General features: G+C 47.8%; 1 protein-coding gene and 1 long non-coding RNA gene across 3 annotated transcripts; both read left to right on the top strand.

Annotated features, from left to right (window-relative positions):
- The first annotated feature begins 25,310 nt into the window (after positions 1–25,310).
- On the top strand, positions 25,311–137,128 carry LOC142256633 (class I histocompatibility antigen, F10 alpha chain-like). Of its 2 annotated transcripts, XM_075328432.1 has the most exons (8): positions 25,311–25,464; positions 30,899–30,958; positions 40,563–40,823; positions 73,808–74,086; positions 75,129–75,398; positions 94,697–94,792; positions 122,550–122,579; positions 137,056–137,128. In XM_075328432.1, the coding sequence occupies exons 1-8, from the start codon at positions 25,416–25,418 to the stop codon at positions 137,088–137,090; spliced, it is 1,080 nt and encodes a 359-aa protein (XP_075184547.1). In that variant the 5' UTR covers positions 25,311–25,415; the 3' UTR covers positions 137,091–137,128. The 2 variants fall into 2 exon arrangements, with proteins under 2 accessions (XP_075184547.1, XP_075184556.1); XM_075328441.1 differs by lacking the exon at positions 30,899–30,958.
- On the top strand, positions 31,920–32,851 carry LOC142256645 (uncharacterized). Its single transcript, XR_012727556.1, has 5 exons — positions 31,920–31,988; positions 32,065–32,162; positions 32,242–32,323; positions 32,402–32,515; positions 32,770–32,851. It is a non-coding gene; the product is annotated as an uncharacterized LOC142256645 (long non-coding RNA).
- Positions 137,129–144,179: the final 7,051 nt, after the last annotated feature.

The following is a 144,179-nucleotide window of genomic DNA, read 5'->3' as shown; positions in this document are numbered from 1 at the left end:
CATTACCTATGTATTATGACAGCCAGTCAATGACAGTAGAGGTACACAAAATTCTGTGCAAGACTTGTAACTATACGTAATTATTTTATTATTGTCATAGAGAAATAATAACATCCATAAAGACATTTGTCTCCCTTTTATTTTTATGTAAGTGTATATACTGTACATCTTTTGTGTATTTTTATAAACACTGCCTCCTTTTTGGACTAAATATACAAAATGTAGCTCTGTTCCTTTTGCTCTATATATACTGCATCCCCGAAGCCAGACGCTACCTGTAACTGGTGTCCAATCTACCTGTGTGAACGATTGGTGGTGGCAGCTAATACTCGTTCCTACCCCTATCTGTTATTTATGCTAATTCTATTATAGAATCATTTTACTAAGTGGCTAGAAGGACCTGTGCTGATGTCATACCCATGTGACCAGAAGGGGCGGGGCCTCAACCAACATAGCTAATACCAGGAAGCAACATTATTTTTCTGTTGGCTGAGGCCCCGCCCCTTCTAGTTACATGGATATGACATCAGCACAGGTCCTTCTAGCCACTTAGAACGTTTTAATATAATAGAATTAGCATAAATAACAGATAGGGGGGAGGACGGACAGGCAGGCGGGCGGGAATCACTATCAAAATCTACTATCACTATCTACCCCAGCTATTAGCTGCTGCAGCTGCTGCCATTCAAAAAAGCTGCTCATTTCACAAACTTTATTTGTTTGTGTTTCAAAATCTATACATCTGAGCTGACAACTAAAATTATGTATAGAATCAGCCTGATAGTGCCAGTATAGCATAGGCCTTAGGTTATATAGGAAATCCCTGGTGATTGGTGCGCTTTAAGATCTTCAGTTTAGAGACAGTGTTATTTAGATTACCACCACAAGATGGCAGTAGATTTTTTCCTGATAATAGGGAGTTTTGTGACCGAGAAAGAGAAATTAAAATTTTCCTTTTTTTTTTTTTTTTTTTTTTTTTCCAATTTAAGATTTTATTAATTTTCCAGGAAATACAAAATTAGAACATACATCCATACTATTGCAAATGAAACAGATCAGAAGTTAATGCTAAACCAAGCCTTCGCCGGCTTCGCAACATTCTATGGATGGTATAAATGGAACATAGATAATCACTTAAAAAAAAAACAAAACAATAAAACGATAAAACGATAAATCAAGGAGAAGATATTCAAACAAGAGGAAGTCACAGAGTCTAGAGAAATAGGGGTAGTGCAGAGAAGGGAGAGAATAGAAAGCAGAGTGAGGCGACCGGGACTGATGCAATGTCCGTTGAGCTGAAAATTTGTCAAAAGTGCGGTGTGAACTATCTGGAAAAGAAAAGGCCAGAGTGCCCCCCGTCCGGAGGTTAAAGTAGTTCAAGAAGTGTTTTACTAGAAGACATTGGAACCACTTGGAGGCCGTTTCCACCGTCTGCCCTCGAGATTGGGCCATCACCATTTCCATGCGGTGAATAACATTTACCTCTGTTATCCACTCATCTACCGTCGGGGGGTTAGGATCTTTCCACCGCCGAGGAATCACGGTCTTGGCGGCCTGGAGAAGGTGGCCTAGGATCGATTTCCTAAAAACCTTTTCTGATACGTCAAAGATATACAGTAAAACTGCCTCCGGGCGACTGGGGACCACAATTCCTGTGGCCCCCCGTATGGCTGCCAGTACCTTGCTCCAAAAGACCGACAGGCTCGGGCAGTGCCACCAGATGTGGGACATGGTGCCTCCCGAGGCTCCACATCGCCAGCAAGAGTCAGGTATTTCGGGGCACCACGCGTGTAGAGACGCCGGAACCCTGTACCACCTGGAAAGTATTTTATAGCTAGTTTCCTGCATCCTAGTGGCAATCACGGACCTGTGGGTCAGGCGATAACAACGTTCCCATTGGCTCCCGGTAATCGGTTGGTTGAGCTCTAACTCCCAAGCTTTACAGAAGCGAGGAGGCGACGCCTCTACTGTACTCGTCAGAAGCTTGTACACCTTTGATATAGCATGGCGCGTATTAGAGGAACCAGTGCATAGATTTTCAAAAGGGGTTTGGGGTGAGGGGTGAGTCATGATAGTATCTTGGGAAGTCAAGAAGTGCTTGAGTTGGGCATATTCAAAATGAAAACGTAGTTTAAAATTACAACTCTCTACTATCTCCTGAAGTGGGATAATGGACCCCCTCGGAATCACTCGATTTAGCCTCAAGGGGTTCAATTTCGTGCTTCCTAGAAAATTGTTGGATGATGCCCCCGGCAGAAACTCCGGGTTGTCCGTCAGTGGCATAAGGGGCCCTCTAGGTTGGATCAGGAGATTACGTGACGGCCCAGAGTGCACCGTTTTCAGAGTCTGCTTGGTGCTATAAGACATCTCAATCTTATGTTTGGTGAGGAGTGGCCAGGTCCACGGCAGGGTCGGAATTGATAAGGGGCATATTTCTTGTGCCAGGCTAACCCACAGTTTAGAGCTAGAATTATGTAGAAGATCCAAAACCCTGGCATGAGCTGCCGCCAAGTAGTATCGCCTACAATCGGGCAGCCCCGTTCCTCCTGCACCTTTGGTCCTAGTCAAGACGCCACTTCCAATACGAGGGCGTCTTCCAGACCAGACAAATCTACCGAACATGCGCTGCATCTTGGCCCAATAGGTTGCCGGTACATAGACCGGGGCCGTCTGCAGCAAATATAGCAATCTCGGGAGGGCCGTCATCCTGAGTGCACTGATCCTGCCAAACCATGAAAGAGTGCCCCCATGCCACCGAGTCAGATCCCCCTCGAGCCGTGACAGAAAACTCTGGTAGTTTAATTGAAAGAGTCTGGATAGGTCAGATGGAATCTTGATGCCTAAGTATCCGATGCTACCATGGGGTGGCCATCTAAAGGGGAAGTTTGGTTTTATAACATTTACAGTCGATTGGGGCAAGGAGATATTTAGGGCCTCTGATTTATCAAAATTAATTTTAAAATTGGACCACTTACTAAACCGGTTTAGTTCCAACATTAAGGACGGGAGGGATGTGGTGGGGCTACTTAAATATACCAGAAGATCGTCGGCGAAAGCAGCGCATTTATGCTCCCGATTGGCAATCCTAATTCCCCGTATGTCTGGGTTAGCCCGGATGGCTGACAACAAGTGTTCCATGACTAATACATATAGTAACGGTGACAAGGGGCAACCCTGTCGTGTCCCGTTTCGGATGGAGAAGGGTTTCGTCAGAGTGCCATTAATCCTAAGGAGAGCAGTCGGGGAGTGATATAACGCCATAATTTTAGACGAGAAAACTGGCCCCAGGCCTATATGGTCTAGGATCTGTGATAACGACTGCCAGGAGACTCTGTCGAAAGCCTTCTCAGCATCCAAAGACAGTAACATCATGGGCAGCTTTTTATTGTGTGCATGTTGGATTAAATCCAGGGTTTTTATGGTATTGTCCCTTGCCTCTCTACCTGGGACAAATCCAACCTGATCAAGGTGGATCAAGTTAGGGAGCAAGGGGCTAAGTCTGTTTGCCAAAAGCTTGGCATAAATTTTTAAATCTACGTTAAGTAGTGATATTGGTCTATAACTGCTACATGTCATGGGATCTTTTCCGGGCTTTTGAATTAGGGAAATATGAGCTGTGGTGGAGTGGGGCGGAAAGGGGACTGAGTCCGAGATTGAATTGAAGGAAAGGAGCATTAGAGGCGCTAATTGTTCCGAGAAGGATTTATAAAATTTGGCGGGGAACCCGTCAGGGCCAGGACACTTATTGCCCGGGGTATCGCGAATCACTGCCAATAAATCTTCCAGTAAAAATGGACTTTCCAGGTTGTCTATTATAGAACTGTCGGGACATCTAAAAGGTGAGGGCATTGAGGGATTTACATCACTCGGTCTATGGGGCTCGACAGGTAGATTATACAACTTGGAATAATAGTCATGAAAGGTATTTGAGATGTCTGGGGTGGCGTAAAGTAATTCGTCGCGTGAGTTCTTGATGCAGGGAATGAGGGTGTGAGCTCTGCCCTCCCTCAACGCGTTTGCTAACAACCTGCCGGGTTTATCCCCAAATTCATAAAACTTCCCCTTCCCTACCTGTATCAAACGCTGATATGAGGAATCAAGCAGTTTCTTAACCTCGAATCTAGCCTGTAGGAGTGCCCGTAAGTTCGTGGCCGATAAAGCTTGCTTGTGGATGAGCTCCAGCTCAGATACCCTATGGAGAGCTTTTACTATGTCTTGGGCTTTCTCTTTCTTGATTCGAGACCCATGCTTAATAAAAATGCCACGTAGGACACATTTCAGTGCCTCCCACTTATACGTGGGGGCTGTGTCATCTACTGAGTGGTCCTCCATGAATCTTGCAATGGAGGTCTGGATATCCGAAACGCAAAGCTCATCCAGTAGCAATGACTCGTTCAGACGCCACGACCCCCTAGGAGCCGTAAGGGAGGGGATCTCAATCGTGCAATATACCGGCGCATGGTCTGACCATAATATATTATCCATTCTCGTGTGTTGGACCCAAGGGAGCGCGCTATGTTGTACCAGTATGTAATCAAGACGGCTATATGAATCCTGGGTGTGGGAATAGAAACTGTAGTCTCTGTCCGATGGGTGTTGTATTCTCCAGGTGTCGAACAGCTGCATACGTAGTAAAGCTTTTTTAATTCGTTTGATAGTGGTGTATGCAATACTGGATTTCCCTTTTGAGTTGTCTAAAGTAGGGTCCAGGGTGATATTAAGGTCCCCACATAAAATCACCGTACCTTGTATCAGGGGGATCGCGGTACTGATCAGGCGGGAAATAAAACTATCCTGTTTTTGATTTGGGGCGTACGCGTTAATTATCGTGAAGATGTGGGTCCCCACCCTCAGTGATAGAATAATGTATCTGCCAAGACTATCTGTCGTGCACTTTATGATTTGATGTGGGAGGGATTTATGGATGGCTATTGCCACACCTTTTGAGCGGGAGTCAGGGTTATCCGAGGATACCCATGTCCGGTAATATTTATTTTTAAGAATAGGGGCATGTCCTTGTTTAAAGTGTGTCTCCTGTAAACACGCTATTCTCACCTTCTGTTTATGAAGATGATACAATATCTGTGTCCTTTTCTCCGGAACATTGAGGCCCCTGGCATTGAAAGAAGCGATGGTTAAGTCCGCCATCTATAAGAGAATAAGTCATTAGAGATATTTAAGAAAGAGAATCGGACACGTTCAGCCCGGCCGCCGAAGATATGGAGAAGGGGAGACTTGAGGAAAGTAAGAGGTAGTGGGAAAAAAAGGAAGAAAGAGAAAAAAACAAGAAGAACAACAGGCAAAAAAAGCCTAGCATAGTTAACTGAATCCGAACAAACGTTCCTAGGGAACATATCCGCCTCATCTAGGCAGGACAGAGGATCCCAACCTATTTGGGGAAAAAGGAAGTCCGACATATCCGAGCAGAGCTCCATATATACTAAGAAAGAAAAAACATTATGGATAACCATAGACACCGGTAAAGGTAATAAATTCTTATGGGATACGGGCTATGAATAGACTGGAGGGTATCATGTGGAAGCCACGTGAGCCTCATTACTGTAAGAGGTATAAGTCATACAGGTGTTGTCAGCCTTTGGTTTCCTCGGGATCAGCTAACGCGGGCGGCCCGCCCTGCGACCCCGTTCTCCTCTCGGAGGCAACCCCCTGCTGGACTCAGTAGGAGGAGGTGGTCCAGAGGAGGTAGGCCGTCCCCTGGGCACCCACGGCTGGAGTAGTGTAGTCGGCCAGGCTGCAATAGACATTGCAGGCAGATTCAGACTCTTGATAAAAGCCGGGAGGTCCTCTGGAGAACGCAGGGTCATCCATCGGGAGTCCTTCTGTACCGATAGGGAAAACGGAAATCCCCACCGGAATGGCAGACCTCTCTCTTTCAAGACATCAAGGAGGGGTTTAAGAGTCGCACGTTGGGCCAGAGTGTGTCGTGAGAGGTCAGGCATTACGCGAAAGGTAGAGCCATTGTATGTTAAGTTCTGTTTTCTCCTGGCTGCCTGTAGAATGGCCTCTTTTACAGCAAAAAAGTGTACTCTGCATACGATATCTCTTGGGCGGGAGTCATCCGGATCCGGAGGGCGTAGAGCTCTATGGGCTCTATCAAGTTCAAGGGGAGCTCCTGGTGGTCTCTTTAACAAATTGTTGAAGATGGAACGAAGAGCAGCAGGGATATCAGGGGCGGCAATAGATTCCGGAAGACCTCTAATCCGAAAATTTTCCTTTTTTTATGAAGAACTGAGTTGTTATTTATAGAAAACAGAGGCAGATCTAGGGTATAATTACACCCAGGGTTAACATTCATTTTCTCTCTCCCCTTAAGCTGTTTTAATAGTTGTCATGTAGCACATCATATGTGGTTTGCCCAAATTACTAGATCTCTACATAACTGAACTCCTTGTGTTTCCTCCCTGTAATATACCTGATATTGCAATTTCTTTGCGTGGTTCAACCATAACTCCCCAGCACCACGCCCTCTGTCTTGGAGTCATATTTGATACACAACTTTCTTTTATTCCCTATATTCAATCACTCGCTCGCTCATGTTATTTGGTTACTGTAGGAATATGATTTAGCAATATGGCAGCACAGTTGCCATATTTAAGTGCTGGGGTCCTGGCTTCAAATCCCACCATAGACAACATCTGCAAGGAGTTTGTATGCTCACACTGTATCTGCGTGGGTTTACTACGGATTCCCTGGTTTCCTCCCACACTCCAAAGACATCTTGATAGGGAATGTAGATTGTGAGCCCCAATGGGGACAGTGATGATCAGGTCTGTAAATCACTTGAGAATTAATAGCGCTATATAAGGGAGTAAAGTAAATACAAATAATTAAATATTGCTTAGAAAATTATTTTATTGCTATTTTATCTTTTTTTCTTCTTAACTGTCAGAGGGTAAACACGTATGCCTTTATAGACTCTGAAAATGTCACTGGAGCCACCTATGCTTCTGAGCAACATACTCGAGAAAGGGTGCGGTGACCAACATTTTACCCCTAGCCCCATAGGACTCAGGTTACACGGCAGTGGTCTTGTTTTACTTCTTTTTCTGGTTGCAGAGAATTGTTGTTGGAGAAAACATTGAAGCCATCGGTTACACTCCTGACATAAACATGTTATTGTCAAGGGAGAAATTTAGGTGAAGATAGCTAATGGTATCTTCATTCAGGGTATCCAAAGGCACGGATCGAATAAGCTATATATCTGCGCAGATATTAATGAAACTCAATAATGAACACAGGACATATTCTCTGATTGAGCTCAGGCTTGCTTCTGAACTCATGTATTCAATTGCTCAAACATTAACACATTTCAGCCTTGAAACATATTTACAAAACTTCTCCATTTGCTCACACATACTAATAAAAATAATTAGGGGGAAGTGCGTAAGGGCAGCATTGGGAGAATGCATGAGATCATATATTATCCCAGATGGTACATTCCTTCTACTGTGAATTTTACTGATATGGCTTCCAATTAACTTAATGAATATCTCCCTTATTCATAGTTCGTTCATTTGTACTTTTGATTAACCCTTTCTTGAATATACAGCTTAGAATCATATTATGGCGTCTGTGCAATTGTCATATAGACACACAGATAATTATGCTACTACATCTATATTTTGATTATTTACATACACAGATAATCTTATTACATTTGACCAAACAATTTATAGTCCAGGTTACCTTCACAGGCCCCCCCTAATAAAATATCTGTGAATATTGTCAACCTTAAATTTTAACATTTTCCCCATTTAGATATATTTTATTTGGAGCTGATTTGTGACTTACCCCCCTTGGAACTTTAATTATATCTGTATATATATATATATATATATATATATATATATGTATATATATATATATATATATATATATATACATATATATATATATATATATATATATATGGGCCTTCCATGAGATTGTTGTCTAATACAACAATATAGGCTTTAGTTCCCACTCTTAAGTACTTATTTTATTTAGTAAAAATAACTTTATAATTTATAGGGGCTATTAGAATTGGCGTTATTACTTTCATTAGGGCACATTATCCTGACCAAGGAAGATTGAATTTAGATCTTATCTTAAAATTAGCACATAACCAAAAAAACATTTCCTACAGATTGTCTATGGTTCTTCTTTCCGGAATTGAAACAAAAAGAAGAATACTTGGTCAATGCTAGTCCATCTAGGGCCACATCGTGAACCCAGATGATCTGCTCTTGATAAAAAAACTAAAACATGATGAGGCTTCATGTGAACAGTTTGTAGCGCTGACTTAGAGAAACCTTCTGGAATAATGGGTAAAATAACAGCTGCTTTCTGCTTCCGTTGTTTCAAGTCCATTGGTTTCTGAGATGTGACGTTAACTGGCGTGTCACTGCCAGTGCTCAGCAGACTAGGCCAGGGATACATCAGCCTGATAGGATAGGCTCTTCCAAAACTTTTCCCGGGATGAGAGAGTCCATAGCTAGCATTTTGTATTAAGGAAAATCACTGAATATATTCATATATGAGTTAGTAGGAGACAAAAACATTTATAAATTGTTAGGTTACATCAACTAGACTACATTTTTCGGTTTGTGAAATGACCGAATTAAGTATTTTAGATTCCTCAATTCGTACCCTCAACAGACCCCCTTAGACTTACGTCTGCCATTTCCAAATACTAAGGGTACTGTGTTCCCTTAGGAAGAGAGGAAGAAAGATCTGTTGGATAAACCTGCCTGACTGAACGTTGAGGCATGGGTGGAGAGGGGAAAGAGTTTTCTTCACCGGTTTGAGACCAAGGACCCCTAGGCGAGTCCTCACCCTTTGTAGTTGAACTATCCTATGTCTCAAGGCTCTCTAAGTCCTCTCTTCTAACTGTTTTGGGAATGATGGTCTGAGTCTGTACAGGTCTTTTTGAAAAGGATAAATATGAGCAGGACGCTCAGTGCAGCTCCGGTGGATCGACCCTTCTGCAATGCGAGGCATGAATCAATGTTGTCCTGCCGTTGAGCTTTATCGAAATTTCTGTGGTTTGGAGAAGTTGGATCAGCTCATCTAGTCTTGACTCATGGCTCTTTCTTGCTTGTCCTTTTAGGATTAATCAGTCTCCTGACTGAAAACCATCTACTACTAACTCTGATTTAGGATCTGAAATTAGAAAATACACTTGTTTATTTCACTATTTAGTCAATCATATGAAAATTGTACATGCCTTGTGGTAAACCAAGAAAACATTTTACATAGAAACCTGTTTATTACTAAAGAGAAACAAAACACACATTGGTTTACAACTTATTTGTTTGTTTGTTTGTTATATACCACTTGCATTATGTGGATTTTCAGCAATGACGTCATTTTCTGCACTGGAATGCTTCTGACCAAACCTGGAGAAAAATCTACACAACACGCACAGACTTGCATGCAACATGCTCATGATATACATCTATAATCAGTTTGCAGTCTCTAAAAATGGGTAGAGCAGGTGCAGGGTGTTTCTGAAGACTCTTTACAGTTTTTTCTCATTGTTTTAAGAACGTTTTACAAAACTGGGTGAGTTTGCCCACCTGGGTACTGAACCCTGGTGTCACCACAGCGCATACTGATATTTATTTTTCATAGATTTCAGTCCATATGTTACTTGGGCCATCATTAAGAAGAGATTTCATGGCAGAGAAAGCTTACCGCCCTTTATCCACAGACCTTCCTCAGCCAGCTGGCTCCCTGTGTCTCGCACTCCCTTCTTTGTTGATTCGCTTGTTCCTGTAGGGATTTAAGAACACAAGGAGTGACAGAAGTCACTGACGTGAAAGGTGCCACCGAGGTATGGTCCGTCTGCATTGGTAAAGGACTCCTCAACTCTACGCCCGTTTACTGCTTCTTGGTCAGCTGCACCTATGCGGGGATCTCCATCCAATTCCATCAGCTCAGATCTAGACTTTCTCTTCAGCATACCTAGCTCATTTGACAACAGGAAAGATCTACATCCTACATACACATTTTGACTATCTTACCTACTACTGCTCCACCCATCTAGAGAGGCACTAATACATCACTTCCTCCTGTACCAATAGGAGGGGAGGGAGTGGTTCAAATTTAGACTACCTCATGATGTGTAAACTGTAGCATATCCAGTGCAGAATCAACCAGCATCTGATTCCATCAATAAAAACAAAAACTAAAAGAAATATGCATTAGATCATCTATCCAATATATCTGCTGCGCCTTCTACTGCTGGAAAAATATAATAGATATCTTCTTCCCCCCTTTATATTTTGTTTTTGTTTTTCTATGTACTAATTTGACAAAATCCACAGTTTTATAACAGCAGACAATATGATTAAACAAACGATGAATATAACTTATACACTACTGGGAAATTTTGAAACCTTACAATAGACAACACGGTTCGTATATATTCTGTATCTACAAAAGAAAGGAAACTAATTAATAAAATATTGGCAGTCTGTATGCAAAAACATAAAATCAAAATATAACCATAAAAACAAAAAAAAACGAATTAGCATATTTTAAGAAATTTATTTTTTTTCTGCAAAATTAATTTAATTATTTAGGAATTAGCAGGATACTATTAATAATCTCCTGTGAAATTTTGAACTCTGAAGGTTAAACAAAACCCACCCCACCAGCATAAAAAAGCACTTGTCAGTACATAAGACACAAACAGCTTTGTATATCTGCTGAAACCATTTTTTTTCTTTTTCTCTACTTAGTCAGATTTTTTTTCCTTAGGAGCTGACTTAGCCCCCACCTTTACCTGTCACTCCCACGTGTTTCGCTGCAGTGTCAACTTGGCCTTGGAGACTCGCTTCTTGGGCTAATTTAAAGGGATAGGCCTAAGCCACACGGCGAGAAAATCGGTGTGAGTGGAGTGCGATAAAACATCTCATTCCACTCGGACCAATTCTAGCCTGTGTGTCAGCGCACATGAGCTATTATTTTCTCACAAAACCTCAAAAAGATTATTTTCTTTTCGATAGGGATATATCCAACTATTTATACCAAACAACCAACCATTTCTTTTATATAAAAGTATACATTTTATTCAAACAATTAAATCAACAAAGTGCAGGTTAAAATTCAATCGATTAGTGCATAATTTATGTTCAGAGGAGGGTCCTTGGGCACCTTCCCTATCCTTCCCCTTCCTATCAATGGGGATCGGCACCCTAATGCGTAATGTCGTGGTGCCCACACTCAACGTTGACTGATCCTGACTGGCCCTTTGCAAAACACTATTACGTGCTGCTAACCTTCATGAAGGGCCTTACAAAAGTACAGTGATTTTCACTCATGCCATTCACCATATGATCACAATTGTATCAATCTAGCCAATAATTCCCCCTTATTGTGTTTTTATGACTTTATATCACATCTGGGGTACAAATTCTATCAGCCTATAATTTCTATGGGATACAGTCATATTGCTATGCCACAGTTCATAATGATAGATAAACCAGCATAATAGCCCGTCCTTCACCGCCCTAGGCGGTTCTCTGCCCAACGCGTTTCCCCTCCAGGATTTTCAATCAAACGGAGGTTCCTCAGGGGCTGTCCAACATTTGGGATCATTTATATGGTAGACTGCAACAACAATTTGTCTTTATTAGTAAAGGACCCAATCAAAAATTCCACCAAAAGTTTCAATCATCTCTAGATTCCTTGATCAATTAGTACTCACATTATATCCAAAATATCAAGGGGTTAAATCCATCCTTCAATGAGGAGTCCTCAATTACTGAAATACATATGTAATGAAACATTTCTCAAATATCCCTTTAAATTCCAAAGTATGTTTCCCAAACCTACAAGGTACTCACTTGTGAACAGAGGCTTTGTGAAAACAATAGGCATCTGCCTATAAAGCAGTACTGGGATGACACCTGCTTATTCTGTCCACCCACAGGGTATAATTATTCCTCCAATGTGGAGTTCTTAATCACTGAAATACACACATATACATGGGTTCTCAAGTATCCCCTTTGCATCATAAAGACCATATGTTTCCCCATCAGATAGAGTACTTACTTGTTGGTGTTGCTGCATAGTAAAGCTGGGCATCTGCCTATGTGGCAGTAGGTAGTGAACGCCTGATTATTTTGGCCGCTTGTGGGGTTTAAATATCCCTCCATCTATACATCATATGCGGTCCCACCAGCTGAGGAGGCATCACTTTCCTCCCCTCATCCAATCGGATCATAAGATCCTCTGAATGACATATCGCGTCACTTACGATCTGTATGCTGTATTCTGAGGGGACGTTGCGATACGTCATTTCCTGTTTCTAATCGCCTCCTATTATATCTCATGTATGGGGGGTGGTCAAACGTCATTTCCCTTCCCAGCATACATCAGGGAGATGGTGTGGGTGGAACCTCTCATGGCACTTCACCCCTCTGATTGGAGTGACCGGGGATGTCACAATCACTTCCGGCTCAGGTCTAGCCTGATGTTAAGTGTATAGCATGGCGATACATCACTTCCTATCAGGGTGAAATCTTAGCGTTCCAACAGGGGGAAGTACTATGCATCACCATTAATAACCTCCGCCCAGAAAAGACATGTGTTTTATTTTATCAAGATGGCATTCCCCCAGCCCAACCGGAACTAGACATCTCAATATCGGTATCACCGCATCACCAAACAAAAAGGGGGATTCACATATATTCCGTACCAAAGTCCATCGGCCTCAGGGCCAGGGACACCCATTAGCTCCGCCCCCACCAGCGATCATCAATTTCGCTAGTCTGGAGGAGCCGGGGCCCCCATCCAATAGTATGTCTCTGACATGTTAGCCAAACACACCCATACTTGGAATTGTAGTAGGAAGGGATTTTTTGGGGACGAGAGCCCCTTGATATTTTGGATATAATGTGAGTACTAATTGATCAAGGAATCTAGAGATGATTGAAACTTTTGGTGGAATTTTTGATTGGGTCCTTTACTAATAAAGACAAATTGTTGTTGCAGTCTACCATATAAATGATCCCAAATGTTGGACAGCCCCTGAGGAACTTCCGTTTGATTGAAACTGGAGGGGAAACGCGTTGGGCAGAGAATCGCCTAGGGCGGTGAAGGACGGGCTATTATGCTGGTGTATCTATAATCATGAACTGTGGCATAGCAATATGACTGTATACCATAGAAATCATAGGCTGATAGAATTTGTACCCCAGATGTGATATAAAGTCATAAAACACAATAAGGGGGAATTATTGGCTAGATTGATACAATTGTGATTATATGGTGAATGGCATGAGTGAGAATCACTGTACTTTTGTAAGGCCCTTCATGAAGGCTAGCAGCACGTAATAGTGTTTAGCAAAGGGCCAGTCAGGATCAGTCAACGTTGAGTGGGGGCACCACGACATTACGCATTAGGGTGCCGATCCCCATTGATAGGAAGGGGAAGGATAGGGAAGATGCCCAGGGACCCTCCTCTGACCATAAATTATGCACTAATCGATTGAATTTTAACCTGCACTTTGTTGATTTAGTTGTTTGAATAAAATTTATACTTTTATATAAAAGAAGGGGTTGGTTGTTTGGTATAACTATTATTTTCTCAGCCCTAATCGGACCGAGAAAACAATCACAGCATGCTGCGACTATAATGCGAGACTCATTTCTCTCACACCCATTTAAGTGAATGGGGCGAGAAAAAAATCGCACTGCACTCGCGGTACACCAGTGTACCGCGTGTGCAGAGCGAGAATGGCAATAGCCGGCTACGGAGGAGAGAGGGAGATAAATCCCTCCCTCCTCTCCTCCGTGCCGGCCCGCACCTCCGCAGCGCTGGCCCGCCCCTCCGCAGCGCTGGCCCGCCCCTCCTGAGATATGGCCCGCCCCCCGCAGCGCTGGCCCGCTCCTCCAAAGCGCTGGCCCGCCCCTCCTGAGAGCCAGCCTGCCCCCCGCAGCTGAGGTTCGCTCGCACAGTCGGACCGCAGTAGCGGGGACGCTCGCATGACACTTTGCTCCTGCTGTGCTGCCAGCGCGAGCCGAGTGTCATGCGAGCATCGCAGTAGTGTCCTGTGTGGCCCCACAGTAGGGAGTGCCCGTAGGGGGCAAATCTCTTCATACCCTTCTGGGAAATTTAGTTTAGTCAGGGTGAGAATAATCCCTCCTTCTCCATCATAATTTATAGCGGCCTTTAATTTATTCAACAAATTAAGTTTTAATAAACTGACTGGCCAGATTTTTTGACAACACAAACTGGTTGTAAATTACTGGGAAAGATCCTACCGGTAGAGGAATGGTCAGAGTATGGGTAGTGGGTAATCCATCTACGCTCACCAGGGTAAGGACGTCATCAGAAAGGGGCAGGGTGTGATCAGGTGGTATATCAAATATTTTAACAATAGAATTGACCGCCCTAGTGTCCACCAGAATTTAATAACGGCTCCTGCGACATCTAAAGTTACAGATGTAGAAAACCCCTGGTCTGAACTGACCATTACGGTAGAATTTGGTTGGCCACACCTTTATTGTGGATTTATGTGCTACAGGTTTTGGTTATGGTTTTGAGGGTACCCGGCCACACTCTGGGATTGTAGGGTACGGCACCTTCTCTGGAAGTGACCGGGCTGCCCACAACGCCAACAGATCAGATATTGGCTTTGTTGGCCTCGTTGATTATTGTCAAAACGCTGATTGGATCTATTGTTGGACCAATACGGATTCACAAGGTTTGGTTGCGGCTGAATATGCTGTGACTGAAAGAACTGTGGCTGTTGCTGCATAGGGCAGTATTCTTGTTGCCACTGTTGGTTTGGAGGTACATATACAGGGTTTGGACCCTGCTGGGGCATGGGCTGTGGTAAGGGCTGCGCTGGTGTGTTAGTATAGACCAGTGCTGGGGTATTCTTTTTAGATTTCGGGGCTGGATGTTTTACCAGGCTTTCCTGAAAACTTTTAACAACTAGGATAGCATCTCTGGCAGGAAGATTTATGATCTCGGGTCGAATGGACATCACCATGTCCTTAAGTTCTGTTTGCAGACCTTCAATATAGGAGGTGGTTAGGAGGGTGGCTTGTGACTTATTGGTTGTAGTGAACCCGAGATCTAAAAAGACTCGTTGGAGCCTGGCATAATATTTTTCAGCAGATTCCCCTTTCTCCTGCACAATGTCCTTCAAATTAGTGGCTTGTTCCACTAATTGATCTTGGGCCCATCTTTTTAAAATGGCACAATACTGTTCTCCACTTTGGAAAGTGGTGTCATCAGTGCCTGGGGACATTGTGAGATGGGGCTCCATTAAGGGCCAAAAACTGTCTCCCGCTTTTACCTTGGTGAGATTAACCAGGTCCTTCTGAGCAGCTGAATACAACTGATGGACCTGTAGCATTTCCCTATAAAATTGCATAGGGTTAATCTTGGAATCTGGCAGGTCGGTGGATTAATGCCACTGACTGGGTGGGGTTGAAGTGGACATATTTGCGTGTGGGCTGTTCCTCGTCGGGTTCGGAGTCTGCTGAGTACACTGTACGGCTTTCTGTGTCAGTCTTGACCGACACATGAGGTACTGTTGGCAAGGGAACCGAGTCCTCCCATTGAGCTGTTGCTACGGCATGATAGACAGCAAGTTCTCCATCCAACACTAACCTGACCTCCTCCAGATGCCGATTACAACCTCTGATTGTAGACATGATGCTTTCAACAATCACCCTTGCAGCCCTCTCCATAGGAAAACCAAATAAATCAGCAGATATCAAGGGCAGTGAAACACTTCTACGGGTCAAAGTAACAACCAATTTAGAGACATAAACAAATGAACAGTTTACACAGTCCCTCAGAACATTTTCAGAATCCCGGGGATGCATGGGATCAAACCGGGGGCCTACAGCATGAACAATATAGGCTGCCGGAAGGGCACCTCCCCGAGTTACACCAATATGACCAGGTTCAACAAGACCATGTTGTCTGACATATTCATCCGATTCTTCCTGGATTATCTGACCACCCTGCAAAACCATTTGCCGGGCCACGCCCCCAGCATGATGCAAATTTGAATTAGCCGGATTAACATACACCCCTGTCTCCTGTGTCAACAAATATTCCGTCCCTATCCTAAACAAAATCTGAGCCCCTCTGTGCGTAGCAAGCAACTGAACATATCGTAGGTTAAACAACTCCAGACGGGTCCGGGATCGTTTGAAATAAGGTTCTCCATGTGTCCTAGAGGAAGGAGGGGGATCCAAGGGGTAGGGATTGGTAACTAGGGAGAATGACGCCAGACTGTCCGGTGGGGGGGAGAGACGGCATTGCAGGTATGGGAGGGACCAGGAGTATGAGTGTGGAAAGAGTTAAGGGATTCTGGCCAGTGGGTGGGACTGCAGCATCTATGAGCAGCTCCGGGACAGGGGGAATAGAATGGGGATCAGGTTGTGGGGCAGCAACAAAACAACCTGCCGGAGGACCCTCGGATCTGTCCTTAGACTCGGGTAACATATAGTAAAACACAACATCCCCTTGCTCATCTTCATCTTCAACCTCAATATATCCTTCTGACAGCAATGCCTGCGATACTCTGCCAAACAATTCTGCATCATTCAACAATCTCCTGTCTTTTAACTTGCCCTTTTTTGCTTTCAGTGCTGTTGCCCATAGTGACGGTTGTAACCGACCTCCTTTTGGTAATTCTAACATTTTAAAAATCTCCGGGGCATGACGTACAGCTCTCTTCCCTTCTCTCTCTGCAACTAGCTCTAACACAGTCTGTGAACCTTCAGGCCTCTCAGCTTTCTGTCTCCTCTGTCTGAACATTTTTGCTATCTTGGTGGTGTCCGGATTACACTAATTTGGATGCGTTTAGAAACATCTCATTGACTCTAAGGCGGGCTTTGCACGTTGCGACATCGCAAGCCGATGCTGCGATGTCACACGTGATAGTCCCCACCCCTGTCGCAGGTACGATATCGTGTGATAGCTGGCGTAGCGAAAATTATCGCTACGCCAGCTTCACATGCACTCACCTGCCCTGCGACCGTCGCTCTGGCCGGCGACCTGCCTCCTTCCTAAGGAGGCGGGTCGTGCGGCGTCATAGCGACATCACACGGCAGGCGGCCAATAGCGGCGGAGGGGCGGAGACGCTGCACCGATGATACGATTACGACGATTTTGCGCTCGTTAATCGTATCATCTAGGCTTTACACACTACAATGTCGCATGCGATGCCGGATGTGCGTCACTTTCAATTTGACCCCACCGACATCGCACCTGCGATGCTGCGATGCCGTAGTGTGCAAAGCCTGCCTTAGGCTATGTGCGCACTTTGCGTTTTTTCATGTGTGGCGCCCTAGACAAGCCAGGTCGTCACCGGTACTACACCAACACACCCCACACTCCCGGTCAGGCACACCGAAGTCAGACAAAAACCCTTGTTGCCTTCCTCCAGGGGCTGATATTCACACTCAGGGGGTGGGCCAGGCGGTTGGTCCCGCCCACCGAGGAGTTCACAGTCCTGGAGGCGGGAAAAGCAGGCAGATCAGTTTGAGAGTGGAAAGTGGAAGGAAGGAAAGTGGCAGTTGAGCAGGCAGAAAGTGGTCCGGGTGTGTGGCCCGGACGGATCAGCAAGGTTGGCAGATGGTGGTGACCGTCTGCAGGAGTGGCCTATTGGAGTTTACCGTAAGGACCATGGACGGGCGGTGGCCCGGCGGTACCGGACCGGTATGCAAAGAGAAGCCAGCACCATCCGGCAGGGGCTTACGGACCCCGGCAAGGCTAGGAGTCGCCGTGAATTTGCCAAATCCATTAGTGAAGGGAACCTCCTGGGTTTCCCAGCAGCCAAGTCCCGTCAGAAGGCAACCGTCCAACCGAGAGAGGGAAACACAGTCACCGCCAAGGCTAAAGTTCCCAGGGCCAGAGCCTGCGGGCAAAAAGGGGCTCCGTCAGCGACCTTCAAGCTAGGGAGCGGGTTACCGGTGGGAACCCATTGGAACCGTTACACGACATAGGTGGAGGGAAAGGCAGTCACCATCAACCTGCCGGGAGAAACAACACCGCAGCCATCTGTGGGACCCGTCCATCCAGCCGTGTGTTTTACTGAGAACTGTCATGCGGCACAGTGCTGTCCCCGCGACCCTGCACCTCACCAGGCCCTGTAACCCGCCTGCCATCCATCCCTACCCCCATCACCAGGCCCCGGGACAACCAACCCCCCTACCCACAGAGGGGAGAACTACCATCCAGGCTGCTCCCTGTCATCGCTCCCGGGATCCCCGTCCAGAGCAGCGGTGGTGTCACCAATATCACCACAACCGTGGGTGGCGTCACGGACAATACCCAATCCCCACAATCAAAATCCTCACCCTTTTCACTCACGGGCGAGGAGCGCCGCTTGAGTCCCTGGGATCCGGCCCACCGCTCGAGCCACCACCGAGCAGCAGCAGCGGCCGGACCCGAGCAGTGGGAGAGCGCAGCGTCCCCTCCTCCGCCCGCAACAACTTGGCGTCACGAACAGGATCTTACCACTCTGCCGTCTGGTAGAGGTGCGCCTTGTGACCGCCGGAGGTGTCCGGCCGGAAAATTTGAGAAGCCGCCATCTTGGGCGCGAAAAATTCCTGCTCGAGCGTCTCCTCGAGTAGTGGAGGCGCGAAGGCCAAAACCCCGCCCCTGTAGAGGAGGAGCCGGAAAGAGACTAAGGGGGACGGAAACAAGATGTCTGTGCCCGACGAAGCCGCTGGAGGAGCGGCGGACGCAGTCGTGGGAGCACCCGTAGATGGGAATGGGCCTGCCCAGGTCCCGGCCGTGCTGGCGGGGGGCGCCGCGGCCCCAGCTCTCGCTCAGGTGATGCCGTTCTCTTTGCCCTATGTGCCCGGAGCTGCCTGGCTACCGCAGTACGATGGGAAACCTGATGCCTTGCAGGTTTTCCGGAAGAAGCTTAGTCAGCTACTAGAACTGTACCCCCTGACTGATAAGCAACGTGCAGCGCTAGTGCTGGGGCAGCTAACCGGCACGGCTGAGCAAGAGGCGGAGACCTGGGCCGAGGGGGACCGGTCCTCTATAGCCACCATCTTTGAGAAGCTGCAGACTGCCTTTGAGACCCGTACCGAGGTAGAGTTGTGGATGCAGTTCTATCAATGCCGGCAACGGCCCGCAGATAGCATTTGGGACTATCCCTTGCACCTGCAAACCGCACTCCGCACACTGAAGCGGGTGGACACCATCAACAGTGCGGATAGTAACAAAATGTTAAGTGAGCAGTTTGTGCAGGGAATCAGATCCTCAGAGGACCGCAAACAACTTCGGCTGAGGGCCCTAGAACACCCTGATGTGGACTTTGCCGTATTAAAGGAACGGGCCATCAAAGCTCTGCAACCCCCCGCATCTGAAGCCCCTGAGCCAGCACCGTGGCCGGTTGAAACAGCTCCCGTTGTGGTGGCCCCTACCCCACCAGCACCTCCAGTGCCTGCAGCCCCAAGCGGAACGATGGAAGAACTCGCTGCTCAGGTTCGCCACATGGATGGGGACCTCGCTAAGATCCTCGCCGCAATCCAGCCTCCGACCAGATCCCAGGCCCCGGTGAAGATGCAGCTCGCCGACAGCCCTGAGGACGTCCCCTGGATGCAGCGGAGAAGGGCCAATGACTCACGGTATGGACCCCCAATCTGTTACAGGTACAGCAAACCCGGCCACTACTCCCGACGGTGTCCGTTAAACGAGCAACCCCTGGGGCCACGGGCCAATCCTCAGGAGTAGAACCCCATGGCCCCCCAGACTGGCGGGACCGTTACATTGGGGCCCGGCCCATCATCCCCGTGGCTGTGGATGGAATACCGGTGATGGCTCTCCTGGACACTGGATCACAGGTAACCACTATACCATACACACTGTATCAACGGTATTGGGGAAAAGACGAACTGGCTCCCCCAGACGCCAGTATGACACTGATTGCTGCTGATGGACTCCCATTGACCCAAGTGGGGTACAAACAAGTGGCCATGACTGTGGGACGAGCTGAACTGCAACACCAGGGTATGATTGTGATAATGAATGAACCCAGTGATCAAAACCCGAAGGTAGTGCTAGGGACTAACGTGATGGAGCACTGTATGAGTGACGTGCTGACCCTACTGCAGCAGCTGGCCGCCACGGCGGCGGGGATCCGACAGAGAGCTGTGCAGCGTGAGATCTGAGCCCTGATGTACCGCCAACATGTGAACTCAACAGGAGGAGAGATTGGTGGGGTGAGAGTGATGGATGTTGCCCCTTTGATTGTACCTCCCAGAAGTGAGATGATGATTTGGTGTAGGGCAGCAGTAGGGCCTCAGGGGCGTGACTACCCCGCCATGATAGAGCCCATGCCCTCTGAACACTGGCCCACAGTAATGGCCGCCCGAGGGGTGGTAGATGTAAAGAAGGGGAGAGTGCCCGTAAGGGTGCTGAACTGCGGGGAGGAAGAAGTCAGGCTTCCCCGGTACGCTACCCTTGGCAAATTGTTCCCCCTGGATCCCCACAACATCCGCGAGGCCATTCCCCCAACCTCACCACCTACTGCCAGCACTCACCCATCCCAAGGGGAGTTAGACGAGTGGTATCAACAGCTACACGTAGGCACTGACGATACCCCTACACATCACAAAGAAGGGGTATACCGGGTGGTACGGGAGTATGAGCGAGTTTTTAGCAAACATCCCCTAGACTTTGGGCAGATTAAAGGGGTCCAACACCATATCCCCACCGGTGAGCACCCCCCTATCAAAGAGAGGTACAGGCCTATTCCCCCTGCACACTACCAATGTGCCAAGGACATGTTGAGGAACATGAAGGAGGCAGGGGTTATTAGGGACAGCTGTAGTCCCTTGGCCGCCCTGTTGGTACTGGTTAAGAAGAAGGATGGCACCATGCGGATGTGTGTGGATTACCGGAAAATTAACCAGATAACACATAAGGACGCTTACCGAAGACTCATGAGAAAATCTGCCAATTGGTGATTCCCCAGGCTAACGTGCCCACCGTCCTACAAGCATACCATGATGGTGCTGGGCACTTCGGATGGAAGAAGCTGGTAATGCTGTTGAGAGAGCGGTTCTATTGAAGTGGAATGCGGGAATCTGTAGAGGCCTGGTGCAGAGAGTGTGGCCCTTGCACGCTGAGAAGGAAGGATGAGGCCAGCCAGAAGGCGCCCCTACACCCGATCGTTACACATCGACCGCTGGAGCTGGTTGCCCTGGACCATGTAAAGCTCACCCCCAGCCGAAGTGGGTACACCTACGCTCTAACCATTGTAGACCACTATTCAAGGTTCATGGTGGTTGTCCCAGTCAAAGACCTAACTGGCCGTACCGCCGCTAGAGCGTTCCAGGCTTATTTCTGCCGACCACATGGATACCCTGAGAAGGTGCTTACTGACCAAGTCCCGGCCTTTGAAGTGGAGGTATTCCATGAATTTTGTCAGTTGTACGGCTGCAAGAAAATCCGGACCACGCCTTACCATGCCCAAACCAACGGCATGTGTGAAAAGATGAACTACCTGGTCCTGGGCCTCCTCAAGACGTTGCCGCTAGAAGAGCGGAACCTGTGGCCAGAGAAGCTACCTGACTTGGTCGATATGTACAACAATATCCCTTCCAGCTCAACGAAATGCACCCCAGCATACCTGATGAGGGCTCGCCCCGGCCGGTTACCGGTGGATCTGGACATGGGATTGGAAGCCCCAGAAGCACTCCCTTCGACAGCTGAATGGGACACTCGGCGGAGGGTGCAATACCGACAGATTCAGGAGTATGTGGAGAAGAACTTTTGTCGGAGTCAGGAACAACAGGAGCAGCGCTTCAACCAGAAGGCGTCTGCTGGCCCTTTCCAGCCTGGAGATGTAGTGCTGAAGCGGAAGAGGAGGACCCACAAGCTGGATGATCAATGGGAGCAAACCCCATATGTCATACAGCCCACAGGATGGGAAGATGGGAAGGCCTACCAGATCAGTCGTGACCAAGGGGGCACTTTGGCCACGGTTTCCCGGGACCATCTAAAGAGGTGCCCACCAGCATTGAGGGCAGCGGCTGAAGCTCCGGTTCCTAGACCGGCGGAGAAGGCAAAAGAGGTAATCCACACCGTGATGGGTGACTTTCCAGCAGACTGGCCTACACAGAATGGCGCGGTGATTCTTCCAGTGATACTGTTCCCAGAACCCGTGGATGAGGAAGTGATGGAAGTGGTCAACCATGAGCCAGTGCCCAGGGATGAACCTGTACCCAGCTCCCCTATGCCTCCGCCTGCCCCACACGATAGCAGGGAAGAGGAACTGATTGTTCCCTCTGCCCCACTGCCTGTCACTACTGACACCGGACCCCGGAGGTCCACTCGTCCTAACCTAGGTAGACCCCCACTTAGGTACAGGGAAACTACTCTTTAAAGGGGGGGAATTGTGCCTGTATGTGTTGAAAGTACCGTTTAAAAGTAGTAAAAGAATGATAAGAAAGAATGATAACCGAAGATTCACCTGATTGACAAACCGTGATTGAGACCGGTCGTTGCCAGCACCGTTGTCCCCGTGGGGACTGTTTACAAGTTTTGCGTAAGGAACTCCTTATGGACAAGCCTGAGAACTAGCAGGGCAACCACGAACTTGTGGCTTGTAAATAATTATGTTTGTGGCTTTCACCGTTGCCGCCTCCGGAGAGGCAGATTGGAGGAAGGGCCCGCAGTGGAGCAGGCTGGGGCCCAGCCACCACCGGAACCGGTGGTGATCCTCTGGGGGTTTCAGGGGTTTCCCATGGACGTGGGTCCCCTGAAAAGGACAGAACCCGCTCGGGCAACTTGTGCTGGACTGGGGTCAAGGGGTGCTGCCTATTTGCTTAGGGGCAGCATCAGGGCCAGGTTGCTTGGGTGGGAGAGAGCGGAAGCCAACACCGTTAGTAACATTTAAGTAAGAGTACCTCCCGATGTGGGAAGATGTTATTATAATTGTAACCTGTTTTACCGTTTATCTTTTCTTTATTTGTGAAAATAAAACCGGTGATGGACGGGCAGGCCGCAGACAGTCTGCATTTTACTAAGGGGGAATGTGGCGCCCTGGACAAGCCAGGTCATCACTGGTACTACACCAACACACCCCACACTCCCGGTCAGGCACACCGAAGTCAGACAAAAACCCTTGTTGCCTTCCTCCAGGGGCTGATGTTCACACCAGGGGGTGGGCCAGGCGGTTGGTCCCGCCCACCGAGGAGTTCACAGTCCTGGAGGCGGGAAAAGCAGGCAGATCAGTTTGAGAGTGGAAAGTGGAAGGAAGGAAAGTGGCAGTTGAGCAGGCAGAAAGTGGTCCGGGTATGTGGCCTGGACAGATCAGCAAGGTTGGCAGACGGTGGTGACTGTCTGCAGGAGTGGCCTATTGGAGTTTACCGTAAGGACCGTGGACGGGCGGTGGCCCGGCGGTACCGGACCGGTATGCAAAGAGAAGCCAGCACCATCCGGCAGGGGCTTACGGACCCCGGCAAGGCTAGGAGTCGCCGTGAATTTGCCAAATCTGTTAGCGAAGGGAACCTCCTGGGTTTCCCAGCAGCCAAGTCCCGACAGAAGGCAACCGTCCAACCGAGAGAGGGAAACACAGTCACCGCAAAGGCTAAAGTTCCTAGGGCCAGAGCCTGCGGGCAAAAAGGGGCTCCTTCAGCGACCTTCAAGCTGGGGAGCGGGTTACCGGTGGGAACCCATTGGAACCGTTACACGACATAGGTGCAGGGAAAGGCAGTCACCATCAACCTGCCGGGAGAAACAACACCGCAGCCGTCTGTGGGACCCGTCCATCCAGCCGTGTGTTTTACCGAGAACTGTGTCTTCATCATTGGCTGAGTGAGTACCACCGTGCCATGCGGCACAGTGCTGTCCCCGCGACCCTGCACCTCACCAGGCCCTGTAACCCGCCTGCCATCCATCCCTACCCCCATCACCAGGCCCCGGGACAACCAACCCCCCTACCCACGGAGGGGAGAACTACCAGCCAGGCTGCTCCCTGTCATCGCTCCCGGGATCCCCGTCTAAAGTAGCGGTGGGGTCACCAATATCACCACAACCGTGGGTGGCGTCACGGACAATATCCAATCCCCACAATCAAAATCCTCACCCTTTTCACTCACGGGCGAGGAGCGCCGCTTGAGTCCCCGGGATCCGGCCCACCGCTCGAGCCACCACCGAGCAGCAGCAGCCGCAGCAGCAGCGGCCGGACTCGAGCAGTGGGAGAGCGCAGCGTCCCCTCCTCCGCTCGCGACACATGCGTTTTTGCAGCGTTTTCAACTGCAGCGTTTTAATGCCAAAATGCATGCGTTTTGATTTCAAAGCAAAATCTATGAGAAATAGGGATCTCTTGTGCACACCATGCTGTTCAAAACGCTGCGTTTAATTTGCATATTTTTGGGCAAAAACTCAGTGTTTAAAGAAGCAACATGTCAATTGTTTTTGCCATTTAAGCTGCGTTTTGATAACATTAGAGTCAATGAGAAGATGCAAAATGCATTCTACATCAAAATCCTAGCGTTTAACATGCTCTTTGGATGCAGAAAACACATGTTTTTGACAATTTAATTGCATTCGTTTTTGACATTATATTAAAGGCATGATATCTCCCTTTACACACACACATAGTCCGACAATTAAAATTAAGAAAAACATTAATTTAACGTTATTTTATACATAAATATTACCAAACATTTATCATTTTAATAAAATCAGCTATTTTGTTTATGATTATAATCTTGATATTTATCATTTTTTTTCAATTTTTTCATAGTGTTTGAATGTTAAAACTTTATTTAGCAGTGTATTTGTCATCAAAACGCATCTGACTTTAGGCAATGAAAAAGCATGTAAATCGCGGTAAAAACATAAGCGTATTTATAGCGTTTTTGTGGTCAAAAGCAAATTTGGCAAATACCATTTCTGCCAAAGGGTGCGTTTAGAACTGCAACTACCTCGACGCATCATGGGCACATAACCTGATGTTAACAAAACGCTGCCAAAATGGCAAAAACAATTGACATGTTGCTTCTTTAAACTCAGGTATTTTGACAAAACCTCTGCATCAAAAACGCAGCGTTTTTAACAGCATAAGGCGCACAAGAAATCCCTATTTCCCATAGACTTTGCATGCATTTTTGCATTAAAACGCTGCAGTTGAAAATGCTGCGGAAACGCATGAAAAACGCAAAGTGCGCACATGGCCTAAATCTCCAGCTTTCACTTTCTCGGCCTCTCTCCTCTCCAGCCTCCCTCTGCCCGGTAACTGCTGATCAGCTGGAGATTCCTTCTCCTATTGGAGGAGGCTGCACCTCCCGTCCAATCCGAGCTGAGCGCCGTCCTCGGTGCACAGTGCTGTGGTTCTGGTCTTTCCTGGGTCCCTCTTCTGTCTCCTCCTCGGGGTCCCCCATATATCGGGGGCAGGAGGAGGAGGAGGATGTTGCCCCTCATTGCGCTTCTCCTCCAGGTGTCTGCGGTGTGTTCAGGTGAGTCTGGAGCTGATCACTGATTTGGAGTGTTGGAGTAAACTGGAGAACCCAGAGGAAACCCATGCAAACACAGAGAACATACAGAGTACAGACTTTACAGATATTGTCATTGGTGGGATTTGAAAGCAAGACTGCAGTGCTAACCACTGAGCCAACGTACTTCCAATTATTACCTCTTATTTCTGTTGTGCTGTTATTGTAGTTTATGTATCAATGCGTTGCTCTCTATTATTATTATTTAATGGCCTTCATCTTGATCTCGAGCCATGGTGCACATAATGCAGAAATCCCATGGAGAAGCTGCACATGTGTGCTTCATCTTGAGAAGGAGATGTCACTATTTCTGGGGTCTCGGCCCCAGGTGTGATCACTGTGTGATGGGATCCAGGAGACCCCGATGTCTAATGTGACTATTGTGGAGAACATGGGGTATTTACTGAGCAAATGGTGACTAAAAAGAGTGACCAAAGCGTGCTGCAACTTTATTATGTGTTTATAAAGAAGGAGAAGGTTGAACTACATGGACCTAGGTCTTTTTTGAACCTATGTAACTATGTAAAAGGAGCGCAGCCGAGAGCAGACGTAACGTGTGAAATGTTATATAAATAGCTCCATTCTGTGTCTGTCCATCAGCCACGAGGGGTCAGGAGAGATATACCGTATTTCTTTTTCGCTCCTAATTGGGAGACCCAGACAATTGGGTGTATAGCTACTGCCTCCGGAGGCCGCACAAAGTACTACACTTAAAAGTGTAAGGCCCCTCCCCTTCTGGCTATACACCCCCCCGTGGGAGCACGGGTCCCTCAGTTTTTGCTTTGTGCGAAGGAGGTCAGACACGCACAGCACAGCTCCACAGATTAGTCAGCAGCAGCTGCTGACTATGTCGGATGGAAGAAAAGAGGGCCCATACAGGGCCCCCAGCATGCTCCCTTCTCACCCCACTTTCTGTCGGTGGTGCTTGTTAAGGTTGAGGTACCCATTGCGGGTACGGAGGCTGGAGCCCACATGCTGATTCCTTCCCCATCCCCATTGGGGCTCTGGGCGAAGTGGGATTTTACCGGTCTCCAGGCACTGAGACCGTGCTCCATCCGCAGCCCCTGGAGAAGCCGCTGGATATGGAGCTGAGTATCGTCAGGGACATGGCCCTGCTCCGTCAAGGTACTCTGTGTCCCCGTGCATACGCGCGCACACCGCAGCATTGCTGGGTGTGTTAGTGCGCCGGGGACAACAGCGCTGCTGCGCTTGTGCCATTTCCTCACTTCAGCTTAGCTGAGTGGGTAGACTCAGGGAGAACGGTCGCGCCGGCCGCTGGGACTGCGACGCGGCTGGGACTTGTGGTGCGCCGGGGACTTCCGCGCTGGCCGTGCATATATCACGGCCGCGCTTATTACTACAGTCCCCGGCTTTTGCGGCCTAGTTCGTTCGTTCCCGCCTCCGCACCTGCCAGTCAGGAGGAGGGCGGGACGCTGTACAGAGCATCAGCGCTGAGGGCTGGAGTCGTTTTTACATACTCCAGCCCTCACACCAGGCACAGTAGGACGCAGTTTCCCGCTCTTTGTTTGTGGCACGCCCACGGTCCGCCCCTCTTCACAGAACGCCGGCAGCCATTCCTGCCTGCACGCTGAGCTGCAGAGGGGAGACGGGGAGACCCAGACACGGGATTCTACGGCCTCATACCCGCTGTTCAGCGGGCGGTAAGCAGCCCTCAAGGGCTCACCCCCACTTGTGCCGTTTGTATACTGAGTATTTTGTGTTTGCAAATACTTTGTACTGTACGGTCGCTGGTGATTCTCGGCTATATACCCTCCTAGATTACAAGGAGGCAACAGCATGTCGTCCGCAAAACGCAAGGGTGCCAAGGCACAGACATTATATGCTGCCTGTACCGCATGTGGGGCTGCTCTACCGGCAGGTTCCACTGACCCCCATTGTGTGCAGTGCTCGGCCCCTGTGCAACTTGCACAGCCGGGGCCTCTGCTGGACGTGACCCAGGGTGTACCACCTGTGAATGCTGTCCAGGTGACAGGAACGGAGTTTGCAGCTTTTGCTGACAGATTGTCTATGACCATGTCAAAGATTCTTGAAACATTGCAGTCTAGACCAGTAACTCAGACCATGGACACTGTGGCATCATTGCTCCCTGGTCCCCCTCAGCTGGAACACTTCCAAGCTCCGGGGGTGTCACAGGCACCCCAGGGTGACGATTCTGACTCGGACGACAGTCCCAGACAACCTAAGCGGGCTCGTTATGAGGGGCCCTCAACTTCGTCTCACTGGTCAGGATCCCAGCGGGAAGAATCTATGGGTGATGAGGCGGATGTAACTGATCAAGATTCTGATCCTGGGTCCGCTCTCAATCTGGATACACCGGATGGTGACGCCATAGTGAATGATCTTATAGCGTCCATCAATAGGATGTTAGATATTTCTCCGCCAGCTCCTACTGAGGAGGAGGCAGCTTCACAGCAGGAGAAATTCCATTTCAGATATCCCAAGCGTAAATTAAGCACTTTTCTGGACCACGCTGACTTTAGAGATGCAATCCAGAAACACCACGCTTATCCTGAGAAGCGGTTTTCTAAACGGCTTAAAGATACACGCTATCCTTTTCCCCCTGACGTGGTCAAGGGTTGGACCCAGTGTCCCAAGGTGGACCCTCCAATCTCCAGGCTTGCAGCTAGATCCTTAGTTGCAGTAGAAGATGGAGCGGCACTTAAAGATGCCACTGACAGGCAGATGGAGCTCTGGCTGAAATCCATCTATGAAGCTATTGGAGCGTCATTGGCGCCAGCTTTCGCAGCCGTATGTTAACTAAAAATATATGGTGTGCACTCAGTTATTGGAAAATTTTGAGGTGCTAGTGAGTGGACCGGGGTCCAGACTATCATGTACAATATAGACACTGCACTCTCTATTCAAAGAACGAGGTATATAAAGACCAACAAAGTAGTTTTAGTTCAAAAGGTTTTTTGTTTTTTTATTTTTATATTTTCAATGCTATAAGGTAATAAAAGTGATTATAATACATATGGTGGGACGTTTCGGCCATAACACTGGCCTTCTTCACGCCGTATTACACTGGAAAGAGGGTAAAAACAAGACAAAATCAATATACATGAAAAAAAGAGGGAAAATAAAAGAAAGGGGTTTTTTTACATATAATTACATATATACATTTTTTGCCCCACACCCAATTGGGATGCCTTTTCCTTGGAAAAGGATATTCAGAGGTTCTACAGATCCATTAGACTTAAAACTCACTTTGGCACTAATTCCTTACAAGTTAAGAACCCACCAGCACCACCTAATGAAACCAATATTAGAACACTGGGTCTGTTTAATCCTAGTTCCTTTATGCCACCCAAAACCAACCATGCAGTAGAAACCTTTATATCACTGGTCGACCGCGATATCAAAGACAATATCCATGAACACAAACTGGGTTTTTACCCGACACATAGCAATATCAGTAAATCTGAAAAGATGGCTATCACAACATTGAGGAACAATAAAATGATAACCCTGAAGCCGGCTGATAAAGGAGGGGCTATTGTGATTCTGAATACACATGACTACATAAATGAAGTGAAACGCCAACTTGATGATACTTCCACCTACAAAAAGATACCATTCGATCCGGTTTTCAGAATCCAACATAAAATTCAGAATTTGCTAACCATTTATCAAGACAAAGGCATTATTGATTCCTCTACTCGCTCCTTCCTAACTAAAACACATCCCATAACTCCTGTTTTTTATGTACTACCCAAAATACATAAGTCACTCACCAATCCCCCCGGCCGACCTATCGTAGCATCCACTGAGTCCATCCTCTCTCCCCTTTCCATCTACCTCGAAAAAATTCTTACCCCTCTGACCAAAAAGACCAGGTCCTATATATTGGATACGAATAGTTTTCTCCAAAAAATCAAAAACTTAGGTTCAATATCCCCCAACAACCTCCTCTGTACATGGGACGTTGCAAGCCTTTATACTTCTATCTCACATGTTAAAGGTATCAAGGCCACCAAAATGGCATTGGACAACACTAACTTTGAACAGGGCACAGTTGATTTCATCATGGCTCTTTTAGAACTGGTCCTGAATGAGAATTATTTTCTATTTAAGGATGATTTCTATATCCAATGCCACGGGACCGCGATGGGATCTAATGTAGCCCCGGCGTATGCAAACCTCTTCATGGACTTTTTTGAAAATCGATACATTTATTCTTATCCTTCATTCGATGAACTGGCCCTTCTCTGGGTCCGTTACATCGATGATGTATTCTGCATCTGGCAGGGTGACATTACAAGCTTACTAAACTTTGATAAATATATCAATAGTGTATGGCCGGAGATTAAATTCACACTGAATTACCATCCAAAGGAAATTAACTTTCTTGACACATATATAAGAAAAGATGACATCGGTGTTCTATCCACTGACCTATACCGCAAGCCCACGGACCGTAATTGCATGCTCCTGTACAACAGCTGCCACCCAAAATCCATTAAAAATAGCTTGCCGAGGTCGCAATTCAAAAGGATTACCCGTATAGTCTCAGATGATACCATCAGAGAACAGAGACTAGAAGAAATGACTGAGAGGTTCCTGACACGGAACTACCCCGAGACCCTACTTAGAGCAGAGAAGGAAAGGGCACTTCTTCCTACTCCCTTGAGGGAGGAGACAATCAAGTATGACAGGATCCCATTTGTACATACATATCACCCCTCCATGCCCCTAGTATACAATATAATCCATCGACATTGGCCACTGCTTAAAAAGGCGTACCCAGATATAGGATCATTCATTCTTCCTCCACTAATGTGCAAAAGGAGACCACCTAACATAAAAGACTCACTGGTTAAAGCAGATGTGGGTAGTGATAAATTCAATACCCAAACACTTCTGGCGCCTAAACGTACTGGCACCTTTCCGTGCCTCAGTTGTGCCTCTTGCTCAAACGTCATCAAGGGTGACCACTTTGTACACCCCAGGTCCGGCAAAAGCTTCCAGATCAAAGAACATTTTACATGCGAAAGCAACTTTGTGATATATCTAATCAAATGTCCCTGTGGTTTGCTATATGTCGGCGAGACCACACAGCATGTAGGTGACAGAATTGCCAGCCACAAATCCACGATTAGATGTGGGAAAGTATGGCTTCCCATCCCCTCTCATTTTCATGAGGCCAGGCACAATGTGGCGCAATTACGGTTCCAGGTTATTGATAGAGTGCTCAGACCTAGACGTGGCGGTAACCACATAGAGCTTCTGAAAAAACGGGAAAGTTTCTGGATTTATAAACTCGAAACTCTAGCACCCAAAGGGCTCAATAGAGAAATAGATTGGCCCACTTAAAGTGTATACATCTATAAAACGTTGTCTATGACATAACTAAGTGCTGATTACTTATTTTTTACAGAAAACCTAAGAAAAACCTCTACTACCATTTCTGTCTTCACTGCGCACTCTCTATTAGATGGTAATGTATAGATTAACACCAAAATAGATTTTTATAGACACTGTACTGTCCTTGCACTACGTAGCATATTGGGACCCTTTTACTTTGTGTATTAACCTTTTGCTTCTAGGTTTTATGGAGTACGCATAAACGATACTATGATGTCATATTTCCCATGCTAGGTTTTGCCTATGTCTGTGTTTCTATTCACAGCGTATATATTCCTTGTGTTCCAATTACTATTGTATATGTGCCGTACATAACTCAATACAGACACTTGCCCCTGTACTATGCCTGCCTTCTCCTATTCCTCTCTTAGCCTGTAACCTCTTACCAGTTGAATACACAAAAACATCTACATAGAAGGAATAAGCGTCTTCCCAGTACGATTATCTCACTAAGTACAGAAAATTGCTAACTGCGCAGGTGCCGGCTCCCCTAATACATACCTAACGGTACCGTAATTGCACTAACACGAGCGCACTACGCTACTGCGCATGCGCCGGCGTCTGACGTGACTTCCGGTTTTCGGAAGTAAATAGCCGGCATACACAGTCCCCATTTGCAGCAGCCACAGTCTGGGAAGACGGCCTTCTAAGGTAGGACGCAACATCACAACCCCTCCAACCGGACCACTTTCTTTACCATTGTCTTGCATTCCACTAATCCGACTTTCCATCCCATAGAGGGACACCTTAAACTGCCCTGCACACATCTCCTGCTTAAGGATCACACAGGTAATGTGCTTTAAGTCAAAACTGCTTCAGTATATCAGGATTTACATGTCCCAGTACCTGTATCCAACCCTGTTGCGTATTACCTCTTCCAGATAATAGAAAGTGTATTTCTGCATACTCTCTTTCTCTACAAGTGGTGGATTATATCCTGAACGGCTCAAAGGTATAATATCCCCATTTTCTACACTAGTGGCATTTAGTGCATTGGTTCATTCTGAATCAGCTCTGTCCATTTTGTCTTATAGGAATTACACATTGCAAAGACCTTTTCAGTGCATGTCTTTAGCTTTATTTCACATGTGGAGTCCAATAAGGTACCACCTGTTCTTTGTTAACCTTCTACTATAGTTACAATGCACTTCCTAACAGCTTATGTTCCCTGCCTTACAGGACATAAAATGTGAGCCCGTATCTGAAAATACTAAATTCAGACTAGGTCCCTACACTATTCCAATAAATACTGAATTAAGGTTGCGCATTATTACAAGGTAATTGGTCAAAACACCTTTGGCATTAAACTGAGAATCTATCTGTTTAAACCACATTGACTCTTTTCCTATGTTTCAGAAACCATAAGTTAAAATGCTCTGCTGATGCACTCACTAGACCTTTTCAGAACAAACATACCCTGAGACACCTTATCCACCAGGTATGCTCACCTGGGTATACTTACCTTAGTCAGGTGTTCCATCTACTCCAATCTCACCCTATCTACCTTTATTTGCAGGAATTTTCTTCTGTGACCAATAGAAAAATAATACCTAGGGTGTCCCCCTACTCTATACTTCTCTGTACACACTCCCTGCATCTATTGGAACCAATTTCCCCCACTTCTTTGGAGGTAGGTGCTTTATTGCCACCTTCACTACTGTTGCTATTATCCTTTCTTTTTCTAATACATCTATGGTAACTTACTGTATAGAGTTGCATAATATACGTCCAAGGAACTAATATTGACATGGATTAAGATTCCTTACTATTAAGCAACTACCAAAAAATGTATATATGTAATTATATGTAAAAAAACCCCTTTCTTTTATTTTCCCTCTTTTTTTCATGTATATTGATTTTGTCTTGTTTTTACCCTCTTTCCAGTGTAATACGGCGTGAAGAAGGCCAGTGTTATGGCCGAAACGTCCCACCATATGTATTATAATCACTTTTATTACCTTATAGCATTGAAAATATAAAAATAAAAAAACAAAAAACCTTTTGAACTAAAACTACTTTGTTGGTCTTTATATACCTCGTTCTTTGAATAGAGAGTGCAGTGTCTATATTGTACTTCGCAGCCGTATGGGCACTCCAAGCTATTTCAGCTGGGCTTATACAAGTCGACTCGGTCACACGTACATCTGCCCCGCAGGTGGCACCATTGACCTCTCAAATGTCTGCATTCGCGTCTTACGCGATTAATGCTGTCCTGGACTCTACGAGCCGTACGGCGGTGGCGTCAGCCAACTCCGTGGTTTTGCGCAGAGCCCTGTGGTTGAGAGAATGGAAAGCAGATTCTGCTTCCAAGAAGTGCTTAACCAGTTTGCCCTTTTCTCGTGACCGATTGTTTGGGGAGCGTTTGGATGAAATCATTAAACACTCCAAGGGTAAGGACTCATCCTTACCTCAACACAGACAAAACAAGCCCCAACAAAGGAGGGGTCAGTCTGGTTTTCGGTCCTTTCGAGGCTCAGGCAGGTCCCAATTCTCCTCGTCCAAGAGGACTCAAAAGGATCAGAGGGGCTCAGATTCTTGGCGGACGCAGTCACGCCCAAAAAAGACAGCAGGAAGAACCGTTACCAAGACGGCTTCCTCATGACTTTCAGCCTCCTCTCTCCGCATCCTCGGTCGGTGGCAGGCTCTCCCGCTTTGGCGGCATTTGGCTGTCACAGGTCAAAGACCGTTGGGTGAGGGACATTCTGTCTCACGGGTACAGGATAGAGTTCAGCTCTCGTCCTCCAACTCGTTTCTTCAGAACTTCCCCACCGCCCGACCGAGCCGATGCTCTGCTGCAGGCGGTGGCCGCTCTAAAGGCGGAAGGAGTGGTGACTTCCGTTCCTCTTCAGGAACAAGGTCACGGTTTTTACTCCAATCTGTTTGTGGTGCCAAAGAAGGACGGGTCCTTTCGGCCCGTCCTGGATCTAAAGTTGCTCAACAAACACGTAAAAACCAGGAGGTTCCGGATGGAATCTCTCCGCTCCGTCATAGCCTCAATGTCTCAAGGAGATTTCTTAGCATCAATAGACATCAAAGATGCTTATCTTCACGTATCTTCACGTGATTGCGCCAGAGCATCAGCGTTTTCTACGCTTCGTTATAGAAAGCGAACACCTGCAGTTGGTAGCGTTACCTTTCGGGCTGGCAACAGCCCCTCGGGTCTTCACCAAGGTCATGGCAGCAGTAGTAGCTGTCTTGCACGCGCAGGGTCACTCCGTGATCCCGTATTTGGACGATCTACTTATAAAGGCACCCTCTCAAGAGGCATGCCAACACAGTCTGAACGTGGCACTGAAGACTCTCCAGAGTTTCGGGTGGATTATCAACTTTTCAAAGTCAAATCTAACCCCGACCCAATCACTAACATATCTTGGCATGGAGTTTCATACTCTCTCAGCGATAGTGAAGCTTCCACTGGACAAGCAGTGCTCTCTGCAGACAGGGGTGCAATCTCTCCTGCAGAACCAGTCCCACTCCTTGAGGCGCCTCATGCATTTCCTAGGGAAGATGGTGGCAGCAATGGAAGCAGTCCCTTTCGCGCAGTTTCATCTGCGCCCTCTACAATGGGACATTCTCCGCCAATGGGACGGGAAGTCGACGTCCCTCGACAGGGATGTCTCCCTCTCTCAGGCAACCAAGGACTCTCTCCGATGGTGGCTTCTTCCCACCTCATTGTCAAAAGGAAAGTCGTTCCTACCCCCATCCTGGGCGGTGGTCACGACAGATGCGAGCCTATCAGGGTGGGGAGCAGTGTTTCTTCACCACAGGGCTCAGGGTACGTGGACTCAGAGAGAGTCCACCCTTCAGATCAATGTTCTGGAAATCAGAGCAGTCTATCTTGCTCTGCGAGCCTTCCAACAGTGGCTGGAGGGCAAGCAGATCCGGATTCAGTCGGACAATTCCACAGCGGTGGCGTACATCAACCACCAAGGGGGAACACGCAGTCGACAAGCCTTTCAAAAAGTCCGGCGGATTCTGACGTGGGTGGAAAACACAGCATCCACCATATCCGCAGTTCACATCCCAGGCGTGGAAAACTGGGAAGCAGACTTTCTCAGTCGCCAGGGCATGGACGCAGGGGAATGGTCCCTTCACCCGGACGTGTTTCAGGAGATCTGTCGCCGCTGGGGGATGCCGGACGTCGACCTGATCGCGTCACGGCACAACAACAAGGTCCCGGTTTTCATGGCACGGTCTCACGATCACCGAGCTCTGGCGGCAGACGCCTTAGTTCAGGATTGGTCGCAGTTCCGACTACCTTATGTGTTCCCACCTCTGGCATTGTTGCCCAGAGTGCTCCGCAAAATCAGGTCCGACTGCCGTTGCGCCATTCTCGTCGCTCCAGACTGGCCAAGGAGGTCGTGGTACCCGGATCTGTGGCATCTCACGGTAGGACAACCGTGGGCGCTACCAGTCCATCCAGACTTGCTGTCTCAAGGGCCGTTTTTCCATCTGAATTCTGCGGCCCTGAACCTGACTGTGTGGCCATTGAGTCCTGGATCCTAGGGACCTCAGGTTTATCTCATGATGTTGTTGCCACCATGAGACAGGCTAGGAAACCATCCTCCGCCAAGATCTACCACAGAACGTGGAAGATATTCTTATCTTGGTGCTCTGCTCAGGGAGTTTCTCCCTGGCCATTTGCATTGCCTATTTTTCTTTCCTTCCTGCAGTCTGGGTTGGAAAAAGGTTTGTCGCTTAGCTCCCTTAAAGGACAAGTCTCTGCGCTATCCGTATTCTTTCAGAAGCGCCTGGCGCGACTTCCTAAGGTACGCACGTTCCTGCAAGGGGTTTGTCATATCATTCCCCCTTACAAGCGGCCATTGGAACCCTGGGATCTGAACAAGGTTCTGATTGCTCTCCAGAAGCCACCTTTCGAGCCCATGAAGGAGATTTCCTTTTCTCGGCTTTCACAGAAAGTGGCTTTTCTGGTGGCGGTCACGTCTCTTCGGAGAGTGTCAGAGCTGGCGGCGTTATCTTGCAAATCTCCCTTCCTGGTGTTTCACCAAGACAGGGTAGTACTGCGTCCAATTCCAGAGTTTCTCCCCAAGGTGGTATCTTCCTTTCATCTCAATCAGGATATCACTTTACCATCTTTGTGTCCGCATCCAGTTCACCAATTTGAAAAGGGTTTGCATCTGTTGGACCTGGTGAGAGCACTCAGGATCTACATTTCCCGCACGGCGTCTCTGCGCCGTTCGGATGCACTCTTTATCCTGGTCGCTGGTCAGCATAAAGGGTCGCAAGCTTCCAAATCCACCCTTGCGCGGTGGATCAAGGAACCAATTCTTCACGCCTACCGTTCTGCTGGGCTTCCGACTCCTTCTGGACTGAAGGCCCATTCTACCAGAGCCGTGGGTGCGTCCTGGGCATTACGGCATCAGGCTACGGCTCAGCAGGTGTGCCAGGCGGCTACCTGGTCGAGTCTGCACACTTTCACCAAGCATTATCAGGTGCATACCTACGCTTCGGCGGATGCCAGCCTAGGTAGACAAGTCCTGCAGGCGGCGGTGGCCCACCTGTAAGAAAGGGCTGCCTGACAGCCCGATCGTGAGGTATTATTTTACCCACCCAGGGACTGCTTTTGGACGTCCCAATTGTCTGGGTCTCCCAATTAGGAGCGAAAAAGAAGAAGGGAATTTTGTTTACTTACCGTAAATTCCTTTTCTTCTAGCTCCAATTGGGAGACCCAGCACCCGCCCTGTTTTTCTGAGGGTATTTGTTTTTCGGGTGCACATGTTGTTCATGTTAATAACTTACGTTCTCCGATATTGTTTATCGGATTGAATTTGTTTTTGAAACAGTTATTGGCTTTCCTCCTTCTTGCTTTTGCACTAAAACTGAAGGACCCGTGCTCCCACGGGGGGGTGTATAGCCAGAAGGGGAGGGGCCTTACACTTTTAAGTGTAGTACTTTGTGCGGCCTCCGGAGGCAGTAGCTATACACCCAATTGTCTGGGTCTCCCAATTGGAGCTAGAAGAAAAGGAATTTACGGTAAGTAAACAAAATTCCCTTCTTTTCGGACCATAAGACGCACTTTTTTCCCCCCAAATGTTGGGGGAAAGTGGGGGGTGCGTCTTATGGTCTGAATGTGGCTGCGGGGAATGAGGGTGCTGCGGTACAGTGGGTCATCGGGGGCACAAGCAGGCTGTAGCAGTCTGCCGTGACCACGTGGACCCGCTCATTTAATATGCACGCCCATCCCCCGCCCATCATCCCTCAGCGCTGAAGCAGGCACTGACAGGTGGGCGGGATGATGGGCGGGGGATAAACAGCCGGCCCGCATGATCACCCCTGGCAACTACGGCCTGGAGTGATCATGTGCGGCTGTATTCACTGCCCCCCGTGCATCATAATCAGCGCGGGGAGCAGTGAATCAGTGTACAGTACTCACCGTTCCCCTGCAGCATCGCTCGTCCTCCCGTCTGTGTCAGCGGCAGCGCCGCTGAGTGGAGCCATCCCCGTTACCTTGCTGTATCGCGATCATCTCCTGTGTCTGTGCCGTCGGCTGGGTGGAGACTAGCGGCGCGCACAGCGATGACGTCATTGCTGTGCGCACGTGTCCACACGCAACCGTCTGCCCGGCACAGACACAGGAGATGATCGCGATACAGCAGGGTAACGGGGACAGCTCCTCTCAGCGGCGCTGCCGCTGACACAGACGGGAGGACAAGCGATGCTGCAGGAGAACGGGGACGGCACCACTCAGCGGCGCTGCCGCTGACACAGACCGGAGGACGAGCGATGCTGTAGGGAGTGAGGTGAGCTGAGGTGAGTATGAACGTTTATTTTTTTTATGTGCCACAGGATGCGGCCTTACACCAGGATGGGGGTATAATATGAGTAGGATGGGGTCATCTGAGCAGGATGGGGTCATCTGAGCAGGATGGGGTCATCTGAGCAGGATGGGGTCATCTGAGCTGGATGGGGTCATCTGAGCAGGATGGGGTCATCTGAGCAGGAAGGGGTCATCTGAGCTGGATGGGGTCATCTGAGCAGGATGGGGTCATCTGAGCAGGATGGGGTCATCTGAGCAGGACGGGTTCATCTGAGCTGGATGGGGTCATCTGAGCTGGATGGGGTCATCTGAGCAAGATGGGGTCATCTGAGCAGGATGGGGTCATATCAGCAGGATGGGGTCATATCAGCAGGATGGGGGCATATGCCATGATGGGTTATATAGCAGGATGCGGTTATATGCCAGTATATAGCAGGATGCGGCCATATGCCAGGATGACGGTATATAGCAGGATGAGGGACATATACTGTATATACAAGGCAGGAGGATCATTACCAGGATGCAGCACCTTAGTAGAGAATTTGGGGACATTACCCCCATAACAGTGTAGGCAGCAGATCCTAGCCCCATAACAGTGTGTCATGACCACATTTTTTGCTTAAAATTTTATTTTCCTATTTTCCTCCTCTAAAACCAGGGTGCGTCTTATAGTCCGGTGCGTCTTATAGTCCGAAAAATACTGTAATGCTACGTGCGCACGCTGCAGAAAATTTGTTCATAACAAAACTGCAGCTTTTCCAGGAAATGACAAAAAAACTGCATGTATTTTTGGTGTGAATGACAAAGAATGACATTCTGCAGTTTTATTCTCAACCCAAAACTACAAGCATAAAAAAAAGCAATGTCCGCACATTTATGAATTCTCATAGGCTTTGCTTTGCGAGGGAAAGACATATAGTTTTGGGCAACAAACTGCATTAGAAAATGCTGCAAAAAACACAGTAAGGACTGTTTCACACATCAGTGAAAAGCACTGACGTTTTTCACTGACGTGTAAAAAACACATATGTCCCTCAGTGTTCCGTGATTCACGGCACACGTGGGTTGTCCATGTGCAATCTGTGATACGTGATCCATACTCCGTGATTGCACATGGAGATAAACTCATCTGTCCCCGCTCCTGCTGTCTGTGGTGCTGAAGAGTCCCGCGATGCTGCATCCGGCTGCCGCTATCTCACCTCTGCAGCTACTTCCGGGTCGGCTGTGTCGTGCATTCATGAATATGCATGACAGTAATGAGCCGGCCAGGAAGCTACAAAGAGCAGCAGCTGAACAGAGCGTCTCTGGAAAAGATGAGATGCTTTTTATTTTCAATTTACTTTTTTTTCTGGTACGTGTTTCATGGATCACACCATAGTGTGGTCAGTGGGACATCAGTGATGCCAGAAAAAAACAGACATGTCTCCGTGCGGAAATCACGGACACGCGTGTACGCCGCACAGAGACACGGTCAATGAAAAATCATTAATGTGTGAGCAGACGCATTGATTATAATAGGTCTGCGTATGCCTTTGATTCTGTTATGTATAAAAACTAGCACATACGTACCAGAATCACTGACATCTGAAACAGGCCTAACCGGCGTAACAAGCTACCAAATATCCCACATGTGCTATATTCTCTACCAGTTACCATCATGTATGTGATAAGACTGATGATAAATCTCCATGGATGGATCACACGTCACCCCCCCCGCTGTGTCCTCCCCACATCTCATCACATCGCTCACCGCTGTCCACAAAGTACACGACCTCATGATGGCGCAGGACAAGGATTTCCTTCAGAAGGAACAGGCAGGGACAGATCAACAAAATCAGCGCCAGGTTTCTTTTAAATATTGTACAACTGCATTACCACAAACAGCCAATAGAAAAAAGGGGAATAAAAGAGGTTCTGCAGCAGCTGAGGACTGTAAATTATAATATATTCCCTCCTGTAAATGACTAATCGTAGTATTATGTAGAATGTCTAGTGCACAGTGCGGGGCACCTGCTGCAGGTCTTCTCTATGGAGCGCGGTGGAAAGTTACTTGTGAGACAGATGAAGTGGCCGCGGTTAAGACCGCGGCTGAGTTCCCATAGTCTGCGCCAACAAAATCTCCACGCTCAGATTTTATGCAAGGGTACATTTCTTTACTGGTAAACATCTCAATGACACACGCAGCTGGCTTAGCAGCACACATAACCAGAGTTTGCTATCCGGGTTTTTAACTTCAGACACACGGCGCAGAACACAAAAAAACAGCAATGATAAACAAGAATTCTGTCCCTGACTTGCCCTATAGGTTATATTACCAGTCCAAAACACAAGGAGGGAGGGCTCCCACGTAGCAGGCCTGGACTCCGTGTAAACAGCGGCAACTCCAAGGGAGAGAGATGGGAAGATCTTCAGCCCTCTCAACAGAGGACTAGCTTACAGTCTCTTGGTATGAAGGAAGGAGACTGTCCGGAGGTCCCTTGAGTCCAGTATCACGTCTGCAGCAGTTCTGGCAATCCCTCACACTTTAGCGATGAGGGCAGTCCGAGGCAGGTCTGCTCAGGTCCAGCTCCAGAAACTCAGTGTCCTTTTTCCCGCACTTTTTCTTCCTGTACAACAAGTGCCTGTGGGAGGGGATGAGATTTTACAGCGTTCACCTCTCGAGCAATTTCAGCACTTGTCCACAAGGTGGCCGCACCATCCTGTATAATGTCAGTCTCCATGTCCTTTTTAATCACAAAACAGTCAGAGCTGCTCGCCTCGTTACACAAGAACAATATGAAATGTAGAGAAATGTGACCTGCTGCTCCACATACATGACCTGAGCTGTCACCTCCTTGCTGTACATTCTGTACATGGGTCCTGTATATGTGATATGTAACGCTCTGTATGTCTCTTTCAGACGGTCACTCTCTGCGATATTATTACACGGTGGTCTCAGCTCCGGGGTCTGGGCTGCCTGAATACTCTGCAGTCGGATATGTGGATGATCGGGAGATTGTGAATTATAACTCAGACAGCGGAAGATACCGACCCAAGGTCCAGTGGATGGAGAAAGTGGAGGATGGATACTGGGAGAAAGAGACACAGAAAGAGAAAGGGAATGAGGCGGCAATGAGATATAATGTGAGGATAGCGATGAGCCGATTCAACCAGAGCAGAGGTGAGAGACAAATATCATAATATAGTAATAATTATAATAATAAAAAAAAATATTTATTCATTTATATATACTGTATATACAAATATACTATATACAATATATACTACACTATATATACACTACACTGTATACATGATATACACACAGTACACTGCATACACTAATATACTGTATACACTAATACACAATATACACAATGTACACTACATACACACTACAATTGTCAAGGGAGGAATTTGGGTGAAGACTGCTAATGGAATATTCGTTTGGAATAATCAGAGATGGTGCCGTATTAGCTGTATACCAGTGCCGATATACAGTGCCTACAAGTAGTATTCAACCCCCTGCAGATTTAGCAGGTTTGATAAGATGCAAATTAGTTAGAGCCTGCAAACTTCAAACAAGAGCAGGATTTATTAACAGATGCATAAATCTTACAAACCAACAAGTTATGTTGCTCAGTTAAATTTTAATAAATTTTCAACATAAAAGTGTGGGTCAATTATTATTCAACCCCTAGGTTTAATATTTTGTGGAATAACCCTTGTTTGCAATTACAGCTAATAATCGTCTTTTATAAGACCTGATCAGGCCGGCACAGGTCTCTGGAGTTATCTTGGCCCACTCCTCCATGCAGATCTTCTCCAAGTTATCTAGGTTCTTTGGGTGTCTCATGTGGACTTTAATCTTGAGCTCCTTCCACAAGTTTTCAATTGGGTTAAGGTCAGGAGACTGACTAGGCCACTGCAACACCTTGATTTTTTCCCTCTTGAACCAGGCCTTGGTTTTCTTGGCTGTGTTCTTTGGGTCATTGTCTTGTTGGAAGATGAAATGACGATCCATCTTAAGATCCTTGATGGAGGAGCGGAGGTTCTTGGCCAAAATCTCCAGGTAGGCCGTGCTATCCATCTTCCCATGGATGCGGACCAGATGGCCAGGCCCCTTGGCTGAGAAACAGCCCCACAGCATGATGCTGCCACCACCATGCTTGATTGTAGGGATGGTATTCTTGGGGTCGTATGCAGTGCCATCCAGTCTCCAAACGTCACGTGTGTGGTTGGCACCAAAGATCTCGATCTTGGTCTCATCAGACCAGAGAACCTTGAACCAGTCTGTCTCAGAGTCCTCCAAGTGATCATGAGCAAACTGTAGACGAGCCTTGACATGACGCTTTGAAAGTAAAGGTACCTTACGGGCTCGTCTGGAACGAAGACCATTGCGGTGGAGTACGTTACTTATGGTATTGACTGAAACCAATGTCCCCACTGTCATGAGATCTTCCCAGAGCTCCTTCCTAGTTGTCCTTGGGTTAGCCTTGACTCTTCGGACAAGCCTGGCCTCGGCACGGGTGGAAACTTTCAAAGGCTGTCCAGGCCGTGGAAGGCTAACAGTAGTTCCATAAGCCTTCCACTTCCGGATGATGCTCCCAACAGTGGAGACAGGTAGGCCCAACTCCTTGGAAAGGGTTTTTTACCCCTTGCCAGCCTTGTCACCCTCCACGATCTTGTCTCTGATGGCCTTGGAATGCTCCTTTGTCTTTCCCATGTTGACCAAGTATGAGTGCTGTTCACAAGTTTGGGGAGGGTCTTAATTAGTCAGAAAAGGCTGGAAAAAGAGATAATTAATCCAAACATGTGAAGCTCATTGTTCTTTGTGCCTGAAATACTTCTTAATACTTTAGGGGAAAAAAACAGAATTCTTGTGGTTTGAGGGGTTGAATAATAAATGACCCTCTGAATAAACTTTTCACAATTTAAAAAAAAAAAAAAAAAAAAAAGAAATAACATTCTTTTTTGCTGCAGTGCATTTCACACTTCCAGGCTAATCTACAGTCTAAATGTCACAATGCCAAGTTAATTCCGAATGTGTAAACCTGCTAAATCTGCAGGGGGTTGAATACTACTTGCATGCACTGTATCAATGTATCAGACAATGAACACACAGACATGCTCTCCTTGAGCCAGCGTCATCAACTGACTCGTGTATTTGATAGATCCAATTATACAGAAAAGCTACTTCGGCCTTGAAGCTAAACAGGGAGTACTTTTACTCCTTAATTTTTCACAGCGCAGTTTGTTTCTTGTACATTCTTTCTGTGTGAACATTACTGATAACACTTTTGCAGCTTCACATTTTGGCTTCATTATCTTTGGTTAACTCCTTCATGACTATACAACTTTGAATTATACTATGGGTCTATGCGATGGCTACATAGACAGACAGATTATTATGCAACTACATCTATATTTTGATTATTTATATACACAGATATTCTTATTACGTTTAAATATACAAGCTATAGCTCAGTCGACCTCCACAGTCCCCCCTTAATAAAACATCTGTAAATGTTGTCAACTTCAAATTTTAAAATTTTCCCCATTTAGATATATTTTATTATTTGGGACTTTAATTATATCTATATATATATACAGTCATGGCCAAAAGTTTTGAGAATGCTACAAATATTAATTTTTACAAAGTCTACTGCTTAAGTTTTTCTAATGGCAATTTGCATATACTCCAGAATGTCATAAAGAGTGATCAGCTTAACAGCAATTACTTGCAAAGTCAATATTGGCTAAGAAAATGAACTTTAACCCCCAAAACACATTTCAACAGCATTAAATTCCTGCCTTAAAAGGAGCAGCTAACATTTTTTTAGTGATTGTTCCATTAACACAGGTGTGGGTGTTGATGAGGACAGGGCTGGCGATCAATCAGTCATGATTAAGTAAGAATGACACCACTGGACACTTTAAAAGGAGGCTGGTGCTTGGTATCATTGTTTCTCTTCAGTTAACCATGGTTATCTCTAAAGAAACACGTGCAGCCATCATTGCTCTGCACAAAAATGGCCTAACAGGGAAGAGTATCGCAGCTACAAAGATTGCACCTCAGTCAACAATCTATCGCATCATCAAGAACTTCAAGGAGAGAGCTTCCATTGTTGCCAAAAAGGCTCCAGGGCGCCCAAGAAGCACCAGCAAACGCCAGGACCGTATCTTAAAACTGTTTCAGCTGCGGGATCGGACTACCAGCAGTGCTGAGCTAGCTCAGCAATGGCAGCAGGCTGGTGTGAGTGCTTCTGCACGCACTGTGAGGCAGAGACTCTTTGAGCAAGGCCTGGTTTCAAGGAGGGCAGCAAAGAAGCCACTTCTCTCCAGAAAAAACATCAGGGACCGACTGATATTCTGCAAAAGGTACAGGGAGTGGACTGCTGAGGACTGGGGTAAAGTCATTTTCTCAGATGAATCCCCTTTTCGATTGTTTGGGACATCTGGAAAACAGCTTATTAGGAGAAGAAGAGGTGAGCGCTACCACCAGTCTTGTGTCATGCCAACTGTTAAGCATCCTGAAACGATTCATGTGTGGGGTTGCTTCTCAGCCAAGGGAATCGGCTCACTCACAGTCTTGCCTAAAAACACAGCCATGAATAAAGAATGGTACCAGAATGTCCTCCAAGAGCAACTTCTCCCAACTGTCCAAGAGCAGTTTGGCGCCCAACAATGCCTTTTCCAGCATGATGGAGCACCTTGCCATAAAGCAAAGGTGGTCACTAAATGGCTCATGGAACAAAACATAGAGATTTTGGGTCCATGGCCTAGAAACTCCCCAGATCTTAATCCCATTGAGAACTTGTGGGCAATCATCAAGAGAAAGGTGGACAAACAAAAACCAACAAATTCTGGCAAAATGCAAGCATTGCTTATGCAAGAATGGACAGCTATCAGTCAGGATTTGGTCCAGAAGTTGATTGAGAGCATGCCAGGGAGAATTGCAGAGGTCCTGAAGAAGAAGGGTCAACACTGCAAATATTGACTTGCTGCATTAACTCATTCTAACTGTCAATATAACCTTTTGGTACTCATAATATGATTGCAATTATATTTCTGTATGTGATGTAAACATCAGACAAACACAATTAAAAACCAGAGGGCAACAGATCATGTGAAAATATAATTTTGGTGTCATTCTCAAAACTTTTGGCCATGACTGTACATATATACATATATATTTGGACCTTTTATTAGATTATTGTTTAATTTAACACTACAGGCTCCCCCCTTAAATACTTATTTTATTTATTAAAAATAACTTTGATTTATAGGGACTATTAGGATTGGCGTTATTACTTTCATTAGGGCACATTATCTTGACTAAAAAAAATTTAATCTAGACCTTATCCTAAAATTAGCACATAACCACAAAAAAAACCAAAAACACATTTGCCACAGATTGTCTATGGTTTTTCTTTCCGGATATGAAATAAAAAGAAGGATGCTTGGTCAGTGCTAGTCCATTTAGGGCCACTTTGTGAACCTGGATAATCTGCTCTTGATAAAAAAACAAAACATGATGAGGCTTCATGTAAACAGTTTGTGGCGCAGACTTGGAAAAACCTTCTGGAATAATGGGTAGAATAGCGGCCGCTTTCTGCTTCGGTTGTGTCGGGTCCATTGGTTTCTGAGATGTGACGTCAACTCGCGTGTCACTGCCAGTGCTCAGCAGACTAGACCGGGGAGACATCAGCCTGATGGGATAGGCTCCTCCAAAACTTTTCCCAAGATGAGAGAATCCATAGCTAGTATTTTATATAAAGGAAAATCACTGAATATATTCATATGAGTTGGTAGGAGACAAAAACATTTATAAATTGTTAGGTTACAATAACCAAACCACATTTTTGGGTCTATGAAATGGCTGAATTAAGTATTTTAGATTACTCAATTCGTACCCTCAACAGTCCCCCTTTGACTCACTTCTGCCATTTCTAAATACTAAGGGTACTGTGTTCCCTTAGGAAAAGAGGAAGAAAGATCTGTTGGGAAATCCTGCCTGACTGAACGTTGAGGCATGGGTGGAGACGGGAATGGGATTTCTTCACCGGTTTGAGACCAAGGACTCCTAGGCGAGTCCTCACCCTTTGTAGTTGGACTTTCCCATGTCTCAAGGCTCTCTAAGTCCTCTTTTCTAACTGTTTGGGAAATGATGGTCTGAGACTGTACAGTTCTTTTTTTAAAGGATAAATATGAGCAGGACGCTCAGTGCAGCTCCGGTGGATCGACCCTTCTGCAATGCGGGGCGTGAATCCATGTTGTCCTGCCATTGAGCTTTATCGAAATTTCCGTGTGTCCTTTTAGGATTAATCAGTCTCCTGACTGAAAACCATATACTAATAACTCTGATTTAGGATCTGGAATTAGAAAATACACTTGTTTATTTCACTAATTAGTCAATCATATGAAAATTATACGTGCTTTGCGCTAAACCAAAAAAAAACATTTTACATTGAAACCTGTTTATTACTAAAGAGAAACAAAACACACACTAAAAAGAAACAAAACACGCATTGGTTTACAACTTATTAGTTTGTTTTTTTACATACCACTTGCATTATGTGGATTTTCAGCAATGACGTCGTTTTCTGCACTGGAAAGCCTCTGACCAGACCTGGAAAGATATCTACACAACACGCACAGACTTGCATACAACGTGCTCATGATATACACCTATAATCAGTTTGCAATCTCTAAAAATGGGTAGAGCAGGTGTAGGGTGTTTCTGCGGACTCTTTACAGTTTTTCTTCATTGTTTCAAGAACGTGTTTTACAAGACCGGGTGAGTTTGCCTACCTGGGTACTGAACCCTGGTATCACCAAAGCGCACACTGATATCCAACTTTCACAGATTTTAGTTCATAAGTTACTTGGGCCATCATTAAGAAGAGATCTCATGGCAGAGAAAGCTTACCGCCCTTGATCCACAGACCCTCCTCAGTCAGCTGGCTCCCTGCATCTCGCACTCCACTCCTTATTGATTCGCTTGTTCCTGTAGGGATTTAAGAACACAAGGAGTGACAGAAGTCACTGACGTGACAGTTGTCACCAAGGCATGGTCCGTATGCATGGTAAAGGACTCCTCAACTCTAGGCCTGTTCACTGCTTCTTGGTCAGCTGCACCTGTGTGGGGATCTCCATCCGATTCCATCAGCTCAGATCTAGACTTTCTTTTCGGCGTACCTAGCTTATTTGACAACAGGAAAGATCTATATCCTACATACATTTTGACTATCTTACCTACCTCTGCTCCACCCATCTAGAGAGGCACTTACGTCACTGCCTCCTGTACCGATAGGAGGAGAGGGAGTGGCTTAAATTTAGACTAAGTCATGTTGTGCGAACCGTAGCATATCCAGTGCAGAATCGACCACCATCCGATTCCATCTATAAAAACAAAAACTAAAAGAAATATGCATTAGATCATTTTATAACAGACATGTTTCATAGTAGTCCAATAAACATGACATAACTGTTGCAAAAGAAAGGCCAGCTTTAAAGCCTATCCAATATGTCTGCTGTGCCTTTTACTGCTGGAAAAATATAATAGACATCTACTTTTCCCCCCTTTTTATGTTTTGTTTTTCTATACTACTTTGGCAAAATTTATAGGTTTATTACAGCAAACAATATGATTAACCAACCGATAAATATAAGCTATACTTTACTGGGGAATTTTGAAACCTTACAACACGGTTCATAGATATTCTGTATCTACAAAAGAAAGGAAACTAATTAATATTGGCTGTTTGTATGCAAAAATAATACAAAACAAAAACATAACCATAAAAATAAAAAAAAACTAATTTGTAAATTTTAAGAAGAAGGGAATTTTGTTTACTTACCGTAAATTCCTTTTCTTCTAGCTCCTATTGGGAGACCCAGACAATTGGGTGTATAGCGTCTGCCTCCGGAGGCCACACAAAGTTATTACACTTTAAAAAGTGTAACCCCTCCCCTCTGCTATACACCCTCCCGTGCATCACGGGCCCATCAGTTTTGGTGCCAAAGCAGGAAGGAGGAAACTTATAAATTGGTCTAAGGTAAATTCAATCCGAAGGATGTTCGGAGAACTGAAACCATGAACCAAAGAACAATTGAACATGAACAACATGTGTACACAAAAGAACAACAGCCCGAAGGGAACAGGGGCGGGAGCTGGGTCTCCCAATAGGAGCTAGAAGAAAAGGAATTTACGGTAAGTAAACAAAATTCCCTTCTTCTTTGTCGCTCCATTGGGAGACCCAGACAATTGGGATGTCCAAAAGCAATCCCTGGGTGGGTAAAAGAATACCTCGATAAAAAAGAGCCGAAAAAACGGCCCCTTCTTACAGGTGGGCCACTGCCATCTGAAGGACTCGCCTACCTAGGCTGGCGTCTGCCGAATCATAGGCATGCACCTGATAGTGTTTTGTAAAAGTGTGCAGACTCGACCAGGTAGCCGCCTGACACACCTGCTGAGCCGTAGCCTGGTGCCGCAATGCCCAGGACGCACCTACAGCTCTGGTAGAATGGGCTTTCAGCCCTGAAGGAATCGGAAGCCCAGACGAACGGTAGGCTTCAAGAATCGGTTCCTTGATCCACCTAGCCAGGGTTGACTTGGAAGCCTGCGACCCCTTACGCTGGCCAGCGACAAGGACAAAGAGCGCATCAGAACGGCGCAGGGGCGCCGTGCGTGAAATGTAGAGCCTGAGTGCTCTCACGAGATCTAACAAGTGCAAATCCTTTTCACATTGGTGAACTGGATGAGGGCAAAAAGAAGGTAAGGAGATATCCTGATTGAGATGAAACGGGGATACCACCTTAGGGAGAAATTCCGGGACCGGACGCAGAACCACCTTATCCTGGTGAAACACCAGGAAGGGGGCTTTGCATGACAGCGCTGCTAGCTCAGACACTCTCCGAAGTGATGTGACTGCCACTAGGAAGGCCACCTTCTGCGAAAGGCGAGATAGAGAGACATCCCGCATCGGCTCGAAAGGTGGCTTCTGGAGAGCCGTCAGCACCCTGTTAAGATCCCAGGGTTCTAGCGGACGCTTGTAAGGTGGAACTATGTGGCAAACCCCCTGCAGGAACGTGCGGACCTGCGGACGCCTGGCTAGACGCTTTTGAAAAAACACGGAAAGCGCCGATACTTGTCCCTTGAGAGAGCCGAGAGACAAGCCCTTGTCCATTCCGGATTGAAGGAAAGAAAGAAAAGTGGGCAAGGCAAACGGCCAGGGAGTGAAACCCTGATCAGAGCACCAGGATAAGAAGATCCTCCAAGTCCTGTGGTAGATCTTGGCGGACGTTGGTTTCCTGGCCTGTCTCATGGTGGCAATGACATCTTGAGATAACCCTGATGACGCTAGGAGCCAGGACTCAATGGCCACACAGTCAGGTTGAGGGCCGCAGAATTCAGATGGAAAAATGGCCCTTGAGACAGCAAGTCTGGTCGGTCTGGGAGTGCCCACGGTTGACCCACCGTGAGGTGCCACAGATCCGGGTACCACGATCTCCTCGGCCAGTCTGGAGCGACGAGAATGGCGCGACTGCAGTCGGACCTGATCTTGCGTAATACTCTGGGCAGCAGTGCCAGAGGAGGAAATACATAAGGCAGTCGAAACTGCGACCAGTCCTGAACTAACGCGTCTGCCGCCAGAGCTCTGTGATCCTTGGACCGAGCCATGAATGCCGGGACTTTGTTGTTGTGCCGAGACGCCATTCGATCGACGTCCGGCGTTCCCCAGCGGCAACAGATCTCCCGAAACACGTCCGGGTGAAGAGACCATTCCCCTGCGTCCATGCCCTGGCGACTGAGAAAATCTGCTTCCCAGTTTTCTACGCCCGGGATGTGAACTGCGGAGATGGTGGAGGCTGTGGCTTCCGCCCACAGCAGAATCCGCTGAACTTCTCGGAAGGCTTGACGACTGCGTGTGCCGCCCTGGTGGTTGATGTACGCAACCGCCGTGGCGTTGTCCGACTGTATTCGGATCTGCCTGCCCTCCAGCCACCGCTGGAACGCCTTTAGGGCCAGATACACTGCCCTTATCTCCAGAACGTTGATCTGAAGGGAGGACTCTGTCGGAGTCCAGGTTCCCTGAGCCCTGTGGTGGAGGAAGACCGCTCCCCACCCTGACAGACTCGCGTCCGTCGTGACCACAGCCCAGGATGGGGGCAAGAAGGATTTTCCTTTCGACAAGGAAGTGGGAAGAAGCCACCACTGAAGAGAGGTCTTGGCTGTCCGTGACAGCGAAACGTTCCTGTCTAGGGACGTCGGCCTCTTGTCCCATTTGCGGAGGATGTCCCATTGAAGTGGACGCAGATGAAACTGCGCAAAAGGAACTGCCTCCATTGCTGCCACCATCTTCCCTAGGAAGTGCATGAGGCGCCTCAAGGGGTGTGACTGACCCCGAAGAAGAGATTGTACCCCTGTCTGTAGTGAACGCTGTTTGTCCAGCGGGAGCTTCACTATCGCTGAAAGGGTATGAAACTCCATCCCGAGGTAAGTCAGCGATTGGGTCGGTGTCAAATTTGACTTTGGGAAATTGATGATCCACCCGAACCTCTGGAGAGTCTCCAGAGTGACGGTCAGGCTGTGTTGGCATGCCACCGTGGAGGGTGCCTTGACTAGAAGATCGTCTAAGTAAGGGATCACCAAGTGGCCCTGAGAGTGTAGGACCGCCACCACTGCTGCCATGACCTTAGTGAAGACCCGTGGGGCTGTCGCCAGGCCGAATGGCAGCGCCACGAACTGAAGGTGTTCGTCCTTGATGGCGAAACGCAGAAAGCGGTGATGCTCGGGAGCGATCGGCACATGGAGATAAGCATCCTTTATGTCGATTGATGCTAGGAAGTCTCCTTGCGACATCGAGGCGATGACTGAGCGGAGAGATTCCATCCGAAACCTTCTGGTGCTCACATGCTTGTTGAGCAGCTTGAGGTCTAGAACGGGACGGAATGATCCGTCCTTTTTTGGCACCACGAAGAAGTTGGAGTAGAAGCCGTGACCGTGTTCCTGAGGTGGAACGGGAATCACCACTCCTTCTGCCTTCAGAGTGTTTACCGCCTGAAAAAGTGCATCGGCTCGCTCGGGGGGCGGAGATGTTCTGAAGAAACGAGTCGGAGGACGAGAACTGAGCTCTATCCTGTAACCGTGAGACAGAATGTCTCTCACCCATCGGTCTTGGACATGTGGCCACCAGGCGTCGCAAAAGCGGAAGAGCCTGCCACCGACTGAGGATGCGGTTTGTGGAGACCGAAAGTCATGAGGAGGCCGCCTTGGGGGCGGCTCCTCCGGCGGTCTTTTTAGGACGTGACTTAGACCGCCATGCAGAAGAGTTGCTCTGGCCCTTCTGTGACCTGTTGGACGTGGAGGAATGGGACCTGGCTGAGGGCCGAAAGGACTGAAACCTCGGTTGAATCTTTCGCTGCCGAGGTCTGTTCGGTTTAGACTGGGGTAAGGACGAGTCCTTTCCCTTGGATTGCTTGATAATTTCGTCCAATTGCTCGCCAAACAAGCGGTCGCCGGAAAATGGCAAACCGGTTAAGAACTTCTTGGAAGCAGAGTCTGCCTTCCATTCGCGTAGCCACATGGCCCTGCGGACTGCCACCGAATTGGCAGATGCTACCGCTGTACGGCTCACCGAGTCGAGGACAGCGTTCATGGCGTAGGACGAAAAAGCCGACGCCTGAGAAGTCAAAGACACGACCTGCGGAGTAGCGGTGCGTGTGACCGCATTAATCTCAGACAGACAAGCTGAGATAGCTTGGAGTGCCCACACGGCTGCAAATGCTGGAGCAAAAGACGCACCTATGGCTTCATAGATGGATTTCATCAGGAGCTCTATTTGCCTGTCAGTGGCATCCTTGAGCGATGAACCATCTGCCACTGATACCACGGATCTAGCCGCCAGCCTAGAGACTGGAGGATCCACCTTGGGACACTGAGCCCAACCCTTAACTACGTCAGGTGGGAAGGGGTAACGTGTGTCCTTAAGGCGCTTAGTAAAGCGCTTGTCCGGATATGCTCTGTGCTTCCGGACAGCATCCCTGAAGTTAGAGTGATCGAAAAAAGCACTCCTTGTACGTTTGGGAAACCTAAACTGGTGTTTCTCCTGTTGTGAATCTGACTCCTCAACAGGTGGAGTTGGAGGAGGGAGTTCTAGCACCTGGTTAATGGACGCTATAAGGTCATTTACAATGGCGTCTCCTTCAGGTGTATCAAGATTGAGAGCACCGTCAGGATCAGAGCCCTGAGCTGCAACCTCCGCCTCATCCTCCAGAGAGTCCTCATGCTGAGACCCTGAGCAGCGTGATGAAGTGGATGAGGGTCCCCAGCGAGCCCGCTTAGACGGTCTGTGACTGCGGTCCGAGTCGGAGTCCTCCCCGTGGGACCTATGTGTCACCTCAGGAGCAGTTTATTGCTCCAACCGGGGGGGGCCTGGGGTCAATGATTCAACAGTGCCCGGGGCCTGTGTAACCGGTCTGGACTGCAAAGCTTCTAGTATCTTAGCAGACCATTTGTCCATAGACTGAGCCATGGATTGTGAAAGGGACTCAGAAAGTTTCTCAGCCAACACTGCAAACTCTGTCCCTGCCACCTGGACAGTGACAGCCGGTGGTTCTACCTGAGCCGAGGGTCCCACCAGTGCCTGAGGCTCCGGCTGAGTGAGTGTCACAGGGGCCGAGCATTGCATACAATGAGGGTAGGTGGAACCTGCAGGTAACATAGCCGCACAAGAGGTACAAGTTGCAAAAAAAGCCTGTGCCTTGGCACCCTTGCTTTTTGCAGACGACATGCTGTTATCTCCTATAAGCAAACAGTGAGGGTATATAGCCCAGCAAATACTGCGGCCGAGCAGAGCAAATGTATACCCAATATGGATATATATATATATATACACTGCGGCACCCAGGGGGGCCAGCACCTGTAACAGGTGCGGCTTACCGACCACGTTCAGCGGTTGTGTGTCCACCAGATTCCCTGCCTGGGCCTCCCAGAGTTGTGGAACTCTATCTGAAGTTCTCCTCCGGCAGCAGCGATAATAACAATGGCTGCCAGCGTTCTGAGAGGAGGAGGGAGCCATGGGCGTGCCTCAGAAAGTGCGGGAATCTGGTGCCCCACGGTGCTCAGTGAGGGGGGAGGAGGATACAAAGTATGCTCCCGCCCTCACCGCTGACGTTCAGTCTAGCGTCCCGCCCTTGCCCCTGACTGGCAGGCCCGGGGGCGGGAATATGCGGTACTAGGCCGCAAAAGCCGGGGACTCGATTTATAAGCGCGGCCGGCAAACAGGCGCGGTCGGCGCGGTAGTCCCGGCGACCCTAAACACAGAGCAGCTGCTGCAGCGTCCGATCCACAGGCGCTCTATGCGCCGTCCCCAAGGGGACACAGAGTACCTCAGAGAAGCAGGGCCTGTCCCTGATGACATCCAGTCTCCTGTCCGTCAGGTTCCCACAGGGGCTGCGGAGGGAGCCCGGTCCCAGTGCCTGGTGACCGGTTAGGATCCCACTTCTCCCAGAGCCCCTAAGGGATGGGGAAGGATAACGGCATGTGGCTCCAGCCTTTGTACCCGCAATGGGTACCTCAACCTTAACAGCACCGCCGACCAAAGTGGGGTGAGAAGGGAGCATGCCGGGGGCCCTGGGGCCCTCTTGTCTTCCATCCGATAAAGTCAGCAGCTGCTGCTGACTAAAATGTGGAGCTTGCGTGAATGTGTGCCTCCTTCAACACAAAGCATAAAACTGATGGGCCCGTGATGCACGGGAGGGTGTATAGCAGAGGGGAGGGGTTACACTTTTTAAAGTGTAATAACTTTGTGTGGCCTCCGGAGGCAGAAGCTATACACCCAATTGTCTGGGTCTCCCAATGGAGCGACAAAGAAATATACTTTTTCCCTGCAAAATTAATTTAATTATTTAGGTATTAGTAGGATACTAGTGATAATCTGTGAAATTTTGAATTCTAAAGATTAAATAAAATCTACTTCATCAGCCGGAAAAAGCACTTGTTAGTATATAAAACACATGTAGTCCCGCAAATCTCTGCAGAAGCCATTCCCTTTTTTTTTCTCTTTACAACTTGTGATAAGTACACCCTCCCACACATCCCTGCGCGCTTATGGCCCCCACTTGTCCTTCAGAGTGTGCGATGTTAGAATGGCTGGTGGGAAAAACAGATACAAGAAAAACCATAGGCAGAACTTTCATTACAGAAATATATAAAATATATTTTTGTACCGTGTCAGCCAGCAGAGACAAAAGTACTACAGAAACATATATTACTGAAGCCTTAAGATTGATGGAGTGGAATTGAGAGCATCATTAAAACGGGTGGCTTGGGATTGGAAATCACTGCAACAAAAAAGCAAGCAGTCCGGGGCTCCCCTCTGTGTTATTAGGGAAGGTTGGGGCAGACTCGTGGGTGCAGCCGGGCTGTGGGCAGTATCTTGGAAAATCTCCTGGGACTGATTTAAAGGGATACTGTGATACTCTGGGAAAAGGCACACCTGGCTTCAGGTAGATCATTACTGAATCTACAAGGAACACCTTTATTGTGGATTTGTGTGCTGCAAGTTTTGGTTACGGTTTCGAGGGTACCTGGCCAAACACTGAGATTTGGGGGTGTAACACTTTCTTTGATAGTGACCAGGCTGACCACAACGCCAACAATTCTGTTGCTGGCTCTGCTGGTTTTGTTGATTGGGAGCTACGTATACGGGGTTTGGACTTTGTTGGGGCATGGGCTGTGGCGGGGGCTGCACCGGAACATTTGTATACACTAATTGATCTTGAGCCCATCTTTTTAAAGCGGCACAATACTGTTGTCCACTTTGGAAAGTGGTATCATCAGTGCCTTGGGGCATTGTGAGATGGGGCTCCATTAAGGGCCAAAGACTGTTTTCTGCTTTTATCTTGGTGAGATTAACCAGGTCCTTCTGAGCAGCTGAATATAACTGGTGGACCTGTAGCATCTTCCTATAAAATCGCATAGGGTTAATTTCGGGATCTGGCAGGCAGGGGATTAATGCCGCTGACTGGATGGGGTTGAAAGGGACATATTTAAATGAGGGCTGTTCCTCGTCATGTTCGGGGTAAGGCTCACTATGTGTCCTAGGGGAAAAAGGGGGATCCAGGGGAGGGGATTGCTAACTGGGGAGCGTGACGGCAGACTGGCCTGTGAGGGGAGAGACGGCATTGCAGGTATGGGAGGAACCAGGGGTATGGGTGTGTAAAGGGTTAAGGGATGCTGTATAGTGACTGCAGCATCTGTGAATAACTCCGGAGCTTGACCAGAATTAGGCTGCAAAGTAGCAGCAAAACAACCTTCCTGAGTGCCCCTAAAACCATCCTCAGACTTGGGTGACCTATAGGAAAACACAACATCTCCTCTCTCATCCTCTTCTTTGACCTCAATATATCCGTCTGATAGCAATATCTGCGTTATTCTGTTAAACAATTCAGCATCAGTCAACAATCTCTTGTTACCTGCAGGCCTCTCAGCTTTCTGTCTAAACATTTTTGCTATCTTGGTGGTGTCTGGATTACACAAATTTATGACTATGCGGCGTGCGTTAGAGTCCGGCCGGCACCTAAGGCTCTACCTCTATACTAGCTGGCAACTCCTCAGCTATATAGTAATAAGGGTATCCCATGCTTGGAGGAGGGGTACAAAATGTATTCCCTCCAGACTTTATCAGCTGCACCAATATTTTTTATTGTCCTAATCCCTATCTTCTTTCACTGAGGATCTGTCTCATGAAAAGAGGAGGACGTACAAAAATGTATATGCATATTCAAGAATGTCCCGACCTCCGGACTTGGTCAACTGTATCAAATTTAATGTCCTAATCCCTATCTTCAGTTACGGGAACCCCCCCCGCGTCTTTAATTACAGACCGGGTTAGTCTAACTAGCTATATCCGGCCACCATCGTCTTTCCCGCCCTAACAACCGTCCTTTGGATCCCGTGTGACACTCTCGATCGATCCACACCTTAGGGCTGGGATCGTGCTCTGAGCCCTAGCGGGCATCACACCTTAGTCACAATCAGATACCTTTTAACACCGATTTGGACACACAGCCCGTCACTCCCTCCTCTCCAAACCAACCACAACGGTAGTGAATACACAGTATGAAACACTTACCCGTGGGGTCGGAGATGATCAGTCTACTTGCAGGAGAGGGAGATCTCAGTCCGCGACGTCCAAAGCATCGGTATTTCCAGGTTGGCAATGCGTCCGTGGGGCCCCACACTGGTGCGCCAACTGTCACTGGAGGAATTTGGGTGAAGACTGCTAATGGAGTCTTCGTTTGGAATATCCAGAGACGGTGCCGTATTAGCTGTATACCAGTGCCGATATATCAATGTATCAGACAATGAACACACAGACATGCTCTCCTTGAGCCAGCGTCATCAACTGACTCGTGTATTCGATAGATCCAATTATACAGAAAAGCTACTTCGGCCTTGAAGCTAAACAGGGAGTACTTTTACTCCTTAATTTCTTACAGCGCAGTTTGTTTCTTGTACATTCTTTCTGTGTGAACATTACTGATAACACTTTTGCAGCTTCACATTCTGGCTTCATTATCTTTGGTTAACTCCTTCATGACTATACAACTTTGAATTATACTATGGGTCTATGTGATGGCTACATAGACAGACAGATTATGCAACTACATCTATATTTTGATTATTTATATATACAGATATTCTTATTACGTTTGAACATACAAGCTATAGCTCAGTCGACCTCCACACAATGTATACATGATATAAACACACTACACTGTATACACACTACACTATTTATACAGACTACACACACAATATACACTACCTACACACAATGTATACAGAGTACACAGCATACACTAATATACATAATATACTGTGTACACTAACACTCTACACTGCATACACAATTCACACACTAATATACACACATATAGAATACACACTATACTGTTCACATATTATACACTAAACTGTACATACACTACATTATGTATACACACTACACTGCATACATAGTATACACTACAGTGCATACACAATACACTGTTTACACAAACATATACACATTATACTGAATACACTAATATACACACTACAGTGTATACATAATTTACACACTACATGGTATACCCAATATACACACTACACTATATACACTGCACTGTATTCACTAATCTACAGTACACTGCATACACTAATATACACACTACACTAGATACACTAATCTACACACTACACTATATACACTAATATACACATTATTTCTATAGCGGCACCTCATTCCGCTGTACTTTTGTACTTTTCAAGTCAGAGTGGACATGCATGAATTGTAAGACATTACAAAACTGAACAAAAGTGGAATGAGGGCCCTGCTCACAAGCTGACTGTATATATGAGTAAATAGGGGAATGTTATAGGTAAAAGTGCTTGTCATGTATAGAGATGAGCGATCCTGCCAATCCCGTATGAGATCACGATCGGATTGACGATCCTAGCCGATCCAATCGTCGATCCTAGTTGAGTCTATTAAATTCAATGGGAGGCAAAAGTGATGTGTTGTAGAATAGTGTAGGGGGGCTGTAAAAGAAAAAAACTAAAAAAGGCTTAAAGCAGCACATACTTACCGAGCAGGGCTGTGGAGTCGGTAAGCCAAACCTTCGACTCCGACTCCTCAATTTCCCTTGCACCGACTCCGACTCCACGACTCCGACTCCCACATATATTGCTTATAGTTAAGGGAAAAATGTATTGTAGTACAATGTGAACATCAGACATTTAATCATTTTATAATAATCAAGATATTTAGATGGAACATAAAATATATTTATTGGAATACAACTTTAGAACACAAAAACTAATAAATTGTAAATATGTAATACACTATGTAATATACAGTAGATTACATATATATCTTGTATATATTACATATTGTATTACATATTTACAATTTATTACAGTTTTCTGTGTTCTAAAGTTGTATCGAATAAATATATTTTATGTTCTATCTAAATATCTTGATTATTGTATCATAAAAATTATTAAATGTCTGATGTTCACATTGCACTACAATACATTTTTCACTTAAATATAAGCAATATACTAAATGTTATTATTTAGTATGTTTTTGTTGAAAACTGTTTTTTGCCACTTACATAGTGTATTACATAGTGTCATATATAACACTATGTAATACACTATGGAAGTGGCAAAAAACAGTTTTCAACAAAAACATACTAAAGCGGGCTTTACACGTTGCGACATCAGCAACGATATATCGTCGGGGTCACGTCGTTAGTGACGCACATCCGGCGCCGTTACCGACATCGCAGCGTGTAAACCCTAGGAGCAACGATCACCGATCGCAAAAACGTCAAAAATCGTTGATCGGTGACATGTCGCTCCTTTCCATAATATCGTAACTGCTGCAGGTACGATATTGTTTGTCATTCCTGCAGCAGCACACATCGCTATGTGTGAAACCGCAGGAACGACAAACATCTCTTTACCTGCGTCCACCGGCAATGCGGAAGGAAGGAGGTGGGCGGGATATTATATCCCGCTCATCTCCGCCCCTCCACTTCTATTGGCCGGCCGCTTAGTGACATCACGGTGACGTCGCTGTGACGCCGAACACACCTTCCCCTTGAAGGAGGGATTGTTCGGCAGTCACAGCGACGTCACTGACCAGGTATGTGCATGTGAAGCTGCCATAGCGATAATGTTCACTACGGCAGCGATCACCAGATATCGCATGTACGACGGGGGCGGGTGTTATCGCGCTCGACATCGCTAGCAATTGCTAGCGATGTTGCAGCGTGTAAAGCCCGCTTAAATAATATTTGTGCAGTCTATGAATTTGTTGTAAGAAATAGAATTGCCTCCATCAGATCCTCCTTCCTCAAATCTGACCTAATAATTTTAAGGCTAGAGAACAGCCTCTCTACTCTAACTTGGGTTGGAGGCAAAGCTGTAACCATATGGGCAACATCTCTAACAATTTCCGGGTATAAAGGAATTGCCTCATGCACAGTCAGTTTTGATGAATGGTTGAATTTTTCTATTTCTTTGAGAGCAAGGGAAAAATTTTACTGAAATCTGGTCAATCTGCTGCTATAGGAGATGGAGTGAAATCTTTTTCCTTGAGGCAACACTTTGCCTGCTCAATGTCATCCAAATACTTGTCAAAGTTAAACTCCTGATCTGATGAGGATGAAGAAATGGCAGCAGTAGCACTGTCAGGCCCCAAGTCCTCTTCCGCCTGGCAGTCCTGTAGCCGCTCATCCTAACTGCTACCTCACTAAAAGCTTCTTTTCCTTTAGTAAGCTGTTGATCATCAAGCAGTATACGATGACTTGGGTCCACATAAACAGCTGCTGAAAGAATTTTATTTTCCAATAGCTGTGTCTCTCTCCGATTCATTGAAGCAGAAATACCATCTGGTGGGATTAAACCTCCTCTTTGTGACAGGCAAAATAGCAAGTTCTTCCTCTGCCTTATGAAAATGCCAGGAGTTAAATCCTCAGCTTGTAATTTTTTAGTCACGGTAAATGGGTGATTAAGCAATTCCTTCAATTCAGCCACCTGTGTCCATTGACCTTAATTTCATTTAAGGTTACTTGAGGGTTCACCATATCTATAAGAAATGATTTTAGTTCAAGCAATCACTCAGTCATTAAATAAGTGCTGCTTCACCGAGTGGCTTGATCAACAATTGCCCCTTTCCCAGCACGTCTCTTCAAGATGGAATCAATTTTAGGGGTTCTGGCAGCAATAACCAATTTCCTCACTTTTCCAATCAGATTTCCAGCTTGTCCGCCCAGTTTCACACATCCGGCTTTTCGCCGGTTTGGCGGATGCGGCGCATGCCAGTACAGTACAGTGGCAGCGCCGCAACTTCCGGGTCACATGACAGCATGTGACCGACATTTTTCGCGCTGCCACTGTACTGTATACACTGTACTGGAGTGCGCCGCATCCGCCAAACCGGCGAAAAGCCGGATGTGTGAAATCAGGGTCCATCTTGCAGACTATCTCTTATTGCCAGCTGCAGCGTGTGCACAACACAGCGCATGTGATGAATAAGAAAGAGCACTGTGGCTCCATCTCACACATACTGAATCCTAAATTTTCTTCTAGCTGTTGTTCATTACTCTCATTCATCAGTGTAATTGTACTTATCATGTTTGAAGCATTGTCCGTTACAATAGCAAGAACCTGTTCTTTTTTGAGTTCGTAGTCTTGCAGAACTTTTTCCACTAAGGCCTGGAGACACTGCCTGGTGTGATGAGCTTTAATAGCTTTTACTGCCAGTGCCTTGCTAATAATTTCTTTCTTGTCACAAACATATCGAACATTGATGGCAAAATAATTCAGTGAAATGCAGTGACTCCGGCATCACAGCAAAGGCAATGGGTTTCAAGATATGACATTCAGACACATCGTTTTGTGAGGATCCGTTTTTGGGCTCAAAAGCAGATCCTCACAAAGAATGAGCATGTCCGTTTGTGGCGTTTTTCTAATCTGCTTTTGCTATTGAAAGCATTATTTATGAGCTCAAAAATCTTTCAGGTGATGCAGTTTTTTAAAAAGCTGATCTGCTTTTGCAGCTGACAAACGTATCCTCAAAAACGCAGCAAAAACGCTGTGTGTGAATGTGGCCTTAGATCAGGAATAGAACAGCCATTTATAGGACATTTCATAACTTTCTAAAATCCCTATGAAAAAATATTCAGCACATTCTGCATTGCAGGAGTCTGAGTCGGTGCATTTTATACCGACTCCGACTCCACCAAAATGAGCTCCGACTCCACGACTCCGACTCCACAGCCCTGTTACCGAGTCCCTGCATCTGCTGCACTACCTACTTCTGGGTACGACATTTATCACTAATGCATATTCCCTGCTTTCCCCTTCCACCAGCATCTGATTGGCTGCCATTGGACCACGCCCCACCTTCTGAGACAGCATCTGTGATTGGTTGGAATCACACGTGCTTTTGTGTCCGACTCCTTAGACCAGTGATAAATAAATCAATGAAACATTTGGCATAGGGTCCCCCCTGTATTGATACCAGCACAGATAACAGCTACAGGCTGCAGCCTCTAGAGTGCGCTTATCTTGGCTGTGTATCAAAACAGGAGGAACCGCATGCGGCTTGTTTTTTTTTCTCTAACTATTTAAATAAATAATTAAATAACATACGGTTCCCCCCAATTTTGGCACCCAGCCAAGATAAAGCCAGACAGCTGGGGGCTGGTATTCTCAGGCTGGGGAGACCCATGCTTATTGGGAGCCCCCCAGCCTAAAAATACAGCCTGCAGCTGCCTGGAGTTGCCGCAAACATTAGATGTGATGATCCCGGCAATTTAGCCGGCTCTACTGACCTGGTGCTGTCGAAATCAGGGTAATAAGGGGTTAATGTTAGCTCACAGCTGCCACCAAGCTCTGGATTAGTGATTAGTTACTAATCTGTAAGTGAAAGTAAATAAACACAAACACCAAAAAAATGTCTTATTTGTAATAAAAGATAAATAAATCCACCTTCTTTCTAGACTTTATTAACCCCAAAAACACCTCTTCCGACATACACCACATACCACATAAGATCCCACTAAGATTTCAGGTCTGCTATACTAGTGAAGGCACAGCGTGTGATCATGGAGGTTTAGGCAGAGAATCAATGAATGAATGAATGAGCCGCAGGGATGAGTGGTGATGTCACTCCGGTTATTTGCGGTCACAGCTGGAGGTTCCCACGGCCCTCCACCTGTGATCGCAGGTAACCTGACCTCAATGAACTCTCACTGAGTTCACAGACCTGCATCTCCTGGCAGAAAACTTGTTTTTTTTTTGCCAAGAGATACAGATTTGGTGCCAAAATTTTTACACCATATTCCTGCATCCTATCTACACCTCCTGGTAAAAAAACACATTACTACCGCATACGGTATGATGCAGTAGTGATGTGATTTTTTTTTTTTGCAGGGAGGTGTACATTGGATGCAGGAATATGGTGTAAATTTTCAGCGCCAAATCTGCATCTCTTGGAAAAAAAATGCATAAAAAACGATTTTGACGCTGTTTCGGTGCAGTTTTCTTCCAGGAGGTGCAAATTTGATGCTGAAATTTTTACGCCATATTCCTGCACCCAATCTACACCTCCTCGCAAAATAGTCTGTGAGAACAAAGAAGGTTGAGTCTTTAACGCATGAGTTTTTCTTACAAACAATTTCAAATTTGGTACCGCTCCCTGAAGAAGCTTGTAGTGCGAAATGTGCATCGGAGCCTTGGGTGTCCCACCTGAAGTACTGCAATATGGGTAACTGCTATTTATTCTAATAGGCTGAAGCTACACGGGGATTAGTGCAAGTGCTCGCATGACAGTCGGCTCACGCTGACAGCGCAGCGAGAGCCTAGTGTCATGTGACTGTGGTCTGATTCTTCGATCAGACCACAGCTGCGGACGGGAGGGCCAGTGCTGCGGAGATGAGGGAGGGATTTATCTCCTCCGTTGCCGGCTGATGTGAGAATCGCATTGCACCCCACTGTAATGCTAGTGCAATGCGATGTTTTTCTCGCCCCCATAGACTTGAATGGTTGCGTGTTGAACAGGATCGCATTCCACCCGCAGCATGCTGCGACTGTAGGTCTGAAGAGGGCTAAGAAAACAATCGCTCATGGGAGCGGGCCCATAGATTAACATTGGTCCGAGTAGAATGCGATTTTTCTATTGCATTCCACTCACTCCGTATTACTCGCTGTATGTGCTGACCCATAAGGTTAAGATATAATAGAGATGTCCTTTGCAGTGTGGCATATGTTAAGTGTACCCAGCAGTTATAAGTAGAGTTGAGCGCTAGTGTTGAGCGGACCCAAACTGTAAAAGTCCGGATCCGCGCGGTTTTAGCGTTCGGTCCGGGTCCGACCTGGATCTCTCTCCCTCTCCCTCTCCCTCTCCCTCTCCCTCTCCCTCTCCCTCTCCCTCTCCCTCTCCCTCTCTCTCTCTCTCTCTCTCTCCTCTCTCTCTCTCTCTCTCTCTCTCTCTCTCTCTCTCTCTCCCTATTAAGCGCGGTTCGAGGTTCGCCAGTTCGCGGTTCGAGTGATTTTGGGGGGTGTTCTAGATCGAACTAGAACTCGAGCTTTTTGCTGAAAGTTCGGCAGCTCGAGTTACGTTAACGGTTCTATCAGCAAAAGCGTAGCTTTTTACAGCTAGTGTGCAGGGAGCCATCACTGGCAGCCTGCGGTAAGCTGGTAACCAAGATAAATATCGGGTATCCAAGCAAAGCTTTGGTTTGTAACCCGATATTTACCCTGGTTACGTGTGCAGGGAGCCGACACTTCCCCGCTCAGCTCCGCCCCCCTCCTGCACTCGGCATGTACACACACACTCACACACACTCACCTGTCCCCAGCCATGCAGTCCCCGACACTGACGTCTTCAACGCCACATGGCCCCGCTAGGCTCCACCCACTTCGCACTCCGCCACCCGCACACATGGCCCCGCTAGGCTCCACCCACTTCGCACTCCGCCGCCCGCACACATGGCACGCTAGGCTCCACCCACTTCGCACTCCGCCACCCGCACACATGGCCCCGCTAGGCTCCACCCACTTTGCACTCCGCCCGCACACATTACCCCGCTTGGCTCCACCCACCTGGCACTCCGCACACATTACCCCGCTTGGCTCCACCCACCTGGCACTCTGCACACATTACCCCGCTTGGCTCCACCCACCTGGCACTCTGCACACATTACCCTGCTTAGCTCCACCCACCTCGCACTCCGCACACATGGCCCCGCTCGGCTTACCTGCGGTGATGAAGTCCTGCCCTCCCGACCTCAGTGCTGTCACTGTCCTCCATGACCGCCGCTTGTCACATCTCCTCCTCTCGCTTCCGAACCGAGACTGTGACTAGCGGTGACGTCACAGGCTCCCGCGATACTTGGCTGTGAAGGCGGCGGTCATTGAAGTCAGTGACAGGTCTGCTGTCAGCAGTACGGGAGATCGTCACTGCAGGTAATGTACCTCGCTCCTGACAGCAGCACTTGTCATGCCTTGCAGTGACCTGGGCTGACCTATTGATGTTAGCTCAGGTCACTGCATTTCTCTCCCAGCCAATGGGGAACATTCTGTTATTCATTGACTGGGACAGTGACTATGGTATGGATCGTCATGGGAACCGCTTGGATTACAGCAGACCTGGATTTGTTTTTCTTTCTAATAAATTGGTGAAAGAGGGAATGCTTTGAGCAGTGTTTTTTCAAATAAAAATGTGTTTGTCGTCTATTTTTTTTTATTACTGACTGGGTTGGTGATGTCAGGTATCTGATAGAAGCCTGACCTCACGAACCCCAGGGCTTGATGCCAGGTGACATTACACATCTGGTATTAACCCCATATATTACCCCGTTTGCCACTGCACCAGGGCACGGGATGAGCTGGGGCGAAGCACCGGGATTGGCGCATCTAATGGATGCGCAACTTCTGGGGCGGCTGCGGCCTGCTATTTTTAGGCTGGGGAGAGTTCAATAACCATGGACCTCCCTAGTCTGAGAATATCAGACCCCAGCTGTCCGCTTTACCTTGGCTGGTGATCCAATTTTGGGGGGACCCCCACGTGTTGTTTTTTTTTTAAATTATTTATTTAATTTAAAATAACAGCGTGGGGTGCCCTCAGTTTTTCATTACCAGCCAAGGTGAAGCTGCCAGCTGTGGTCTGCAGGCTGCAGCCGTCTGCTTTACCCTAGCTGGCTACAAAAATAGGGGGAACCCCACGTCATTTTTTTTAAATGTATTTGTTTTTTTTGGTAAATTCAAGGCTAAGCACCCCATAGTGCCACATGAAAGGCACCAAAGGGTGCAAAAATGCAGGAGAGTGGGACATTATGTGTCTTTCTGCCATTATAATGACAGAAAAGACTGATATGAAGTGTACAAGCACTGTAAAATCACCAGAGCGCTCTACGCTGTGAAAAGCAGTAGAAAATGGCACTGGAGTGAACATGTGACCGCCTCATGTAGGTTAAAGCTATGGATCCTGGATAAATTGATGTATTTTCCCTCGTTAAGTTTGCAGTACGCAAAAAAAACGGAAGGCGCACGGATGACAAACGGATGACATACGGACCGTATACGGAACGGAAACGGATGCCACACGGATGCACCCGTGAAAAAAAGGACCGTTTTTTGAGGACCGCAAAAATGGATCGGTCGTGTGAATGTAGCCTTATTCTGATCTGCCGTTTATAAACAGCAGGCAGAAATAAGTGAATAGCGCCCCCCAGCGTCAGACAATCTCTGGGGTTTCAGGGGTAGCTGAGACCCTGGAGATCATGATTCAGGCCGTTTTTTCCGGTCCCCGCTCACGTGATCACCGGTATACACCGTATACCGATGATCACGTTACAGTAAATGACAGCGCCGGTACAAAATTATTTATCTCCCATCTGGCATGAACAAACATGTCAGATGGGAGATAAATCTACTCCCCGATCCCCTCCGGTCCCTCGCTGTCGCCAAAGTGCCCCCCTCCTAACCCCTTCCGGAAATCCAAGATGGCTGCGCGCACAGCAGCGCGCTGGCCGCATTCACTCTACTCCCCAGGCCCTGCCAAGTCACCCCCTATAACTCCACCGGTGTTCCCCGGTGTCCCACGGTACCTGTGCAGCATTGATCCCCCGCGGCCCCCTCCTTCACAATAGACGCAGCCGAATGCACAGAGCGGCTGTCAGCTCAGCTTCCTGTGTTCAGACACAGTGAGTGGCAGTAACCATGCATCTGTAAGCTACTGCAATGCCCTGCTCATGAGGTAAGGAACATAGTTGATCAGGAGAGCTATACTACATTTCCAAATGGAGGTATTTGATTTTATAGTTGCCCTGCTGAACGACTACCAAACATGAGAGTCTGTTATACGCCACAAGTAAACACATCTAAATTGCGAGCTCTGTTGTTTAGTATTCATTCAGCTGGATAACTGGACTTAAAGGGGTATTCCATCTCCAAGATCCTATCCCCAATATATAGTAGGTGGAATAGCAATAATATCGGCAAATACCAATATTTGGAAATGTAGAATAGTTCTCCTCCTGATTAGGCATGCCCTTACCTCATGAGCAGCTTTGGTAGCAACACTTACGACATGGACTCTGCTGCTGTGGACCCAGGGAGAGTGGGTGCAGATTCATTGCACCCACACTCCTCACACGTAGGGTCTGCACTCCTAGAAAATGGGGGATACGTTCCCTGAGCATGTCCCCCCATATTCTAGACGGTCTAGAGTCATCGTGGGACCCCCTTATTTTGTTTTCCTTACAATAAATTGGTGAAAGAGGGAATGTTTTGGGGAGTGTTTTTTCAAACACATTTTTTTTTGTCTATTTGTTTTGTTAGTACTGACAGTTTGTGATATCGGGTATCTGATAGACGCCATGACATTACAAACTGCTGGGCTTGATGTCAGGTGACCTTACAGCTAGTCTCAACCCCATTTATTACCCAGTTTGCCACTGCACCAGGGCACGGGATGAGCTGGGGTGAAGCGCCAGGATTGGCGCATCTAGTGGATACGCCACTCCTGGGGCGCCTGCGGCATGCTATTTTTAGGCTGTGAAGTGCCAATAACTATGGACCTTCCCACCTTGAGAATACCAGACCACATCTGTCCGCTTTACCTTGGCTGGTGATCCAATTTGGAGGGGACCCTTCTATTTTTGTAATTATTATTATTTATAAAATAATTATAAAAAAGAGCCTGGGGTGACCTCCACATTGGATCCCCAACTACGGTAAAGCTGCCAGCTGTAGTTTTCAGGCTACAGCAGTCTGCTTTACCCTAGCTGGCTATCAAAAATGGGGAGACCAACGTCATTTTTTTTTTTTAACTATTTTTTTAAATAAAAAAAATGAATGGGCTTCCCTGTATTTTGATTGCCAGCCAAGGTAACGCCAGGCAGATGGGGGTGGCAACCCGTAGCTGTCTGCTTTAACTGAGCTGAGAATCAAAAATACCGCGGGGCGCTACGTCATTTTTTTTAATGATTTATTTTTACAGCACTGCCATGTCAGGCAATCAACATACAGGGAAGCCCATTTTTTTTTAGTTATTTAAATAAATAATAAAAATATATATATATATATATGGGCTCCCGCTGCATTTTTTGTATTGCTAGATAAGGGTAATCCAAGCAGCTACTGGCTGCTAACCCCCACTGCTAGGTGTTACTTTCACTGGCAATGGAAAATCCAGGGAAGCATTTTTAATTTTTTTTCCCAAGAAACTAAAAAAAAAAAATGACGTGCTCTTTGCCATATTTTTGTATGCTAGCCAGGTACAGCAGGCAGGTACGGGCTGCTCCCAACCCCCAGCTGCCTATTTGTACCTGGCTGGAAACTAAAAATATAGGGAAGCCCTTTTTTTAATAATTAAAAAAAAAAAACGACGTGAGCTTCGCCCCATTTTTGTGTCCAGCCGTGTACAACTAGGCAGCTGGGGATTGGAATCCGCAGCACAGGTTGGCCCGAGGTTTCTGGGCGCCTCTGCTGCGAATTGCAGTCCGCAGCCGCCCCAAAAAATGGCGCTCTCATAGAAGCGCCATCATCTGCCGCTGTATCCAACTCTTCCAGCTGCCCTGATGCCGGTGTCTCGCTGGGTAATAATGATTTCAGTTGATAATATACAGCTAGCCCTAACCCCATTATTACCCAGCGAACGACTCATCACCAGGGCAGCTGGAAGAGTTGGATACAGCAGAAGAAGATGGCGCTTCTATGAAAGCGCCATTTTCTGGGGCGGCTGCGGACTGCAATTCGCAGCAGAGGGGCCCAGAAAGCTCCGGCCAACCAGTGCTGCGGATTCCAATCCCCAGCTGCCTAGTTGTACCTGGCTGGACACAAAAATATGGTGAAGCCCACGTCATTTGTTTTCTAATTATTTCATGAAATTCATGAAATAATAAAAAAAGGGCTTCTCTATATTTTTGGTTCCCAGCCGGGTACAAATAGGCAGCTGGGGGTTGGGGGCAGCCCGTAGCTGCCTGCTGTACCTGGCTAGCATGCAAAAATATGGAGAAGCCCACATAATTTTTTTAGGGGGTAAAAAACTCCTGCATACAGTCCTGGATGGAGTATGCTGAGCCTTGTAGTTCTGCAGCTGCTGTCTGTCTGTATGGAGGAGAGCAGACAGCAGCTGCAGAACGGCAAGGCTCAGCATGCTCCATTCACTAGTGTATGCAGGAGAGCAGACAGCAGCTGCAGAACTACAAGGCTCAGCATACTCCATCCAGGACTGTATGCAGGAGTTTTTTGCCCACCAAAAAAATGACGTGGGCTTCGCCATATTTTTGTATGCTAGCCAGGTACAGCAGGCAGCTACGGGCTTCCCCCAACCCCCAGCTGCCTATTTGTACCCGACTGGGAACTAAAAATATAGGGAAGCCCGTTTTTTTAATTATTTCACTTATTTCAGGAAATAATTAAAAACAAATGACGTGAACTTCGCCATATTTTTGTGTCCAGCCAGGTACAACTAGGCAGCTGGGGATTGGAATCCACAGCACAGGTTAGCCCGAGGTTTCTGGGCGCCTCTGCTGCGAATTGCAATCCGCAGCCGCCCCAGAAAATGGCGCATTCATAGAAGCGCCATCATCTGGCGCTGTATCCAACTCTTCCAACAGCCCTGGTGACGGTGGCTTGCTGGGTAATAAGGGTTAATACTGGCTTTGTTTTACTAGCTAGTATTAAGCCAGAGATTCTTAATGTCAGGCAAGTTTGACCTGGCTATTAAGAATCTCCAATAAAGGGTTAAAAAAAGAAACCATACAGAGAAAAAATACTGTGGCAGCCGGTTTATAACGGAACGGGGAAGCAGACCGGGAACCCGAGCGCGTGCCAGAGCATGTCCCCGGTACACGGCAATACACAAACGATCACCGCGTACTGGAGAGATGCACTCGCAGGTCCTACATGACGCGTCATAGTCATGTGACCAGTCTGTAGCCAATGAGATAACGGACACGTGACTGGTCACATGGCTATTTTGACGTCACGATAGGTCCTGTCATCACTGCTGGCAGTGCTGGTTACCGGGAGGATTCAGCGATCATCGGATGGAATAGCGGCAGGAGACAGAGTGCAGGACGGATCGCGGGGATCGGTAAGTGTTATGGCAATGTTTATTAACTGTATGTGTTCATTTATAATGTGTTTTTATGTGTCTGTGATTGCCTCCCATAGTTTCCTATGGGGTTCGAGTGGTTCGCCGAACCGGTTCACCGAACCGAACTCGAACGAGACCTCCGTTCGGCAAACCAAGCTCAAGCCGAACCGCGACCGGTTCGCTCATTTCTAGTTATAAGACTAACTACTGATGAGGTATACATGGAGTCTTGTGGAAAGCACAGTGACTAATAGAGCTGTATGCAAATAGCAAATAAAAGATTGATGCCTTTTCATTCTTTGAACAGCCACTCTTTTAGCTACAGGATGTCTGTGCAGGGGATTGCAATTACATGATTCATTTGCCTGTGGTGTTGCATCTCCATTGTACCTAAAGTATCTTCTTTTAATCCTGCTTATGGGTTAACTCTCATTACATCTTGTCGCCCAGGGCTATGGGGTACTCGGTCCCAGGCCGTATATGTACGGGGATGCTGTGTCACGGCTGTGTAATGGCCGATGCTCAGTTCCGTGACCCTGGGGACGCTTTTTAAAAGGGGTATATACAGGGGAGATGAGAGTTTGTATTGTGACATCACTTGCGGGTTGCGGTTATGGTGATGGAACCGCCGCTGCACAGTCTGGTATCACTGAGGCTGATGGTTGTGGCAGCCTGGATGTTAGGCCCTCCGCAAGTTGTGCCGAGCCCCAGGGAGTGAATGGTGGGATCTGGCGAAGGAAGAAGGGAGACCACACAATGGGGATGCAGTGCAACTTCTGTTTACTCACGGTGCTGTTGAGTTCTAGCACTGAGGACGGCTGGTTCAGACCCCTAGTCCCTCTTGTCCCAGTACCGGGGTGGTGACCTGGTAGTCTCTTTTTCCCCGGCACCTCTCACTGGTTGGTGGAACCCCGTAGCCTGGAGCGTTTGTGGGTCCCTTACTGTCTTTTGGCAGTCTCTCGTCCGTATGGTGGGCAGTGCGAACCCTGTAGGGTCGGTGTTCTGTTCCGCTCCCTGGCTCAATCTTTACTGCTGGGTCCCCCAGATTCTTGGGTCAGTGAGGTCCATGAAGGTTCCCTCACTGTGCAGGTATTTGTCAGGTTGCCTGAAGCTGTCGCCTGACCTAGGGCTCTGTGTCCGTCGGTGCTCTGGTTCCCAAGGTACATGGCTGTACCCTCCCTGGCAACCACTCTCCTATGGTCACTGCTACACGACCCCATCTGGAGATACATCCGTCCCCTTCAACTGTCACTATGGGACTCTCCTGTTGTCTGTCTTTGTCTGTTTTGTCCCCTCCCACCGGGCTGCCTTCTAGTAGACTGGACTAGCTCCACCTCTGAGTGTCCATCCATTGGGGCCCGGACTAGTCAGTGATCCCTAATGGGGAGTGGGAACTGGGAATGTTATGTGTTTTGGTGGTACCGGCACTGGTCTTCCAGGTCCCAGGGGGTAGGCCCTGCATCTTTGTCAGGATGCAGTACCTAGTAGTGCCCTGAGGGGTTCAGGGGCGCTACACATCTAGATGAGAGGAATCTCGCGTTTTCCATGGGCACATTTATAATTGTGGGAAATAAATGTAGATTTTCAGCCAATTGTTTAATTAGGGTCACCATCCTTATTATTGATCATGACTGGCAATATATTTTGATATGCATGTCTCCAAGGTTGGATTATCTCTACCCATTTGGTTTAATCACGCTGAACTCGATATGTGTCGTTTTAAATGTGTGTACTAAAATTAATAAAATATGTTTGAAATTGTTTGTAAGAAAAAATCATGTGTTACAGACTCAAACTTCTTTGTTCTCATAGTCTAAATTGGTAAATAGAGATGGCATATATGATGCAGAATCTAATGATAGAAATCTGTAAATTGATGTTTAATCTCCTGGCAAAAAAAATCGCATCACTACTGCATCATATTACACCCGAGTCTGCCAGGCGGAGTGTCAGAATCTGTAGTCTGCATAGATCCCAATGCCGCCATGACAGTTGGCGATGTTTGTAAAAACCTCTGTCTCAGGACTCAGGTTTTTCTGTCTATCCTGTTTGGGCTTTTTGACCTTTTCCAAGATGGTGTCCCCTGCTTCATTCTTCTCTGTGTGTTCTGTGTCCTCTTGCCTTTATAATCCCAGTCCAGCCTCTAGTCCTCTGCTTGAGTATTCTGCCTGGTTTCCTCCTCCTAGTGGTGTCTCAAGTTTATCCATCTACCTCAGCAAAGTCTGTGTGACTCGCCTGTTGCTGCTCATCAGAGGTTATGCCAACTTCTGCCTTCCTGCTTCTGATGCCTAGCACCTGTAGCGGTTCTTGTCTGACCTGCCTTGCTTTCACGTAAGCTGGATTGCTCTGCTACTTGTTTTTTTGGACACTTGCAAGTTGCTCTGCTGCTTGTTTGTTTTTCATGTGTGTTACAATATAAACTTTATCACCTATAAACTTGGTTCAGTTGTGTCATTGCTCCACGCAACCAGATTCCTGAGTTATCCACTATAATTATTACACTCTGTGTGACATAAAGGGAAGATTAGAGACCTGTCTGTAGCTAGCAGCACAGTTCTGGTCAAGGGATGTTGATATTTTTTTTTTCTTCTACTAAATATGTTACTACTGTGTGTTGGAAGAAGGAGAGGCTAAAAGGGAAGGTTTCACCCCCTTAAAAAGATAACTTAATTTCATTACCATTTGTATAGCTGACATAGCCACTATTAACTCCTATTAGGCAAGAATGGTTTAACTTATTTTAAAAAAAAATCAACTTTTATTTTCTACTAGCTGTACTACCCGGCTTCGTCCGGGTTAATAACTGCTGTTAACAAAATAGAATGTATTAACAAAAATGTATTCTGCACACAAAAATCACAAAACAAATAGATAGAAATGTATTCTTTAAGTCCCCCTTGTTTACAACTGGCAGCTGTCAATTTGCCCCCAACACTTTTCGTTTCACTTTTTCCCCATTATGTAGATAGGGGCAAAATTGATTGGTAAATTGGAACGCACTGGGTTAAAATTTCACCTCACCACATAGCAACCGGCGCTGCCCGGGATAGTAACTGTCTCTCTGTTTCTCTCCCATTCTCTGTCTGTCTCCCCCTCTGTATATATCTCTCTGTCTCTATCTCTTTGTCTGTCTGTCTCTTTCCCTGTCTGTCTCTGACTGTCTCTGCCTATTTCCCTGTCTGTCTATCTATCTCTTTCCCTGTCTGTCTGTCTATCTATCTCTGTCACTTTCCCTGTCTGTCTCTTTCCCTGTCTGTCTCTTTCACTGTCTGTCTCTTTCACTGTCTGTCTCTTTCCCTCTCTTTCTGTTACGTCACCGCCGGAGTCTGCTCCAGCGACTTCTGCTCCGATCGCCAGGCGACGCCGTGTTCCTGCCGTGGATGGTGCTGGTGATAGGAGAGGAGTCGATGCCAGCAGCACCAGTGGGAGCAGGCTCCGATCATCCACTGGGCTGGGTTATCATAGGATCTGCAGTACCGCTGGCTGACTGTAGGTGGCGGGTGTCTCTCAGCTGAAGTACCATCATACAGCTAATGGGAAGACACCACACCCTTCTTATTCCCCTCCTGTCTGCTGTCCTCTGCCAGACATAGTTCTGATTCTGGCTCTTGTGCTGTTTGTTTTGTGATTTCTGTGCGCTGACTTGCTTGTTGTTGACTACCCTTCTGCCTGCTGTTTTGTACCTCGCTGCCCGACCCGGATATGACCACTGCTACGTTTTCTGTTTACGCCTTTGCCTGCCGATTCTGTCCCTGTTCTGCTATTCCTGGTTTGACCCTGCCTGACGACTACTCTCATCGGACTGCAGCCTTCCACAGGTAGAGCTCTCCAGGGCCCTGTGTAATTCCAAATCCCTGTAAAGTGGTTAAAGGGTTTCAGGGTTCTGGGGACCTGCTTGGTGAGGGGCTTCCCTCTAGTCTGTCAGTCTGTCCATTACATCCTACCTGAGTCTGTTGATCCAGGCAGGTGTTACACTTTCCCTGTCTGTCTCTTTCCCTCTGTCTGTCTTTTTGTCTGTCTCTTTACCTGTCTGTGTATGTCTCTTAACCTGTCTCTCTCTTTCCCTCTCTTTCCCTGTCTGTCTCTTTCCCTGTCAGTCTGTCTCTTTGTCTGTGTCTGTCTCTTTGTGTCTGTCTCTTACCCTGTCTATGTCTGTTTCTTAGCCTGTCTGTCTCTTTCCCTGTCTGTGTCTGTCTCTTTCCCTGGCTGCATTGTGACACACCAACATTCCATATAAGGGCGTGGCTGCTGAAGTTCTGGCTGCACTGTGGCTCCCAGCTCCATTCGCTTTAATGGAGGCAGGTTTTTTGGCGAATAACTGTAAAGTGCAGGGTTAAAATTTCCCCTCAAAACATAGCCTATGACACTCTTGGGGTCCAGAAGCGTGTGTGTGCAAAATTTTGTGGTTGTAGCTGCGACGGTGCAGATGCCAATCCCGGACATACATACACACATACATACACACACACACACATACACACATTCAGCTTTATATATTAGATGACAGAGTGCTTTTCAGAGCTCCTTTGGCGAGGCCTATGTCTTTATGCACCCTTATGTCTTTATGCATCGTCATGCCGTTCTATTTAAATAATAAAGTTGGTACCTTATTGTGAATGAAGCAGAGTGAGACCGCTATATGATATCTTTTGGCCTGTCTGCACCTGCGCACTGACACTGGATGAGCGCGGAGAGTACACAGTGTCAGTTTGGGCACACGCTCTGCCTCCTGCCACACATCATAGTACCAGCTCCTCCTCACTGAAGACCCTCGTATGTTACACTGAGTGACGGCCGCACACAGGCAGGAGGCAGGTGTCACAGTGCGCCCGCAGCCATATTGTATACGTTATATATACTGTGATCCATGTTATATATTATGTACATATACACCTGCACTCTCCTGTATATTACACATCACACACACTGTACAGATCACTGTACATACGTGACATTTGTTCTGTGTAACATGTTCCTGTGTTGTCTGCAGGTTTCCATATTCTCCAGGTGATGTCTGGCTGTGAGCGGAGAGATGACGGCAGCATCACAGGGTACAGTCAGCATGGATATGATGGGAGAGAGTTCATGGCCCTGGACACACAGACATGGACATATCTCCCCACCATGGCCGAGGCTCAGCTCACCACACAGAAATGGAACAGTCCAGATCTACAAATGGGGGAGAGATACAAGGATTATCTGGAGAATGTCTGTATTGAGTATCTGGTGAAATTTGTGGAGAACGGGAGAGAAGATCTGGAGAGGAGAGGTGAGCGTCCATCACAACTTTGAGATCTGTTATCCCTCTTGCCATGTGTACATGTGATATACGTGTATGATTTATTGTATATGATGTGTATGATATATATGTATATCATATGTGAGGAGCTCTGGCCATCACATGGCCGTGTACACAGCAGACACCATCCTCTGCACAGTGCGGGGTATCATCTTTAGTAGAGTGACAGGAAAGAGGATAACAGGGAGATTTATCAATATGTGACAGTGATGACCCCGGAGTAAGACTGAGCTCACATTCTGCTGCCGTTCTCACACGGTAATGGGAATTATTGTATTCTGTGACTCTTGTACTTATTTTCTGCTGATACTGTAAATGTAGTGATCGTCTGCTGTGTCTCGCCCCTTTTGGTCACATGGGAATGATCTCAGCACAGGTCCTGCAAGGCAAAAAGTAAATCAATTGTATAATACTTATGCTAATTCTAACAGGGAGAGGGGATAACTATGAATACCCCCCAGATATTATATGGTCCTCAGCTGCTGTCACTCAACAAGCTGATGATTTTATAAACTTTACTTTCTTGGATTTCAAAACCTATACATCCGAGCGGACCACTACAGGTATGTATAGAATCAGTATAGCACTGGCTTTAGCTTTTATACGAAAATCCTGGTGATTGGTTCCCTTTAATAGTAAAGGTAAAAGAAAATCATTGACAGTTTGAAGATTACAATATATTCTAAAGTGTGGGGATTTTATAATTTACCTCTTTTTCAAGCCATTTTTTTTATTTTGTAACATACAAGATTGCAGAGTGGGATATTTAGTAAAATAACTGTTCATATATTCCATGAGGGCCAATGTGGAATAGACCTCTGGATCAGATTCATGGCGTGATTCTGTTTTTTGGTTGGTTGAAATATATTTAATTGTCTGATTTTATATGTGAGTGATAATCATTTTTTATAACAAGTATTTATAAAAGGACATACAGGTGTTTTTATCTGGAGAGGAGGAAAACTCAGATCTGTGCTGCACGGACTCATTTATATCTTCTTTTTGTCTCCAGTTCGGCCCCAGGTGAAGGTGTCCGGTCAGGAGAAAGGTGACACTATGAAGCTTCACTGCCAGGTGTACGGATTTCACCCCCGAGCTGTGGAAGTGAAGTGGATGAACGAGAAGGATGAGGTTCCCTCATATGAGACCACACACGTCCTCCCCAATCCTGATGGCACCTATCAGATCAGGGTCAGCGCGGAACTGACCCCCAAAGAGGGCGACAGATACTCCTGTCATGCTAATCACAGCAGCCTGAAGAGGCCGATGACCATAATGTGGGGTGAGTAGCGTCTATACTGGATGGATGATAGGAGTAATACTGGAATATGTCATGACGGGTGATCACTATTGTGGAATATAATTACATATTCACCTATTGGCATAACTAGAGTCCTATGGGCCCCATGGCAAAATGTGAACCTGGCCTTCCCCACCAATATGTTACTCAGAAACAGAACACAGGGATTAGGTCATTTCTAAGTAATACTAAAAACACCATAATACAGCTACCATATAACCATTATGTCCATAAAGGGGGGGGGGGGAGTTTAACTTTTATTATTTTCCAGATTTTTAAAAATGAAGCTGGCGTTCATAGGAAGTTTGTCATAACAGATACGGGAGATCAGCAGACCCCCAGCTGTCTTGACAACCCGCCGGCACCCCAAGATCACGTCACGGGGCCGCTGATGGGAGCGGGGAATGACGCAGGGGTGTACATACATTTTTAATTGCCCCCCCCCCCCCAAAAAAAAACAAAAAAACAAAAAATATTCAGCTGGGTCACAGAAGAGCATTTGTCACAACTTTGCAGCCCTTATAAAGTAGTTTTCCTCCTATTGAAGCCTCTAGATTCCTCTTTCATTGCACTCTTTAAATATGATGCCAAGAAAAGTGCCCCTCAAACACAAAATACCTCCCCCAGCGAATTCCTCCACAGTACCCTCCACACGCGCACAATATGATCACACTACTGTAGCCCCCGCAACTACTACGGCAAAGTATGGTGACCCCAACACAGTGTGATCCTCATTTGTGACCCCACACATCCCTTTATGCAGTATACTGGGCCGACACAGTTCAATGACCCCCACACCTCTTCACATTGTATAATGGCCCCCACTAGCCCTCCAAACAGTATGACGGACCCCACACAAACATTCACTGTGTAATGGCCAGCAAATAGCCTTCCAAAAAGTATAAAGGCTTCCTCTTATCCCTCACTCCAAATAATATGATAGCCTCCACATAGCCCTTCCAATATTATAATGGCTCCCACATAGCCCTCCACATAGCATAATGGCTCCCACATAGTCCTCCATAAAGTATGATGCACCCCCTTAGTCCTCCACATAGTATTATGGACACCAGTGTACTTATTGATTAAAAATAAATAAATAAAAATACTCACCCGTCCTTGGTCCCCTGATGCTTCACTCCAGTGTTTGTGGCGGCAACAGGTGAGGAGGACAAAGACAAATGCGTCCTGCCTACAGTCAGGCATGGTGGTGGAGGGTCATGGTTTGGGGCTGAATCAGGCTGCCAGCAGTGGTGGCTACAGTTCATTGAGGGAACCATGAATGCCAACATGTCCTGTAACATACTGAAGCAGAACATAGGAAGAAAGAAAATTCCAGCATCCAGATTCCAGATTATTTTAAAAACGAATTTCTTTATTCCAAAATGATTAAAAGGTCATTCCATATGTATAAAAACAAATGGCAATTTCCAAACAGGTACGCGTTTCGGAGGATCACCTCCTTAGTCTGAGACCAGCAGAAGCAGAGTATAGTACCCTCCCTTCATATTCTAGTATAATAACAACCCCAAATACACCTATAAGACCACCACTGCCTCGCTGAAGAACTGAGGATAAAGGAGCTGGACCGGCCAAGCGTCTCCAGACTTAAACCCTATGGAGCATCCTCCTCAAACAGAAGGTGGACAAATGCAAGGTATATAACATCCCCAGGTCCATTATGTCATCATGGAGGATGAAGAGGATCCAGCAGCTCCTGTGAAGCTCTAGTGACCTCCAGGCCCAAGAGAGTTAAGCCAGTGCTTGAAAATAATGGTGGCCACACAAAATATTCACACTTTATTAGAAAATATTCTAATACAAATTTAATGTTTAAAAAAAAAAAAATCACATTTTGGCCATTTTCACTGAGGGGTGTAGTCACTTTTGTTGCTAGCGGTTTAGACATTAATGGCTGTGTGAGTTATTTAGAGGACACCAAATTTACACTGTTATACAAGCTGCACACTGACACTGTAGAGTGTATCACAGGGTCAGATCTTCAGTGTTGTACCAGGAAAATATATTATAAATATTTTCAAAAATATGAGGGGTGTACTCACTTTTGGGATATATAATGTAAGAGCTGTTACACTGCATTAAATTGATAGATCTGCAGACAGCAGTGACGCCTTGTAACATATGAGGCTGAGGCTTCCAGTTGTATTTTACCATCAGATAAGGAGCCTGACAGCAGATCCTCTTCCATGACACCCGGGCTGCATCAATCAGTTATTGGCTCCATTATTGCAGCTGTGTATGAGTTTTACTCTCATACTGCCCCGTTTCAGAGAAAACCTACATTTAAAATACATCTGGGTACGATGTGACTAGTGTGATTAGCCCAAGAGGCCAGTCCCCAGCGGCTACCCCTGTAGATTGACAAGTTGCATATGTTTCTAATTCTGCAAACTGACACAGCAAATCTTAAAGGTGTGTAATATATGCAATGTTAGGATTTTGCACTGCTTGCCGGATCGAGCCTGATCAGTAACATATGATTTGTAGACCTGACAAAACTATTTTGGCATAAGATGTCGCTTTGACTAAGCACAATACAAGCAAATTACCTGCAAAAGAATGGTTAGACTCTCACTACCAAAGCTGTCAGGATTCCACGACAAATTCATACCTTAGCGACAATAAGGAAACATCCTATATCAAACCTGCAATTTTAAACCCATTTAACTACGGACAAGATGGCCTGCCGGAATTTTCTGTTATGGACAAGGCACCAATAAACATAAAAGTCTAAACAAACAGGATAACCGAGATATGTTTCAATCCACCCCTTCAAGTCCTATTGACAGTCAGTAAGGATTCAGATCTCTCAAGTCCAGACAGACACAGACCTAGATTTGATCATACTGTTGCTGATATGCCATCCATCAATCCGAAGGTTCTCATGGTTAAGGAAAATTGGCAAAGCTCCAATAAATTTGATTTGGAATTGTTTTTAAATAACCTCGTCAAAAGCATAAATCTTAATATTAATGAGGCCTTTGAAAAGCAAATGATAAAAATCCAGGAAAATTTTGACTCCTTGAACAAAAAAATGGAGACCAATGAGAGGAAGTTTATTAAAATTGAAGAAACAACCACCACCCTTGTTAGAGAACATAATGATCAACAAGACCAACTAACTGCTTTAAAGAGAAAACTAGCGGATCTTGAGGACAGAAATCACAGGAACAATGTGAAGCTAAGAGGCATCCCAGAATCTGTACCTACTAGAGACTTGGAAAAATATGTCAAAAATATCCTCACAAAGGCATTGCCTTCTCTAACAGATCTTGACATTACCATTCACCGGATACATCGACTACCGCATCCCAGAAACCTGACAACAGATTTACCGAGAGATACCATTCTAAAGTTCCACTTCTATCGCACCAAAGAACTCCTCTTGAAATTCATGAGAAATAATGGAACATTACCAGACCCATATAAAAACCATCAAGGTCTTCATAGACCTTTCTAAAGAGACTGTTATTGCAAGGAAGGCATTTTCACAAACGACAAAACAACTACAAGACTGGGGGATCAATTACCGTTAAGGGTTCCCCACCAAATTATTGGTTTGGAACAAAGATAAATTGATTCCCCTGGCAACTCCGGAGGAGTAAGATATGTTTTCTTTATTAAACAGAAATAGTGATCTGGGACGTGACTCACAAACTAAAACATGAATTTATGTCATCAGACTTCACCCAAGATATTGGCACAACTATGTCTCCATTAGATTATAAATACCAACTAAAAGGTTTCTTGCCGTTTCAGGGTAAATTACTTACAGACTTTAAAACGTTTTCATTGCCTTCTATTACTTATTCAGGATGAGAGTTGAACCAACAATTAACTTCTCCTGTACTCTTCGGAATCTTCAGCTAGATACGGAGGACCACGTCAGGAACTTTCCGTATCTATTACCTTTTGCACCAAGAGGAGGAACACATCGTTTCCCAAGTTGGTAACCTGGTACAATAATTCCTCCAGGAGAACTAACCATTTTCTTTCAGTATAACATTTATATTTTGTTTAATTTGGTTTCAGATTATCTCTTATTATTATCTCTTTATTTTTTCTGCTATACATTAGAATACTAGTAATATAGTGTTTAATAACTTGTATTCACTAGAACACATTGCTTTAAAGTTTAACCTAAAATATATTTGTTACTTTATTAGTTAGTTAGTTTGTTGGTTAATTAATTAGGAATTAGTTAGAATTAATAATAAGGAAATTACTATAGTAAGGTTTTTGGTTTTTTTTTCTCCTCTCTCTCTTTCTTCTTTTCCTCACATCCTAACCCCCCACTCTCTCCCTCTACTTTTTTGCCTTCAAAAATTTCCTTCTTCTCCTAAAAAAAGTTTGCTTAAAAGAACTGAGAGTCCTCAGTGGTTGATACCTTTTAATGGCTAACTGAAAAGATGGTAATAATTGCAAGCTTTCGAGACTACTCAGGTCTCTTCATCAGGCATGGTATAACACCATTTTCAAGTAGTCTCGAAAGCTTGCTATTATTACCATCTTTTTAGTTAGCCATTAAAAGGTATCAACTACTGAGGACTCTCAGTTCTTTTAAACAAACTTTTTTTTTTTATCTCCACTGGCTAACACGGTACAAAGATATATTTTACCTTCTCCTAAACGTTTAAATACTCGCCCGTGACCCTTTTTTATCAATCAAACACTATGTCCGTCAAATTTTTATCATACAATGTGAGAGGTCTGAACTCACCTGGAAGGAGGTTCCAACTCTGGAGAGAAGTAAGAAACTTCAATGCAGATGTTGTTTGCCTACAGGAAACCAAATTGGCTAGTAAAAATCATCCCAAATTTCAACACAAAAACTTCCCCATATTTTTAGCTCTCTCAATGAAAGAAAAAAGCTGGTGTGATTATAATGTTTAAAAACTTGATTTTTTTCGAACTAGTATCAGAAACAAAGGACAACAAAGAGCGCTATATTATCATATCATGCCTTATAAACAATTGTCCTTGTACAATCGTTAATCTGCATGCCCCCAATTGCGGCCAGATTAGATTTCTAAACATGGTATGTTGTGATATCCATGAAAATCAAAGTGGAGACCTGATCATCCTGGGGGATTTCAATTTGATTCCTGACAAATTCCTGGACACAATGGCTCCTATTAGAACTTATAGACATACCCTGAAACAATGGCTAATTAATCAGGAATATCTTGACATATTTAGATATCTAAATACCTCATCAAGGGAATATTCTTACTATTCAGACATTTACCACACCTATTCACGTATCGATCTAGCACTAACCAATTCACTATCAATATCTAAATTTAAAAAGATCGAAATAAACCAACGAACATTTTCAGACCATTGCCCTATCCTCTGTGAATTGGCATTAGGCTTCCCAACTCAGAGCAGGCCCTTATGGAAAAATAATTCCTATTTAATCAACTCCCCTAAATATAATAAACAAATCAGAAAGACAATTGAAATCTATTTTAAGGAAAATATCACCAAAGATATCTCACCGTTTATTCTTTGGAACGCGCATAAAGCCGTTTTAAGAGGTAACTTAATCCAGCTAGCAGCGACAGATAAAAAACTACAAAAGAAAAAACTTGAAACGATACAATCAGACATTAGAGGAAAAGAAATAATACAACAACAATTACCAACTCCATCCCCTGAACTCCATAAGGAAATTGTATCACTTAGATTAGATTTAAAAGCCCACATTCTTAAAGAGTATGAACAATTCACCAACAACATGAATGCTAATTTCTACTCCCTAATTAATAAACCTACCTCCCTCATGGCCAAAAGACTCAAACAAATGAGAATCAAAAACGTATTCACCAAATAAAAAAGACACAACCCCAAATTTGGTTAAGGAAAAGAGAATTTTTTAATGTTAAATGGGTCGTCTTATAGTGCCAGTGTCCGTCTAACAAATCATATAGAGTATATGTCCCTCATAGCCCGCCCATCCTAAAATTAGCCCCCTCAATCTGGACATGGCCCCCTTATATTGAATATAGCGCCCTTGTGCTGGCACACGTCCCCCAGTGATGCCACATGTCCCCATTGATGGCACACGTCCCCTATTGCTGGCACACGTTCCCTATTGCTGGCACATGTCTCCTATTGATGGAACACGTCCCCTATTTATGGCACACGTCCCCCAGTGCTGGCACACGTCCCCTATTGCTGGCACACATCCCCTACAGCTGGCACAGGTCTATAGATGGCACACATCTCCTACAGCTGGCACAGGTCTCCTATGGATGGCACACATCCCCCTGTGCTGCCCATGGCCTCCTATGGATGGCACACGTCTCCCTGTGCTGCCCATGGTCCCCTATGGATGGCACATGTCCCCCTGTGTTTGATATGGCCCCCTATGTATGGCACACCTCCCCCTGTGTTTGATATGGCCCCTAATGGATGGCACACCTCCCCTGTGTTTGATATGGCCCCCTATGGATGGCACACCTCCCCCTCTGTTTGATATGGCCCCCTATGGATGGCACACCTCCCCTGTGTTTGATATGGGCTCCCTATGGATGGCACACCTCCCCTGTGTTTGATATGGCCCCCATGCTCTGGCCCATAGTAAAATAAAACACTCTTTCCTTACCTTGTCTAGCGCTGCAATCCCGGTGTCTCCCTCTGTGCTGCTGAGCTCCTGCACTTCCTGGTTATCGGTGCCGGTCATGTGATCAGCACAGCAGAGTGATATCATCTCTGCGTGCCTGATCACAGCGGCAGCAGAGAGACCGGGAGATCAGCGCTGGAGGCGGTAAGTAAAGCGTTTTTTATTTTACTATGGGCAGCAGCATGGAGGCCATATCTAACACAGGGGGGGCATGTGCCATCAAAGGGGGGCGCAGGCAGATATAATATGCGCCGCTGCCCCAGCCCATCACCGCGGTGCAGTTTCAGCACCACGGTGATGGACAGCGGCAGTGCATATTATATGAGCGGGAGCAGGAGATCTCTCGCTGCCTCCTGCAGCCTTCACCAGCCTCCACCACTGCTCCAGAGCTGCCCCCACCTCCCCTGGGCCCTGTAGTAATCCGTATATTCGGATTATAAGACACACCCCCTACTTTCCCCCAAAATTTGGGGGAACAAATGTGCGTCTTATAAAGCGAAAAATACGGTAATTTAAAAAATGATCCTCTGACCCCTCAACCCACTGAAGCCATAATTAAAGGATTTTTAAACAAAGTCAACCTCCCGCAATTGTCCCATTCCCAATTGGAAACACTAAGCGTACCCTTTTCAGAACCAGAGAAATTAAAAATAATTTCTGGTCTAAAAAATGGAAAAGCCCCAGGCCCAGATGGCTTCAGTGGTGAATATTATAGGGCCTTTTCCGCAATCTTGACACCTCATCTGGTTGAGGTCTTCAATAACGCATCTCTGTTGGGTTCCTTCCCGAAAGAGATGCTTGAAGCGGTCATCATTGTGATCCCTAAAACAAAAGGAGATACTGATCTGGTCAAGAACTATAGACCGATATCACTCATAAATACCGACATAAAAATTTATGCTAAAGCAATTACTAGGCTTAAAGCAATCCTTCCTAAACTTATCAATTTTGATCAGATGGGCTTCATCGAAGGACGTCAAACCTCAGATGGTGTCAGGAGAGTGTTAAACCTCATCTCACATATTAATACTAAGAAAAAACCCTTTTTACTGATTGCTCTCGATGTGGAAAAGACCTTTGATAGGGTAAGCTGGCAATACCTTGAATCCACCCTATCTAGATTCGGCTTCACAAACCAAATTATAAAATCCATCATGGTCCTATATACATATCCCACAGCCAAGGTATTCGCAAATAATCACTTATCACAACCATTTGGAATTACAAATGGTACAAGGCAAGGTTGCCCCTTGTCACCGCTTCTTTTAGTATTGGCCATCGAACCCATGGTGGTTTTAATCAGAGAAGATTCAAACATTCAGGGCATTAAAACAAAGAATTATCACCATAAGATAGGCCTTTTTGCGGATGATGTAATTCTCTCATTGTCTGATCCTGTAAACTCCATCCAAAACGCTCAATCTATACTCTATGAATTCTCCATTGTTTCCTATTACAAACTAAACATAGATAAATCAAACTTTCTCCCATTTTTCCTTGATCACTCAACCAACCAAACCATAAAAAATGTGTCATCTTTTTCCTGGGCAGAGAACTCAATAATATATCTGGGAATTCAAATAACAAACAACAAACAACCTACATACCGTATTTTTCGCTTTATAAGACGCACCGGAATATAAGACGCACCCCAAACTTAGACATAAAAAAAGGTAAAAAAAAGAAAAATGGGGTCCGTCTTATAATCCGGTGTTCTCTTACCGGAGGGGGGCAGCAGTGGTGGTGAAGCGGGGTCACAGGAGGCAGCGGATTTGCTGGCAGGCACGGCGGGTCAGTGGCAGCGGGGTCCGGGGTGGCAGGTGGCGTCCGGGGTGGCAGGAGCCGGGGGATCCGTGGTGGCAGGAGCCGCGGGGCCCGTGGTGGCGGCAGCAGCGGTGACGGCGGGTGAGTCATGCAGCATGCCGCTGAAGTGAATGTCCCAGTGTCCGCGGTCCCGATTCAAATAATGGCGCCTGCGCAGATGGAGCTCTCATCCAAGGGCTCCATCTGCGCACGCGCCCGCTGCCATCATTTGAAACTGGGACCGCGGACAAACTGGGTAAGTTGCTGCACAGCCGCCCGCCCCGCACGCACAGAGTGGCAGCCAGCAGGCTGCCCGCCCACCCTGCGTGCAAGCGGCCAGGTACCTGTGCTTGCGTGCGGGCGGCAGCCATCTGCCGCCCGCACACAGCACCCGGCCGCTGCCCGCACACAGCAGCCGGCCACCGCCCGCACACAGCCGCCGCCCGCACACAGCTGCCGCCCGCCCGCACACAGCTGCCGACCGCCGCCCACACACAGCCGCCGCCCGCACACAGCCGCCGACCGCTGCCCGCACACAGCCGCCGACCGCCGCCCGCACACAGCACCCGGCCGCCGGCCGCACACAGCACCCGGCCGCCGCCCGCACACAGCCGCTGACTACCGCCCGCGCACAGCACCCGGCCGCCGCCCGCACACAGCCGCCGCCCACACACAGCCGCCGCCCGCACACAGCACCCGGCCGCCGCCCGCACACAGCCGCCGACCGCCGCCCGCACACAGCCGCCGACCGCCGCCCGCATACAGCACCCGGCCGCCGGCCGCACACAGCACCCGGCCGCCGGCCGCACACAGCACCCGGCCGCCGCTCGCACACAGCACCCGGCCGCCGCTCGCACACAGCACCCGACTGCCGCCCGCACACAGCCACGGGTACCCGGCTGCCACCGCACGCAAGCACAGGTACCCGGCCGCTTGCACGCAGCCACAGGCACCCGGCAGCCCGATCACCGCACAGAAAGGACCCCCAGGTACCGCTATATTCGCTTTATAAGACGCACCCCCCATTTTCCTCTCAAATTTTTGGGAGGAAAAGTGCGTCTTATAAAGCGAAAAATACGGTACTTTAGTGAAATTAAATATGGAAAACCTCCTAGAAACTACAAGTAAAGAAACAGCCTCCCTGTTCAAAAAGGATATTACATGGCTTGGCAGATTACTATCCTTTAAAATGATCATTCTACCTACACTATTTTTTTAGAGCTATTCCGCTCACTATACCCCCGCTATATCTAAACAAACTCCAAAACATTCTAAATGGCTTTGTCTTGGATCACAAGAGGCCTAGAGTCTCCAAATCCATACTAATGAAGCGAAAAACGAGAGGAGGGTATAGTCTGCCGAATTTAGAATGCTATTACAAGACAACTATCATTAAACAGAGCCTTAATTGGCTACCGAACAACCATTATTTACAGTCATATGTAAAAGTTTGGGCACTCCTATTAATGTTAACCTTTTTTCTTTATAACAATTTGGGTTTTTGTAACAGCTATTTCAGTTTCATATATCTAATAAATGATGGATTCAGTAATATTTCTGAATTGAAATGAGGTTTATTGTACTAACAGAAAATGTGCAATCTGCATTTAAACTAAATTTGACAGGTGCATAAGTATGGGCACCCTTATCAATTTCTTGTTTTGAACACTCCTAACTACTTTTTACTGACTTACTGAAGCACTAAATTGGTTTTGTAACCTTATTGAGCTTTGAACTTCATAGGCAGGTGTATCCAATCATGAGAAAAGGTATTTAAGGTGGCCACTTGCAAGTCCTTCTCCTATTTGAATCTCCTATGAAGATTGGCATCATGGGCTCCTCAAAAACAACTCTCAAATGATCTGAAAACAAAGATTATTCAACATAGTTGTTCAGGGGAAGGTACAAAACGTTGTCTCAGAGATTTAAACTGTCAGTTTCCACTGTGAGGAACATAGTAAGGAAATTGAAAAACACACAGGTACAGTTCTTTGGATGTGGTCTGTGGATTGTTCTTGACTGTTCTCACCATTCTTCTTCTCTGCCTTTCTGATATTTTTCTTGGCCTGCCACTGGCAGGCCAAGAAAAATATCAGAAAGGCAGAGAAGAAGAATGGTGAGAACAGTCAAGAACAATCCACAGACCACATCCAAAGACCTGCACCATCATCTTGCTGCAGATGGTGTCACTGTGCATCGGTCAACAATACAGTGCACTTTGCACAAGGAGAAGCTGTATGGGAGAGTGATGCGAAAGAAGCCGTTTCTGCAAGCACGCCACAAATAGCGTCGCCTGAGGTATGCAAAAGCACATTTGGACAAGCCAGTTACATTTTGGACGAAGGTCTTGTGGACTGATGAAACAAAGATTGAGTTGTTTGGTCAAACAAAAAGGCGTTATGCATGGAGGCAAAAAACACGGCATTCCAAGAAAAGCACTTGCTACCCACAGTAAAATTTAGTGGCGGTTCCATCATGCTTTGGGGCTGTGTGGCCAATGCCGGCACCGGGAAGCTTGTTAAAGTTGAGGGTCGCATGGATTCAACTCAGTATCAGCAGATTCTTGACAATAATGTGCAAGAATCAGTGACAAAGTTGAAGTTACGGAGGAGATGGATATTTCAGCAAGACAATGATCCAAAACACCGCTCCAAATCTACTCAGGCATTCATGCAGAGGAACAATTACAATGTTCTGGAATGGCCATCCCAGTCCCCAGACCTGAATATCATTGAACATCTGTGGGATGATTTGAAGCGGGCTGTCCATGCTCGGCGACCATCAACCTTAACTGAACTGGAATTGTTTTGTAAACAGGAATAGTCAAAAATACCTTCATCCAGGATCCAGGAACGCATTAAAAGCTACAGAAAGCGACTAGAGGCTGTGATTTTTGCAAAAGGAAGATCTACAAAATATTAATGTCACTTTTATGTTGAGGTGCCCATACTTATGCACCTGTCAAATTTAGTTTAAATGCAGATTGCACATTTTCTGTTCAGAAATATTACTCAGTCAAATCAGTTATTAGATATATGAAACTGAAATAGCTGTTGCAAAAACCCAAATTGTTATAAAGAAAAAAGGTTAACATTAATAGGGGTTCCCAAACTTTTTCATATGACTGTACCTTGGGTAGATCTTGAACTTGCATCAAACAATTATTCTTCCCTCAAATCACTCATTTTACTTTATATTCTCAATCCTAAACTACCCCTACCTAAGTCCTCCACTTTGGCTTCTACCATAATGGCATGGAAAAATTTGTGTACGAGAAAAATAAAAACCCCGACATTACAACAAATTAAAAATTATCCACTAAAATTACTCACACATATTTCTAAAGAAAACATTCCCTTCAATTGGCACGACTTAGACCTCAGATGTATAGGTGATATACATACTGGCCACGATTACATCCCTTTCTTAGATTTAAAGATAAGACAAAATTAATGACTCGGATTTTACTCTACTCATTTCCCTAAGAGCTTCCCTTCATAAAATTTTAGCCAACAATATCTCTATCCCTGAAACTGTATGCCTTCTTATCTGCAATCCCAATAAGAACACCATCTAGAAAACTAAAAACATTTATGATGCCATAAATGATGATATGGAACCAGTTACCCAAAGCTACTGTATAAGTTGTCATGGGGAAAAGACCTCCAAAAGAGCTTCTCAGTAGAAAACTGGCAGTCAAGCCTAAAAATTACATACTTGCATGAATCCTATTATAAAGTACTAACAAAATGGTACTTTACTCCCTCTAAACTAAACAGAATAAATGCAGGACAGTCAGCTTTGTGTTGGCGGAATTGTAGTAAAAAAGGCACCCTACTCCATATCCTATGGGAATGCCCGAAGGTTAAAGCTCTCTGGGAAGAAGTTTCAAAACTAATAAATCAGATCACACACTCTAAAATAAAACTCTTATCTCAGATGGCTTTGTTATCACTAGGCCTACAAGATATACATTTCTCTCATATCTCAGTTGTGATTCACATCTTTTTAACAACGAAGCAACTCATTTTGTCCAAATGGAGAACAGAACATGTTCCCAACATCTCTGATGTCATTCATCTGGTATCTATCCATCATGATTATGAAAAACGGGATGCGATAATCAATAACTTGTTCCCTTCATACCATAGAAGGTGGAATAGCTGGAATCTCTTTATAAAAAGCAATAATCCCTAGAAAATATTGATTATGTACCAGCTCTACCTCCTCTCCAGACATACCTCCCTCCCACCCCTTACACACGTCCCCCCCCTCCCCTGGTGTTCTTTTTTATTTTCTTCTTCTCTCGCTTTCTTGTTCTATTTCTTTCTCTCTTTTCTTTCAATACTATACCTAGATTAGTTTACAGTTATTTCTTGTTATTTAAAATAATGTTAAATTACCAATATTAATTAGATACTCACTTATTTGAGAGACCTATGCACTGTAATTAGTAGGTGATTGTTCTTCCTTATCCTTTCTCCTTCCCACTTCTCCTTCCCTGTTCCCTTGTTCCCCAAATAAAAAAAACATTTTCCTTAATTTTTCCGCCCTATCTTCCCCCCTCCCCCAAGATTTTGTTAATCTTCATGCTTAGTTCAAATGTTATACTATATGTTTTGACAAATTCTTATTCAGAAATTCTCACGACTGTTGTTCCATTCTTTACTTTGCCTAGTGATTAATAAAAATTATTGAAACACATATGATTTGTAGACTTGTGGTCATGCACCAACTGACGTCTCCTTCTGCTTCTCTCAGCTGAAAATTAGAAAAATGAGAGAAGCAGGAGGAGACATCAGTCAGCACCAGACCACAGGTCTGTAAATAACGTGAGCTATCATGTGATGACTGCTTGAATCGAAAAGCAGAGTGAAATCCTAACATAGAATCGGAAAGAGCCCGGAAAGCGCCGTTAACCCCTTCACCTGCTGGCGATTTTCCATTTTTCCAATGGCGGCGGGGAACAGCGCGATCTCAGAGTTTACACGGCGCAGGTGGATCGGAGATTTCTGATCCACCCCCACCTGTTAGCTGCACATGTTGGCTGATCACAGTAGACGTGTGCGGGGAATAATGAGAGCCCACATTAAAGGGACAGGTATTACCTTGGATGTATAGGTACATCCAAGGTTGTAAAGGGGTTAATAAACAGTGGGGAAAATAAGAATTTGATACTCTGCCTATTTTGTAAGTTTTCCACCCTTCAAAGAATGGAGGTCTGTAATTTTTATTGTAAGTAACTTCAGCTGTGACAGAATTTAAAAATCCAGAAAATCCCATTGTATGATTTATAAATAATTATTTGAATTTTATTGTATGGAATAAGTATTTGATACAATAGAAAAACAGAACTTAATATTTGGTAGAAACATTTCTTTGCAATTACAGAGGTCGGAAGGTTCCTGTAGTTCTTGACCAGGTTGGCACACACTGCTGCAGGGATTGTGGAAACTCCTCCGTACAGATCTTCTCCAGGTCTTTCAGGTCACTCCTCCATACAGATCTTCTCCAGATCGTTCAGGTTTCAGTGCTGTCACTGGGTAACACTGAGTTTCAGCTTCCTCCAAAGATTTTCTATTGGGTTCAGGTCTGGAGACTGATTAGGCCACTGCAGGACCTGGAAATGCTTCTTACTGAGCTGCTCCTTATTTGCCCTGGCTTTGTGTCTTAGGTCATTGTCATGCTGGAAGACCAAGCCACGACCTATCTTCAATGGTGTTTCTGAGGGAAAGAGGTTGTTGGCCAAAATCTCATGATACATGACCCTATCCATCCTCTCTTTAATACGGTGCAGTCAACCTACCCCCTTTGCAGAAAAGCACCCCCAAAGTATGATGTTTCCACCCGCATGCTTCACGGTTGGTACGGTGTTCTTGGGGTTGCAATGATCTTTTTTTTTTCCAAACACAATGAGTGGAGTTGATACCAAAAAGTTCTATTTTGGTCTCATCTGACCACATATCCTCCTCCCATGCTTCCTTTGGATTATCAACATGGTCATTGGCGAACTTCAAACAGGCCTGTACATATGCTGGTTTGAGCAGGGGGACCTTGCATGTCCTGCAGCATTTTAATCCATGACGGCGTAGTGGGTTACTAACGGTAATCTTTGACACTGTGGTCCCAGCTCTCTTCAGGTCATTGACCAGGTCCTTCCATGTAGTTCTGGGCTCATTCCTGACCTTTCTCGGAATGATCCTTACCCCACGAGGCAAGATCTTTCATGGAGCCCCAGACCGAGTAAGATTGACCGTCATCTTGTATTTCATCCATTTTCCAATAATTGCGCCAACAGTTGTTGCCTTCTCACCAAGCTGCCTGATTATTGTCCTATAACCCATCCCAGCCTTGTGCAGGTCTACAATTTTGAACCTTGTGTCCTTAGACAGTTCTTTAATATTGGCCATGGTGGAGAGGTTGGAGTGTGATTGTGTGGACAGGTGTCTTTTATACAGGTAGCAGGTTCAAACAGGTGCAATTAATACAAGTAATGAGTGCAGAGTAGGAGGCTTCTTACAGAAAAAAATAACAGGTCTGTCAAAGTGCTGGTTCTTAGGTGATTGAATATATATTTCATGCAATAAAATGAAAATTATTTATAAATTATACAATGGGATTTTCCGGATTTGTTTTTTCTGTCACAGTTGAAGTTACCTACTATAAAAATTACAGCCCTCTCCATTCTTTGTAGATGGGAAAACGTGCAAAATCAGCTATGTATCAAATACTTATTTTGCCCACTGTATACTGTGTGTGTACCTAGGCAGCAGAATATTGACTGTAATATACTCACTGTCAGCATTCCTGCACTGTTGCCTAGCTATCAAACTTCAACATGTGACCAGCTTTCTCACGATTCTGGAAACAGGGTAGTGCCCGCGTTTTAACTAAAAGCCACTCTACACACAACGATATCACTAGCGATCTCATTAGCAATGTTACACGCCCAGATCGTTGCTACGATTTGCCAAGATTGCTCATAGGTCGTTTTGTAGCGGTCACACATACTCCTCTAACAAACGACGCTACATCGTTCACCGATATATTGTTTGACCAAGGCGGTCGTGTGGACACCGTCACACAGCAATCCTCCCAACGATTCTGGCAACGACAGAGGCGTATAATTGTCCATAGCATACACCCTGGCGGGTGATTGCCTCAACGTGTGATAGAAAACAAAGAGTGGTTATTAATGGCGCATACTCAGATTGGGCCAGGGTTACTAGTGGGGTGCCACAGGGGTCTGTATTGGGCCCCCTACTATTTAATATATTTATTAATGATCTGGTGGATGGTTTACAGAGAAAAATATCAGTATTTGCAGATGATACAAAACTATGTAAGATAGTTAACACAAAGGAGGACAGTTTGCAACTACAGATGGATTTGAGTAAATTGGAGAATTGGGCTGAAAAATGGCAAATGAGGTTTAACACAGATAAGTGTAAGGTTATGCACATGGGAAGGAGAAACAGATGCTACGATTACTTACTAAATGGAAAACTGCTGGGGAAATCAGACATGGAAAAAGACTTAGGCATCTTAGTCAATAAGAAGCTAAATTGGAGTGCCCAGTGTCAGGCAGCTGCCACCAAAGCAAATAAGGTGATGGGATGCATTAGAAGAGGTCTGGGGGCACGAGATGAAAACATCATTCTCCCTCTGTACAAATCACTCGTCAGACCACACTTGGAGTATTGTGTGCAATTTGGGGCGCCGGTGCTCAAGAAAGACATTACTGAACTTGAAAGGGTTCAGAGGCGGGCTACTAAAATAATAAATGGAGTGGGTGCATTACAATACACGGAAAGGTTATCAAAATTAGGTCTATTTACTCTAGAAAAGAGAACACTTAGGGGAGACCTAATAAATATGTACAAATATATCAGAGGGGCATATAGAGATCTCTCCCATGATCTGTTTGTACTAAGGACTATGACAAGAACAAGGGGGCATTCTCTTCGATTGGAGGAAAGAAAATTCCTACATCAGCATAGAAGAGGGTTCTTCACGGTAAGAGCAGTGAGGCTCTGGACTCTCTTCTTGAGGAAGTGGTGATGGCCAACTCACTGAATGAATGTAAGAGAGGAATGGATGCTTTTCTTGATAGCAAAAGTATAGAAGGTTATAAATAGCATAATCTTACAGGTAGATAGAAGAGCGACCAAGACTATTAGAGGAATGGGTGGGCTGCAACACCAAGACAGGTTATTAAACTTGGGGTTATTTAGTTTGGAAAAACAAAGGCTTAGGGGGGATCTAATCACAATGTATAAACATATGAGGGGACAGTACAGAGACCTTTCCAAAGATCTTTTTACACCTAGGCCTGCGAATGGAACACGGGGGCATCCGCTACGTCTCGAGGAAAGAAGGTTTAATCATAATCACAGACGAGGATTCTTTACTGTACGAGCAGTGAGACTATGGAACTCTCTGCCGCATGATGTTGTAATGAGTGATTCACTACTAACATTTAAGCAGAGCCTGGATGCCTTTCTTGAAAAATGTAATATTACCAGTTATGTATATTAGATTTTATGACATGGTATTGATCCAGGGAACTAGTCTGATTGCCGGATGTGGAGTCAGGAAGGAATTTTTTTCCTCATTGGAGCTTGTTTGACACATTGGGGTTTTTTTTGCCTTCCTTTGGATCAACATGTTAGGCTACGGGTTGAACTAGATGGACTTAGAGTCTCCCTTCAACCTTAAAAACTATGAAACCTCTCCACGCTCCAACTTCCATACTGTCAGAATCTCCTCCGGTCTTGTGTTACGTGATTGGTTGTCTGTGACATAAAAGGCCGCATTTACGGCTGCCCCGTGTGACGCAGCCACCGGTGCCGCACGCGTGATCTGTTTTGTGTGTAGCATTCTTTACGCCTTTCTGTCTTAAATAAATGTAAAAAAAAAAAAATTACATGTGCTTCCAGGTGTATGAACATGTGAACAATGCAGGATAGGGCTCAGTGTTTTTTAACTCTGGGAATATGCACAAAAACAAGGTCTACAATTAATTTTAAAACAAATATGAACCTACCCAAAAGATGCAATCAACCAGGACAACAGATAGTAGCCGAAAATTAAATAACACACATGTCACAGCAGAGCTCTAATGAAACGCACACAGGACCGCGGGCAGCTACAAAAGGCGAACATAAAGTTTCATTGACGTCCTATCAACCATGGCTGCCAAATCAGAACGCAGTTGGGACCACCAATCAGAGCGGAGGAGGCATGGAGCATTGCTCGTAACGACACACCCGCTTCGCTGATGATGGACGCACTAACGATGTTGTTCATTGTTGGCAGGGTGTCGAATGTAGTAATATGTCTGCTGCGTTCGAAACGACGAACAATATTTTGAAACTGAACGACGTGTCAACAATCAATGATTTTCACTATTTTTAAGATCGTACGGAGTCGCTCGTGTCACACGCAACAACGTCGCTAATGACGACGGAAGTGCTTCACGAAAACCGTGACCCCGACGACATATCGTCAGATAAATCGTAGCGTGTAATGGGGCCTTTAGTCACGGCTTCTGATTAGAGATGAGCGAACCTGAAGTTCGAGGTTCAGGTTCAAACACAGACTACAAAGAAAATGGAGTTTGGGTTCACAGTTTGAGGGAGGTACGAGTGCAAACCATTCAAGCGAGCAGCGCTGTGTTTGTGTACTCTTGGTGCTCAGCCCTTGCAGTGTTTGATTGGCTCGCATTGGGGGTAAAATCAGCATTATCAGATGTAGTGTGCACACACAAAAAAAATTGACCCCTTTACATCCTCCCCCAGAAGTGTTTTGCTTATGACTTGCAGCCTGTGGTGGAGACATGAACTGCCCAATTAATGACTTCCATTGATATTCAGAGCAAATCAGGGTCATAAACTGAGCCTTATCCAAAGTTCGATTACTCTATGAACCGAACTTCCAAAGGTTCACTCATATCTACTTGTGATGAATGCCAGTGTTGGTGAAACGTGTGTCGAGGTGCCTGTGCGACCCCTCATGCGTCTTCTTTGGCATCTTACTAGCATTATGTCTGTCTCAGGGTATATACACTATACTATGTATGAGTATGAGTTACTATCTAGGACGTGCTTTATTTTATGAAGCTTTAATTTAGGTTCTTATGTGGTTTTGAAATCTATATCTATCACTACAGGTAACAGCACCTAGGGTATTAATTCCTATATGCAGCCTTTATTCAGGCTTTGGTGTGATTTTGACACTTGTAATGCAAACTGGTACCTGAATAACCAGGGCATGAGTTGCTATTATCTTAGGTCAGGCTCAGATTTATTTCTTGTATTTAACTGCTTCATTGGTATTCCGCACTTAAGGGTGTGCATTATTATATGCAGTTTTCTGTGTCGGAACCATTTTGGCACTTGCCATGTGTTGACACTTGGTTACCTGGGCATGTGTTTTTTATCAGCCTACTGGGTGTATTAATAGCCATTCTGCTTTCTAATCTTTGCCAGTTATTTGCCCTAGGTTTATTTATGCCATTATTACAGTATGTTTTGCATGTGATCAATAAGGAGTGAATTGAGGGGGGGATGGAGGGGTTCTTTGACTCTTCACATTAGGGATATGCTTTTTAATCTTATTCCCCTATTAATATGTTTCAGTCTGATCTCACCTTACCATGATGTTATTTTGTATATTTATTAATAAACCTTATACATATATTCTTCATGAATTGGTTGGCTTAATATAATTGTTTTTTCTTCTGGAGATATTAATTTTATGTTATTTTTCTAATTTGAGAAAATAGACTTCTTGGTTCTACAGATTTACCTTTCTGTTTTCTAACCAGAACCAGAGAAGTCCAGTGTCTGGGTCATCGCTGTGGTCGTTGCTGTGGTGGTCGCTGTCGCTCTTCTCAGCATTGGTGGATTTCTCTTATATAGAAGTAAGTGTCAGTAATCCCGCACTTCTTCCCTGATGCATATATACAAATACTAACAAGGATGCGACTTTTAAAAAAACAATAAAGTTTGGTCTTTAAAGGGAACCAAACATCAGGATTTTCGTGTATAAGCTGCAGCCAGTGCAGTACTGGCACTATCAGGCACATTGTGTACATACCATTAAGGTGCAGCTCGGGTGTTTAGTCAGTGAAATCCAACTTTCTCCATCGTTTCATTAGGGGACACAGGACCATGGGTTATGCTGCTGTCACTAGGAGGCTGACACTAAGTAGACAGAAAAAGTTAGCTCCTCCCCAGCAGTATACACCCCGAGCCGGAGGCGGACTCAATCAGTTTTTGCTTAGTGTCGTAGGAAGCTGATGTGGGCCGGCTGGGCCCCCTTCAGCCACTTGAATTTTTGCGTATTTTTTTCATTTTTTCTCGGCGACGCTCGTCGCTCTCATCCCTGTACTTCTCTGTCTCCACAGGTATCATCATTTTTCTTCACTCATCCTTTCGCAGCCCTGTGGGTACCACTCCCCAGGGTCGCAGAGGCTTGAGACGTCGGGCCCTCTCCCCCGTCCATTTCCGTGGTACCACTCCCGGGGTGGCACGCGGGGCAGCACCTTCCTGGGCACCCCCTATTCACCCTGCGGTATCACCCCAAAGGGTGTAAGGGGCTCGGCAATAGGGACTGGACCTCCACAGCGCATCAGGATTTATTATGGGGCCCGCAGCGCTGCTACATTTACAGGGGGGCTCCCACCCCCCACCGGCGTCCACCTCCCTGCCTTCCTCATTCTTTTCCCTGGTGCCCGCAGCCATTCCTTCGGTGTGCGGAGCACACAGGCACATGTGCAGGGCCTGCACACTGGACAGATGTGACGCCGCTGATCAGGTAGGACACCCTCTCCTACCTTCTCCTCCATGGGGTGGCTGCAAAATTTAGGCCCCGGTCTGGGCCTAGTCGCCGGGCGCCCCGGCCACGTCCCATCGGGCGGCTGCAAAATTTAGGCCCCGGTCTGGGCCTAGTCGCCGGGCGCCCCGGCCACGTCCCATCGGGCGGCGGAGTGCACCGGCACGCACGCAGAGCTCCCGGCCGGCGTCCCAACATCGCTGCTGCGCCACCAGGACTGCCGGTCTCTACCTTCCCCTGCGCCGGCAGCTCCAAAATTTAGGCCCCGGCTTCGGCCCTGTCCCCGGCGTCCCAGGCCCGCCTCCCGCCGCAGCGCTATTGGCCGCTCCGTCTCCGCCCTCCGCCAAGCCCCAGGCATCACAGGGGGGGCCGGTGGATGATTTTTCCCGCTCTCCTCGGCCCGCCTCCAGCCTCCTCAGCGTCCATTTTAGAAAAAAAAAAAAAGAAAAGAGGGATTATGGCAGACCCCTGGTCTGCGGGTTGCTGAGGCCGCAGCAACCCTCATATCAGGGAAAATAGACCCAAACTAGCCACGTTCATGTAACAATAGTGGGTTTTTTTTATCATGGGCTGAGTTTATTACAATATATGTAAATGTAGATATATATATTAACTCTTTCAAGTACTTATTCGGGCTCTTGGTTTGCATCAGAGATACACGTTTCAATAGGGTTAGTATATAGAGTTCTCAAAGCTTGAGATATTAGTTATTTTGGACCGGTAAGCTCAAGTGGCGGTTCCCTCAATTGTGAATTACCCCAAATGATGTCAAAAATAGTGTTTGCACTACCGCAGCCCCTGGCACTGCACGCCCCTGTATCCCGCCCCGGCCGGCTGGTTAGCGCCCTGTCTCAAGCCATAGATCCCCTCGCTGACGTCCCTCGGGTTGGTACGCATGCGCTGCGTCCCCGGCCGACGCTCTATCATACCATCCACAGGACTGGCGCAATCCCCCCGGGGAGGTGAGTCCCGTACCAGGGACCGTTTCCTCTGCTCGAAGCGGACCCGCCAGGTCTCGTCTTCTGCGTCCCCCAGGTTTCACCTTAATCCCCAGGTCCAGACTGCCTCTCCTCTGGTAGCCTTTCGACCTCTCGGGTGATGGCCCAGGCGTTCCACCTCTGCTGGACTCCGAGCAGGAGGACCCGGATGTTTGGCACATGACGAATAGCCTGGTAGAAATGGTGAGTCAAGCCTTAAAGGTACGGACAGCCCTTTTCTCTCCGTGCACTCACCGGGGGAGGTGAGTCCCGTACCAGGGACCTTATCCACTGCTCGAAGCGGACCCGCCAGGTCTCGCCTTCAGCGCCTCCCCCTGGTTTTTCCTTCATTCCCAGGTCCAAACTCCCGCTCCACCGGAAGCCTTCCGACCTCTCTGGTGATGACCCAGGCGTACCACCTCTTCTGGATTCCGAGCAGGCGCCCGATGTTCGGCGCATGACGAATAGCCTGGAAGAAACGGTGAGTCAGACCATAAGAGCACGGATAGTCCTCTACTCCTCTCTGAGCACACAAGTCTCCTTTAAGACTTTTCTGGCGGACCCATGATGTATTCAGTGGACATCCAGTAGTTCGCCAAGTTACTGCTTCATCACAGACAACAACCAGACACGACGTTTACCAGCGGTAAGTCTTGTTATTGTCATTATCCCTTCTCCAAAGGGCTCCGGAGAGAAGGGGCATGCCCCCCTGTGATCGACCCGCCAGGGTTCCGCCTGGCTTATCATCCCTAACGTGACGTCTCTCAGGGACTCCACGGACACCCTACGCAGCGGACTACATTCCATCTCTGCCGATTCAGAACTGGTTGACATCTTCGGTAAGTACCTTCTCATCACAGCCCTGGCGTCTGCCAGCTGCACGGCCTGAGCCCATAGCAGCAGTGACCACCCGTCGAGACCTCTGACTCAGGATCTGGAACGCGGAGGCGACATCTAAGGAGTCGCTGACTTTCCTTCCGCCCTTAGGTGACCGTCCCTTCGGAGATAGGTTAGTCCAGTGGATCCCCTAGGCTACGTGAGGGAAGAGTACATCTCTCCCCTAGGCTTCGTGAGGGAAGAGCACATCTCTTTCCCAGCATCGGCCCAGACGCTCAGGATCGTCGCCTCACCGCTCGGTTCCAGTCCGTTCGAGCCGCAACCGTCAGGGCGCCTCTATCTCTCCAACAGTCCCTCCGCCTTGCATTGCAGCGGGCCACTCCAGTTTTTTAAGAGCGCTTGCAGGGATCAGGGCGTCTGTCCCTGCACATCCTACTCTACAGGGCCGCTAGGTTCACTCCGCCCATAAACGACCTGGTGGTCCAGACTTCTTCCTTCAAGGACCCTCGTCTTGGGGTTTAGACCGTCATCGTCACTTTTTTGCTACTAGGGTAGCTGAGCTACCGGTTGGAGTCCTTTCAGACCCCGGCCCGGTAGATCATCCCTTTAGGCACGTTATTCGAGACCGTCCAAGGGAAGTTACTCTTCACGCAGGAGTAGTTTTCTTCCCCGCACCGAGTCGGGTTCGGTATGCGAGTCCTCGGCTGTTGGTGGAGGTGATAGCGGCGGTACACTTACCAGTTTTCATCCTTGGCCTTCCAGGGGACCCCACTGAAGAACGGAGACAGGTAGCTTCCGTTTGCCCTGGGGACCCGCCAATCCCGTCCTAGTGGAGCAGTCTTCGTAACCGTCCCTCGGGAAGGTCCCCTCTCCGTCTCCTCTGGAGAATAGTATCAACCGTCACCAGTCTCCTATGCTAGGGTATGCTATTCCACCATCCCACAGCACGGTCCCGAGGGACACCCCTAGAGTGTTGTCTCCCCTTCAACATTCCGGAAATCAGAGCCAGCCGGTTAGCCCGGTTACGATTTCTTCACTGGGACGAGGTTGCCCGGTCAGGTTCCAGTCGGACCATGCCACAGCGGTGGCGTGCATCATCCACCAGGGAGGCACAGGGAGTGTCATGACAAAGGAAGAGGTCAAGAAGATCTTGCTCTGGGCCGGATCTCGTCGCTCTCTAATCTTGGCAGTACACATCCCTACCGTGGACGTTTTGGACGGCCGTTTTTTCTCAGCAGGAAGGGCCTCGCCTAGGCAATTGGCTCCTCAACAGGGAAGTCACCAGCCAGATCTACAACGAAGGAAGACCTCCAGTCGTGGTCCTATTGGCCTCCCGATCCAGCTTTCTAGTCAACGGCGCATCAAGGGTGCCCCCTTCTCTGCACTAGGTGACGACGCCCTCGCCCGGCCGTGAGGCCAGTTCAATCTCTCGGGCATCTTCCCACGGCTTCCCATGATCTCGATGGTTCTCAAGATGGACCAAGGCAGAAGGTGGCTCTGGAGTGGCCCAGGCGAGCATAGTTCACAGAACTCACTCAACTCCTCGCAGATTCCCCGTGCCGCCTTCCAGACCGTCCAGTTCTTCCGTGTCGGGGCCCTCTCTTCCACCAGGACTCAGAAGTCCTAAGTTTGACGGCCTTAATAGCGGATCCCGGGTACTAGCTCGCACAGGCCGGTTGGCAAGAAGGATGCAGACAATGATGGAGACCGGGAAGCCGGTTCCCTCGAAGATTTATTACCACACGTGAAGAGCTCCTCCGGGGTGTGAGGAGCACATCTTCTCTTCTCTCTCTCTCTCTCTCTCTCTCTCTCTCCTTTCCTGCACTGCTGCCATGCTTGCAGTCAGATCTGGATGCGGCTTTCTAGCGCGTCCCTCTAGGGGCCAGGTGTCGACGCGGTCATTTCGGTTTCAGAGACTTATCACTTCTCGTCCCACGATCAAGTTTTTCGCGCAGAGAAGCGTCCATCTGGCTCGGCGGCATCACCGTCCACTAGAAACGTGGGACCTTAATCTAGCGATGGGTTCACTTCAAGGCTCCCGGTTTGGACCTTTCCGAGTGCTTCCTACTCCCACCTGTTTGGATAGGTGGGCTCCTCGTGGCCGTCTCTTTTTACAAAGGGCATCAGGGCGGACAGCCCTCTCTTGTTGCTTTTTCCCCCCTTTTTCCGGGTCCTCCAGCAGGACAAGGGGGGTGCTCCGGCCACAACCCTCCTTTTCGGTCCAAGGCAGCCCGCCTTCCTTCCAGATAAGGAGATTGGGTTTCGGGTTCGGTCCTAGTCTCTTCTCCCAGCCTGAAAAGGGCCTAGTTCGTTCCTGAGCTGGTACGAGCCCTCAGTCGTTTATGTCTTCAGGACCGCACTTTTCGGTTTACACCGACAGTCAGTTCATCCTTTCACCCGGTCCCAGGAGACACATGCCGGCGGCCAGGGCCAAGATTGCCACATGGATCCATTCCGTCATACGTGAAGCCTATCGCATGGAAGACGGACCTCCGCCGCATTCTACCGTCCAAGGGGAGCCTCTTGGATGATTGGACTTCAGACGTTGACCGACCATGTCCGCCGGGCCACCACCTGGTCTAGTCGGCGTACCTTTACTAGTTCCTATCAGGTTCACACCCAAGCTTTGGCAGAGGCCAGTCTTGCCGTTATCTTTGCGGGCGGCAGTAGCACACCTGTAACAAGGTAGGTGTTTGTAGGTCTGGGTCAAGCCCGACAGGAGGAAGCGGTTTCCTACCGATCTCCGGTGATGGTTCTCTTCCCACCCAGGGACTGCTTTTGGACGTCCCATGGTCCTGTGTCCCCCAATGAAACGATGGAGAAAGAAAGATTTTTGTGTACTCACCGTAAAATCTCTTTCTCTGAGTCTTCATTGGGGGACACTGCACCCACCCTGCTTATGTTTTTTGGTTACATATTACCTGCCTGTTGCCTCAGTGGCCATATTCCCAGGCCATTGGTCGCACGACTAATTGGTTATAGTTTTTACCTTGTCTTATCTAGGGTTGTTTGGTTCTCCTCCTACTGCTTGTGCACTAAACTGATTGAGTCCGCCTCCGGCTCGGGGTGTATACTGCTGGGGAGGAGCTAACTTTTTCTGTCTACTTAGTGTCAGCCTCCTAGTGGCAGCATAACCCATGGTCCTGTGTCCCCTAATGAAGACTCAGAGAAAGAGATTTTACGGTGAGTACACAAAAATCTTTCTTTATAAAGTTTGAAAATTCATGCACTTTTTGATTGACGTGTGCACCTCTCTCCTAATGTCCGGGCGGGTTCCCTGCGACCCCCCTGCGCCGCCTGTTCCTCCCACCCTCTGGCTGTATGTAAATTTCTCTCTTCAGAAACATGGCGCCGGAGTTGGCACCTGCACATAGCGCTTATCTCCGGCTCCATGTTTCTGAAGCCCGCAATACCTTGTACTGTGCATGAGAGGGCGGCGCATGCACCCTCGCTCCTTCAGATCCCGTTGGGACCGCATGAGCGCGTGCGGTCACAACAGGACTGCAGAACAGCTGATCGGAGGACGCGATCAGTTGTAGCTACAATGACGTGCCGCCTCAGGACACCGGGCCAGGACAGCAGCCTGCCAGCGACATCGGGGTCAGGTGAGGTAAGTTCACAATGGACTCACATGACCCCGTGACGGCAGTGCTGCAAGACCCGGTCACGGGTAGTGATATCGGGCGGTACTGTCTTCACAGGGTCAGGTGAATTAAATTACTAGCACCTGTGATGTCATTGCCCCAGCAGGCGCACACACACACTCACGCACACACGCACACACACACACACACACACACACACACACACACTGCTGTGTGTGAGCCCCTGCGTTGACCTGGGCTGACCTTCTGAGTTCCAGGTCACTGCAGGAAAGCACTCACAGCTGTGTGTGTGTGTGTGTGTGTGTGTGTATAATGTGTGTGCGTATGTGTGTGTGCATGTATAATGTGTGTGTATGTGTGTGTATAATGTGTGTGTGTGTATAATGTGTGTGTGTATAATGTGTGTGTGCGTATGTGTGTGTGTATAATGTGTGTGTGTGTGCGCGCGTGTATAATGTGTGTGTGCGTGTATAATGTGTGTGTGCGCATGTATAGTGTGTGTGCGCATGTATAATGTGTGCGTGTATAATGTGTGTGTGCGTGTATAATGTGTGTGTGTGCGTGTATGTGTGTATAGTGTGTGTGCGTATGTGTGTATAATGTGTGTGTGTATGTGTGTGTATGTGTGTGTATAATGTGTGTATAATGTGTGTGTATAGTGTGTGTGTGTGTGTGTGTGTATATAATGTGTGTGTATAATGTGTGTATAATGTGTGTGTGTGTATATAGTGTGTGCGCGCGCGCCTCTCTGCTGGGGCAATGACGTCACAGGTGGAAGTGAGGGGCTATTGTCACAATCAATGGGGGACTTTTAGTTCTGCATTGAACGTGCCAGGGAGTATGGGATCAACCCCAGATTTGGATTTCGGTGGACCTGGATTATGGATGTCACAGGGAATTAAATTTGAAAAGATGGTGTCTATTGTGTTCTAATTTCTATTTTTATGTCTTTTCAGGTTCAACTTTGGTGAACGTCGGGGGACATCTAAATGGATTACGGCGGACCTTTAGCATTTTAATAATTTTGTTAATAAATTGTTCAACGAGGGATGGCGTCGGGTTTTTTTTTTGTTCTAATAAAAAGTATTACTTTCAAATAATGGAATTCGTAATGGGGGTGTTAACTAGATGCCCACCCATTACTAATACCAGGACTTGATGCTAGCTGGCAATTCACAGCTGGCATCAACCCCATTTATTACCCCGGTTGCCACCGCACCAGGGGTAATAAAAAAAACCAAAGAGTTTTACCATATAGTGTAAGACTGCAAAAAAAAGCAAATGTGAACTAACATTTTTTTGGCACTTTCTCACATTTGCTTTTTTTTGCAGTCTTCCAGTACACTATATGGTAAAACTCTTTGTTTTTTTTAAAAATACAACTCATTGACCCAAAAAAATAATTTTTTTGAAAAAAGGACATGGGGGTTCCCCCCATTTTTCATATACAGCACAGGAACAGCAGCAGCTGCAGGCTGCAACCCTCAGATATCTGCTGTACCTTGGCGGGTTATGAAAAATCGAAGTGATCAAACGCATTCATAATTTAAAAAAAAAAATGGCATGGGGTACCCCCATTTTTCTATAACCAGCCAAGGAACAGCAGACAACTGGGGGCTAATATTATTAGGGTGGGAAGGGCCATGGTTATTTGGCCCTTTCCAGCCTAACAATAGCAGCCCGCAGCCACCCCAGAAGTGGTGCATGTTATAGATGCTCCAATTCTGGCGCTGGACCCGGCTCTTCCCGTTGCCCTGGTGCGGTGGCAACCGGGGTAATAAATGGGGTTGATGCCAGCTGTGAATTGCCAGCTAGCATCAAGTCCTGGTATTAGTAATGGGTGGGCATCTAGTTGACACCCCCATTACGAATTCCATTATTTGAAAGTAATACTTTTTATTAGAACAAAAAAAAACCCGACGCCATCCCTCGTTGACCAATTTATTAACAAAATTATTAAAATGCTAAAGGTCCGCCGTAATCCATTTAGATGTAGCAGTGTGTGTGTGTGTGTGTGTGTGTGTGTGTGTGTGTGTGTGTGTGTGTGTGTGTGTGTGTGTGTGCGCGCCTGCTGGGGCAATGACATTACAGGTGCTAGTAATTTAATTCACCTGACCCCGTGAAGACAGTGCCGCCCGATATCACTACCCGTGACCGGGTCTCGCAGCACTGCCGTCACGGGGTCATGTGAGTCCATTGTGATCTTACCTCACCTGACCCCCGATGTCGCTGGCAGGCTGCTGTCCTGGCCCGGTGTCCTGAGGCGGCACGTCATTGTAGCTACAACTGATCGCGTCCTCCGATCAGCTGTTCTGCAGTCCTGTTGTGACCGCGCGCGCTCCTGCGGTCACAACGGGATCTGAAGGAGCGAGGGCGCATGCGCCGCCCTCTCATGCACAGTACAAGGTATTGCGGGCTTCAGAAACATGGCGCCGGAGATAAGTGCTATGTGCAGGTGCCAACTCCGGCGCCATGTTTCTGAAGAGAGAAATTTACATACAGCCAGAGGGTGGGAGGAATAGGCGGCGCAGGGGGGGGGCGGGGAACCTGCCCGGACATTAGGAGAGAGGTGCACACGTCAATCAAAAAGTGCACGAATTTTCAAACTTTATAAAGTTGGATTTCACTGACTAAACACCCGAGCTGCACCTTAATGGTATGTACACAATGTGCCTGATAGTGCCAGTACTGCACTGGCTGCACCTTATACACGAAAATCCTGATGTTTGGTTCCCTTTAAGGTCAAAACAGCTCTGATCCTTAAAGGGTATTTACAAAAAGAAGAAAATAGGGCCCGCACACCCTTAGTATTGAATAAATGTACAGATACACAAATACACATTTGGCCAATATACAGACATATACACACGTTGCGGTAGCACACTACGATTAATGAATATATGAACTCCAATATTGCTGTATCCATTAAAAATGTCAGGTACTTAGTATTTTTTGATCAAAGAGCACAAAAGCCATCCAACCACGTTAAAGGAGTTGTCCGACATTAGCTTAACAAAAATTTTTGAGTTTATCTGTGCTGTATGTCATATAAATCACACCTACATTGTTATTTTCTGTTTTCTAACTTTTGTTCCTCTTGAATTATCCCTTTATTCTCTGCAGCTTCTTGTTTACATTCAGATCCAGCAAACTGACCACTTCCTGTGCAAAACCTCAGTCAGAGCTGTCACCGCCCGGCCTCAGTGTCCAGCCCCACCCCAGTGTCCAGCCTCGCCCTCTGCCCGCCCCCTGCACACACAGTCCCTGTCAGTATATTCTTCCCCAGCACCTGACCTGGTATCACTACAGCATTGCAAATAACAGCCCCACATCGGGGTCTGCACCGCACACATATGTCTCTGCACACGCACACACATGGCTCTGCACCGTACACACATGGCTCTGCACACGCACACACATGGCTCTGCACCGTACACATGGCTCTGCACCGTACACATGGCTCTGCACACGCATGGCTCTGCACCGTACACGCACACACATGGCTCTGCACACGCACACACATGGCTCTGCACACGCATGGCTCTGCACCGTACACGCACACACATGGCTCTGCACCGTACACATGGCTCTGCACACGCATGGCTCTGCACCGTACACGCACACACATGGCTCTGCACACGCACACACATGGCTCTGCACCGTACACACATGGCTCTGCACACGCACACACATGGCTCTGCACCGTACACATGGCTCTGCACCGTACACATGGCTCTGCACACGCATGGCTCTGCACCGTACACGCACACACATGGCTCTGCACACGCACACACATGGCTCTGCACCGTACACATGGCTCTGCACACGCATGGCTCTGCACCGTACACGCACACACATGGCTCTGCACACGCACACACATGGCTCTGCACCGTACACATGGCTCTGCACACGCATGGCTCTGCACCATACACGCACACACATGGCTCTGCACCGTACACACATGGCTCTGCACCGTACACATGGCTCTGCACACGCATGGCTCTGCACCGTACACATGGCTCTGCACACGCATGGCTCTGCACCGTACACGCACACACATGGCTCTGCACACGCACACACATGGCTCTGCACCGTACACATGGCTCTGCACACGCATGGCTCTGCACCATACACGCACACACATGGCTCTGCACACGCACACACATGGCTCTGCACCGTACACATGGCTCTGCACACGCATGGCTCTGCACCGTACACGCACACACATGGCTCTGCACCGTACACACATGGCTCTGCACCGTACACATGGCTCTGCACACGCATGGCTCTGCACCGTACACGCACACACATGGCTCTGCACCGTACACACATGGCTCTGCACCGTACACATGGCTCTGCACACGCATGGCTCTGCACCGTACACGCACACACATGGCTCTGCACCGTACACACATGGCTCTGCACCGTACACATGGCTCTGCACACGCATGGCTCTGCACCGTGCACGCACACACATGGCTCTGCACACGCACACACATGGCTCTGCAACCCCCCCATCCCCATCGGGAACACATGTGGAGTACATACTCACCCGTCCTCGGTCCCCGCCGCTCCTGCACGTTCGTCCTCTGTCTGTGCTCTGACGTCACCGCTGTGCTGCAGAGCGCACAGACAGCGGGAGGGACAGTGACTTCTCATCAGCACATTCAAATGTACCGGCATCGGTGATCTGTGATGCCGGTACATTTGAATGTGCGATCCTGGGCAGGGGGCCCGGTGCTGGAGCTGACACTACGGCAGCTGCCGCCAGGCCCCGCCCCCAAATCACGGACCCCACAGCAGTGCAGGGGGAGGTTACTGGAGGTGCAGGGGAATGTGTGGGAGGGTGCAGGGAAGGGGGCGGTGACTCCTCGCACTGTAGACACCCAGCAGGGAGGTGACATGCTGCTCCACATTTGCATGTCAACATGGCCCTGCCCATGAAGACGTGCAAAGACCGGAAGCAGCAAAATCGCGGCAGGAGCGGTCACATGACCGCTCTGAGCCGGGGGAGAGGGGCTGACAGCGGGGCAGGTAAGTGGTCTCTATCTACTTACCTGCCCCAATGTAGCCCAATAGGGAAATAAAAAAAAAAAGTCAAAGAAGCCGGATAACCCCTTTAAGGTGTACCTATAATATGGATGGACCTTAATCACTAAATGTCCTACCTCTCCATGTGCCAGAACAGCCTCATCTGAATGGGGAGTGAAAAGTAAATCAGGCATAGTTAACACTCCTTGATCAAATAACGCAATTGCGAGCTAAGTACCTGAAGTTTTTAAGTTGTGTGTGTGTGTGTATATGTGTATGTATATGTATATATATATATATATATATATATATATATATATATTTCTTCATCGTTCCTTATGGGAGACCCAGACCATGGGTGTATAGCTACTGCCTCCGGAGGACACACAAAGTACTACACTAAAAGTGTAGCTCCTCCCTCCGAGCATATACACTCCCCGGATGACAAATCCAACCAGTTCAATGCTTTGTGTTCAGGAGGTCACACACACACATGCATCCTCTGATTTTTGATTTTTGATTTCAAAGATTTGGAAGAAAAGCGGGTCCAATCTGGACTCCCGGCATGTCCCTTCTCACCCCACTGTGTCGGCGGTGCTGTTAGGGTTGATTTCAGGGCTGGAGCCCTTTTTCATGCCGCGCTCCTTCACCATCCCTCGGGCTCTGGCTTGAAGTGGGAGCCATCACGGTTCTCACTGCTTTGCAGGAGACCGGTCTCCATCCGCAGCCCTGTTCAGGATCCTGATGGACGGAGTGATCACCCCCCAGGGACCTGGCACCTGCGTCTCACAAGCTAAGTACTGAGACGTTATTACCACAGACGGTGGTCTTTCCAGGGGTCCCTTGTACCTTATTTATTGGGGAGAGTGTGTTTTATAACTGTGTTAACATTTCCGGCCGGTTCTCCAGTTTTCTCTGGAGAACCGCGCCGATGGTGCCTGCACGCTGGCCGCATGTTTAAATCTAGGCCCCGGCTTCGCCTGAGGCCTAGTTTCGATTCTCTTCCCCTGCATGTCAGTCAGTGCAGTAGGACAGTGTGGCTCCGCCCAGCGGCTGGTCAGCACAGGGAAGGGACACTCCTCACTGAGGAAAGATTCCCTCCCCCGTATGCCTCATTTGCCCTCCGTCCTGCTCTCACAGTAGGCCCCGCCCCCTCTCCTCGTGGAGACGCAGGCTGCGGACGCCATTTTCTCAGCGTTCTCAATGTCTGCATAACACATTGTGACAAATGGGGACCTGGGCTGGGGGATCTGGAGGGCACAGAGATGTCTCTATGTAAACGGTCTGGCAAGTCACAACCTCCGGTTGTGCAGCTGCTTATATTCTCTGTTTATATACTCTGCTGAGGGTCATCCTGGACAGAGCCCCCACTTCTGCAGCATGTCTCATATCAGAGCAGTGCTGCAAGGCTGTTCTTGTTATACACTGCTGTAGGCTCGTACTGCCTGTACCGAGCACTTAACCACATTGTGATGCCTGCTCTAACATAGTGGTGCCTCAGCCTGGAGGCTCATCCCCAGTGGTCCCTCCGGCTGCTCCGGCTCCGGTGGCTGAACCCCCGGCTTGGGTAGAATCCCTCTCTCCAGGGGACAGCTGTCCCAGACACTGCTGAGCATGCATCAGCCCCCTCCTCAGGGCGCTTCTGCTGCTACGGCTCGCTCAGCAAAGCTCACAGAGGATTCTTCATCTGGTCTCAGACCCCGTCCTCCTAAAATGGAGACGCAGGGTCCCCTTTCCCTCCTCGCCCCGCGGCTCTGGTTCTCGAGCTGACTCGCAGGACAAGGAGGATGCCTTTACTGGGGGCTCGGACGCTTCTCCATGTACCCCATTGATCTGTCCGGAAGTGACGCAGATGCTAATGATTTGATTGCGTCCATTATATTTGTACTGGACCTCAATCCGCCTGTATCAGGGGAGCACCCCTCTCTGGCAGAATAGCATCAGTATACCTTGCCTAAAGGCCCTGTCACACACAGAGATAAATCTGTGGCAGATCTGTGGTTGCAGTGAAATTGTGGACAATCAGTGCCAGGTTTGTGGCTGTGTACAAATGGAACAATATGTCCATGATTTCACTGCAACCACAGATCTGCCAAAGATTTATCTCTGTGTGTGACGGGGCCATAAGAGAACAAGGAGTGTGTTCCTTATCCACTCCAGCTTCAGGTCACTGTGACCAAGCCCAGAGTCTGTCCTGACAGACGCTTTCCAAAGCGTGGTTCTGATGACTGTTTCCCCCTTCCACCAGTGGTGGTCAAGGAGTGGGCTCAGTCACCAAGGGTGGACCCTCCGGTGTCTAGACTTCAGCCCGGACAGTTGTATCAGTGGCTGACGGCACCTCTCTAAGGATCCCACTGTCCGCCAGGTTGTCCTTCTGGCCAAATCTATATATGAGGCGGCAGGGGCCTCGTTCTCCCCATCTTTTGCAGCAGTGCGGGCTCTCAAAGCCATCTCTGCTGCTCGGGAGGAGATGCATTCCCTCACCAGGGACTTTATGCCCGAAATGGTTGCCTTAACTTCCAGGCTTCAGTTTTTTCATCCTATGCCATGTCTGCCATGCTGGAGACTGTCACCGCACTGCGGTGGCCTCGGCTACTTCCCTCGCTATCCGCAGGTTCCTGTGGATTCGAGTGGAAGGCAGATGCTTCTTAAGAAGTTCCTTGCTGGACTCCCTTTTGCCGGGACCAGTCTATTTGGTGAACAACTGGATGAAATTATTCAGGAAGTTTTTGGCAGGAAGAGTACTTCCATGCCACAACCCAGGAAACCTGTCCAGGGCAGGAACCAGTCGAGGTTTCGTTCCTTTCGTTCCTCTAACTGGTCGTCCTCTAAGCCCTCGGCCTCGTCCACTAACTCAGCCAAGGTAAGTAAACCAACTGGCGCATGAAGCCGCGTCCTAAGTCGGCAGGAGCTGCTGCCACTAAGGCAGCCTCCTCTTGATTATCTGGCCGCGCCAGTAACGTCCTTGGTCGGTGGCAGGCTCTCCCTCTTGGGCGATGTGTGGTTTCAACACGTCTTCGATCAGTGGGTGTGGGTTACCATCTCCCACGGCTACAGAATAGAATTCTATCCAGCCCGCCAAACAGATTTTTTCTGTCAACTCCCCCCTGCTCCAAGGCCGCCGCCTTCTCACAGGCCGTGGCATTCTTGCAGGCCAATGGAGTAATTCTACCAGTTCCCGACTGGGAACGGTTCTGAGATTTCTACTCAAATCTCTTCCTAGTTCCCGAACAGGACGGTGCCTTCCGACCTGGATCTCAAGCTTCTCAACAAGCATGTTCAGGTGCGGCACTTTTGCATGGAATCTCTGCGATCAGTCAATGACCCAAGGAGATTTCTTAGCATCCATCGACATCAGAGATTGTTCTGTCCCCACTTAAAGGCGATGGAAGGCGCATAGTTGTGAGAGGTTGTGAGAGTCTTACCTTCGTTTTTCCTATAGGTGGGGCAGACAGGACCTTGAGCACTCCAGAGTGAAAACATGCACAAGCTGAGATGAAACAATGGTGGTTTATTTTCTCCAAAGGTTAGGACATGCAGAGTGCAGTAATCCAAGTACCTGGCATTGAAATCTTCCAGTGATGCTTGCCTCTGTAGCTACTACGTGGTCAGAAGACTTTGCTTCTAGTAGCTCCTATAAGGGATCTTGCTCTCACAAAAGCTCTGGCTGGAATGAACATCCCAGGAAGTGATGCAAGAGGGTCATCAGACACTCCCATGGGCTGGGCAAAAGAAACAGAGGAGCTGAAAAGTCTGACCAGTAGATGGCAGCAGAGACAGGCATGAAAAACATTAAATAACAGTTTTAACTAAGGCAAATAGAAACAGCACACTCCCCGTCTGAAATTCACTTTGGGGATTTCACTATTGAGTCCATAATACAACCTGAAAGGAAAGGCATGTTAAATGCAAAAACAAGCTCAATTGAGTCCAAAACAAGAAGGATGGCTCAAAGTTCAGGTCCGGTAGCGTTCATCCTGTAGGGACGCTCTCTATGGGCAAAAGCAGAACAAGTTCGTGGATTGGCCTTGCAAAGGTCTTCGTCTCACCTTTCCTGATGACCTTTAGCTCCACCTTCCGAACATTGCCGTCCTGACTAGGCAGTATCCTAGTAATTAGTCCCATAGGCCAGTCAGTCCTTTCTGTGGTCTGATCTTTCATGAGAACTAGGTCTCCTTCCTTGAGGTTCGGCTTTGGATGTCGCCACTTCTTTCTTCCTTGAAGAATGGTGAGGTATTCCTTCCTCCAACGGTTCCAGAAGTAGTCAGCCAAGTATTGAACCCGTTTCCAGTGTTTTGATAAGTGTTCGCGTGGGTGAACTCTCCGCTGGGCATTACCGCGTTGTCAGTTTTTTGGGTAATGAGAATAGTAGGAGTTAATATGGTTGGTGTTTCTGGATCCATGGTCACCGGCACAAGGGGTCTTGAATTGATAATGGCTGAGACTTCAGCTAAAAGAGTGACTAGAGTCTCATGTGTGAGTCTTGAGGAATTGACGTCCATTAGCATGGAGTTCAAGATGTTGCGTGAAATCCCTATCATCCTCTCCCAGGAGCCTCCCATGTGAGAACTGTGAGGGGGATTGAAGATCCAGGTGCAACCTTTCTCTGCCAACTGATCTTGGATAGGTTTGGTGTCGATGTTCAGTTCTCTACATGCACCGACGAAGTTGCTTCCACGGTCAGACCTCAGCTGTTTCACTGGTCCTCTGATGGCAAGGAACCTTCTCAAGGCGTTGAGTAGGCTGGAGGTATCCATGGACTCTAACACCTCAATGTGAACGGCTCGAACACTCATGCAGGTGAATAACACAGCCCACCGCTTGCTGTTTGCTTGGCCTCCGCGAGTTCTGCGTGTGGACACCATCCATGGTCCGAAAACGTCTAGGCCCACGTAGGTGAAAGGTGGCTCTGTGGAAAGTCTGTCTGTAGGCAAGTCAGCCATTTGCTGGTACAGTTGTTTTCCTCTCGCTTTACGACAGTGCACACAATCGTGTAGTATTTGTGGTGCTACACGTCTCTTCATTCCAATAATCCAGAGACCTGCAGACCGTAAAGCACCTTCTGTAATTTGCCTGCCTTGGTGTTCAGTCTTTTCATGGTGGTGTCGGATCAGGAAGACTGTAACATGGTGTTTGTTGGGAATGATGAGAGGATTTTGTTCTGCAACTCCAAGATGAGCCTGATTTAAACGACCACCAACTCTTAGTAAGCCGAAACTGTCGATGACTGGGTTTAAATTGGCGAGAGGACTTCTTAATGGAATCTGCTGTTTGTTGTATAAACACTTCCATTCTATGGCGAATTCACTCTGTTGGAGGTGGCGTATTATGAGGGACTCGCTATGGGAGATGTCCTCAGCAGAAAGGGCTTTGTGGCAGACATGCCAGCGATGACAGTCTTTGTTTTTAAGGTCAGTACGACAGCATCTGGCGATATGCACTAACCTAGCGACAGTCCTGACGAGCCTCATCCAGCTGGAGAAACGTTCAAAACGTTGGCAACCGAGGTTGGAAGTTTTTTCTGCACTGGTGGCCAGGGTATTGACTTCAGCTCGGACATCTGGATCGTTGTCTGGATCTAGGATGCTGAAGGCTTCCTGGACACCTTCTTCTGACTGTCTCAGCAGGAACTCTGGACCTGTAAGCCAAGAAGAGTTAGCAAAAGAACTTATAGACGTAGGTCTAGTTGCGTGATCTGCTGGATTCAGTTCAGCTGGTACGGGTTCTGCTAGATTGTTGCGGACTTCCTTGTCCATAAAGGCGACACTATGTTCTCTCATTTCAGGTTTGCTGCTCATAGAACGCTGAAGAGAGTTAAATCTGGTCTGAGCTTGATCTCGGTTGTTTGGGAGTCTTACCCTGGTAGATCGGAAGGGTAATGGAGAGACCCAATGGTTGGTTTTGTCTTTAGAAAACTCACAGTCCATTATTCCGATGAATTCTCTGTCCTCTACTGACAAGGCTACTTTATCGTCGTCCTTGGTTGTGAGAAAGACTGATCTTCCCAAGTTGTCGATATGCAGAGAAGAAGCGATGTCAGGTAGCTGTATTGTGTCTGGAGACTTCTCTTTCACTTCATAGTGATGAGGACATGGCTTTAAGCAGGTTGTGCGCCCATCTCCATGCACATAAGTCTTGAAGGAATCAATTTCTGATCGATCAACGCACACATTTCCTATGACTACCCATCCCAAGTCCAGTCTCTGGGCGTGTGGTGCATAGTCAGGCCCATTACACTGTTGTCGCACCTTGTGTACCCTTAGATTGTCTCTGCCGAGCAGGAGTAGAATTTCTGCGTTATTGTCCAGAGGTGGGATAACACTAGCGAGGTGTCTTAGGTGTGGTTGATGAAATGCAGCTTCTGGGGTAGGAATTTCATTCCTGTGGCTGGGTATTTGGTCACATTCAACGAGCGTTGGTAGAGGTATTTCAGTCTTCCCATTGATAGGAGAAGCAATGAATCCCTGGGCTCTTCTGCCGCTAGTCTCAATGCGACCTGAGCAGGTGTTCAAGGTGTAGGGTTCTGATGGTCCATTAATTCCGAAGGCTTCAAAGAATTTGGTTCCTGCTAGGGACCGGTTGCTTTGGTCGTCTATGATGGCATACACCTTCATTGCCTTTTCTGGATGTCTCTCGGGATAAACCTTGATGAGGCATATTCGGGCACAACATTTCTGTGTTTGGCCCTCTCCACATACCTCTGAGCATGAGCAGGAGACGGCTGTGGTGGTGTCAGTCTGATTCTTGGGCTCCCCGCCATGACTTGGAGTGGGAGTGGTGGTGACTGCAGCCGGTGTGTCTCTAGCTAGCTGGGTTGGGTGCATGGCTGAAACGTGTTTTTCGCTATGACACTCCTCACACTTGACAATGGATTTACAGTCCTTGGCCATGTGCTCAAGTGATGCGCAGCATTTGAAACAGATCCCAAGCTCTGTGAGGACTTTCTTGCGCTCCTGCAGGGTTTTAGTTCTAAACCCTCTGCACTTGTTCAGTGAATGCGTTTTTTTATGGATGGGACATTCTTGATTGAAAGACTTATCTCGTGATGAGATGGTGTTCTGTTTATCTGTGCGTGCTGCAGGTGATGGTAGCTCAGTCTTCCTGACACTCACAGTGTTCTTAATGTCTCTGCGTTTGTGTATGGCACCTTCATACCTTGATGATGATGATGTTGCAGCTGCCGAAGTGGTGAACTCTAGGAAGTCGAGGCTGGGGTCGTTCCTCATCTGGGCCTGCTCGTCAATGAACTTGCAGAACTGAATAAATGGGGGAAAGGTGACGTCATTCATTCTTTTGTACCTTGAGACTGACGTTGCCCATTTCTCCTGCAGACTGTATGGGAGCTTCACCACGATTGGGTTCACTCCATGGGCTGTATCCAGGTAGCACAGCCCAGACAGACGAGGGTCTCTTTTGGCGAGCTCCAGCTCCATGAGCAGATCACTTAGGTCTTGAAGCTTGTGGACTTCTTTAAGGTTGATCTTTGGGATGTCCTGCAGTCTCTTGAATAGGGCTTTCTCTATTGCTTCTGCGCTGCCAAAGGTGCGTTCCAGTCTCTGCCATGCAGCAGCGAGACCTGCTTCTGCTGTCCCACATAGACGGTTCTGAGGCTCTTGATACAGTTTGTAGAGCCTGGGCCCAACCACTTGATCAGGAGGTCGAGCTCCTGTTCCGCAGTGAAGTTGAGATTTGCGATGGCTGCCTTGAAAGTTGCTTTCCAGACCCTGTAGCTCTCTGCACGATCATCGAACTTCGTGAGACTAGTGTTGATTAGCTCTCTGCTCACCATGAACCTGGCAAACTCAGACATATCTGATTTCTCACCACTTGTTGCCACGACGACTCGTGATGCCCCTGGGGCGTATGGGCTGCCTGGCATGAATGGATGAGATGTTCCCGGGTAAAATGACGTTGCTGCAGGGTTGAGCTGTGGTTTAGCCTCTGTAGATTCTGATGACCGCTGCTTGAGCTGTGGAAGTGGGTCAGGAAACACTTGGTTGCCATCTTGCTGTGGTGGCTGTGTTTGAGAGGGCACCTCTTGGTGACTGTTATTAATTTGCTCGGGTGCTTTAGGTGGCACTGGCACTGGTAGAGGTAAGTTGGAGGTTTCGGTGTTGTCGGCTTGGACGGTACTGCAAACCGGGGTTGCTACAGGTAACTGATTCAGTACATAGTCTCTTGTGCGATCAACTGGATTGTCTGCTTCCAGTGGTGGCGAGTGAGCTGGATCAGGACCTTGGATCAATGCTTGCTCAAGTAGTCTCACTTTAGCTAGCGCAACTTCCTCTTCCATCTGTGACCGAAGAATCTTTATCCGAGCCTCCGCTTCTGCCCTTTTGGCTTCCGCTTTAGCAGCTTCTGCTTTTGCATGGGCTTCTGCTTTAGCGGCTTCTGCTTTTGCCCTTTTGGCTTCTGCTTCTGCCCTTTTGGCTTCTGCTCCTGTCCTTTTGGCTTCTTCCTCTACTTCTCTTTCTGTGAAGGAACGTCTCACCTTGGATTCCTCTGCTCTTATGCGGGCCTCTAGTATCCTGTCGCTCAGGGCTGAGCTTCTTGAGGATGATGACCCGGATGACCGAGAGGAACGTCTAGATGAGGTTGATTGGTGTGATCTGGTTTCTTGCTGGTGAGAGATACGATGTTCGGCCTTGTCTATCGCATCTTGCACCTTGGCATCTCTTTCCTTGTTTACCTCTTCTGCCTTGCTCAGGTCTGAAAGCGCTTCATCAATTTTAGAGTCTTTTAGAAAGGTAATGTACCTTGTTGACAGTCTCTTGTATCTTTCATGAGCTGTGTTCAGCCGTTCCAGAGCGGCTTGTAAGCATGTGGCATCGCCTGATGAGGATTCAAGTCTTGACATGTAATAGGTGACTCGTTCCCACTGTTCTTCCAGGTGTTCACATAGCTCATCTTTCATAGTGTGATAGTTTTCAGCGGCCTTTATCGTGGGTTTGAAAGAGCGCTTCGGTCGGACAACTTGGTCTGCTGAAAGCGTGGGCTCTGCCTCCTGGGCTTCATAATGGACAGTATCAGATTGTATTTGCTCTGTTTCAGCAGTGGGGAACTGTCCAAGGTCTTTTTCAGCCATTTTGATTTAAGGTGTACTGTCTCTTTAAGAAACTTGACTTTTGAATAGGGGTCCAAAAATCGTTGTGCAGCTCTGCAAGGACTCCCTGATGAGATTCCCAAGGTGTCTTTAGTAAAACTTGGGGTTCGCAGTGCAGCGATGTGCAGTAATGAGGTATAATGTACTGCAAGTCTATAGAAGGAGTATAGCAAGAGATAAACAGCAGGTGCATAAACTGTCCCTTTACAATGCAAGCAGAGGTGACACAGGACGTGGCAGATGGGAGAGCTTCCCCTTAGGCTTGTCCAGGCATGCACTGTGCAGGCAGACTAGTGCACAAGGCTTGTTGCTAGGCAGATTACATGGGAAGTTACAGGGCTCTTAGGGATCTGTAGCCGGGGTATTGAGCTCTTAGGCCTTGTGCGCACTAGGCGTTTTTGCCGCATTTTTAGCGGCGTTTTTTACCGCGTTTTTGTGCTGAAAACGCAGTGACATTGCTTCCCCAGCAATGTCAATGGGTTTTCATAAGTGCTGTCTGCACACAGCGTTTTTTTTTAGCTGCGTTTTTGTGGTGACCACAAAAACGCAGCATGTCAATTATTTCTGCGTTTTTCACTGCGTTTTTCACCCATTGAGTTCAATGAGATGTTCAAAAACGCAATGAAAAAAGCACATTGCAAATATAGCTGCGTTTCTATGACTAAAAACGCAGCTATAAACACAAGGGGTGGGTACTACAGTGACGTGTACAGGAAGAGGATTCCTTCTGTTGGTAAACACAGAAGCATGAATCCTCCCGGTACCGTCACCGCTGCGTCCACAACCCGCCCGGTGCATGTCAGCTCCGTGTGGCGCCATGTCTGGGCGGGAGGTGGAGGCAGCGGCGAAAACCAAAGTGAACAGTAGAAAAAAAAAAAATGTCATATATACTCACCTGTCTGCAGGGTCCCGGTGCCATGCCCGCTCCTGTCCCGGTCCCGCCGCTCTGGCTGTGTGCAGTCTCCCCGGGGCAGGACCTTGCTTGCAGGACCTGGCCGTGGATCACCTGATGCAGTCACCTGACGCATCAGCTGATCGTAATCTCGCCGGCTTTTTCGCGCCCGGCCGGCTATCAGCTGATCCTGCCGTCAGGGGACTTCATCAGCTGATTACCGGCAGCTCCCGCAGCGATCGGACAGGATCAGACTCCTGTCCAATCGATCGCTCTAGGAGCTGCCGGTAATCAGCACATAAGTGAGTATTTTTTTTTTTTTTTCACCGATGCATCAGCTGATTGTATAACCGGCTTTTATACAATCAGCTTATGTGTGATGGGATTCAGGCACTTGATCCTGACACATCATCTGATCGCTTTGCCTTCCAGCAAACCGATCAGATGATATTGGATCCGGATTGGACGGCGCGGGACCCTGACCCAGGATTACTGCGGAGGGGGGTTCTTTATTTCAATAAAGCTGGAGTCACTAATTGTGTTGTGTTTTATTTCTAATAAAAATATTTTTCTGTGTTTTGTGTTTTTTTTTTATCTGTACTAGAAATTCATGGTGGCCATGTCTAATATTGGCGTGACACCATGAATTTCGGGCTTAGGGCTAGCTGATAATATACAGCTAGCCCTAACTCCATTATTACCCAGCTAGTCACCCGGCATCAGGGCAGCTGGAAGAGTTGGATACAGCGCCAGAAGATGGCGCTTCTATGAAAGCGCCATTTTCTGGGGTGGCTGCGGACTGCAATTCGCAGTGGGGGTGCCCAGAAATCTTGGGCACCCTGCACTGTGGATTCCAATCCCCAGCTGCCTAGTTGTACCCGGCTGGACTCAAAAATTAGGCGAAGCCCCACGTCATTTTTTTTTTTTCAATTATTTCATGAAATTCATGAAATAATTAAAAAAAAGGGCTTCTCTATATTTTTGGTTCCCAGCTGGGTACAAATAGGCAGCTGGGGGTTGGGGGCAGCCCGTACCTGCCTGCTGTACCCGGCTAGCATACAAAAATATGGCGAAGCCCAGGTCATTTTTTTTTCTTTTTGGGCAAAAAACTGCATACAGTCCTGGATGAAGGCTGCTGAGCCTTGTAGTTCTGCAGCTGCTGTCTGCTCTCCTGCATACACTAGTTCTGCAGCTGTCTGCTCTCCTGCATACAATGAACATTTTGAAGAAGGAAATGACATCAGACCTTTTTTTTTTTTTTTTTCCATCAACAATCTTAAATGGCATTGTGCACTGATTAAAAACGCAGTGAGCAAAAACGCAGCAAAAAACGCACCAAATCGCGGCAAAAACGCATGCGTTTTTGCCGCGGTTTTTTAGCCGCGGGTGCGTTTTTTGAGACAAAAACGCACATAAAAACGCAGCGTGAAAAAAACGCCTAGTGCGCACATACCCTTAAGCAGTCTTCTGACTGTTCTGTCCCCACTTAAAGGCGATGGAAGGCGCATAGTTGTGAGAGGTTGTGAGAGTCTTACCTTCGTTTTTCCTATAGGTGGGGCAGACAGGACCTTGAGCACTCCAGAGTGAAAACATGCACAAGCTGAGATGAAACAATGGTGGTTTATTTTCTCCAAAGGTTAGGACATGCAGAGTGCAGTAATCCAAGTACCTGGCATTGAAATCTTCCAGTGATGCTTGCCTCTGAAGCTACTACGTGGTCAGAAGACTTTGCTTCTAGTAGCTCCTATAAGGGATCTTGCTCTCACAAAAGCTCTGGCTGGAATGAACATCCCAGGAAGTGATGCAAGAGGGTCATCAGACACTCCCATGGGCTGGGCAAAAGAAACAGAGGAGCTGAAAAGTCTGACCAGTAGATGGCAGCAGAGACAGGCATGAAAAACATTAAATAACAGTTTTAACTAAGACAAATAGAAACAGCACAGAGATGTCTATCTGCATGTGCCAATCGCAGTTTCACACCAGCGTTGGCTACGTTTTGTAATCGGAGAGGAACATTTCCAATTCGTGGCTCTCCCCTTGGGGTTAGCCACGGCCCCTCGTGTCCAAGGTCATGGCAGCAGTGGTTGCGGTTCTGCTCCTCCAGGGGTTGGTAGTGATTCCTTACCTGGACGACCTTCTAGTCAGGGCTTCATCCAGTGCAGACTGTCAGCGGAGTGTCTCGCTCACTCTCAGCGGAGTGTCTCGCTCACTCTCAGCGGAGTGTCTCGCTCACTCTCGCCACGCTTGCAAGTCCACTCTGACCCCGATCCAGGAACTTACGTACCTAGGGATGCAATTCGAGACTCTGCTGGCACTTGTGAAGCTGCCCTTAGTCAATCAGCAGTCCCTTCATCTGGCGGTTCGCTCTCTGCTGAGGCTCCGCCGTCATTCCATCAGGCACCTCATGCAGGTGCTGGGTCAGATGGTGGCGTCAATGGAGGCGGTTCCCTTTGCCAGTTCCATCTGCGTCCCCTGCAGCTGGACATTCTCCGCTGTTGGGACAAGGAACCTCTTCCTTGCACAGGCTGGTGGCTCTGTCGCCACAGACCAGGAGCTCTCTTTAAGTGGTGGCTTCGGCCCCTCTCTCTGTCCCAGGGACGCTCCTTTCTGGCCCCGTCCTGGGTGATTCTCACCACGGATGCCAGTCTATCCGGCTGGGGAGCAGTGTTTCTCCACCACCGAGCACAGGGCACTTGGACTCCGTCCGAATCAGCCCTCTCGATCAATGTGCTGGAAATCAGGGCTGTACTCCTAGCTCTCGCAGTTTTTCACCACCTGTCGGCGGGCAAGCACATTCGAGTCCAGTCAGACAACGCGACAGCAGTTGACTACATCAATCACCTAAGGCGGGACTTGCAGCCGCCTAGCAATGTTGGAAGTTCAACATATCCTTCAGTGGACGGAGGACTCCAAGTCCACCATATCCGCAGTCCACATCCCAGGCATAGAAAACTGGGTGGCAGATTATCTCAGCCGTCAAACCGTGGACAGCGGCGAGTGGGCCCTGCATCTGGCAGTGTTCCGGTCAATTTAGCAGGCGGGGCACTCCGGAAGTGGATCTAATGGCAACCCGGCACAACAACGAGGTCCCGGTTTACGTGGCTCGCTCCCACCATCCTCAGGCCTTGGCAGCGGACGCGCTGGTTCCAGATTGGTCCCAGTTCCATCTGGCCTCCGTGTTTCCCCCTCTAGCTCTCTTGCCCAGAGTCCTGCGCAAGATCAGAATGGAGGGCCGTCGGGTCGTACTCATCGCTGGCCCAGGCGAGCTTGGTTCCCAGACCTGCTCCGTCTGTCCGTAGAGGTGCTGTGGCATCTCCCGGACCGGCCAGACCTTTTCTCACAAGGTCCGTTTTCCGCCAGAATTCTGCGGCTCTCAGATTGACGGCGTGGCTTTTGAGCCCTGAATCCTTACGGCTTCAGGCATTCCTTCCGAGGTCATCTTCACTATGACTCAGGCTCGGAAGTCTTCCTCGGCCAGGATTTACCACAGGACTTGGAGAATTTTCCTGTCCTGGTGTCGTTCTTCCGGCCATGCTCCTTGGCCGTTTTTCCTTGCCGACCATCCTGTCCTTCTACAGTCCGGCCTGCAGCTAGGACTGTCCCTCAATTCCCTCAAGGGACAGGTTTCGGCTCTGTCAGCGTTGTTCCAGCGGCGTATCGCCCGGCTGGCCCAGATGCGCACCTTCATGCAGGGCGCATCTCACATCATTCCGCCTTACCGGCGGTCTCTGGATCCCTGAGACCTTAATCTGGTCCTCATGGCCTTACAGAAACCCCCCTTTGAGCCTCTTAGGGAGGTTTCGTTGTTTCGTCTCTCACAGAAAGTGGTCTTTCTGGTGGCCATAATTTCTCTCAGGAGAGTCTCTGATTTGACTGTGCTTTCTTCGGAGTCACCCTCTTTTGGTTTTTTTCACCTAGACAAGGTGGTTCTCCGTCCGACTCCGGGCCTTCTCCCTAAGGTGGTGTCTCCTTTCCACCTTAACCAGGACATTTCATTGTCCTCCCTTTGTTCGGCCCCTGTGCATCGCTTTGAGAAAGCGTTGCATGTTTTAGATTTGGTGCGGACGCTCCGGATCTGTGTCACCGCTGTTTTTTTCAGGCGGTGCACCTCTCTTTTTGTGCTGACCACAGGTCAGCGCAAGGGTCTCTCGGCTTCTAAACTGACCCTAGCTCGTTGGATTAGGTCGGCCATATCCGATGCCTACCAATGTTCTCAGGTGCCTCCCCCGCCGGGGATTAAGGCGCACTCGACCAGAGCTGTCGGTGCCTCTTGGGCTACGGCTCAGCAGGTCTGTCAGGCTGCCACTTGGTCTAGTCTGCACACCTTTTCGAAGCACTACCAAGTGCATGCTCATGCTTCGGCAGATGCGAGCTTGGGCAGACGCATCCTTCGGACGGCTGTCGCCCATTTGTGAAGTTAGGTTTCGCCTACTTCTCAGTTTCTGTTTATTTCTCACCCATGGACTGCTTTGAGACGTCCCATGGTCTGGGTCTCCCATAAGGAACGATGAAGAAAAAGAGAATTTTGTTTACTTACCGTAAATTCTTTTTCTTATAGTTCCGACATGGGAGACCCAGCACCCTCCCTGTTGCCTGTTGGCAGCTTTCTTGTTCCGTGTGTTTTCACCGGCTATTGTTGTAGACAGAGGTTCCGGTTATTCCGGGTTTTACTCTATCTCTACTTATGGGTGGATGTCCTCCTTCAGCTTTGGCACTAAACTGGTTGGATTTGTCATCCGGGGAGTGTATATGCTCGGAGGGAGGAGCTACACTTTTAGTGTAGCACTTTGTGTGTCCTCCGGAGGCAGTAGCTATACACCCATGGTCTGGGTCTCCCATGTCGGAACTATAAGAAAAAGAATTTACGGTAAGTAAACAAAATTCTCTTTATATATATATATATATAATCTCTATCTTAGCTCCTTCACACCCCCAAACCCCCCGGCCTGTTTTCACTTTCCTGACCTGGCCAATTTCAGGGTTCGTACCGGACATCTAGTGTCCGGGGCTTGAACTCGAACACTGACTTTTCACAGAAGTCCGTGATCGAATTAGAAGTTTGGATCAACAAGCTTTTCGGCATGTGGGAGATGCCTGTAACCTCCTGGGAACAAAATAGAAAATGTAAAAACATTACATGGGGTCCCCCTTTTTTGATATCCAGAGCAGGAAAGCAGATATATGCGGGCTGGTATTATCGGACTGGGAAGGCCCATGAATATTGGCCCCTTCCCAGTCTAAAAATACCACTCCACAGCTGCCCAAGAATTGGCGTTTCCATTAGATTAACCAATTCTGGCGCTTTGCCCGGCTGTTCCCGACTGCCCTTGTTCACCTATTTATTAATAAAAGAAATCCTTAACGTTCCGATATAATCCAAAGGTATAATGTCCCACGATGTCCATCAAATCCTTCAGAACAAGGCTCCATAGAATTCGATGGACAAGGGAGTTTGGGAGAGTCTTTATTCAAATAAACTATTTTTTTACCAGTGTGTGTGTTTTTTAACTGTATACTTACCGGGTTAGTAGTGGGGGTGTCTCACAGACGCCTCTCCATTACTAACCCCTAGGCTTAATGCCAGTTGTCAATTCACAGCTGACATCAAGCCCAAAATTATTACCCCGATTGCCACCGCACCAGTGCCATTGGGAGGAGCTGGGAAAAGCACCAGAATTGGAGGATCTAATAGATGTGCTACTTCTGGGGCAGCTGTGAGCTGCAATTTTGTAGACTGAGTAGGGCCAAGTAACCATGGCCCTTCCCAGCCTGATAATGCCAGCCCTCAGCTGTCTGCTTTACCCTGGTGGTTATCAAACACCCAGCAAGCAGCCTAGTAAGAGACATCACTGGAATCAGGGTCTGTCTCTACATTTTGCTGCTCTGAGTTTGGGTAGCAAAAGCCTGGTGACAGATTCCCCTTAAGGTGTTAATCAGTCTGGATTAGTTTATTGATTACATTGTGTGTGTTAGAGTATTTATTACACTCAGCTTCCATTAGGTCAGACTTATTTTAGGATTTGCTCCTGGTAGTTTTTCCTCCTGTAGTGAATATTTGTCGGCCACATATTATTAAGGGTGAAGGGTGCTGGAACCTGTTTGTGGTTTTATACCTGTAATGTGTCCCTATGCTGATAATAAAGGAAGTGTAGATATTCTGCAGATATTTTGTGCCTCTATAATACCTTTGTGCTTTGTCTGGCTATGTTATGTGTGAGGGTTGGGGGCTCCACTCTTTCCTCCTTGGTCAGTGGGTGCCCTGCCAAAATTTCTTTAGAAGCCTCTGACTATATCAACTTCCCTCATCTCTCCCCATTACACTATGTTGTTATATGTCACTAATGATAATGGCGTCTTCAGGTTTCTCATCCTAATTTTATCATTTCTACTTATTTCAGGAAAGAAAGTATACTACAAGATGACCCGCAGTGAGTATTCCACATATGTGGCTCTGATAAGAAGTTTTGGCAGATTTGCTGTAAGGTCAGAGCCGGCACTTAAGGAAATACATGGAGGTCTTGTGTCCCCAAAGGGAGTATGATTTACAGAGCGACTCTCCATTCAGGAACATAGAGGTGTGGCGCCCCTGACCTGGTCAGGCACCACTGAGTACTGCACCCATGCTGGGGACAGTACAAAACAGGTAATCCAGAAGGCTGACCGAGGTGTGACTACACAGGCGCATAGTGATCAGGTCTCACACATGTACCTTTGGGAGGACCCCTGGGGATCCCAGGAGGGGGCGAAGCCGGTGCGAAGCCTCCATCTCCACTCAAGGGGTGTGGTAGAGAGCCTGGTTGCTAGGTGACGTAGGCAGGCACAAAGGGAAAAGTGGAAGAGAGGGCAGTCTGAAGCAGAGTGTGGAGGAGTGAGGAGCATGGAAGTGGAGCTCAGACAGGAGCAGCAGTGCAGGTCCCACGAGTGAGCCGGTTTAGTGTGCAGCTCAGGGAAAGCAGACATGAGGAGCAGACCCTGGAGCTGTTGCAGTCTAACAGCGTCCGCGCAGTGACTACCGACGGGGGAGAACGGTCACCTGGTAGTGCTGCCCGAAATCCATCTTCAGCTAAAGAGAGAGCAACGGAGTGGGAAGTAAGGAGACTGCTAGGGAGTTACCAGGCCCAAACGGGTAGCAGGTCCCAGTGCAGGGATAGATCCAACTTTCCTTGCCAAACCTGCATGAGGGGGCACTTCATACCCCCAAGACCACACTACAGAGTCCGCAGCCACGTCGCCACAGTTAGGGCCCATAGTTCACAGGAGGCAAGCAGCCGGAGTGTCCTGGTCCAGGCTACAAGCAAACGGGCCAAAACGAAGGGGAGAGAGGCTTCAGCAACTTCCCTGGGTGACCCCCATAGGGACTAAAAGTCGGGGTTACCCCAAAACGCAAAGGGCTAAGGAAGGCGAGTCGGTAGTCACCCTCATCAGTCAGCCTGAAGGACACCTGGTTCCAGCCTGGTTCATCCCAGCTACGCCCGGGTTACTCACTCTGCCACCTTCGGTGAGTAAAACCCCTGAAAGACCTTCTGCTTGTGTGGAGTTATTCTGCGCCTTGTGGTTCTACACATCTACACAGGGCCCTGGGGCTTGCCTCACTCTCAGGAGGCTATTACAACTGACTGCACCCACCATCAGCCCCAGGCATCCCTTAATCTGCAGTGGCGGTCCCCATTGACCGCAATTCTGAGAGTGGCGTCACGACAATCCTAAATAGAAGATCTCCTACCTGTGACAAGATCCATCTGCGTGGAGTCCCTGAAGGTAATGCACCGACACAACACTGGAGGGGCTTCACAGAGGATGGAATCACAAGTGGAGGACCCCGGTCTATGAATTATGCCAGAGTTGTGCAGATCAGAAAAACATGGCACCAGACCTGTCACGGGATGGATCGGAGCTCAGCCCTTTTTATTACAATATAGATGTAATGCCAGTCAAGACCTGTGGACATGGGTTGGTGCTGGACCAGGAAGAAAGCAGCCAGGTCTCACTAAGGCTGCTCTCACACATACGTTTTTTGCCCTCAGGCACAATCCGGCGAAATGTGGATAAATCAGATCCGGCGCCATATGCGTTTTATTCCCCATTGACTTATAATAGCGGCGGATTGTGCCGGATGGCCTTGCGTTGCATGCGCCGTCCTCCGAATTCGGCGAAATTTCTTCGTCCGGCTGCCGGAAAAGGACGCAGCATGCAACGTTTTTTATCTCCGGCAAAAAAACGGACCACGCCGTATCCGGCATGTTATAGAATGAGAGGCTATGTGCGCCTGATCCGGGGACATCCGGCAAAAGACGGAAATAGGGGCCGGATCCTTTTTTTACAACTGAGCATGCCCAGAAGAGGTAGAAATGAAAATCAATTTCTGTCTCTCTCGTCGGGGTCTCTCTCTCTCTCTTGTCGGTCTCTCTCGGCGGTCGGTGTCTCTCTCTCGACGGTCGGTCGGTCTCTCTCTCATCCGTCTCCCCCTCTCACCCCCACTCTCATACTCACTGATCACCGGCGTGGTGCTGCACAGCTGTCACACTGCTCCCGCGACTTCTCCTGCTTTGAAAATGACGGCCGCTCATTATTCCATCTTGTATTCACTGTTTTCCCCGCCCACCGGCGCCTAAGATTGGTTGCAGTCAGACACACCCCCACGCTGAGTGACAGCTGTCTCACTGCAACCAATCACAGCCGCGGGTGGGCGGGTCTATATCGTCCAGTAAAATAAATAAATAAAAAAACAACGACGTGCGGTCCCCACCAATTTTGATACCAGCCAAGATAAAGCCACACGGCTGAAGGCGGGTGTTCTCAGGATGGGGAGTCCTACGTTATGGGGAGCCCCCCAGCCTAAAAATATCAGCCAGCAGCCGCCCGAAATTGCCGCATCCATTAGATGAGACAGTCCCGGGACTCTACCCGGCTCATCCTGAATTGCCCTGGTGCGGTAGCAATAGGAGTAATAAGGAGTTATTGGCAGCCCATAGCTGCCACTAAGTCCTAGGTTAATCATGGCAAGCATCTTGAGACACCCCCCCATGATTAATCTGTAAGTTAAAGAAAATAAACACATACACTCAAAAAATGCTTTATTTGGAATAAAAGAAAAAAAAAACCCTCTTTCACCACTTTATTACCCACCAAACACCCCTCCAGGTTCGACGTAATCCACACGAGGTCCCACGACGCTTTCAGCTCTGCTACATCGGAAGCTGACAAGAGCGGCCACAGACCACGACCACTCTCTGTCAGCTCCAAGCAGCAACTGAAGTGTCAGGCTGTCAGCGTTGACGTCACTCAGGTTACCCGGGTAACCTGAGTCACGGCACCGCTGATCGCGTGGCTCACTTCAGTCACTCAGGTTACCCGCAGCCTCAGCTGGATTCTCGTTACAAACTGCTACAACGGATCAGTTTTTTTACCGGATCCGTCACATCAGTTTTTACACAATGTGCGCTGGATCTGTTGCATCAGGCACACACCGGATTATGCCTGACAGCAAAAACCGGATGTGTGAAAGTAGCCTAATTTTGTACATCCCCTTTAGATTAACATTAAAGGGATTCTGTCACCACGTTAACCTTTTTAAACTATTAGCATACAGGTTATAGAATGATGACATTAATCATAGCCGTCTGTCTCATATCACATGCCTTGTTGTAGAAAAATCATCTTTTATCATTTTATGTAATTGAGGTCTTCCAGGCTATGGGGGCGGATGCTGCCTGTAAGATAACTCCACCTCCAGAGATTATAAATAAAAGGGGTGTTAACAGTGTGAGATAAGTAACTGACACAGAACAGAAGGTGTTATGGTGGAATATGGGGGGTTGTGTATGTCCAGATGCTGGGAGTGTTGCCTTGTATGTACATTGTATTGTCTGCTGGCTAATCACCCCCTGTAGTGTTTGTCCCTAGATCTGGAGGAGGGGGGCCTGGAATCCATCTAACCTCTTTGCTTACCTGGGAGATTCATTCAGGCTGTTTGAGAACTTCAAGAGTGAAGCAGGAAGATTCATCCTCTGTGGGCAAAAGCTACAACTCCCCAGACACACCTGGACATTTATCGCTTACTGGACTATATTTGTGTTTGTAGACTATTTTTACCCTCTGTATGGTGGATTATGTTATGGACCATTTGATTTGCTTGGAATAAATGTTCTTTGAATTGCTCATCCATCTCTCGCTCTGTTGATTTTGTGATATGGAAGAAGGACTCTGTCACAACTGGTGGCAGCAGTGGGATCAACAGAGCACAGTCCAATGGAGATCCACCCACAGAGTGAGTACAGAAACTGGACTGCATCCAGTCTACAGGAGAGAGCCAGAGATCTGGGCCTGAACTACAAGGGACTGAGTAAAGAAGCCTTCATTGACCTACTAGTGGGTGCGAGCCAGTCCACCTCCTCCCAGATGTCTAGTGGACAAACGCTGGAGACGGTGATCCCTGCCCCAAAAAGCCAGTGCGTGGTGTGGTTCGAAGAAGAGATGGCAGTTCTGGGCCCTGGTGTATCTCAGGAGTATAAGGAGGAGGCTGCTCACCGAGCACAGCGAAGGAAAGAAGCAATGGAGTCCGACAGATTGAGTAATATGAGTTGGAGTGTAAACCCAGCGATCCGGGAGCCTGTACAGATTAGCCGGGCGGAGTTCAAGCCAATTGATGAGGCTTCCGGAGATGTGGAAGGGTTCTTCAAGGACTTTGAGCAGCAGTGTGCGGTGATGGAGGTGCCCCACTCTGGCTGGATGAGTTTGTTAGTGGGACTCCTGAACGAAAGCCTGGCAGAGGCTTATCGCACCATGGACTCACAGCAGAACAGGGATTATAACATTGTAAAGCGGACTATCCTGCAATACCATGCTATTGTCACGGGCGGGGAGCTGACGCTGCGCTCACCCACTGCTCGGGTCCGGCTGCTGCTGCTGCTCGATCGGTCGGTGGCTCGAGCGGTGGGCCGGATCCCAGGGACTCGAGCGGCGCTCCTCGCCTGTGAGTGAAAGGGGTGGTTTGGTTTAGGGATAATGTCCGTGACGCCACCCACGGTTTGTGGTGAGGTTGGGACACCACCGCTGCTCTGTACGGGGATCCCGGGAGCGTTGACAGGAAGCAGCAGAGATGTGTTCTCCCCTCCGTGGGTAGGGGGTTTTGGTGGTCCCGGGGCCCGGTGGTGGAGGTCGGAAGGTGGGTTGCGGGGCTTGGCCAGGTGCAGGGTCGCGGGGCAGCACAGTGCCAGATGGCACGGTGGTACTTACTCAGCCAGTAATGCACATGGAGTCTCTGGTAAAACAAACGGCTGGATGGACGAGTCCCACAGACAGCTGCGGCGGTCACTCCCGGTAGGTTGGCGGTAACTGTCTCTCCCTGCACCGGTGTTCTGTTCTCGGCCCCAATGGCTTCCCACTGATAGCCCGCTCCCCAGCGGTATGTTTGCTAAGGAGCCCTTCCTTTGCCCGCAGGCTCTGGCCCTGGGAGCTCTAGCTCTGGCGGTAGCTTTATCTCCCTCACGGTTTGGACGGTTGCCTTCAGTCGGGTCTTTACTGCTGGGAAACCCCGGAGGTTCCCATCGCTGACGGATTTGACCAGTTTTACAGCGACTCCTAGCCTGGTTGGGGTCCGTAGGCCCTGCCGGATGGTGCTGGCTTCTCTTCGCTCCCCGGTTTGGTACCGGCGGGCCACCGCCCGTCCCCGGTCCTCAAGGTTGTGCGTCAATCGGCCTCTCCTGCAGACGGTCACCACCGTCTGCCAACCTTGCTGTCAGGTGCCCGGGCCACGTACCCGGACACGGCCAGTCAGTTCCTCCACTACTACTTCCTCACTCTCCAACTCCTAAAACTGATCTGTCTTCCTTTTCCCGCCTCCAGGACTGTGAACTCCTCGGTGGGTGAAGCCAACCGCCTGGCTCCGCCCCACCTGGTTTGGGCATCAGCCCCTGGAGCGAGGCAAAAATGATTTGTGTTTGACCTTGGTGTTCCTAACCGGGGTGTAGGGTGTGTTGTTGCAGTACGTGTGACGTCCTGGCTTGTCCAGGGCACCACATTCCTCCTTGGTTAAACGCAGACCGTCCGCAGGCTGCTCGTCCATCACCAGTTTTATTTTCACAACTAGAAAAATAGAAAACGGTAAAACACATATAAAACATAAGCATTCTTTATAAACTTCCCTTTACGGGAGGCACTTTCTTTTAACGTTACTAAACGGTAGTCAAATTTTATTAAACGGTAACGGCTTCTGCTCTCCCCCCGCACAAACAACCTGGCCCTGATGCTGCCCCTAAGAAAATGGGCAGAACCCCTTGCCCCAGTCCAGAACCAAATTGCCCGAGCGGGTACGGTCTCTTTCAGGGGACCCACGTCCATGGGGAACCCCTGAACCCCCCGGAGGATCGCCACCGGTTATGGTAGTGGCGGGCCTGGGCCATCCGTTTCTTCCAGGCCCATCCTCCCGAATCAGCCTCTCCGGAGGCGGTTACGGTGTCAAGCCAACAAATATATTTACACTCCACTAAGTTTGTGGTTGCCCTGCAAGTTCTCGGGCTTGTCTGTAAGAAGTTCCTTATGCAACGGTTGCAGAAAGTCCCTACGGGGACTAGTTGCCGGCAACGGCCGGTTCAATCACGGTGTCAATCTGATAAACTTCTTCGGTTGATTCAATCTTATCATTCAACAACATTTAACAACTTACAAGTACATCACCCCCTCTAAATGTTAGTTTCCCTGTACCTAAGTGGGGTTCGACCTAGGTTGGGACGTGTGGACCTAAGGGGGCCAAGGTTGGTGGGGGTAGGCGGTGGAGTAGAGGGCACAGCTAGTCCCTCCCCCCGGCTATCATGTGGGGCAGGCAGAGGCATAGGGGAGCTGGGTGCAGGCACATCCCTGGGTGCTGGGGCATCAACGGCCACTTCCATCTCTTTTTCCTCCACGGGTTGTGGGAACAGTATTACAGGAAGGATCACTGCGCCGTTCTGTGTTGGCCAATCGTCCGGGAAATCGCCCATCATGGTGTGGATTACCCCTTTCTCCTTCCCCTCAGCCGGTTCGGTGGCCGGGGCTTCAGTTGCCGTCCTCAATGGTGGGGGACACCTCTTCAGGTGATCTCGGGAAACCGTGGCCGAAGTCTTCCCCTGGTCACGGCTGATCTGGTAGGCCTTTCCATTTTCCCAATTGGTGGGTTGTATTACATACGGGGCCTCCTCCCACTGGTCGTTTAGCTTGTGGGTGCTTCGCTTTCGCTTCAAGACGACATCTCTGGGCATGAAGGGACCTGCAGCCGCCTTTTTGTTGAAGCACTGCTCTTGCTGCTTTCGACTCTGGCACAGGTTCTTTTCTACATAGTCCTGGACCTGTCGGTACTGTGCTCTTCGTTGAATGTCCCATCCCGCGGTCGAAGGGAGCACTTCTGGGGCCTCCAACCCCATCTCTAGGTCCACTGGCAGTCGACCGGGCTGAGCTCTCATCAGGTACGCCGGTGTGCACTTTGTAGAGCTGGAAGGAATATTGTTGTACATATCGACCAGGTCAGGTAGTTTCTCTGGCCATAGGTTCCGCTCCTCCAGCGGCAACGTCTTGAGGAGGTTCAGGACCAAGTGGTTTATCTTTTCGCACATGCCATTGATTTGGGCATGGTACGGCGTGGTCTGAATTTTCTTGCAACCGTACAGCTGGCAGAATTCTTGGAACACCTCCGCTTCAAATGCCGTGCCCTGGTCGGTAAGTACCTTCTCCAGGTATCCATGTGGCCGACAGAAATAGGCCTGGAATGCTCTAGCGGCAGTACGGCCGGTCAGGTCCTTGACTGGGACAACCACCATAAATCTTGAATAGTGGTCCACAATGGTCAGAGCATAAGTATACCCACTTCGGCTAGGGGTGAGCTTCACATGGTCGAGGGCCACCAGCTCCAGCAGTTGATGTGTAACGATTGGGCGTAGCGGGGCCTTCTGGCTGGCCTCATCCCTTCTTCTCAGTGTGCAGGGTCCGCATTCTCGGCACCAGGCCTCCACAGATTCCCGCATCCCGCTCCAATAGAACCGCTCTCTTAACAGCATCTCCAGCTTTTTCCACCCGAGTGTCTGGCACCGTCATGGTATGCCTGGAGGACAGTGGGCACGTTAGCTTGAGGAATCACCAGCTGGCGAACCTTCTCGTTGGTCTTCGGATTGATTAACTCCCGATACAGTTTCCCTTGATGCAGGTATAACCGGGTTCGATCTCTTCGAGGTCATCATCGTCCAGCCCCTCTTCCGACAGGTGGGGCATCCGGGAGAGGGCATCGGCATTGGCATTTGTACGGCCGGCCCGGTATTTGATAGTGAAGTCGTAATTGGCCAGCCTGGCCACCCACCGCTGCTCCAATGCACCCAGCTTGGCTGTATCCAGATGGGTTAGCGGGTTATTGTCCGTGTAAGCGGTGAACTTGGCCGACGCCAGGTAATGGCGGAACCGCTCGGTGATAGCCCACACCAGTGCTAGAAGCTCGAGCTTAAAGGAGCTGTAATTCTCAGGGTTCCTTTCGGTGGGTCGGAGTTTTCGACTGGCATAAGCGATCACCCTTTCTCTTCCATCTTGATTCTGGGCCAATACCGCTCCCAAGCCCACATTGCTGGCATCAGTGTAAAGGATGAAGGGGAGGCCGTAGTCGGGGTACGCTAGGATCTCTTCCCCGGTCAACGCCGCCTTCAGCTGGCGGAAGGACTCATCGTGCTTTTCCTCCCACACTAGCGGAGTCACGGTAGGCCTACCACCCTTGGTCTGTCCCAAGAGGAGGTCTTGCATGGGGGCAGCCATCTTTGTGTACCCTTTTATGAAGCGGCGGTAGTAGCCCACCAGGCCCAGGAACTGTCTCACCTCCCTCACCGTAGTCGGCCTCGGCCAGTCCTGTATGGCCGTGATCTTTTCCGGGTCTGGGGCGACGCCTTCCGCGCCCACCACGTGTCCGAGGTACTGCACCCTGGGCTTCAACAGGTGACACTTGGAGGGTTTCAGTTTCATCCCATACTTGGCAAGGGACGCGAACACCTCAGCTAGGTGCTCCAGGTGAGCTTCATATGTCTGTGAGTACACGATTACATCGTCCAAGTACAGCAAGACAGTCTCAAAATTCAGGTGTCCCAGACAGCATTCCATTAGCCGTTGGAAGGTTCCAGGGGCGTTGCACAGCCCAAACGGCATGCTATTGAACTCACAGAGTCCCATGGGGGTAGCGAAGGCGGTCTTCTCACGGTCTTCGGGGGCTACGGCCACCTGCCAGTACCCGCTGGTGAAGTCTAGGGTAGAGAAGTAGTTGGCGGTCCTCAGCGCGGCTAGAGATTCTTCAATACGGGGCAGAGGATAGGCATCTTTATGGGTTATCTGGTTGATCTTCCGGTAATCCACACACATCCTCATTGTGCCATCCTTTTTCTTGACCAGCACCAACGGAGCGGCCCAGGGACTGCAGCTATCCCGAATAACCCCTGCCTCTTTCATGTTTTTCAACATATCTTTGGCACATTGGTAATGCGCGGGTGGAATAGGCCTATACCTTTCTTTAATAGGGGGGTGCCTGCCGGTGAATATGCAGTGTTGGACCCCTTTAATCTGCCCAAAGTCCAGCGGGTGTTTGCTGAAAACCTGCTCGTATTCCTGCACTACCCGGTATACCACGTTCCTGTGATGTGTTGGGGTATCGTCAGTGCCTACATGCAACTCTCGACACCACTCACCCAACTGGGCAGGGGGTGTGTGGCGAGTGGCGGAGGGCGAGGAGGTTGGGGAGACTGTCTCTTGGATGGCGTGGGGGTCCAGGGTTAGTAGTTTGGCGAGGGTGGCGTACCGTGGGAGCCTAACCTCCTCCTCCCCACAATTTAGCACTCTCATGGGCACCCTTCCCTTCTTAACGTCCACCACCCCCCTGGCGGCCATTACGGTGGGCCAGTGTTCTGAGGGCATGGGCTCTACCATGGCCGGGTAATCACACCCCTGGGGACCTACCGCTGCCCTACACCAGATCATGATTTCGCTCCGGGGAGGCACAGTTAAAGGGGCCACATCCATCACTCTTACTCCTCCAATCCTCCCCCCGCCGAGTTCACTTGCTGCCGGTACATCAAGGCCCGAATCTCCCGCTGCACCGCCCTTTGTCGACCTCCCGCTGCGGTGGCGGCCAGCTGTTGCAGTAGGGTCAGCACCTCACTCATGAAATGCTCCATTACATTCGTTCCTAGCACCACTTTTGGATTATGATCGTTGGGGTTATTCCTTATCACGACCATCCCTTGGTGTTGTAGCTCGGTTCACCCCACGGTCATAGCCACATGCTTGTACCCCACTTGGGTCAAAGGGAGGCCATCAGCGACAATCAATGTCATGCTGCTATCTGGAGGGGCAAGTTCATCCTCCCCCCAATAACGTTGATACATTGTATACGGTATCGTGGTTACCTGAGATCCAGTGTCCAGGAGCGCCATCAGCGTGACGCCGTCCACCGCCAGAGGGATGATGGGGAGGGCCCCGATGAAAGGGTCCCGCCAGTCGGGGGGGCCACTGGGTTCTACTCCTGAGGATTGGCCCTTGGCCCCAGGGGTTGCTTGTTTAACGGACACCTTCGGGAGTAGTGACCGGGCTTGCTGCACTTGTAACAGATCGGAGGTCCATACCGTGGGTCAGTAGCCCTTCTCCGCTGCATCCAGGGAACGTCTTCGGGACGATCGGCGAGCTGCAACCCCCCCAGGGGCCTGGATCTCGTTGGAGGCTGTAGTGCGGCAAGGATCTTGGCGAGGTCTCCATCCATACGACGGACCTGGCCAGCCAGCTCTTCCATCATTCCGCCAGAATTCACAGGCGCTGCCGGCGTTGGGGGAGAAGGGGCTACCACGATGGGAGCCGTCTCAGCCGGCCACGGGGCCGCTTCCGGAACTTCGGATGCCAGGGGCTGCAGAGCCTTAATGGCCCGTTCTTTCAACACGGCAAAGTCCACATCAGGGTGTTCTAAGGCCCACAGACGCAGCTGTTTGCGGTCCTCCGGGGATCTCATCCCCTGCACAAATTGCTCCACCAGCATTTTGTTACTATCAGCATCATTGATGGGGTCCACCCGCTTCAACTTCCGGAGAGAAGTTTGTAGATGCAGGGCATAGTCTCTGATACTGTCGGTAGGCCGCTGTCGGCATTGGTAAAACTGCATTCGCAGCTCAGCCCCGGTGCGGATTTCAAAGGCAACCTGTAGCTTCTTGAAGATAGTAGCCACAGAGGACCGGTCCCCGTCGGCCCAGGTCTCCGTCTCCTGCTCAGCTGCGCCGGTTAGCTGCCCCAGCACCACTGCTGCACGCTGCTTCTCAGTCAGGGGGTACAGTTCTAAAAGCGGCCAAGCTTTTTCCGGAAGACCTGCAAGGTATCAGGTTTCCCGTCGTACTGCGGCAGCCAGGTAGCTCCGGGCACATAGAGCAAGTAGAACGGCATCACCTGAGCAAGGGCAGGGGCCGCATCTGTCGGCACGTCTGCCGCTGCGTCCACCGCTCCCCCAGCGGCTTCGTCGGGCGCCGACATCTTGTTTCCGTCCCCCCTTGGTGTCTGTCCGGCACCTTCTCTTCAGGGGCGGAGCTTCGGCTTTCGCGCCTCCATTGCTCGGGAAGACGCTCGAGCGGGGACTTTTCGCGCCCAATATGGCGGCTTCCGAAAATTTTCGGCCGGACCCCTCCGGCGGGACACAAGGCGCACCTCTACCAGACGGCAGAGCGGTAAGATCCTGTTCGTGACGCCAAGTTGTCGCGGGCGGGGAGGGGACGCTGTGCTCACCCACTGCTCGGGTCCGGCTGCTGCTGTGTTCTCCCCTCCGTGGGTAGGGGGTTTTGGTGGTCCCGGGGCCCGGTGGTGGAGGTCGGAAGGTGGGTTGCGGGGCTTGGCCAGGTGCAGGGTCGCGGGGCAGCGCAGTGCCAGACGGCACGGTGGTACTTACTCAGCCAGTAACGCACACGGAGTCTCTGGTAAAACAAACGGCTGGATGGATGAGTCCCAAAGATGGCTGCGGCGGTCACTCCCGGTAGGTTGGCGGTAACTGTCTCTCCCTGCACCGGTGTTCTGTTCTCGGCCCCAATGGCTTCCCACTGATAGCCCACTCCCCAGCGGTATGTTGGCTAAGGGAGCCCTTCCTTTGCCCGCAGGCTCTGGCCCTGGGAGCTCTAGCTCTGGCGGTAGCTTTATCTCCCTCACGGTTTGGACGGTTGCCTTCAGTCGGGTCTTTACTGATGGGAAACCCCGGAGGTTCCCGTCGCTGACGGATTTGACCGGTTTTACGGCGACTCCTAGCCTGGGGGAATCACAAAGATGCTATAGGTGCGGGAAACCTGGGCATCTGCAATCCAGTGGTCCTGTAAGCACTCGGAGGGAGCCCCATGCACCTCCACCTCATCCGGTGCATTTTGTGCACTCCATCCCGCCTGAGGAAGAGACACTGCCACCTCCACTGGAGTGTACCGCTGACTCCTGCCCCATAATGCTCCTTTTGGATTGTATGGCCTCCAGCCTTTGTCTCCAGGTTCTCCCAATGCCTTTTCCAGCATGCAAATGGAAAGAAGTACGATGCAGAAGAGACTATATGGGTGTGCGCAGCCTCGGCACCTGCAATAGGGTTGTCCTGCTAGGACTCGGAGGGAGCCCCATGCACCTCCACCTCATCCGGTGCATCTTATGCACTCCATCCCGCCTAAGGAAGAGCTACCACCACCTCCACTGGAATGTACCGCTGACCCCTGCACCACAGATGCCCCTTTAGGAGTGTATGACCTCCGGTCTTTGTCCCCAAGCAACACAGGGCAACGTCACTTGCAGGATGTCTTAATTGATGGATACAAAGTGTTGGGATTTAGAGACACAGGAGCCTCCCTGACTATCGCTGACTCTCGTGTGGTTCGACCCGAGGCAATTCACCAGGCCCCTGGAATCCCCATTTTCCTGGCAGGAGGGACTCGAAAATATATACCGTGAGATTCTGTGCGTTTGGATTATAGTTATGGGGAAAAACTGTGCTGGATTGGAGTTATGGGAGGACTGTCTGCCGATATCCTCCTGGGAAACGACATTGGGGAGTTACAGTGCCAATTTGTGGGTGCAGAAAGCACAGTTTGAGTGAAGGAGGACACAAAGGGAAGCTTGTCCTTACAATGTCACTGCTGTACAAGTGACTATCCACAGCTGAGTAACATGGACTTAAGTGAGGTGGCCAGAGGTTTGTGTAGACCTCATGGTGTACTCACTTATTAAGGAGGGAGAGGTTGTGATGGTGGAATATGGGGGGTTGTGTATGTCCAGATGCTGGGAGTGTTGCCTTGTATGTACATTGTATTGTCTGCTGGGTAATCACCCCCTGTAGTATTTGTCCTTAGGTCTGGGGGAGCTGGGGGCTGTAATCCATCTAATCTCTTTGCTTACCTGGGAGATTAATTCAGTGTGTTTGAGAACTTCAAGAATGAAGCAGGATGATTCATCCTCTGTGGGTAAAAGCTCCCTAGAGAGACCTGGACATTTATCGCTTACTGGACTATATTCGAGTTTCTGGACTATTTTTACCCTCTGTATGGTGGATTATGTTACGGACCATTTGATTTGCTTGGAATAAATGTTCTTTGAATTGCTCATCCATCTCTTGCTCTGTTGATTGTGTGATATGGGAGAAGAACCCTGTCACAGGAGGCATTAAATTTTACTTCTTGCAAACACATTTTTGCAGCTCTCTAAGCTATGCTTCATTGCAACAAAATTGCAACACTGTCTGTCTGTGAGATGGAGGCTGAAGCTAAGAGGAGCCTGCAGATGTGTCTGTTATAATCACACACAACTCTGCAGAGAGATCAGGAGACCGATCATCACACATCACACTGGTAACAATCCTTTTATTTAAAATAGGCTCTGGAGGCGGAGTTATATACCAGGCAGCATCCACCCCATGGCCTGGAAGAGCTCATTTACGTAAAGTGATAAAAGATGGTTTATCCACAACAAGGCATCTGATTTGTGGCAGACAGGTAGGACTATTGTCAGCATTCTATAACCTGTATGTCCATCTTAATAGTTTAGATCAAATGTGGTGACAGATTTCCTTTAAAGTTGTGTAATATGCAAGTTGCTTCCTTTATGTCAAAATGGAGGTTAATTACTCTCTATGTGAAACATAATCAGACTGTTCTAGCGAGTACAGAATACTGCTGTACAGTGGCATAACTTGAAGCTCATGGACACCAATGCAAAAGCTCCAATGGGGCCTCTAATTATTGTAAGATTTTTTATAGCATTGACCTTGATATATATAGGCCAAAGTGACCTTTCGGGCCCTCCAGGCTCCAGGGCTCGGGTGCAATTGCAGCCCCTGCACCTATACTAATTGCGCCCCTGCTTCTAGGAGTGAAATAAACATGATAACCTAAAAACAATAAAGCAAAGAATTTGGAAAAGCAGTCAGCCTTCTTTTCACATCTCATCTGTGACATTATAATAATTTGACAGGTGATAATGGAATAGCGGATATCTGTGCTGCCAGTGACCAGTCCACGAAACAGAAAATTATTAATTATTCAAGGTAGTCTATTGTCAATATGTTTCATAGTCTGCTGAAAACCAAATGTGGCCGTCCTGAAGAAGAAGTCAGGAGACTTTGAAACGCATTGAAAATAAACCACCTTGAATTATTTTCTCTTTCGTGGACTGGTCACTGGAATCAGCAGAGATAGCCCACTATTTAATTTTTACCTGTTATTAACTCTTTGAGGGTCTGCAGCAGACGTCTCTTCAGCATTTACAATGGCTGTGTGTCACACATCTCCATCATGTAAGTAATTCCTACAGTTTACTTAGTTCAGCCTACTTGGATAAGGCCCTATTGGACATTGTTTTCTCTCAAGTATATATTATAAAAATTTGGAACTTTGCTATAAATATTTCCTATTTTCACAGATTCGGACGCATTCTGCGACGGATCCTCCAACTAGTCATCTGACTCATTCTCTAAACCAGCCAAAGCCGAATGGTGAGTGGTGATGTCTTCAGTAAATGAACTGAAATTCTCATGTTTCCTCCCTGTACTAAGCTTCATAAACACATTATTGCCATTTCCGTGTGTGGTTCAACCATTACTCCCCAGCAGCACGCCCGCTGTCATGGAGGTCATATTTGACTCAGATCGCTCCTTCACTCCCTACATCTCCACCTCAAAAATATCATTAGAATTCAACCTTTTGTTACCATTGACTTTGTAAAAACTCTTCATGTCGCTCTTATTTATTCTTATCTGAACTATTCTAGATCTCTACTAATCTGTCTCCCTCTTACTAAACTATCCCCTCTCCAGGGCTGCCAGTAGGGATTTCAGGACCCCATACTGGCAACATTTTTGGGCCCCCTTGAGACGGCACTCAGGCGCCACCCCAGCTCCGCCTCCACTCCTCAAACCTTACACAGTCCCGTTGTCACTCTTGGAAAAACATAATACACCCTCTATACCACCCCTCTCCATGATACACCCTCTACACCCTGTCTCTCTATAATACACCCTCTATACCGTCCCTGTCCATAATGCACCTTTTACAACCTCTCTCCATATTACACCATCTACACCGCCCCTCTCCATAATATCTCTCCCACACTGCCTCTATGTATAATATCCCCACACACACACACACACACACACACTACTTCTCTGTATAATATCTCTCCCACACACACTGCCTCTCTATGTAATATCTCACACTCACACTGTCTCTCGGTATAATATCCCCCCCACACTGCCCACTGTATAAAATCCCTCACATATGCTGCCCCTCTGTATACTATCCCTCCACACAAGCTGCCCCTCATTATAATATCCTCCCACACATACTGCACTTCTGTATATCGCCCCCACACACTAACCCTCTGTATATCAAACCCACACACTGCCCCTCTGTATAATATACTCCTGGTATATATGTCCCCAACCAGGGCCCTTCCTGGTATGTATCGTCCCGCTCCTGTTTTCGACTCACAGAGCAGTTACCTGTCCCCGCCGGCTGCAGAGTCCTCTCCACCTCAGCGGTTGAAAAAATGGGGGGAGATGACTGTTAGACACTTCTAAGAAAATAAGCATAATATTTCTGAACTAAGATGGATGATTTTAGAAAAAGTACATAGTAATCAGAATCATCAAATAAAAAAATAATTTCAGAGAAGTGTATTGGATTCATCTGTTAGATACTCTGGCCAATGGAGGATTAAATAAGGTTTGTAACTTCTATTTCTGTGATGTAATTGTATAAGGTATTTTTGTAATGCATATGTAAGTAAATCTGTTTTTTTTTCTATTAGTGTGCACAGTCTCAAATAATTAGATTTTTAATTGTTCTTAATTTATAGTACACTTTGTGGGTGATGGTTTGTTGGTGTGCGCCGGTATGTAAATCAAGAAGAAGCAATGGACTAGCAGCTTGAGAAAGGGGAACCTCCCTAAAATGTGACAGATGTTTGGTGATTACTTACCGGGAATGCCGGCTCAGTAGCCTCATGGCACCGTGTACAGGATCGGGAGCTCCACATCAGTGAGTGTTCTTTTTGACAACGGCCAAATATGCACTGCACTTTATAACTGTACCCAAAAGGGATGAAATGTCCATTATATTGGACTCTATCTCGGCACTAATACGTCTAAGGAATGGAATGAATTTATATCCATCCTGATAAAAAGTTTGTGTATATATAACTGGAAATGTTGAACATTATTCCTTGAGAAAAAAATCCTATGGATATGTATTGATTGCAAATATCCAGTAAAGATACAGAAATGCACAGAACTTTACTACTATCATTAACTCCTCATCATCATCTCTGTAGGAGTATTTTACAAATTTTTTTATGTAAATAACCGATATTATATATTCTGTATGCCACTAGTTTGTGTGTTAACAGGTTTTTTTTCAGGGATAAAAAAACTCGTAAAATTCATCACTTTTATGTCCCATAACAAGGCCTATTGGAAAACACATAAAAACTGGCACACTTAAAAACCTTATTTTAAAAATGTAAACAAAAATTGACACTCGCCATAAAAACACTTTTTACGCTGGAGGATTTTGTGTGAAATTCAACAGAATGGCGCATGATGTTTGGGTCAATTCATTTCAACTTTTTTTTTAGTGAAATGTTGCACAGCCATTTTAGAAAGTTTCATAATGTTGCATGTTATTCTACAACTGTGCCACACACACCACCGTATCCAAAAGCATTTAAAGACAGACTCTGTGCTTCACTCAGGTCCTGGGGTACAATTGCACACGAATAGAACATTACAAAAAGCCTGAGATGATGAATTACCTGAAAACATCGGGGCAATGAAAACAGCACAAAACTGTCAAGTAAACCCAAGGGTAGAAATGGAGCAAAAGCCACAATGAATTTTGAATAAAAATGCCTACAAATCAAAGTATTCATAAAGTAACCACTAAAGAGTAAAAACACCACTAAAATATATTAACATACAATTACAATGTAACTACAATTGTGATATACAAAACAAAATCCCACAAAACAGTATTTTACAATTAGAAATTTAGAGTATTCTGTGTTTTGAAGTAGAGATGGGCAAACCTTTGGAAGTTCGGTTCGGCAGGTACAGTCGAACCTTAAAAAAGTTCAGTTAGTCACCTCCGACTTGATCCGAACCTCAATGGAAGTCTGTAATTGGGCAGTACGTGGCTTCACACACATGCAGAAAGCCATAAGTGATATGATCTGGTAACCGTGTATGATCACACCAATCCCATCAACATAAAAACACAAAAAACACAAGAGTAGTTGGAACCTGGGCTGACCGCAATCTGCTATCTGTCAGACCACACGAGAAGTAGCCGTGGAAAGTTCCTAAACACACCTACACGCCTCGTCACAGCCAGAGAAACTTACTACACATCACAGATAGAAATGAGGAAACCTATCTTGCCTCAGAACAGTCCCACAAAGGAATAGCAAGCCCCCAACATATAGAGTCAACGGTGATGTAAGAAAACACAATACACAGATAGGAAATATAGATTAGCAAAGGCGAGGCCCGACTTCTTACATATAACAGGACAGGACAGATAACTGATTGCTGTCAGTGCAAAACCCTGCTGAAAAATACCAATCTCCTGATATACAAAAAAACCCTGAGACCACTGGGTCTCTCCCCCACTATATCAGGTACTCTTGTAAATAATGGGAGAAACAAAATGCCAAGAAACACAAGAAAAACAAAAGTGCAAATAATCAAGTAGAACAGGGAGAATCTCCCTTTTCTTGCAGTGGGGCCTGCAGAGAGGGAACCCCCATGCTCATCAAAACAGACAATTTCTCTCCTGCAAGAAAACAGACCTTAAGCAAAATGAAAGAAACACAAACAGCCTTAGGCCCCGTTCACATGTCCGTGAAACACGTGCATGTTTGGCCCGTTTCCGTATGTACCGGAGACACGGCCAAACATGCACCAATGTTAATCTATGTTTGAGGTCACACGTGCGTTATTTCATAATGTCCGTGTGTCCGTGTCCATGATCCGTATGTGTTTCCGTTTTGCACGGAAGCATGTCTGTTTTCTGCACGGAACACGCACACGCAGACACCATGAAAGTCAATGGTTATGTGCGCACAATACGTGACACGGATGCATCTCTGTATGCTCCGTGTACGTTTTGTGCCTTTTTCTAGCGCTGTCGGTCATTCTTTCTTTTCCTGTCTATGACGGTCAATCTCCCTCAGTCCGTCGGTCGGTCTCTCTGTCTGTCTGTCTGTCTGTCTGTCTGTCGGTCTCTCTCTGTCTTGTCTGTCCCTCTCTCGCTGTCTGTCAGTCAGTCTCCCCCCTCTCTCATACTTACCGATCCCCGATCACCGCCGCGGCGCTGCACGGCTGTTCTCTAAACTCCGTCTGCTTTTCCTCTTTTGAAAAAGCCGGCCGCTCAGTAAACAATCTCGTATTCCCTGCTTCCCCCCCCCACCGGCGCCTATGATTGGTTGCAGTTAGACACGCCCCCACGCTGATTGACAGCTGTCTCACTGCAACCAATCACAGCCACTGGGGGGCGGGACTATACTGTGCAGTTACAAAAATAAATAAATAATTAAAAAAAAATGACGTGCGGTTCCCCCCATTTTGTTACCAGCCAGGGTAAAGTCACACGGCTGAAGGCTGGTATTCTCAGGATGGGGAGCTCCACGTTATGGGGAGCCCCCCCAGCCTAACAATATCAGCCAGCAGCTGCCCAGAATGGCCGCATACAATAAATGCGACTGTTCTGCGACTCTTCCCGACTCTTCCCGATTGGCCCTGGTGCGTTGGCAATCGGGGTAATAAGGAGTTAATGGCAGCCCATAGCTGCCAATAAGTCCCAGATTAATCATGTCATGCGTCTCCCCGAGATACCTTCCATGATTAACCTGTAAGTTACAGTAAATAAACACACACACCCGAACAATCCTTTATTACAAATAAAAAACACTAACAAATTCCCTCATCACCAATTTATTAAACCCAACAAAGCCCTCCATGTCCGGCGTAATCCACGGACCTCCAGCGTCGCATCCAGCTCTGCTGCATGAAGGTGACAGGAGCTGCTGAAGACACCGCCGCTCCTGTCAGCTCCACGCAGCTAATGAAGGGAATAGAGCGATCAGCTGAGCTGTCACTGAGGTTAATCGCGGCCACCGCTGGATCCAGCTGATCGCGCTACTCACCTCAGTGACAGCTCAGCTGATCGCGCTATTCCTTTCATTAGCTGCGTGGAGCTGACAGGAGCGGCGGTGTCTTCAGCAGCTCCTGTCACCTTCATGCAGCAGAGCTGGATGCGACGCTGGAGGTCCGTGGATTATGCCGGACATGGAGGGCTTTGTTGGGGTTAATAAATTGGTGATGAGGGAATTTGTTAGTGTTTTTTATTTGTAATAAAGGATTGTTCGGGTGTGTGTGTTTATTTACTCTAACTTACAGGTTAATCATGGAAGGTATCTCGGGGAGACGCCTGACATGATTAATCTAGGACTTATTGGCAGCTATGGGCTGCCATTAACTCCTTATTACCCCAATTGCCAACGCACCAGGGCCAATCGGGAAGAGCCGGGTAGAGTCCCAGAACAGTCGCATCTATTGTATGCGGCCATTCTGGGTGGCTGCTGGCTGATATTGTTAGGCTGGGGGGCTCCCCATAACGTGGAGCTCTCCATCCTGAGAATACCAGCCTTCACCCGTATGACTTTACCCTGGCTGGTATCAAAATGGGGGGAACCGCACGTTGTTTTTTTTTTAATTATTTATTTATTTTTGTAACTGCACAATATAGTCCCGCCCCCCAGCGGCTGTGATTGGTTGCAGTGAGACAGCTGTCAATCAGCGTGGGGGCATGTCTAACTGCAACCAATCATAGGCGCCGGTGGGCGGGGAAAGCAGGGAATACGAAATTGTTTACTGAGCGGCCGGCTTTTTCAAAAGAGGAAAAGCCGCCGGAGTTTAGAGAACAGCCGTGCAGCTCCGCGCCGGTAACGGTGAGTATGAGAGAGGGGTACTCCATTCAGTCACTCTGGTGATTAGCGGTCACCGGTGAGTCCTTCACGGGTGACCGCTAATCAGGACGCGACACACAGACAGAGCCGCGGTATGACAATGAAGTCGGGTGAAGTTAACCCTAGTTCATTCTCTACGTGCGACTCTGTCTGCTGTCAGCGGATATGTATCTACGACATTGTGCATCACAAACACGCATAAATTCACACGGACAACACATACACATGTCAGTTATTTCTCTCACGCATAAACGGACATACAACACGCACACACGGCTAGCATACGGCATTCACACAGATGGCACACGGACACAAAAAAAAGGACACAAAAACGGAAAACGGACCCGAAAAACAGACGTGAGTGTTTTTTCACGGACGTGTGAAGGGGGCCTTAGGTGTAGATCAGGCAAGAAAGCAAAGAACTTGCAACTTATCTAGAATGGTACAGGCACAGGATAAATTGAAGGACAAACTCCAAGTCAATTCAGAGACTGAGGATAAACATTTATCACCGGCCCCAGCCAGCAGACATATATATATTCCAGGCTGATCTGCAATTGGACTTCCAAACCTCCCAATTAACTTCCACACCTGTTGAGTCACAATCAGTTTCACCCCCAGTCCTGACCACCAGAGGGAGCTCCAAACTATCACCCCCTCAGATGACATTCACAACACATAAGTGTCGCGGGCGGGGAGGGGACGCTGCGCTCTCCCACTGCTCGGGTCCGGCCGCTGCTGCTGCGGCTGCCGCTGCTCGGTGGTGGCTCGAGCGGTGGGCCGGATCCCGGGGACTCGAGCAGCGTTCCTCGCCCGTGAGTGAAAAGGGGGATTTGATTGGATTGTGGGGATTTGGATATTGTCCGTGACGCCACCCACGGTTGTGGTGATATTGGTGACACCACCGCTGCTCTAGACGGGGATCCCGGGAGCGGTGATAGGGAGCAGCTTGGTTGTTAGTTCTCCCCTCCGTGGGTAGGGGGGTTGGTTGTCCCGGGGCCCGGTGATGGGGTAGGGATGGATGACAGGCGGGTTACAGGGCCTGGTGAGATGCAGGGTCGCGGGGGCAGCGCTGTGCCGCACGGCACTGTGGTACTCACTCAGCCAATGATGAGGACACAGTTCTCGGTAAAACACACGGCTGGATGGACGGGTCCCACAGGCAGCTGCGGTGTTGTTTCTCCCGGCAGGTTGATGGTGACTGCCTTTCCCTGCACCTATGTACGGTAGATGGTTCCAATGGGTTCCCACCGGTAACCCGCTCCCCGGCTTGGATGTGGGCCGGAGGAGCCCCTTTTGCCCGCAGGCTCTGGCCCTGGGAACGATAGCCTTGGCGGTGGCTGTGTTTCCCTCTCACGGTTGGACTGTTGTCTTCTGTCGGGACTTGGCTGCTGGGAAACCCAGGAGGTTCCCTTCGCTAACGAATTTGGCAAATTCACAGCGACTCCTAGCCTTGCCGGGGTCCGTAAGCCCCTGCCAGATGGTGCTGACTTTTCTTTGTGTACCGGTCCGGTACCGCCGGG

This window comes from Anomaloglossus baeobatrachus, chromosome 1 (assembly GCF_048569485.1).
Source record: "Anomaloglossus baeobatrachus isolate aAnoBae1 chromosome 1, aAnoBae1.hap1, whole genome shotgun sequence".
In the NCBI taxonomy this organism is placed as follows: Eukaryota; Metazoa; Chordata; class Amphibia; order Anura; family Aromobatidae; genus Anomaloglossus; species Anomaloglossus baeobatrachus.
Note: the sequence above shows the minus strand (reverse complement) of the source record. Positions and strands in the feature narration are given on the sequence as shown.

Coding starts and splice junctions, on each gene's coding strand:
- LOC142256633 (XM_075328432.1), top strand. CDS start 25,416: ATGTTGCCCCTCATTGCGCTTCTCCTCCAGGTGTCTGCGGTGTGTTCA. Junction 94,793..122,549: donor TGGATTTCTCTTATATAGAA/GTAAGTGTCAGT, acceptor TACTTATTTCAG/GAAAGAAAGTATACTACAAG. Junction 122,580..137,055: donor ATACTACAAGATGACCCGCA/GTGAGTATTCCA, acceptor CTATTTTCACAG/ATTCGGACGCATTCTGCGAC.